This window comes from Lygodium microphyllum, chromosome 29 (assembly GCF_053477565.2).
Source record: "Lygodium microphyllum isolate KBCC chromosome 29, Lygodium_microphyllum_v1.1.10, whole genome shotgun sequence".
In the NCBI taxonomy this organism is placed as follows: Eukaryota; Viridiplantae; Streptophyta; class Polypodiopsida; order Schizaeales; family Lygodiaceae; genus Lygodium; species Lygodium microphyllum.
In genome coordinates, this window is record NC_141163.1 from 93,792,297 (window position 1) to 93,936,475 (window position 144,179).

Here is a 144,179-nt window from a genome sequence, read left to right on the forward strand (position 1 = left end):
ATATTTATCTTTGAAATACATAAAGTTCCAACCCGTAGGCTTATCCACAATCCGCCCGAAGGCTATCCAGCAATCCACAGGGATCACTAATCAAGATTCCGCACTTAGACTCGCATGTGGGCTTGGAGATCCCATCCCGAGTCACGTTGGCCTCTTGTGCAGGGACCAGACGGCGAGGGATTTACGGCCAGAGCCCCCCTTGGCATGCAAGCATCCTCCTACTCCAAGTAGCGCTCAACGGAGAGACCTCCCATGGCAGGTTCGGTCCACCTTCTCGGCGTGGTTAACAACCCCCTTGGTTAGGGTCAGGCAGGCAATCGGGGGTAATTGAAGCTGCCTCTCCCTTCACACCTTCAACTTGAAGCATTAGATATCCATTTATCCTTTAATTCTTTGAGCAAACAAAGTAAAACAATACTCTTAAATCTATAACAAGCACAATCATTTCCATTGGTTGTTATTGTTAGCCAACTTCTAAGGATGAATCCTTCTTTTTGAATGCATCCAGCACTCGATCTGGGATTAATTTTGACTTGGCAAGATGCCTATATCTTGGGTCAGGGCATACCCTATTAACCCGACTCAATCAATACCTTAAGTTCATATGTTATTCCAATTTATTGGTTGGTCTTTTGCTTCCAAGTCATTATCTTTACCCAAGAAAGATACTATATTAGGATGATTTTTCATCCTCTTGCAAGATAACTTGCATAAGAATCTGCCAACCTCATTCCGAGGAATTGGCCATTCCCTTGTGATCCAATCACAAGATCATGCGACTCTGCAACTTGTTGCACAAGTGTCACATCAACTATGGGACTATTATATCCATCAACGGTGTCTTCTAATCACGGTGTCATGATTAGATATAACAATTTGTTCCTGTTTGCATTAGGCCGACAGTGCCGGTCCTAGGGTTCTGTGTTTCATCTTTTTAGCGAGAGATTCCTAGAAAAAAAAAATCCTAGATCTTTTCTCGCAAGTATGTCCTGTTGTCCCTACATTCCGTGAATGTGGGCAAGTATTTAGGGTATAGGAGTTTCAGTTTTGGCAATATGTGCGACTAGGTAAATGTCTTCACCGTGCTAACCCTAGCTCTTTGCGATATGTTGTATTGAATTAACCCTTTCTAAACAAGTACTTCGTGGCTCTAGTTGTTTAGGTTTGTGCCAATTTAACGTGTCTATTCTTGAAGATAATTACGCTACATTTCCATAACCACATGACTCATTGTTTATGCGTAAGTTGATTTTCAAACCCTAACTTTTCGGTTTAAGATCAAGCATAGGTTAGGTTATAGCCTAATTCCAATTAATCATCCTATGACATGCGAACAAGATTCATGCTAAAACATGCACACTTTTACTACTTTCATTTCCGAATGAATTTTTCGTATATAGAACTTACACACCCTTCCGTTAAATTAAGTTTTTAGACCACTTGCCTAGTTAAATCTTCTTCATGTAGTCCTAGTAATTTTCCACAATTGCTAATAGCTTTCTTTAGGAATCATTTCAAAAAAAGATATTCAATAATGCAATATGTGGTTTATTCATTTTATGCTTAATCAGAGTGTACTTTCATAATTCCGTTTTGTAAATATGGACATTAATCTAATTTCAATTCACTGCAATGCACAAAAACTACTTCTTAGAAATGCATGTCAATCTTCTACTCACTTTATTTTATTCGTTTTATTGGAATTACTAATGGCGGAACTCTTCCGTCGTGAGCTAATTCTTTCAAAATTAACCAAAGTATTTAAGACAAAAAATGCATCCTTATCTCCAAAAATCATCCAAGCACGATTGAATTATAACAACGTAAAATAACAATTAGGAAGAAAAACCTAGACTTGTGGTGAGATGTCCACGTGGATGTTAGGAGACATTCTTCCTGCGGCTGCGTCTTGTGCTTTCTTAGGAGCCATTACGAATTCAGTTTTTTTGCCTTGGATATAGAGTTATGATCTTGTCCGTCTCCTTCGTACGCAAACTCCCTTTGTGAGTTGGCTTTAAAAGATCTTAAAACTGGCTAGGGGAGGAAAAATCCACAAGAAGGCTTTGAGGACTTGTGGGAAACCTTACAGGAAGGGAATTAGGTGGAATTCGCACGGAAATGGGCAGAAAAATCTTGGAGGCCAGGGAGTATAAGAACGATGATAGGGGCTTTTGGGGAAGGGCCACAAGAAAGGATTAAGGGTCTTTGGATTGCGGGGGTGGGGAAAACCCACGAGAAGGGTTTTAAAACCCAGGGAGGGGGATTTATCAAACCACTTTTGAAGGTCTTTTGAAGACCCACAGAAAAGGGGGGGGGAAAGGTTGTAGAAGACCCTTTAGGATATAGGGAATCCTTTTGTGGGGGGGGGGGGGGGGAGAGGTGCTTAAAGAGCCCTTAGGAGGGAATTTTGAGAGGGTGGGAGGAAAGGGTATGAAAGGGGCTTAGGAAGGAATTTTTGTATGGGGGGGAAATAGGGGCTTTAAGGATTCCATATGAGGGGGGGCTTCTTAGGAGATTTTAGAAGCTGCTAAGCTTCTGAATTAAGGTGGAAGCCCCACGTGGCAACCTGTGGTAGATGGCGAACTGACAGACGACTTCAAGACTCTTCTTCTTCTCCATGGCAGCATAGTGGTTGGCAATGTCCACAACCTCACGGCCCTCCTCTTCCTAATCTCCTCGGCGGCGACCAGCAGAGACTCCACAAATTCTCTCTCCTTCACGACAGCGATAGCGTCTCCGCTCGTCCTCTCCCTCTCATGGTAGCAGCAGCGTCTCAACCCTCCTCTCCACTCAGGGCGGAGTCGACAGTGTCTTCCTCTTGTTCTACGGTAGCCTCCACCCTTCCATTTACCACCTTAGCCTCTCTCCCCTCTGTAGCTCTGTCACACAGATTAAATAGGTGAGGGGAGGGAATCCTCCCTCCCCCATGCGTCATTTCGCATGGGATCTTCCCCCTTGCAAGCTCCATCAAGGAGCTTGATCATACCTGCTATTCCCCTCCCCTCCAGCACGATAGTTCACTAGGGGGATAAGGGGAATATTAAAAAATTTTGCTATTATCCTAACCTTTTTGGCCTCCAAGAGGAGATTCATATGAACAATGCGTGTTTTAGATTTGGAAATGTTACACAAGATTTCAAGGTGGTGGCATAGGGTATAAAAGCAGACAAGGAAGGTGAAGAGAGGGGGGGGCAAAGAAGAAGCTTCAATCGATGACGAAGTGGCAGACGATGAGAGAGACGAAGAGAAACTGATAGGAGGAAGTCAACGGTTGGCATGCAGCCCATGGGAATATTCTTCTATACTATCACATGTGTCACCCTCACCTTAACAATTGCTTTAGCCTAAGAAGCACTTCCACGAGGTGCTCATCCTCAAGCTCCGCAGCAGCCATACGAAAGCTAGCCAGTTCGTTCAAGTCAAGGTCTGTGGCAGCAAGTCTACATTCCTCGCCATTGCCTTGCCTCCCAAGACCACTGCAACAGGATCTCTCAAGTTCTTGTTAAAGTATGTCGAGGGGGCCACGACAGGGTTGCTATGTAGTCTCAGTAATGGCGACAAGGTTGAGCTGGCCGAGCTTGTCCGTAAGGACGATCATTCAACTCATACTCACCGTAAATGAGCATCTTCCAAGGGGTAGCATCGGGTAACAATGATGGAAATATAGGAGTCCAAGAATTCTTTGAGAACGAGGTGGACTCATCCTTTTATGGTGACATGTCTATCAACCTTCCAGTTTATGCCGAGTTGTGTCAGGAGATTGACATGGGACCATAGGATACTTCATACTTGGAGCATCCACTTACTCAATTCGTTGACTAATCGCTTATAAGGATACATAAGATATGCATTTTAAGTAAGATCATTTTTAAAAAATTTATATTATCGTTCTTTGTATGCTTTAAATTGATTATGCTAACATCATTTTTTGTCTATGTAGGTAACCTTTGTGGATACTTAGATCATCAGGATGAGTCGAGGGATGAAGGGTGAGGAGTTGCAGGATATCTTCATGCGCATGTCTCGAGATCAGATGGTGAGATTTAGAGACATGGCGGACCAGGAGGTGTCTTGAACATCGTCAGGCCGCTTTATTAGATCTACTTCGGTGCGATCAGATGCTTCAGCTTCGAGCAGATGAGGTCAACGCTCCAGACTTGGGCCAGAGGGAGGGAGTGCTTCAAGGTTAGGGGGATGCTACAGAGATACAGAGGTAGTGAGTCCACAGTCGGCTTGAGATACAGGTACTACTCCTCGCTCTCGTGGCAATTCCAGAGAGTGTGGCTCAAGTGGTCGTTGTGGACGCACGGACGCGATATCTCTATCTCATCATTTTGCTGGAGTTGCGTCACCTCTAGGATTTGCCACACTTGTGGGGCTGTCTACTCCAGTTACTTTGGATTTTACTTAGTCGTCCACAGTATTTGGCACCCTTATGGATGCTACACTGATATATACTACCCCAGTCGGAATACCATATGTATAGGGGTCTCTTAGATATGCCCAGGAGCATGGTCGCAGGTGGAAGAGGACCCATCTTAGGCATACCCTAGAGGGGTATGCCTATCTTATAAATGATACGTCAGGAGCCATCATCATGAATGATGAGGGGAGGAGGGTGATGGCTCACATGAGAGAGTTGTGCCAACAAGTTTTTCGGCACAACGTCTTGGATCATTGGAAAAACATACTGGAGGGGAGAAAGGACTACATAGTAGCATCCTTTCATGAGGAGTTTCCGGTTCCAACCACAGTAGATAGGTTTTCTACAAGCTGGATAATGGAGTGCATGCATGTATATATGTCACACAGACGATCGAATGCACACAAGGCACTTAAGAGTGGGGTTGCAAAGCCCGAGTGGATAGACGCCGATGACTAGCGTTGACTGAGGGAGGAGGCTACAGATTCTCCAGGGACATTGGAGTGAGCAGCGCGAGGCAGTGAGGGCACCACTAGAGACCGGAGTGGTCCATCATCTTGTGGCGACCACATGACATATCTGGAGAACTTTGTAAGTTTTTATTTTGTTTTGCTTGCTTATTTTTTTAAAATATCATTTGTACTGACAATCATATTTCTAACTGTTAGTATTTTGTTTCCTTTCCAGCACTCCATTACAAATTGCCATCCGACCGGCCTTAAGACTCGATATGTAGAGAGGCACGGTCTCACTGCATTGATCGACCAATTCTATAGACGCGGTGGCCCTGTAAATCATCTTTATTATCTATATAGTTGCCATGTATTATTAGAATGCATTATTGTATGGTGGACTGATGTGTAGTTGTTTATTTTTTTGTAGAGTCCATTCGATACTCCTTTGCGGCATGATGAGCTTTCGGATGGCGAGGATGGATAGCTCGCTCTTGGATCCCTAGAGCTCACATACCCTTTTTTTTGTTACCTGATCTATGTAGGCATTTTCTATGTAGTAGTGATATCTTGCCATGATTGTACTAATCGCTTTTATTATGTGATCATGTATTTATTTCATGTATCAGTATTATGATTTAAGTACACTTTGTCTTTATTTATACGAGTATGGTACACAGTGCAGAAACTATTTTGTATGGCCCAAATAAAGCACATAGTGCTACATGTGGCAGGGCAGCTTTCTACCCTACCACAAATTCTTTTTCTCTTGTTATCGTCGCTATTAGCGTCACAAATTTACATGCATGTGTCTTTATTGGTGTCGTTATTAGCATCGCAAAGCGTCATTATATCAGCATCGTTATTTGTGTCGGTATCAGCGACGCTGATACCGATGCAAAGAGCGATGCTGATAACGACACTAATACGGACTGTTCTATGGCCTTGCCAATAACGACGCTTTTTGTGATGACGGGGGCAAATTTCTTACTTTACATTTTTGTCGCTTTTAATGTTGGTATAAGTCCTATATCTTGTAGTGATATTTTTGAAGCATCAGCATTGTGTCATTGTATTCTTTGATGACACATTGGTTTTCAGTAAAAATGAGAAGGAACATTGTCAACATTTATCCTTGGTTTTTAAATTATTGAAAGAGAATCAATTCTATGCTAACCCTGAAAAGAGTGAATTTTTCCAAATCCACATTGACTACTTAGGACATATTGTTTCATTTGAAGGTATTAAAGTTGATCCTAAAAAGATAGAAGCAATTTTGAATTGGCCGATACCTAAAATTGTGCATGAATTACTTTCTTTCTTAGGTCTTGCTAGCTTTTACAAAAAAATTGTGGGAATTTTTTCGTTTTTTGCATTACATTGGAAAAATTTATTAAAGAAATGTATTGTGTATCATTGGTTTGAAAATCAGCAAAAGTCTTTTGATTTACTGAAACATGCCTTAACACATGCTCCTGTATTGCAACTCCTTGACTTTAACAGACCATTCTTCCTAGTAGTCACTTACACTAGTGGATCTGGAATAGGAGTTGTCCTTATATTCACATCCCATAGCCTACTCTAGCTGCAAACTTAAACCCTCTAAACTTAAGTATCCTACCTACGATATGGAATTGCTAGCAATAGTACAAGATTTACAACAATAGAAACACTATTTAATGGGATCTGAATTCATGATTAAAACTGACCAACAAAGTATCAAACATCTCTTTAGTCAGCCACAAATTTCTAACCGTCATATTAAATGGGCTTCTTTTATTCAAAATTTTCATCCACTTATCAAATACAACCCGGTAAAGAAAATGTTATTGCTGATGCCTTGAGTAGAATACCAATTTTTCATAATATCTCTATGATATCTTTTGATTCCCTTATTTCTATGAAAGATACCTATGATTAAGACCCTAGTTTTCAAGCTGATTGGAATAACTTAATTGTAAATAATTGGATTCCAGTTGATTCATTGTCTTATGTGCTGATGGATTTATGTTTTATGAGAAAATGTTATGTGTAAGTGTTCCATCTAGATCATTTGTATTACATGAAATTCATTATCCCTCATATCAAGGACATAGAGGTATTATTTCTACTTTACGTACATTGGTTGAAGATGTTTACTGGCCACAGATAGAATCTTATATTTCTAACTTTGTATCTGAATGTTTAATTTGTCAAAGAGTTAAGCGACACCATGGTAAGCAATATGGTTTGTTGATGCCTTTACCAATTCTAGAACGACCATGGAAATATATTTCAATGGATTTTATTATCGGTTTTCCTATCACCCAAGCCTATCACTATATGATTTGGACTATTGTAGATTGGTTTAACAAACAAGTATATTTCATTCCATACAAGAAAACATTAACTGCATCTCAAGCTACTCAAAATTTTTTAAAAACTGTTTTCACTAACCATGGTTTGCCAAAATTTATTATTTTTTATCATGATTTTAGATTCTGTAATAATTTTTGGACTATTTTGTTTGCTAATTTAGGAAAAAAGATTGATTTTTCATTTGTATTTCATCCTGAAATAAATGGATAAACAGAAGCTACAAATAGTACAATCTTGGATCTTTTACGTGCATACACAATTTCAAAACCACAAACATGGGATACACACTTGCATTTACTTTGGTTTCCATACAATAATACCCCACATACAGCTACATAGAAAGCACCTTTTGAAATCATTTATGGATATAGATTGCCTACACCTATTACTTCATTGTCAAATAAAGTTAGAGCTGCTGATGATATTGCCAATATGCATGCTACTATTTTTGTTGAAGTCAAAGACATGATTGAGAAAGCCTAGCAATCATATACAAAACAAGCTAATAAGAAAAGAAAAGCTATGAATTTCACAATTGATGATTATGTTTGGTTACACATTGAAAAGAGAAGATTACAAAGTGTAGAGAAACACCCTATTGTAAAGTTAGCTCCTAGATTTTATGGACCTTTCAAAATCATTTACAAAATCAATGACAATGTCTTTAAATTAGAACTATCCCAATACTAGCAAATCCACAATACTTTTCATATTAGTTTGTTACGACCTTTCAAAGGCCAATTACCTGTCCATCCTGTATATGAAAGTCCTCCTTTGTTAGAAGAAGAAACTGAAATCCTTGAACCCGAAACCATTTTAGACATTGATTATATGACCACTAGAACTAGCCATAGATATTCAAGATATTTGGTAAAGTTTAAAAATCATCCTGTTGAAGAGGCCCAATGGATGCACGCTCATAACCTAAGTACTTACCCCTCACTCCTCACTCCACATTGAGCTAATAGCAATTGAGGACAATTTCTATCCCACCCCGGGGGTCTGATGCCATGAGGCATATTCCACGGTAGATTCCGTGAGACCACACTTGATTCCGTGAGGTTTTGCAGTGGATTCGATAAAATTATATTTATTTTCTAGGGCTCGTACACAAGGTGGGTTCCTTGTGCGAAAAGTTGACACGGATGCCTATCCTTTTCGAGTGTCACCTTAATTTAATGTGCAAGTGGGTGATTCCATAGCGGATGATTCCGCAAAATACATATTTAAATTAATGGACGCTTAGGAATTTTGAGTGTGCACTCGTATTAAATTAAGGTTAGGATGATAGAGTTTCAACCTATTTATTTATTTTTTGGTTGAAGACTGTTAGGTATTCACTTTTGTCAGTTTAATTTTATTATTTTCTAACAATTGTGAATGCTTTAGTTGATGTGTAGAGCAGGCAGCGGTGGCATTGGGAAGCACTGGGCGATAGCATGTATTCAAATTATTTAGAAGAAATTATCATTTTTTATGGACGCGTGTCTTAGGCGTGGCACTAATATTTATTTTGGCGTGCTTATTTATTGAAGCACTTGACATATAATTATTATTTTGTATGTGCATGGATGCATGATTTAAATATTCATTATTGGAGATTGTATTTGGGCACTGCTCGACTCTTGGGTCACCCCACCGCTTTATTCTTTATTTGGACAAAAGTAAACACAAAAGCTAAAGCATGCTAATTGTAAAATTGGGCTATTTTTGAGCTTGGAGATGAATAAATTATTAAATACATGCTTTGTGGAGCACTCACACAAGGCAGGGGGAGATTGTACCAAATTGATCTTTTTGCCTCATGTCGTGCAAGTCTATTCTCTTGAATTTTGAGCTTAAAGTAGAGTTATTTGTTCTTGGAGATCTTTTGGTACTCGCTACATACACATACAACATCTGATTTGTGCATTAGTGTAGGATACATGTCATCCATGTGTTGGATACATGTTAGACGTAGGCCATCTTCCTGGCGTGTGTCGAATCCATATCATCCATGTATCGGATACATGTTAGACATAGGACAAGCCATCTTCTTGCCATGTGTGCTAGCCCATGTACTATGCATCCACCATGTGTTTGCCACATGTACGCCATGCATGTGTCATATATCTACCTTCACCCGCTCCATGTCGAGTTAGCTAGGTCATGTATAAAAAGGCATGGGAGACTCTATCATACAGTTTTTTTCCAAGTTTGCATCTTGTTTATCCTTCTTGGGTCTCACTCTTTGGCTTTTCTTTCCTACTTTCACCCTTTTGTGGTGCAATAATGCCTCTACCTAGATCTTCATTTCACGGCTATTCTCATGCCATATCATCTTATCACCCTTTCTCTTACTCTCAAGATACGAAGAAAGGGACAACTTCTTGCTTGCTAGTGTGGATTTTTCTATTCATGTCGTATCTTCACTTTGACTCAATGAATCATATTCCAAAAGATTTTAGGATTCCCTAAATTTGCAAACACAAAAGAGGAAAAGAAGAAGTTTGTCTACAAGGTCAAGGGTTCAGTTAGTGCTCCAACATCTTTGGCTCATGAAATTCCTTTTGCTTCTTCTCCATACTCAGTAGCAAGTATGGGAATGCTTAATAAAGCTCTAGGCAAAGGTAAGGGACCTTTGAGGGTTCCTAGTATCTCTCTCAAATCATAGAGGTTACTCCCTCAAAAAGAGTCTTGGAATTTCTTTATTCAAAATGACATGGAGTTGTCTCATATGCAATTATAAATGATATTTTCAACCCTAGTTGGGATCTTGATCATGTGTTGAAGTTTTGGAAAAGCTTTTATGTGGAGGCTGAGTTTCAATGTCTAGCATTGCCTATGGTTGAAAAGGATACAAAGGAATATGTTTATATACCTATTGGAACCTCAGCTATAAAGAAGTCCCCATTCACAAGGAAATGTGGAACTCATTCTCTTGATGGGATTTATGCAACCTATGTGTTTTTTTCTACTCATTCTAGGAAATGCAAGTTGATGTCAAATTCTATTGCATTTATTGTGTAGACTTTTGTTAAATATCCTATAAAGAATAATGAATAACAATTGGAGGTAGCAAAGTCCTCTACCTTTTTCCCGTTGGATGAGCTAGCGAATGAGAAGAATATAGAGGAACATATGGACCCTTAGCACAAAGCATCTATTTCTAACGATCCACATGTTTATCAATTCAAAGCTAAGACCATTATTGAAGAAAGACATACAAATGTAGAAAGTGTCTAACTCCCCTTCTTGCTATATTATTCCTTCTCTACCAACTTTTTCCATCAAGGAAAACCAATACATACTATTGTCAAACATCTAAAGGCTCTTTAATCTCAGAGAGAATTATTATTTAGCAGTCATTGGAGAGGCTTTCAATGCTATAAATGGCATAGTTGATATCAAGAATGAATCCAATGAAGAGTTACTTAAACTAGATACATAAATTGCATTTGACAAGTTTATTGATGCAAGGAATGTCCTTTCTCTTTATTTCAACAAAGCAAGAGATGCTGAGAAAGAGTTGGGGATTACTAATGAGGAATTTGATCTTCTTCACAATCGACTTGGAATTTCCAATTTTGGAAGAGAAAAATTGAAGTATATCAAGGAGTTGAAAGACACCAATGAGACATCATCGTCAATTAATCGATGGAATTCAACTTATAAACTTGAGCATGATGAAAACCAAGTGATAGTATTATCTCTAGTTTTGTAAAATACATTGATAAGTTTGAGTTTGACTTTCATTTGGTATTTGTCTTTTTTGCAATTGGAGATTATAGATTCTGATAACTTTTTGGGACATGGTAGAGGCTTGAGAGTTGGTGGTAGCTCATTGAAAGACGTTGCACTTGGGCATTACTTAGCTATGATTGATCCTCATGTTTTCTTAGTATTCCATAGCACTTTCTTAGAGGAAGCAACATGGACTATATTTTTTATAAAGGCTTTTACAATTCTACTTGGTTTCTTTGGGTTACAGTATAATGCCCATAAGGTGATGTTTTTAGAGAAGACAATGGCAATTAGGATCTTTGGTTATAGTCCTAGCTACGCTTCTAGAGTAGGATACTTCTTCGTGCTCTTATCTTATGGTTTGGCAACAAATCAAATAGATATAAATTCCATTGCTAGCTACAAGAGAAGAAAATTCATGTGTTATAGAGGAAAGGTCCCTAAGAAGGAAAAGGATGTGAAAGCTCTTGAAAGCTATCTTTGTACTTTTCTATCTTATAAAATAATATTAATTCTCAAGTTTCATCGTCATCTTTTGTGTTCATTCTTTGAAGTTGTCATCTAAAAAACCAATTGAATAGCTCCTTAAGAGCATTTCTTTTTGTAATTCCTCCTCCGTGACTTGTGCTCCAAAAAAGACATGTATATGCTTGATCATGAGATTTCTTTATGCCTTGGCCACTATAAGTTTCTAGGAGGCCATGATCCTCCACAAAGGAATGTCCACTAATATGAAGGATGTGCTACAATACAAGAGAATAACAATCATTTTACACCATTGAAAAATCTACCAAAGAAAACTCACATTAAATATTCTCAAATCTATCAAATAAGACATCATATCCTTGCCTCCCATGCCTCCTTTATTGCTTGAATAAGATTTGTAATTGAACTTTTGAACTCTTGTGGATATGTGTACGTTGTCTTTTATTGCCTAAGGAGTTTTACAAATATATCAAGGTGTCTCCAAATCTCCATTCCTATAAGTGCAAGTTGTGGTGTGCTTGCAACATTTTTTGTGATCCCACACAACTCTCTCCAACACTCGCGAGTCATGTTCACCTATTTTCTTGTATGGTTTTCCAGAAATCATATGGCTTTTGAGCCTCCCATAGATCCATCAACCAAGACATCTCCTCTTTACCCCCATGAATACATATATGAGTGAACAACCATTTCAATGTTTAATAATATTTAGAATACATATATGAGTGAACAACCATTTCAATGTTTAATGATTCTCAATTGGTACCTAAGCCACACCAATCTACCAAATCTCCATCTCGGATTTGAACTTAGACACTAGTGCTTGACCCTTGCTACAGTCCAATATGTTGTTCATGATGCAGATGCTAATTCTATTCATCTTTTGTCATTTTTTAATCTATTATTTATCCAATTTCAAGACAAACTTTAAAACATGGTGGCATTCTTCTATGATGAGTTTGTATAAGTGGACCATTGGAATCTACACTCTTCTCATATCAACCCATATATTGTTAAATGCATTGTTACATTCAAAAATCAATTTTCTTTTTTTCTTTTCATAGAGCATAGACCCTTTGATATGAATGTACTCTCCAAAAACATGTGGAATCTTTTAGAGGCGTTAGTGCATATCTCACAATGGCTACCAACGGTGGAACCAGACAATGAAATGCTATGGATGCTGAAGGACGATGACAGGCTGACTGGAGATGTGGTGGTTGGAAATGGGGTAGAAAAAAGAATGGATGCCTCAATGGAAGAGAAGGTGAATCGCTTTTGTATGTTGCACCATGCCTCCATGGAGAGGTGGCTCGCCAAGTGCCAGATTGCAAGGCAAGATCAAGAGGAAGCGCGAGCTGAATTCCGACGCAGTACGCGTCACCGACCGATTCGATATCTCGAAGGCATGGAGGAGATGCCGTGGTTTATGTCAACACGATGGTTGCATGGAGCCTCGACCGCAGCATCCAGCGAAGGGACAGAGGTCTCTATGGAGGAGTGGGAGTTCTCGAGGGGATGTAGTCCAAAGGTAATGAGGGGTTTAGAATGTGTCGTATCTAAATTTACTTGCTACATCTAATTTGAGTGTTTCAATGTGTAGTACAAAATATATAGTGCAGCGTGGTCGCGCGGACGGCATTTTCGGGTGGAGCGTATTGACAAAATGCGCTCCACAATGGACTGTGGTGTCATGGCAAGGTTTGAGCAAGAGAGCCGGCGATGAGCAACGGATCCGAACAGGGTTGTGGATGAGATGGAGTATTTTGGAAATTTGCAAAGTATTATTACGGTGGATTACCGTAGCTTCTCTATGATAATATTCAACGTGTAGTGGTTCAAAGTGGTACTTGGAGGAGCTGGCGCAACAGTTCGACAAGGTCCATCTGGATTTCTCGAAATAGATTCCGAAAAAAATGGATGGATTTGCGCGACACCTTTGTGTTGCCGGCCCATTCTGAACAGGTGCAACTAGGCATTTGCTTGCTAATTGTAATATGACATGGTTTATGTCACAATGGTTTGAAGACGGTTTGTAAGTGTTTGTGAACAGGTAATCTTCTATCCAAATCCCCGACAACCTCGATGGTGGTATGTTATACCTTCAACTCCTCGAGGTGCGAGAGTATACGATCAAAGCGATGTTCCAGGCATAGATGAAGAAAATATGCAAATAGAGGGATCGAAATTACAAGGGGTGGAGGCCACCGCAAGCTTGGAGCCCGCATCGGCTAACAATGATGGAAATACAGAAGTCGTAGAATTTTTTGAGAACGAGACAGACTCGTTATTTTGTGGTGACATGTCTATCGACCTTCCAGTGTATGCAGAGTTGTGTCAGGAGATTAACATGGGACCATAGAATACTTCATTCTTGGAGAATTGTATTACTCAATTCATTGTTTAGATCTTCCATAAAGGTAGATAAGATATGCATTTTAAGAGGGATTTTTCAAAAATGATTTTATTAATGTGCTTTGTATAGTTTAAATTGATTATTCTAACATTATTTTTTATCTGTGCAGGTATCAACATTTTCAGGATGAGTCGAGGGATGAGCGATGCGGAGTTTCAGGAGATGATGGCACGTATGTCTCCAGATCAGCTCGCGAGATTCAGAGAGATAGCAGATCAGGAGCTGTCTCGTTCTTCGTCAGGGCGCTTTGCTAGATCAGCATCGGCGCGATCAGATGCTTCAGCTTCGAGCAGACGAATCTCGACGCTCGCGACTTGGGCCAGAGGGAGGGACTGCAACTGCAGGAGGATCAGGGGGGTGCTACTGTGGAGACACGGACGCGGTGTCTCCGTCTCGTCGTTCAGCTGGAGCTCGGTCACCTCCAGGATTTGTCACACTTGTGGGGACATCCACTCCAGTTACTTCGGCTTTTGCGCAGCCGTCGGCAGATGTCACGCCTTTTGGTGGCACCCCCTCTGGTGGCACTCCTTTTGGTGGCACACCCTCTGGTGGCACCCCTTTGTGTGGCACTCCGGGAGAGGGTACCCCCGTCAGTACACCGGATGTTCAGGGGTCTCCTGGATATGCCCAGGAGCATGGACGGAGATGGGAGAGGGCCCATACAAGGCACACTCCTAGGGATTATGGATACCTAGTGGATGGCAGGTCAGGAGCCATCATCATGAATGATGAGGGGAGGAGGGTGATGGCTCGCATGAGGGAGTTGTGCCAACAAGTTTTTCGGCACAACGTCCTGGATCATTGGAGGAACATACCGGAGGGGAGCAAGGAGTACATAGTAGCATCCTTGCACGAGGAGTTCCCGATGCGAGCCGCAATGGATAGATTCTCTACGGGCTGGATGATGGATTGCATGCGTGCATACATGTCACATAGACGATCCGATGCACGCAAGGCAATCAAGAGTGGGGCTCCAAAGCCCGAGTGGTTAGATGCAGACGACTGGCACCGACTGAGGGAGGAGGCTACAAATTCGCCAGGACGTTGGAGTCAACAGCGGGAGGCGGCAAGGGCACGAATCGAGGCCGGATCGGTACATCATCTTGGGAGTGGCGGCCATAGGAAATATTTGGAGGACTTTGTAAGATTCTCTTTTGTTTTGCTTATTTGTTTTTTTGAGATATTCTTTGTACTGACAATCATGTTTCTAACAGTTAGCATTTTGTTTTCTTTGCAGCACTCCATTACAAATCGCGATCCGCAAGGCCTTGAGACTCGATATGCAGAGAGGCACGGTCTTAGATCATTGATCGACCGATTGTATAGACGCGGCGGCCCAGTAAGTCACTCATCTTTCTTGTCCGTAGTTACCATGAGATATTTGAATGCATTATTGTATGGTGGATTGATATGTTGTTTCTTTTTCTGCAGAATCCGTTTGATGCTCCTTTACAGCGGGAAGAGCTTTCGGGGGACGACGATTTGTAGCTCGCCCTTGGATCCTTAGAGCTCACATACCTTTAGTTTTTAGTCGCCCGATCTATGTAGACATTTTCTATGTATTAGTGATATTGTTTTATGATTGTACCAATCGCATTTTATGCGATATCATGTATTTATTTCATCCATCAGTTTTATAATTTCAGTATACATTCTTTTTGTTTGCAAACGCTTTGTATGAAGCAGTGCAGTAACTATTTTGTATGGCTCTCATACAGCACACAGTGCTATATGTGGCAGGGCAGCAAGCTTTCTTGTCGTATATAGCACTGTGTGCTGCCACATATAGCACTGTGTGCTGTATGAGAGCCATACAAAATAGTTACTGTGTGCTGATAGCGACGACAATAGCGACGCTGACTCAAGGTAATCTTTCTTGTGGATGGATTCTTCAATCCATGTTGTATCTTTGATAGGTTAAGTGAAGTTATCTTCTAATTGAACATTGAGCTTAATACTCATGGTAAAATACAAATAATCCGACCAAGAAACCATATCCATTGCATATATTGATATAATATTCATGGCACAAAGAAAACATTGCTTATATTAAAGCAAATACTAGACAAATCTAATGGCTCTTCATGAGGCCATACTCATGCACGAGAACTCACCATCATTGTAGATGGACATGAAAGACCACCCTCATACTAGGTGGGAGGTCCAAGTTAGATCCTTAAAGTATGAGAGTACAATTATATGCTAAAGCTCCAAAGATGTTCCATAATGCTAACTATCCACATTTTATACTAAACCCTAATACTCTAGGTTTAGTATAACTAGCATGCCTAGAATTTGCTACATTACAAGCCATCCTAGACCAATAAAGTTTTGTCCTCAAAACTCAAAATAAAGTACAAAGTACAACAATAGCTCATGCTAGAAAGAAGCTCATTTCATGTAGGTGTTTTGATTGCTAATACTCTCTAAAATAATGAAAAGAAAGCCGCCAATGAAAGTAGGCTTAAGCAAAGACCCAAAACTATAAGTGAAGTCCAAGAACATAGCTATCTTGGAAGAATGCACATAAATTTTGATAAAGAACTCTTTTTGATATAAATGAGGCAAACATATGAAGAAGATATCATAAGTCACCCATCCATGATATAAAGTCCCATTTTTTATAAAGTTAAGGTAATTTGTTATAAAATTTTAATACAACAAGTTGTCTTGTTCAAAGAATACATATAACCACATTGTTAAGAAAGCATCATGTCTTCATGAAAATGGCTAAGTGCACTTCAATACAACCATATGGATTTTCAAATGCAAACATACCAATATTCATATTGTAATGTTCCCATTACTTAATTCACCTAAATAAACATTGTGTGTGCATATTCTATTAAAATAAAGCAATGTGCACAGATATCCACTTCAAAAACAAGTTATGTTATGTTGAAAATTTTATTATGAAGAGTTTTCACATTCACATGCCTCCACATCATTAAACACATGTGTTCTTAGAAAAATTAAATCATAATGTTCAAATACGATAAAGGCCACACATTTTAAACTAGTACTCACTATGTTTCAATAGTGAGGATAATTGTTATTATTAATAAGGTGTTATATACCAATTCATACATGGAAATACTTGATAAAACCTCCCAAGTCAAGCTTATTAAAGCTATGTTTGTAGCTTTAAAAAACAATGAGAACTAGCCTCGTAGATAGTCACTTGGTAGTCAAGTGCACTTGAGTGACAACAATGTCGAGATGGGTGACCCCTTAGGAAGTTTTTCCTACGAGTGGTTCCTTCTTGTGCATAGCAAGAGGCACCAATGAGGCCTTCATAGCTTGTTGCCAATTATGTGAATGCCAAAGTGCCAAGGTCTATACATCGGTCATCACTACAACTCTTGTAGACACTCCTCCCCCTCTACTAAGTGTGATGAAGTTGCTCTCTTCCTCTCTCCCTTCTACAATCACATAGAAGCCTTGTCCAAATCCTCCCAGCTTTTCCCTCGCTTTTCCACAAAGTGCTATCAGATTTTGATGTCTCTATTATTCCGCGGATCCCAAGAGATATAAAGATGTTGCGCAAACTCCCATGCATGATAAAGTGTTTGGTGGTGTTGAAGCTCAAGTTGAAGCTAAAGCACACCTTGAACTTGTCTCCAAACCCATCCAACCCATACAACCAGTCATCCCACAACAACACGAAGTTGTAGTCATACCCCGTAACAACGATAGTTGGCCCATAAAGGATAATCAAGTTTTTTGAATGAAAAAATAAGTTATTTCTAAATCTTTAAATTTTAACTCTAATAATTCTATGAATTATTTCATTAGCTAATATAGTTACGTATATGCATTTCATTGGAATTAAAGAAAGAAGCTCAAGACATTAAAAAAGCATGTAGGATGACTCACGAATCTTTTGCTTCATAAATTGTGTATGGTTAGAATTACTTAAATTTACCATTAGAAAATACAAAAACATACTAGCATCATGATTTTATTTTAAGAAAATAAATATGATAAATGAAGGGATAGGCTCTATGCATCCCATATTAAGAAGTGTATTATAAACAATGTTTCTGTGGTTATATCTAATTTTGGATTTTAGAATGATGAGATACATATCTTATGGTTTTGTACTTGTAATAGCCAGACATGTTAAGAAATATGGTGGTTCACAACATTCGAATCCCAAGTCCAATTCTCCTTAACAGTTTGCGGATTGTGAAAAAACTCATATGTAGCAAAGTGTTGGTCCTATGCTCTTGAGAGAGATAAGTGTATTTTTTTTGTTAATCACACAAGAACCTAAGAGATCAAAGGGCTAAGTGATAAGTATCATTATTATGTAAGATGGCTCTTCAAGATCAAGGAAGCTTGGAGGGGCTCTAAGCCAATAAATTCCATGTTGACCACAAATGGAGTATAATCAAATGTAGCCCAATTCTATGGAATTAGAAGGTCCTATTGGATGGTATCTTTCTTCGAAAAGATGGCTTTGTATCACTCTATCGAGTAAAGATTTTGATTTTGATTATTATTATTATTATGAAATAAAGCATTTTATTTTTGAATGGTTTATTATCTACTACAGATTGAGTTTATTTAACATAATAATAAAAGGAGACTGCTTTTATGTGTCCAAAAAGCATTGTAGTGTGCTCTACTAATTATAAAAATAAAGGAAACCAATAAAGGAAAGTAGGGGGATTCAATCCTGACAATCAAATGTCTATGGCTAGGTGGATATTATAAGTCGAGTAACCATCCAGCATTAGTTAGAGCTAATTAAATCATGACCCCTCAAATGTCAGTAGGACTAGTTCTAGGTCTCTCACAATTTTAGAGGGACAAAGTTGAGATTTTATCTTATGGGTAAGGTGATCAAGTTACACTCTCCCTCGTCTCTGATCACTTTCTTTGAGCCAACTGTAGTGTTAACCCTAGTCTCACCTCTAATTGATCACAAAGTGATCTTTCTTAGGTGGGTGCTAGATTGATAAGGGTAACATGTTCACACTTCCCCTGTAACATAATATTAGAGAATTTAGGAATCTTCCAAGTTTCACTCTCAAATTAGAAATAAATATTTGACCATGTGGCTAAATTTTAATCCCTTTTTTGAAGATGGAACTTGGTACTATCATCTATATAGTATCTAGAAAAAGTTTCACCTTCAAGAAAGCAGGTAACAATTTGATCATGTGACTAAATATTGACCATTCTATAAATTCCCAAAGTATATAAAATTTCCCAAACTCCCCAATATAGTGTTATATGTAGTAAAATTGGGATTTCTATGTTCAACTAAGTTCTATATTTCCTACAAGGAGATTCGGTTACGTTGTGCAAGGACACAAATTTTGGTCAATTACTAGAGCACTCCTCCAAACACCTAATTGAGGAGGTACCTCACACATGTGGTGAGTGTTGTTGTAGTGAAATTCAACCACCATCCAAATCAAATGGGAATCTGTCAATTAGGTCATAGTATGCATTAAGAATCCCCTCATCGGCACACTTCCAATCATTTGGGTCAACTGGAAGTAAATCCATAGCACCTAATGGAGGAGGTACCTCACACATGTGGTGAGTGTTGTTGTAGTGAAATTCAACCACCACCCAAATCAAATGGGAATCCATCAATTAGGTCATAGTATGCATTAAGGATCCCCTCATCGGTACACTTCCAATCATTTAGGTCAAATGGAAATAAATCCATAGCACCATAATGCTTCTCATAATATCCTTCCATAGGCTAGTATATGTATTCATTAGCTAGACTTGTAACATCTTGATGTAGATTCCCTAATCCATTGGTTCACTAGCTAAACCTCTTACATCTTGACATAGATTCCTTGATGCATTGGTTTTCTTATTCAACTTGTCCAGTGGTGCTCTTTTCTTTGCACTTATCTTTATGGTGTGATATCCACTTTTCATTGCATTTCTAATATAGATCTTTGGAATGTGTGTCCCATAGCTTGTCACTAGTATTTGCTTTGAGTAGTACAAGGTGAAACTCTTTCCATGTCATTACCCATGTCATCAACTCATCTACAATCACTCTTTATTTTAGCATTGGAACTTGAATTGGTGCCTTGTTTTAATTCATAGATGGTAGTATAAGTAGTTTTTTTGTTAAGTGAAGAAGTAGGCCTTCTATCATGCATATATCCATGCTCGCTAAAGTAATTTTCTATTTCAATGAACTAGTATTCTTAAATAACACGCCTTGTTTCGGGCTGTGAATTTGCCATTTCTCTCTTATACTTTTGGTTGCACCTCTCAACCAACTAGATGGCCTCATGAATGATGGTGGGCTACATGGCTTATGCCCTTTATAAGAGCACCAAATCAGTAGAAAAAATACATTTGTTCAATTTGGCTAAGTCAAAGATCCCTCAATATACATAGATGATTTCGAAAGAGATTGAAGCAGTCTCTAGCTCACTATAAGAGAAAGGCCCTATAGATGTGCACTGTACACACAAAATAGTGGGCATGTTTATCAGCGCGTTTATCAACGCGTCTATTGGCGCTAGTATATAGAAGTGAATAACGCGTTTATATACCCACGTTTTTAAACGCGCTTATAGATGTGAAAATAAATGCACATATTTTTCATTTCTCATAAAGTTCATAAATATGACCAAACATCTTAAGAGCTGGTATTTTTTAGAATACATTACCAACTTTACTTATTTCTGAGTATTACAAATATACATCCAATCATTCAAAGCTAATTATATGCTACAATGAATGATCAATCTCATCTTCAATGAGATCAGCCCTTGCTAGACTATCTACCTCTAGGTCAATGTTACCAATAGGCAATGAAATAAATAAGTCTATCCCACTGTTAGATGTATTGCTATGCTCAATTTCTTTATCATCATGTGCAACCATATTGTTATCCTCTTCTGCGCTTCCTTGAACATCCTCGCGGGGATCATCTTGCACTGCATCATGTATATCATTGATCATGGCATCATCATGTGCATCATCATTGATTCTTAGATTGTCATCAACTATCTCTATGTTGGTAACATTGCCATATATTGGTTTTGAACGATTAGATATGGGGATGCCGTGTCACCATCAGTTATTGTTTACCATTGGGTGATACACAACCTACATTTATTTTTTAAAAAGTAAGCAACTTAGATATTTATTGTATTTTGAGAATGTATCAAGAAGTAATATATATGAAAATAAATAGCTTCTAATATACCTACTCACATTGTTGAGGTAGTATGAATGTGTCATTCTTACCTTGGTGAAATTTTGTAGAGTCAATCACTACAAAACCACTTGGATGATGTCTAATTGTGCAATGCTCACCCGTTGTTACTACTTCTTTAAACCACTTCACATCTAGTACATATATTAAAAATTGTCTAAAGTCAAGCTTCAAAATATCTTGGATCAAGCCACAATAACTTTCCATGGTGCCATTGGTATCCTGGAAGTTTGCAAGGATACCACAATCCTGGGTATTCCTCTTATCATCTATACATTGAGTTCGAAAATGTTTGCCTTTACACCAAATAGCATTAAACAATGTGCACTAGTAGTATATTGTTGAGATTATATTAATGAATTAGTTAAAGATGAAACATGTGAAATTATTATATCATATATAACTAAATATAATTTAATTATAAGTATGTCTCACCTTTGATAAGAAACCTCGTGCGTATTCCCACTCCTCTTGCGATATATCCATCGCCTCCTCTTTTTCCATCTTCTCCATTTCTTCATGTAGCCAATCTATATCAATATGAATTGGAAGCACACTTAAATGTTCTGGATATGGGACATTACGTCCATGTCTAGCATGAAATGCTTGCCTTTTGCTTACTCTTCTTGCCCTTGCTTCTTTATATAGTGTCACCCATTTGCTCATTACTTCGTTGTTAAGCACACAAAATACATTTAACTTACAAAGTTCCTCTTTCATCAGCACTTTGCTCCTTCCTTTTCCTTGAGATATTATAGAGGTCATCCTCAAATCTTCATCATCTTTCCATAGTCATGGTAAAGAGGGGTCCACTTTAGTAAGATATTCAGAGATTTGTACAAGGGATGATTTCACTAACCAACCCTCAGCCATGCTTCCCTCGGGCCGTGCATTTTGCCTTACAAAATCTTTTAGGGTTTTCATAAAGTGCTCTAGAAAAAACATCCACCTTGCATGAACTAACCCACAAATTGCAATCTCATCAATCGGATGTACGAGTAAGTGTACTTGAGTAGTCAAAATGGAGCGAGCATAAGTTTCCTCCACCAAACAAACCACCTCAATGGACAATACTTGAGCCTCTTGCAATATATTTGGATCAATTTCCTTCAAACTCACAAATCTACCAACATGAAATTGAGAATGATGATTACTTTTGTCCATAAATTCAAGCGGGTTTACTACGTGATGTACGTAATATGTAAACTAAAAAATAAGTATAATGTATACATACCTCGCAAGCTCACCCATCTTGTAAATGATATCATGCACATATTTCGAAACACAATGGGATATGCTAGTAGGAAGGATGAACTGTATGTAAATATTTATACATTGTTAATTAGTCTACACAGTTACTCCACTAATTAATATATTTATGGCTATGAAAATCCTTACCTGAATCATTTTGTGCCAATCGTGAGACTTCAAACCGAATAGTTGCTCCACACCTCTTTTCTTTTTCTTTATGAAGGCTCCCTTGAGGCATCTCATATATCCTGTGGGAGTTCGAAAGCTACATATATGTTGCTTCACCATCTTTTCTTCGGTCTTCGATAACATCTAAGGTGCACGCGGTAACTCGATCTTTCCTTTGAGCCCGATGCGTGGCCAAGCTCATCTCATACGTCCAATGCTACGTAAATACTCCCTTACATTGATAGAATCACGAGCCCCGATTAAGTGATCCCATAATGTAGAGGCAATATTCTTGAATATATGTATGGGGTTGATCTTGAGTTTAGTCCAATATGGGAGACAAAAAAATATAGAGAATCTAAGGCACAAACAATATATTATTTCTCATTCTCATAATGGAGTGTACTTTAAAGATAAACAAAAGAAGTAAACTAGTTACCGACTAATGCCGAGTGGAGGATGATCATTGACATGTGTCCAAGTGTCCTTCCAATCTTGAATGGTTAGAGATTGTGGAGTTCTTCCATTAGTGGGGGGTGCATATTTGGGGTGGTCAATAGGAAGAAAACGATGATGATTGTCATAGATAACCTTCTTCAAGTGTGTCGGTTTAGAAGAAACTTGAGAGGGACCGCAAATTGGACATGCATGATATCTTGATGTAGTTAAACTTGTAAAAAAAAGTGGGTTAATGATGACATATATTTGATTAAGGGTAAGAATGAATAAAATAGAGTACGCAACTACCTGAACACTCTCCATAGCCTGAAAAGTCATGCATGGTCCACAACAATGTGCCCTTTAAAGTGAAATCTCTAGAGGACAATGATGCACTCACATCTTGTACCTCAATATATCTCCATAGCATTTCTAGCTCCTTGATCAAAGGCTCTAAGTAAACGTCCATGTTTTTAACTTTGTGTTTTCTAAGAATCAAAAGGGACAACATTACATGTCCTTTTTTTATTGCCATGGACGGAAGGATATTATAGTTCACCAATACCACTAACCATACACTATATGAGGTGCTTTTGATATCAAATGGATTTATTCCATCTAATCCTAGACCAAATCTCAAATTTCTGGGCTCTTCTTTGAAAGTAGGCTACAAATTGTCTACGTGTTACCAAGCTAGTGTGTCTAAAGAAAATTTTCACTTTCCATCACTTGAATGGTGACTAACATGCCATGACATGAGTCTTGCAATAGATTCATACTTAAACATAATTTGAATACATGGAATAATAGGAAAATATCGCAAAACCTTACGAGGCACATCCATTGATTTTATCTCCTCGTTGTATCACTACAAGATATAGACCTTATACCGACGTTTAAAGCGATGAAAATACAAAAAATAAAATTTGCCCCCGTCGTCGCAAAAAGCATTGTTATTGACGATGCCATAGAAACGTCGCTATTGGCATCGCTATTAGCGTCGCCAATGCGACACAAATAGCGACGCCATTTGCGACGCACATAGCGACGCATATAGTGATGCCAATAGCGATGCAACCAGTAAATTTGCGACATGCATAGCAACGGCAATAGCGACGCGAGCAGTAAATTTGTGACGCCAATAGTGACGATAATAGAGATATATTTTTTTTGTGGCCTGCACTTCTGTATACAAAGCACTTGCAAACAAAAAGAATGTATACTGAAATCATAAAACTGATACATGAAATAAATACATGATAGAATAAAAAGCGATTGGTACAATCATGAGAGGATATCACTAATACATAGAAAATGTCTATATAGATTAGGCGACTAAAAAATAAAGGTGTGTGAGCTCCAAGGATCCAAGGGCGAGGATTTGCCAGTACAAAGAATATTTCAAAAAAACGAACAAGCAAAACAAAAGAGAAACTTACAAAGTCCTCCAAATATGTCCTGTGGCCGCCACTCCCAAGATGATGGACCACTTCGACCTCAAGTCGTACCCTCGCCGCCTCGCGCTGTTGACTCCAACGTCCTGGAGAATCTGTAGCCTCCTCCCTCAGTCGGCGCTAGTCGTCTACATCTAACCACTCGGGCTTTGCAGCCCCACTCTTGATTGCCTTGTGTGCGTTGGATCGTCTATGTGACATGTATGCACGCATGCAATCCATCATCCATCCTGTAGAGAATCTATCTACTACGGCTGGCACCGGAAACTCCTCGTGCAAGGATGCTACTATGCAGTCCTTGTTCCCCTCTGGTATGTTCTTCCAATGATCCAGGACGTTGTGCTGAAAAACTTGTTGGCACAACTCTCTCATGCGAGCCATCACCCTCCTCCCCGCATCATTCATGATGATGGCTCCTGACCTACTATCGACCAGATATCCATAACCCCTAGGAGTCTGCCTAAGATGGGTCCTCTCCCATCTCTGTCCATGCTCCTGGGCATATCCTAGAGACCCCTCTACATCCGGTGTACCCACGGGGGTAACCTCTCTCGGAGTGGCACCCAAAGGGGTGGCACCAAAAGGGATGCCACCTGCTGATGGCTGTGCAAAAGCCGGAGTAACTGGAGTAGACGTCCCCACACGTGTTACAAATCCTGGAGGTGATGCAACTCCAGCTGAACGACGAGACGGAGACACCACATCCGTGTCTCCACTGCACCATCCCCCTGATCCTGATGCAGTCCCTCCCTCTGGCCCAAGTCGTGAGCGTCGAGATTGTCTGCTCGAAGCTGAAGCATTCGATCGTGCTGAAGCAAATCTAGCAGAGCGCCTTGACGAAGAATGAGATAGCTCCTGGTCTTCCATCTCTCTGAATCTCGCGAGCTAGTCTAGAGACATGCATGCGAAGATGTCCTGCAACTCCTCATCAATCATCCCTCGACTCATCCTGAAAATGTCACCTGCACAGATAAAAAATTGTGTTAGAATAATCAATTTAAATTATACAAAGCACAGTTATATAAATCATTTTTAAAAAATCCCTCTTAAAATGCATATCTTATGTACCTTTATAAGAGATCTAAACAACGAATTGAGTAAGTGGATGCTCCAAGAATGAAGTATCCTATGGTCCCATGTTAATCTCCTGACACAACTCCGCATACACTAGAAGGTCAATAGACATGTCACCATAAAAGAATGAGTCCGCCTCGTTCTCAAAAAATTCTTGGACTCCTGTATTTCCATCATTGTTAGCCAATGTAGGCTCCAAGCTTTCGACGGCCTCCACCCCTTGTAATATCAACCCCTCTATTTGCATATTATCTTCATCTATGCTCGGAACATCGCTTTGATCATATACTCTCGCACTTCAGGGAGTTGAAGGTATAACATACCACCATCGAGGTTGTCGGGGGTTTGGATAGAAGATTCCCTATTCACAAACACGTACAAAGCGAGTTCAAACCATTGTGACATAAACCATGTCGTATTACAATTAGCAAGCAAATGAATCCATGCACTTGTTCACAATGGGCCAGCAACACAAAGGTGTCGCGTAAATCCGTCCATTCTTTTTCGAAATCTATTTCGAGAAATCCCGATGGACCTCGTCAAACTGTTGCTCCAACTCCTCCAAGTACCACTTTGAATCACTGCACATCGAATAGTATCATGGAGAAGCTACAGTAATCCACCGTAATAATACTTTGCATTTTGTCAATACGCTCCATGCGAAAATGCCGTCCGCGCGACCACACTGCATTATATATTTTGTACTATACGTTGAAACACTCAAATTAGATGTCGCATGTAAAATTTAGATATGACGGATTCTAAACCCCTCATCACCTTTGGACTACATCCCCTCAAGAATTCCCACTCCTCCATTGAGACCTCTGTCCCTTCGCTGGATGCTGCGGTCAAGGCTCCATGCAACCATCTTGTTGACATAAACCGTGGCATCTCCTCCATGCCTTCGGGATATCGAATCGGTGGATGATGCGTACTACATCGGAATTCAGCTCGCGCTTCCTCTCGATCTTGCCTTGCAATCTGGTACTTCGCGAGCCACGTCTCCATGGAGGCATGATGCGACATACAAAAGCGATTCACCTTCTCTTCCATTGAGGCATCCATTATTTTTTCTACCCCATTTCCAACCACCACATCTCCAGTCAGTCTATCATCGTCCTTCAGCGTCCATAGCATTTCATTGTCTGGTTCCACCGTTGGTAGCCATTGTGAGATATGCACTAACGCCTGTGACACCAACCAACCTTCGGCCATGCTACCTTCTGGCCAATCTTGTTGTCGCACAAAGCCTTTCAGGGTTTTCATGAAGCACTCCAGGAAGAACATCCATCGCGTATGGACAGGTGCAACAATCTCCACTTCATCCACAAGATGCACAAGAAGGTGGACTTGTATCGTAAGCATGCTAGTGGGCAGGTATTTCTTAAAGAGATAGACCATCTCCACTACTCCGCACCTCGTGGATTCAATAGAGGACTTCTTAATCTCTTTCTATGAGATCTATTGGACCAAAGTCGACAACTTGTAAATGGCCCCGTGAGTTTCTGGAGTAAGGCATCCTGCAATCGCGATCGGTATGACAAACTGCCACAAATGAGAAAGCATTATGAATAATGGCCACTTTTCAAATTGCAAAACGCCCACGCTAATTACAATCCATTTGTAGCACAAACCTGACATATCTTATGCCAATCATGGGAATTTAGCCCCGACAATTGGTCATCTTTAGAAAATGCGAACCTCAGAGAACGCATCATATCCGTTGGAGTGCGGATAGACTTGATTACTTGCTTCACAATGCGTTATTCTTTAGTGGACAAAACCCAAGGAGCGCGAGGAAGTTGCACGTGACCATCAGCACTCGACTGCGGCCAAAGCGCCTCCATCTTACCTACCTCCTTCAAATCCATTCGTGCCCCTATAGTGTCTCTCTTTCCTGTGATGTGGTCCATAGCAAGCTGCCTACATTCTTGAAAATATGCATGGGATTCAACAAGTGGTTGACCTGTAAGTGGGTCCAATATGGCAACTCATAGAAAACTGAGAACCATCGCATTCCATTTGGATGTGATTTCGGGTTTACCATTTTCAGCTCGTACCAGCTTGCGGCGTTCATACGTGTTGGAGGTCATCCAAGGAAACCTTCCCTGAGTTCATGATCCTCCAGCAAGAAAGTGGTGTGTCCTCAATATACCATCTTCTTCATGGTTCATGACCTTCGGGAGTCTAACTGTGGCCCACACAATGGACATGCATGATAACCTAAGGTAACCAAGACTTGTAAGGCGAGCCACGACCTAGTGAATACAATTGAATGAGATAAAATATAGATATTACTAGCGAGAACAGAGGTCTGCTCACCTGAGCACTCTTCCAATCCTGGAAAGTCATGCATCGTCCACATGAGAATGCATCGAATGTTGGATGACCGCCGACCATCGCGCTTGTTCATATCTTGCACAGTGACCCCCTCCTCCCACGAAATCTTAAGCTCATCGACTAATGGACGAAGATACACGTCGATATTTTTTACTTTGTAGCGGCCTGGGATGAGCAAGCTAAGGATGAGATGTCCTTTCTTCGTAGAAAGCCATGGAGGGATAGTATAGTTGACAAGCACTATAGGCCACACACTGTAAGAAGTTGAGTGAAGACCGAATGCATTCACACCATCCATTGCGAGACTGAGGTGAAGATTCCTTGGCTCTCGCACAGAGCCTGGGAAGGTAGAGTCAATGTGGCTCCATGCACGCGAATCCGCTGATATTCGTTGAACTCCATCCGTGGACCTATTCTGCACATGCCACGTTGTCAAGCTTGCCATGCTGGACGTATGAAACATGTGGTTTATGTGGGGGATGAGCGGAAAGTTTCTGAGAACTTTTTGAGGGATGGTTTGCCCTTGCAAGTCCTGTCGATACCTGTGAGCACCACACTTTGGACATGTCTCCATAGTCTCGTATTCATCTCGAAACAGTATGCAATCATTGATACATGCATGGATGTTATTGTAGTCCATGCCAAGCTTCCGTAAAACATGTCGTGCATCATCACGAGACTCAGGTATGGTATTTGCAGGTGGTAATATATGATATTTCAATAACCTGAAAAAAATCATAAAACACCTTGAAAAAGCACAAATGTTTGTAATAATAGTATCAAAAAATAATAATCAGTGAAGCCTATGTACAAGGTACCTAAATAACTCAGTCACACTCGTATCGCAATGTCTTAAGAGTGCAAGCAATGTCTTCAACCGAGATACTCGGCACCCATCATATAATGGTATGGATGCTTCCTCTCTAAGCGGATTAGATGTCTCAACATCCATGGGAATCAATGCATTGATCATTGCCTCCATCTCAGGCTCCAAGATTGTAGGTAGGTCTGGAAGGTTGTCTGTCTCCTCTGGCATTGACGGTATAGATTGGCCTTGCAAGTGGTGGATTGGCTCTTGCAATCCATCCATCGCACATCCATGAACTCTTCTAATTGGTCGCAAAGGGTGCACTCCCTCTTGGGACGAGACATCACCCCCCTGGATTGTGTATGGTTTTCAATTAGCTTGCGAGTATAATGCATGATTAATATTAACATCAAATTACCGTTTGCTGAAAATTCGTAATCGCCTGATCAATGATCTCACATTGAAACTCGCCAAATCGTCGTACGTGTTCTATAGACAATCAGTGTTTTTGTCTGATTTCCAACTTGCATTGAGAGCAAGGACATGGGACACGCTGATTAAGATACGCCTTGCGATCTTGAACAATAAGACCTTCTTCGTTTTCCATCTTATCTACATTACAGCAAATGAGGCTCAAATGGATAGCTTTATGGAGATGTATGTCAAGTTGCAAGTTGACCATATGCTCTTGCTTGAGAGGTTTTAGCCTCTGCAAGAGCTTGAGAAGCAAATTTTGTAAAACATTGAGGTTGATATTGATGCATCCATGGTGTTGAAATCTAAACTTCAAGATAGAAGAAATGCTTTACTGATTAATGTAAAGAATGCATTGTACATAGTAGTTGAGAGATTTATTGATGTTATATCTCGGTCATATACCATGCTCAAGGATTTGTTTGTCCCGGTAGATAATTATTCGTTATTGTAAAAAGAAAAAGCATTGGTTCATGAGTCGAAGACTAAATGTTTGGACTTGACTGAAAGATTGGATAATGGCTTAGATGCTAAAAGGAAAAGTGATGAATATGTTACTTCATCATTGCAACAAAAAGATTGGTGACAAGGATGCTATGATTAATGAAGTTCTTCACGAGGTGAATATAGAGTTGAAGGGGATGGAACACGATTCTTCTTTGGGATTTAATGGTGATAAGTCAATTATTGAGGTGTCTTCTTGTACAACCATTATACCTTATATACCTAGCTACGGTCTCTAGATTATGTACTTTGAGTATCTTAGAGGGGCTCTACTAGGATTACTTATACAACTGCACTAGAGGGCTTTGAGTATAAGTAATCCATTTATGAGCATCATTGAGGATCTATTAGTCTAATAATAAATCTGTCTCAACAAAAAGCATCTTAGAAATGTGGTTTTTTTGTCCTAGGATCGCGTATTAAAATTAATGCCATCTATGAAATTTATCAACTATAGTAATAAAATTTGTTTCAATCAATTCTACTCATAGTCATAACATTTGAAGAAAATATCCTATGCTCAATTTAAGGGATTCTTATTCTGTAACAATACTTTTGGGTTCATTTTGATGAAGTACCATAATGACCATTAGCTAGGGTATCATTTTCTTTTAGTCCTTCCGTTGACTATTGGCATGATTTCTAATTTGTTATGCCTATAAAGTTAATACAAAAACAATGAATTATGCATATCACAATTAGATCCCCTACTTGGACATTATGAAGGATATGACCAATTTTAAGCCATCTTAAAGAGTCACCAATGTACGTGGCCCATGCCAAAGCACATTGCATACCATTATCGATAAGTCTATTATCGTGCATCTTAAATCTCCTAATTAGACTTTATAAAGTGTATGACTAATTTTTAGCCCTCTTAAGGAGTCAATGTAATGGTACCCATAAAAAAAGCAAAGTGGATATCATTACCATAATCATGGATATGCTATCATTCCAATATATGTTATCTTTCTCTTTCTCTCCCTCTCTCTCCCTCTCCCTCTCTTTCTCTTATATTTCCTCTCCCTCTCATAATATATCTTAACACTCTCCAAAAGCAAAAGGGAGAGGGAGAGAGAGAATGCACTCTCCCTCCCTCTCCCTCTCCCTCTCCCTCTCTCATTTCCTCCCTCTCCCTCTCCCTCTCCCTCTCCCTCTTTCTCTCTTTCTCTCTCTCTCCCTCTCTTTCTCTCTTTCTCTCTCATTTCCTCTCCTAAACAAGCAAAAAAGAAAGTGATTTAAACCTTTAATAAGCAAAAGGGAGAGGGAGAGAGAGAATGTACTCTCCCTCCCTCTCCCTCTCCCTCTCCCTCTCTTTCTCTTTCTCTCCCTCTCTCATTTCCTCCCCCTCCCTCTCCCTCTCCCTCTCCCTCTCTTTCTCTTTCTCTCCCTCTCTCTCCCTCTCCCTCTCTTTCTCTCTTTCTCTCTCATTTCCTCTCCTAAACAAGCAAAAAAGAAAGTGATTTAAACATTAAACAAGCAAAAGGGAGAGGGAGAGAGAGAATGCACTCTCCCTCCCTCTCTTTCTCTTTCTCTCCCTCTCTCATTTCCTCCCCCTCCCTCTCCCTCTCCCTCTCCCTCTCTCTCTCTTTCTCTTTCTCTTTATCTCCCTCTCCCTCTCTATCTATCTTTCTCTCTCATTTCCTCTTCTAAACAAGAAAAAAAGAAAGTGATTTAAACCTTAAACAAGCAAAAGTGAGAGGGAGAGAGAGAATGCACTCTCCCTCCCTCTCCCTCTCCCTCTACCTATCTTTCTCTTTCTCTTTCTCTCCCTCTCTCTCCCTCTCGCTCTCTTTCTCTCTCATTTCCTCTCCTAAACAAGCAAAAGAGAAAGTGATTTAAACCTTAAACAAGTAAAATAAAGAGAGAGGGAGACTCACCGATGAGATATGGTGAGTGTGGGGCGGCTCCTCTTTGCGATGAAGGCTCCTCCTCTCCTTCATGAACAACGGCGGCGGCGGCGGCGACGGCGGTGGCGGCAAGTCTTCTTCCTCTCCTTCTCTCACGACGGTCACTGTCTCCCTCGCTCTCGCTCTCAAAACACAAAACATGCAAATGCAAAATAAAGCTGCGCTCGGTTTTGGCCCGCTTTTTTCCCTGTGAGCGTCGCTATTTGTGTTGCTTTTGCAAATAGCAACGCCAATAACAATGCAAATAGCGACGCCGCTACCCGTCGTCGCTAATTGCTGTCACTACCAGCTCAAATCCTTGTAGTGTATCTTGGTTCACCACAAATAGGACACTATCGTGTAGATGCATGATCCCCATGAAACAAGATGCAATAATTGACACATGCATGGATTTTAACGTAATTGAGACCTCCAAGAGATGTCAAGAAACGCCTTGCTTGCTCCCTTGTAGTTGGTAATTTATTTCCATTTAGAAGCATTTGTGACAATAACTTGCATATATTGTGCAAACAGAGTTAACAAACCGTGAATATTGTTTAGAAGTATTTATGAATTAATATCAAATGATACATACGTTAATAATGCATTCAAGCTAGCATTACTCCATCCATAAATGGTTTGTAAGTTCAATATTTCGAGAGATGTACGTAGAACGGATTATGTGCAACCTTCGTACAATGGAGTTTTCGACGCTATGTGTAGCCGGTCATCTATCTCTTTAGTGGCACCCTCCCCCCGAATCTCATGGGAAAATAAATCGTGTACCATGTTGTCCAAAATCTCTTCCTTCAAAACTTGATGGGGCATTTGAAGAGGGCTGCTATCATCGTCATCAGTCTCTACTCTTCTTGACAACTTTGCCTCCTCGCATCGATGCTTCGCAGCCTCTCGACGCCCTGGAGGGACCATTTGAGAATGTGGTGCCGCATCCTGCTCAATAAATTAAAGGAGGTTTTGTTTAATTGTGAAGATGCAACATAGACCAATAATATTTATGCAAATAAAGCAGTAAATATTACTGGGTCTTTTTCTTGGTCCCACTCTTCGTACATGCTGAGGTGTGACATTGTGATTCTACGTACTCGAAAAAAACATTATCGACAACGATCACACATACATTTGATTTTCGGTCGTAGCCAAGCGTCTCGATTGTGAAGACATTGCGTCTCATCCTCACTGGAGGATGTACTGTTTGTTGACTCAGCATGTCCCATACTAGTAGAAGATGACGACATAATTACACATGAATCATAAAAACATATATGATTTCATTTGGTATATATGTCATATTCCCTAAATATTTTGATACTTAAAACATGGAGACAAAAATTTTGATATTGAAAGACTAGGAAAGTCATGTTGATCCAAAAACAACTATAAGATAGCATTTAATTAGTTTAATTGTAATTGTGCGTCTATTAGCACGTGTAATATGTTTTATCTGCGCATATGGATGTGCAATTACATGCGCTTACAGACGCGCCATGTAAATATTTTTTTTAAAAAAATGTTGTGGCTTTCTTTTCAAACAAGTGCTTTACTGCGTTTTTTGCGTGTTTTCTATAGTTTGAGCTCGACATCACTAATCATGTCTATCTATCACTTTATGCAGACAATGAGAGAAGGAAATAAAAGTAAGAAGATGATAGGAGAAAGGAAGAGCCAAAGAGTAAAGAACAAGAGCCAAACAGCAAGGAAGAGAAGAAGAATCAAGCAACCTACCAATTAGGGAAGGGAGAAGGAGGACAAGGAGCTTGCAACCTAGCTGCCACCTGTCAGAACAAGCAAAGAATGTGAGTTCTTCTTCTCTCTCTCAATCTTGTTTACTTTCTCTTTTTCTGTTTCTCTCTCTCTCTCTCTTTACATGCTTTAAACTGTCATCTATGGAGGTTTTTTGCGCATTTTTTATAACAGTTTGCAAAATATGGTTCGACTTTGCCCATCTATCAGCGCGTCTAGATGACAATGTAAACGCATTTATAGACGTATTGACAGATGCAGGTATAGAGGCAGGTATAGATGTAACGTGTAATATGTTTTATTTGCATAGGGTAGTAATGGATTTTTGCTTGTGTAGATGTGGAATCCTGGATCTTCCAGCACTGATCCTGAGTTGGAACGCATGAACAACACCTTAGCGGAGTTTTCTAGAGGTATTAGTAGTTTTCTTTGGAGGTTTTCCAAACAAGGAGCAATTCATGGGGGAGATGGCCAGTTATCTTGGTCGCCCTCCCACTGCAGAGGAGATTTTTAGTGTCATGTTTGGGATACCTATCACATCTTTGCCTAGCACTGCCGCACAAACATCAAACCTTGGTACACCTCTACTAATAGGTACTCCACGTACTATGTATACACATAGATCAGCTGATGCATAGGATTAGTTGAAGTACATGGATCGGCCGAAGCACGTGTATCTGCAGAAGCACATGCATCGAGTGAGGTAGAGGATAGTGCCTGTTGAGGAAGGAGGGAGAGTCGTGCAGGAGGACGAGGAGGTCGAGGGCTTTGTGGGGGTTGCCTAGGAGGTGGCTCTTGATCACCCTCACCAGGAAATGAGAGAGGTGAGCCTCCACAAATGTACTACTCTGTCACAGATGTTGGTGGTATCTTGCATAACCCTAAGGGGAGGGAAGTCATAGCCTACTTGAGAAGTGTTGTGCATGCCACGTACAAAGATTGTATGATTCCCTTCAAGCACCAAAAAAATGATTTGTCGCAAGAGGTGTTGCGGGCAATACATAGAAGATACCCTAATCTCGAGAATTCATGATTCTCAGATGATTGGGGATGGTCAAAGGTGAGAGACGCGCGCCAAGGAGTCACTACGGAGACAAGAGTAGGGGCGCCCTGGATATGGCCAACCACCCAATTGCCACCGCAGGGAGTGGAAAGAGGCCAAGAAGAGAGCAGCAGAGAAAAGGACAAGTCGCCAGCATGCAGAGGCGCGACATATCGAGATGGCAACCATGGGATCGTCGTATTATGGATCGGATGGTAGGGAGTCATAGGAGGCTGAGTTTGTAAGTATTATTTGATTTTTTTTAAAATTTAAATTTTGTAATTTGTTTCAATTCATTATGTAGTGTGTTCTAATACCTTGTATGTTAAAATTGTTTTGTAGTATCATATTGTTGGTAGGATGCCTACTCCTATAGAGGTAGGCTACCATTGAGGTCATAACCGGGCGTCCACTTGGTAGCATTTCTATGAGGAGAGACTAATCACGGAGAAGCAATATAATCGTGCTATGAGGATTCCACAACCAAAAGATGTATGTTTTATTTTTTACATGAAAAGTATATGTAACTCTAATTTATTGTTTGTAATGGTATTTATATACCTTAATCCTTTGTGTAGGTGAACCCTAATGCAGTTGAGGATAGCGAAGGGGGAACTAGTAGTAGCGGTGGCGGCGCCGGCACCGACACCAGTAGCAGTGGTGGTAGCGATGATGCTGCCTCTTCTGAGGAGATGTAGAGGAGCCCCATGCATGCATACCTCCGCTTGGCTTGTAGTTTTAATTTTTAATATGTATTTCTTTCAGCTAGTGCTTGTCACCATGACCATGCTTGACGTCACAAGCACTAGAACTCGTCATGTAAAAATGTTTCATCTATATATATGAAATTTATTGTTCTACATACATTGTTTTGTTTTTAGTACAAAAATCTTTGAAATATGTACAAATGTTTCAACACAGTACGCTCATAATGTGTTATTATCAATATATGGACTTTGGCTCTCCACATTCTTTTGCTTTCAATATAATAATCTTTTTGTGTTTTCCCTAAGAATACAATTTGATGTTGATGGGGGAAAAAAACCAAAGAGCATGTGGCTTGCAAAGCCACATGCTCTCTGGTTTTTTTTTCACACCTCTATTTGCATATCTATCCACGCAACTAAATTCCAAGAAAAATGTGAGTCTATTATCATTAAAAAATTACAGAGTACACACCTTTTTAGACACGCAGTTACACGCTTGTATAGATGCAGAATATGAATATATCTATTTTTTTATAAATATGATTATATATTTATGGAGCACATTAATAGGCGCATTTATATGCACGTGTAGTTTTCACTATAAGCACACTTGTAGACGCGAAATTTTAGACGCGGTAATAAACGCGGCTGACATTTTTAAACACAGTTCAAATATTGCGTCTACAAGCGCGTCTATGGAGCCATTTTGTTGTCTTAAATGTATTCCAAGTTGGAAATCTATGATCACTTTTCGATATGCCTTCACCAAGTGTGTACATACTCTTCTAGGTATAGGACTGCAAAACAAATCTTGGCTTCGTTCATCCCTGGATAAAGGATATGTACATCTCCAAATTGCTAATCCACTCCTCCAAATCAATAGGTGAAGGATTATCTCCCTTGAGGTTAGTAATATTGGTCTTATTTTTATCCTCTTTGTCATAGTAAGGTTGATGTCAATATAATGAGGTTTTCCATATGATTTTTTTTGGCCCATGATAAGAGTGGTGTCCATTGGAATGCTACCCCAAAGAAAGCTACACATAAGAATGATAACCATGAAAAGTTCTATCTTCATGAACGATGGCCTAATTATGTGTTTCCATGCTATGGCGTACATTAGTGGACTAAGGGTAAAATGATTTATAAAATGGATCATACCAATCTACTTCTTCTTCTCTAGGGAGGGGATAAAGATCTCCATGATGATATTGGTTCTATGGAAAGAATTGCAATCTACCCTTCATACTAAACCTTGAATGTATGAGTATTTCCTAATTTGTATCTCTAAACCTTTGAAGGCCCTCCAATCTCAAATATAAAGAGCATAGGCTGATTTGACCATTTCATAGAAATAGGGCCATTGGTGGGCTAAGTATTTGTAATTTGTGACTTTTATTAATTGCTACTATCATTTGATCAAATTTTGACTCCTTGGTTTGATTAAGTTGAAGAATTCCCATATTCATATTCCTAACATAATATGAAAGCTACACATTATCATTAGACACTTGAGAAACATTTGTGTCAGTCATATGATCATGAACATTGGGTGCAATATAAGAACCACCTTCCCCATTTTATGTACTCTTATTTCCACCTTCTAGACCTTGATTCATGGCTTTGATAGAGAAAATAGGCTCTATATAACAAACTACAACTCCTCATTTATGTTGTCAACCCCTTGGTATTTCTTTTTGTTCCTATCCATTGAAGAATAGATACAATTGTATAGGCAATCGAGTAATAAAATACAATTTTCCTTGATTGATATCTAAGACTAAGAATACAAGAATGAATGAAATAGCATTTTCAAAGTTGAAAAGAAATTGAAATGAAGAGAATATGTATTTTCAAATGGGAAATATATAGGCAGGGGTTACGTCAATGTATTTCACTGAACTTATTGATCATGGTCATTCATGTATCCCCTCTTGATCAATTTGATCAATCAAAGAAGATGCTAAATGTTAAGAAGATATAGACATTTATAGATGTGAGCCATTAGATATGTATATTGCCACTTTGATATTATAGGTGCATGCAATTGTTTTTATAAATACTAAAAATCTGATCTATAATTATGCATGGTATCCATTTGGCCTTCTAGCATGTACCTACCTTTATGCTAGCTTAGCTAAAGATCAAGGCATGATCATTTTGTACTCGCTTAAGGACCATTCAGACTAGATAATGATTAATCTCTATAAGATAAAGAGAGAATACAAGCCATTCCAAACTCATGCTAATGCTAACTAAAGTATCTTTCCTTGATAAAAATATTATTGAATAATGTTGCCTCATAACAAATATTCTTACATAAACTTAGCCCCAACATGGCCCTTAAGCTTTCCTTGTCATTGTACAAGCATTAGGTTGGCCCTAGGGTGGTGGGCCCCTTTTCTAATTGTAAAGGAATTAACTTGCATATGGAAAAGGTCTGCCAACACTATTCGCTAGGCATGTACGGGCATAAATCATGCCGTGATATTTATATCGGCTTGGCCACATCACTACAAGAGAAAGGCCCTATAGACGCGCACTGTACACACGAAAAAGCGGGCGCGTTTATAAGCACGTGTATTAGGGCGTCTATTCACACTAGTATAAAAAACGCGTCTATATATCCGCACTGATAAACACGCTTATAGCTGCAAAAATACATGCACATATTTTTCATTTCTCATAAAGTCCCTGAATATGACCAAACCTCTTAACAGCTAGTATTTTTTTGAATAGGGTATGATTGGATGTATATACGACATAATTACACCTGGATCATATGCTAGGACATGATATACATGTGTAGGATCATACGAACATGATATACATGTATGTACGACATGATATACATGTATAGGGCATATACATGCATAGGACATGATATACATTACCAACTTTACTTCTTTCTAAGTATTACAAATATACATCCAATTATTCAAAGCTAATTACATATATGTGATTTCATGCCCTACATACATCCAATAATGCCCTATACAAATGTGATTGGATAGGGCATGATGATTGGATGTATATATAAATCAAAGGTTGACTTGTGCATTTGCAATATATATATATATATATATATATATATAGAGAGAGAGAGAGAGAACTGATCAATACACTCACATGTCTCATTTAACGTTGTGCACTTAACCTAGCCATGCATGCCAATTCATAGCATGAGTAGATTGATGTAAATCAGTTGGCTTGTGCATATGCAAGCTATTCCAATCATGTCAAGGTGCACTTATAGCTCACATATAATTTTAGATAAGGTGGACCGGACCACATGTAACCAATGTGCACATGTCCTCTTTTCATCATCTTTAGCTAGTGTGTCCACTTGTTGGTGACTATTACCAACAAGCCAACTACAAATCTCTTATCTATGAAATGTATAAGTAAATTAACTTGGTTAATTTGATGAGGCCAAGTTTTCCTTCCATGGACACTGTGGTTGGCTATATTCTACTTCAAGGTTATAGGAACTTGTAGAAGTCAATGGAGCATCCTAAAAATGACGATACTGTAATTACTATATCAAGTCACTTCATGTACATATCTTTGATTGATTGATGGATAATATGCCTTTGTCTATCTCTTTCGTGTACACCTTCATTGCATTATCTTTCTCTAGCTAAAAACCATTCGTGCTTTATCCACCTATTGATACTTGCATGCAATTGTTAGTGGGATGGTCTAGTAAGTCACTACATATGTGCCAATTGACTTGCCAATGTGTTATCTCTTATCCTCAAGCTTTGTTATATATATCACCACATAGGTCAATTGATTCCCTAAATGCATACATTGATTCCTTAAATTGTTCCTGCGCATCTGTAAGCGCGTGTAACAAGAATTATTTGCACATATACATGCGCTGACTGACGCGCCATGCAAGTATATAAAAAAATTTAAAAAAAGTTGTGGCTTTCTTTTCAAACCTGTGCTTTCCTGCGTTTTTTGCGCGTTTTCTACAGTTCGATCTCGACATCACTACTCATGTCTATCTATCACTTCATGAAGACAATGAGGCAAGGAAATAAGAGTAAAAAGAGGACAGGAGGAAAGAAGAGCCAAAGAGTAACAAACAAGAGCCAAACAGCAAGGAAGAGAACAAGATTGAAGCAACTTACCAAGGGAAGGGAGAAGGAGAACAAGGAGCTTGCAACCTAGCCGCCGCCACCCGTTGGAACAAGCAAAGAAGGTGAGTTCTTCTTCTCTCTCTCAATCTTGTTTGCTTTCTCCATTTGTTTGTCTCTCTCTTTACATACTGGATCTTGTCATCTACAGAGGTTTTTTAGCTTTGTTTTTTAAGCAAGTTTGAGAAGAAATGGTGCGACTGTGCACGTCTGTCAACGCGTCCAGATGACAGTGTAGACGCAGCTATAGACACGGAAATAGATGCACTGACAAACGCGCTGACAAACACTCATAGAGATGCAAGTGTAGACGTGCACAGAGATGCAGGTATAGACGCTGTATGTAATATGTTTTATCTGCACAGGGTAATATGATTTTTCTTGTGTAGATGTGGAATCCTGGATTCTCCAGCACCCCATTCAACAAGGAGCAATTCATGGGGGACATGACCAATTATCTTGGTCGCCCTCCCACTGCAGAGGAGGTTTTCAGTGTGGTGTCTGTGACACCTATTACATCTTTGCCTACACAGGGATCAACTGAGGTACATGGATCGGCCGAAGCATGTGCATCTGCAGAAGCATGTGTATTGAGTGAGGTAGAGGGTAGTGCACGTCAAGGGAGGAGGGAGAGTGGTGCGGGAGGACGAGGAGGTGGAGGGCTTTGTGGGGGTTACCTAGGTGGTGGCTCTCGATCACCCTCACCGGAAAATGAGAGAGGTGAGTCTCCACAAATGTACTACTCTACCACTGATGTTGGTGGTATCTTGCATGACTTTGAGGGGAGGGAAGTGATAGCCTACTTGAGGAGTGTCGTGCATGCCACATACAAAGATTGCATGATTCCCTTCAAGCACCAAAAAAATGGTTTGTGGCAAGAGGTGTTGCGGGCAATACATCAAAGGTACCCTAATCCCGAGAATTCACGATTCTCAGATGATTGGGGACGGTCAAAGGTGAGAGACGCGCTTCATAACAAGAGGTCTCACCTTATGATACGCGCCAAGGAGTCATTGCAGAGACAAGAGCAGGGGCGCCCTTGATATGGCCAACCACCCATTTGCCACCGCAAGGAGTGGAAAGAGGCCAAGAAGAGAGCAACGGAGAAAATGACAAGTCGCTAGCATGTAGAGGCGCGACGTATCCAGATGGCAACCATGGGACCGTCGCATTATGGATTGGGTGGCAGGGAGTCATGGGAGACTGAGTTTGTAAGTATTATTTGATTTCTTTTTTAAATTAAATTTTGTAATTTATTTCACTTCATTATGTAGTGTGTTCTAATACATTGTATGTTCAAATTGTTTTGCAGTATCATATCGTTGGTAGGATGCCTACTCCTAGAGAGGTAGGCTACCATCGAGGTCATAACTGGGCGTCCACTTGGTAGCATTTCTACGAGGAGGGACTCATCACGGAGGAGCAATATAATCGTGTCATGAGGATTCCACCACCAGAAGAGGTATGCTTTAATTTTTACATGAAAAGTATAGATAACTCTAATTTATTGTTTGTAATGGTATTTATATACCTTAATACTTTGTGTATGCGAACCCTGATGCAGTTGAGGATAGCGAAGGGGGGACTAGTAGTAGCGGTGGCGGCAACGGCAGCGGCACAGGCAGCGGTGGTGGTAGCGATGATGATGCCTCTTCTGAGGAGATATAGAGGAGCCCCATGCATGCATGCCTCCCCTTGGCTTGTAATTTTCATTTTTGATATGTATTACTTTCAGCTAGTGCTTGCGACCATGATGTCACAAGCACTAGAACTCATAATGTAAAAACGTTTCATCTATATATATGAAATTTTGTGTGCTACATACATTGTTTTGTTTTCAGTATCCAATCTTCGAAATAATCTTTCTCTGTTTTCCCTAAGCATACAATTTGATGTTGATGGGGGGAAAAAAACCAGAGAGCATGTGGCTTGCACATGCTCTCTGGTTTTTTTTAATACCTCTGTTTTGCGCATCTATCAGGGCCACTACAACAGAAACGAGGCATAGATGCGCACGTTAGACGTGCAAAGTCAGGCGCATCTATCGGAGCGTCTATAAATGCGTGTAAACCTGCGTGTAAATAAACACGAATTTTGCGTCTATATATCCGTGCAAATAGACACTAATATAGACGCGCTAGCAGATGCACAATTAGTTAACCACCTAAAATTAGCAATTCACATAATTGAAAAACCAAAGTTAATAATTATTTAACCACCTGAAATTGATTCTTGAGCATGCACATTTGCGCATGATAAAAACCATAGAATTAAGAATACACATTGAATCATTGAATTAAAAAAATAGAGTTAATAATTTCTTTTTCATTGCTCTCTAATGAATGGCAGTTACTCCAATTGACAAGCCTGATATAAGTAATTAGCGGCAAGCGACAGAAACCTTACAATTAGTAGCAAGCATTGCAATATGTATCTCGTAATTTCTCTATGTACTTGAAGATGATAAAAGATGCTTCCTTTTTATTATGGAAAATTCAATGCTTGCTTTAAAATTGACTATTGATTCTTGAGTATGCATGTGTGCGCATGATAAAAAGCATAGAATTAGGAATACACATATATTGAATCAATAAGCAAATTAAGTATGTTACAGTGAATGATCTATCTCATCTTCAATGAGATCAGCCCTTGCTAAACTATCTACTTCTAGGTCTATGTTACCAAGAGGTAACGAAACAAATAAGTCTATCCCACTATCAGATGTGTTGCTATATTGCTCAATAACTTCATCAATATCATCGACAATCACATTATTGTCTTCTTTTGCGTTTCCTTGAACATCATCACAAGGTTCATCTTGTACTATATCACGCATATCATCCATTATGGTGTCATCATGCACATCATCATTATTTGTTGGATTGTCATATGCTATCTCCATGTCGGTAATACTACCATATATTGGTTTTGAACGATTAGATATAGGGATGACATACCACCATCGATTATTGTTTACCACTGGATGATACACAATCTGAATTTGAAAAACAAAAGCAAAAAACTTAAGTACTTATTATATTGTCTATATGTATCACATGTATACATATAAAAAATTTAGCCTTTGCATATATACCTGCTCGCATTCTTGAGGTAGTACTAATGTGTCATTCTTGTTTTGGTGAAATTTTGTAGAGTCAATGATTACAAAACCACTTGGATGATGTCTGATTGTGCAATGCTCACCATTTGTTACCACTTCTTTAAACCACTTCACATCTAGTACATATATAAAGAATTGTGTGAAGTCAAGCTTCAGAATATCTTGGATCAAGCCATAATAACCTTCCATGGTACCATTGGCATCCTCAAGTGAGCAAGGACACCACAATCTCGGGTATTTCTCTTTTCATCTATACGTTGAGTTCGAATATGTTTACCCTCACACCAAAGTGCATTGAATAATGTGCACTAGTAGTAAAAGATAAAAGATCAAACATGTCAATTATTTATATAAAATAAAACTTATAGAAAAAAATTAATTGATAGTATATCTCACCTTTGATAAGCAACCTCGTGCATATTCCCACTCTTCTTGAGATATATTAATTTCCTCCTCTTTTTCCATTCTCTCCATTTCCTCGTGTAACCAATCTATGTCAATATGACGTGGGAGCACATTTAGATGATCTGAAAATGAGACATTACGTCTATATCTAGTGTGAAATTCTTGTCTTTCGCTTTTTCTTCATGCCCTTGCTTCATTATATAGTGTCACCCATTTGCTCATAACATCACTGTTGAGCACACAAAAACTATTTAACTTACGAAGTTCTTCTTTTGTTAGCACTTTTCTCATTCCTTTTCCTTGAGTTACTATAGAGGTCATCCTCAAGTCTTCATCATCTTTCCATAGTCATGGTTGAGAGGGATCCACTTCAGCAAGATATTCAGAGATATAAACAAGGGATGATTACACTAACCAACCCTCAGCCATGCTTCCCTCAGGCTATGCTTTTTGCCTCACAAAATCTTTCAAGGTTTTCATGAAGCACTCAAGAAAAAACATCCACCTTACATGAACTGCCCCACAAAGTGCGATCTCATCAATCAAATGTACGAGTAAATGTAATTGAGTAGTCAAAATGGATCGAGGAAAAATTTCCTCCACCAAACAAACCACCTCAATAGATAATACTCGAGCATCTTGCAATGTGTTTGGATCAATTTCCTTCGAGCTCACGTATCTGTCAAGATGTATTTGAGAATTGTTTATTTTTGTGTAGAAATTCAAAGATATATAATGAAAAAATACAATGTATACACACCTCACAAGCTCTCCCATCTTGTAAATGATATCACGTACATCTTTGGAGGCACAATGGGATATGCTAGTAGGAAGTATGAACTGAATGTAAACAATATTCATAGATGCAAATGATTAGTTGAGGAAAAAGTCATCATACCCCAAAGTTTACACATAGTTACGCCACTAATTACTATATTCATGGTTAGAGATACCCTTACTTGAATATTTTGTGCCAATCGTGGGACTTCAAATCAGATAGTTGCTCCACACCTCTTTTCTTTTTCTTTATGAAGGCTCCCTTGAGACATCTCATACATCTTGTGGGTGTTCTAAAGCTATATATTTGTTCCTTCACTATTTTTTCCTCGTTCTTTCACAATATTCAAGGTGCATGGGATAGCTCAATCTTTCCTCTGGGTCCAATTCGTGGCCAGGCTCGTCTCATGCAACAAATGTTACGTAAATCCTCACTTACATTAACTGAGTCGCAAGCCCCTATCAAGTGATCCCATAATGTAGATACAACATTTTTGAATATGTGCATGGGGTCCAACAGGTGATTGATCTTGAGTTGAGTCCAGTATAGAAGACGAAAGAATATAGAGAACCTAACAAACAAACAATATATTATGTAAACAATTCATCATGCTAAATACTTTAAAGTCAATCGAGAGAAATGCACTTCTTACCGACTCATGCCATATGGAGGGTGGCTGTCGGCATTAATCCATCTCTCCTTCCAATATCGAATGGTTAGAGATTGTGGAGTCATTCCATTAGTAGGGAGAACATATTTGGGATGGTCAATAGGAAGAAATCGATGATGATTGTCGTAGATAACCTTCTTTAAACGTGTCGGCCTAGAGGAAACTAGAGAGGGACCGCAAATAGGACATGCATGATATCCTAACGTGGTTAAACCTGAAAAAACAAGTGAATTAATAAAATGCAATTGATTCATATCTTGAATTTCAAATATAGAGTTATATATATGTACCTGAACACTCTCCGTATCCTGGAAAGTTGTGCATGGTCCACAACAACATGGCCTTTAACGTGAAATCACTAGAGGATGCAGATGCACTTGTATCTTGCACCTCAATACCTTTCCATAACATTTCTAACTCTTCAATCAAAGGCTCTAAGTAAATGTCCATGTTTTTTACCTTGTGCTTTCTAGGAATCAGAAGGAACAACATCACATGTCCCTTTTTAATTGCCATGGATGGAGGAATATTATAGTTCACCAATACCACTGGCCATATACTGTATGATGTGCTTTTGATGCCAAATGGATTGATTCCATCCATACCTAAATCAAATCTCAAATTTCTTGGCTCTTCTTTGAAAATGGGCCACAAATTATCTATATGTTGCCATGCGGGTGTGTCTGCAGGGATCCTCAATTTTCCATCACTTGAATAATGACTAGCATGCCATGACATGAGCTTTTCAATAGACTTACACTTGAACATAAGTTTTATACGTGGAACAATCGGAAAATGTCGCAAAACCTTATAAGGCATATCCATTGACTTCATCTCCACTTCGTATCTTGATTCACCACAAACAGGACACTCTCATGCGAACTCATGAATCCCACGAAATAAGACACAATCATTGACACATGCATGGATCTTGACATAATCAAGGCCTCCCAGAGATGTCAAGTAATGTCTTGCTTGCTCTCTCTTAGTTGGCAATTTGTTTCCCTTTGGAAGCATTTGTGATAATAACCTACATATATTTTAAAAGTGAATTAAAAAACCACCAATATATAACAATTAATATTATGATTCATATATAAGCCAAACTGAATTGATACCTACTTCAATAACGCATCTAAACTGACATTACTTCATCCATAAATTGTTTGCAAGTTAAGTATCTTGAGGGACGCACGAAGAACGGAGTACGTACAACCTTCATACAACGGAGTAGATGATGCTACATATAGTGGATCATCTAGCTTCGTAGAGTGACCTTCTCCCTGAACCGATTGTGAAAATAGATGGTGTACCATGTTGTCCAAAATCTCATCCTCTACGACTTGATGGGGCATTTCATGAGGGCTACTATCATGGTCGTCAGTTTCTACTCTTCTTGAAGACTCTACCTCCTCGCGTCGACGTTTTGCAGCCTCTCGACGCCCGGGAGGGAGCATCTGAGGATGTGGCACCGCATCCTGCTCAACCACAAAAGGAAGTTTCATGTACGTTGATATATAATTCCCGTAACATAGACTAGCAATCTTAGTGGTAAAAAAAAACAATGAATACCGGTGATTTTTCTTGGTCCCATTCTCCATACAAGCTGAGGTGTGATATTGCAATTCGACGTGCTCGAAAAATACACCCTCGACAACGATCACACATGCATTTAATTTTTCGTCGTAGCCATGCATCTTGATTATGAAGACGCAATTTTTCATCCTCACTTGAGGATGTGCTCATTGACTCACCAGCTTGCACCACACTAGGTGATGACGACGTCGACATGTTTAAACCTAATTCATGACAACATCAAAATATTTCTTGCATTCATATGTTTACATAAGATCTTAATTTTAAATACACAAAAATCATCATCTTAAAACTTATCTTAATTTATCTTAACTTATCAAAACTTAATAAGAATTCACTATCAAAATTTATCTTAAAAACAAAAAATTATGATAAATCCCAGATGCGCATCTATATTCGTGTTTAACTACGCGTCTATATTCGCATCTATACTCGCGTCTACCTGAACAATAGATGCACATATACACACGAAAATAAACACACACGTCAAAATTCAAACCATACTTAAATTATTTCTTTTCAAACTGTGCCTTCCCTTTCCTGCATTTTTTGCGGTTCTGAAGCTTGAGTTTAGCCGACGTGCAGTCTCTTCATGTCTCGCCTAGTCTCTTCATACCTCACCTCCTCATGACTCACCTCTTCTTTCATTTCAAACACACAAGAAGGGAAAAAGGAAAGCCAAGGAGAGGAAGAAAGAGAGAACAAGAAAGAGGAGAACAAGAAGAAGCAGCAAGCAAGCAAACAAGCGTCAAGGGAGGGTAACTTACCAAGGAGAGAAAGAAGGAGAAGGAGAAGTGCCACCACCTGCCACACCAAACACCCAAGGTGAGTCTCTCTCTCTCTCTCTCTCTCTCTCTCTCTCTCTCTCTCTCTCTCTCTATTTTTTTCTCTCTTCCTCTCTCTGCCCTGTCTTTGTATTTAGGATTTGTGATTCCATTATGTAAATCATCAATGGCTGTCGTCGGTCTAAAATCGGCCGACCAGGCGCGTCTGCTAGCGCATCTACCTCTCAGTGTAGACGCAGACATAGACGCACAAAAATGTCTCCTCTCAGAGCGTCTGAGAGCGCGTCTTGGAGCGCGTGTGCTGGCGCCTGTGCTCTGCAATATACACGCGATGATACACGCGCTGCACAGAAGGTTGACCTGCAGTCTACACGCGATTATAGATGTGCATTGACCTGGGATACGCGTCTGGCAACGCGTCTGTGCTGCATGTTAGATGCGCAAATAGACGCGCTAGACAGAAGATGAACTCTGGAGCGCGTCTAACCTACAATGTAGACGCAGGGATACACGCGCTAGGTCTCCCAGTTCTAATATTAAACAATATATTTTTGCAATGATGAATGTGACCAATCCCATGTTTGTGTTTATCAGTTTTCTTGTTTAAGAGAAGCATTAGCACTTAAGTGTTCTGCTCAATGTCTAAAGAAAGCTCTTTGAAAATGTAGGTGATATATGATTTTTTTGTATACAAATAAATTTGTCTTTTTCCTGTGTTTTTTTTGCAGATGTCGTATCCTGGTTCATCTAGCAATGACCCAGATGTGGATGGCATGAATGATACATTGGCCTCCTTTGGCAGGGGGATCAATGCATTTTTTGGAGGTTTTCCTAGTAGGGAAGACTTCATGGGAGAGATGACTAGACACCTTGGCCGCTCTCCCATAGCAGACGAGGTGTTCAGTGTCATGTCTGGGATGCCTCTGGCGTCTTTGCCTGGCACTACTTCCCAGACTCCACATGCAGGTACTCCACATACAGGTACTCCATATGCAGATAATCCATATGTAGGTACTCCACATGCTGCACGTGCATCGGTTGAAGCACAAGCATCTGCAGAAGCACGTGCATCTGCAGAAGCTCGTGTGTCCAGCGAGGCAGAGGGCAGTCAACAGAGAGGGAGGAGGGAGAGTCGAGGGGGAGGACGAGGGTTGTGTGGGGGTTTCCTAGGAGGTGGCGAGCAATCACCCTTACCAGTAGATCATGTAGAGAAGGTTGTACGCCATTACTATAGAGTTACAAATGCCGGTGGCATCTTTCCTGATGATGAGGGAAGGGATATAATGGCATACATAAGGAGCATCGTACATGCGACGTATAAAGATTGTTTCATTGCCTTCAAAAATCAGAAAAGCGGCTTGTGGCAGGAGGTGTTGAGGGCAATCCATAGGAGGTACCCAAATCCTGAGGATCAGCGATTCTCGGATGATTGGGGATGTACAAAAGTGAGGGATATGCTTTACAATAAAAGATCCCACCTCATGACACGGGCCAGGGACTCACTATGGAGGCTGGAGGAGAGGCGTGGAGCCTACAGCCAACCACCTATGTGCCACCGCATAGAGTGGAAGAAAGTCAAGAAGAAAGCAGCTGAGAAAGTGAAGAGTCACCAGCACGCAGAGGCGCGACGAATCCAAATGGAAACAATGGGATCGTCGCATTACGGATCGCGCGGCAGAGAGTCGTGGGTGGCAGAGTTTGTAAGTATATTTTGATTTCTAGTTTTTTTAAATTTATATTTCTTTAAATTCTTTATATATTTTAGTCTAATATATTGTGATGTCTAATTGTTTATATATCTCTAAATGTTTTGCAGACTACCATCGTTGGTAGGACACCTACCTCTAGAGAGGTAGGTTACCATCGAGGCCATAACCGCGCAACGAGATGGCTTCGCTTTTATGAGGAGGGTCTCATCATTAAGGACCAATACAACTGGGCCATGAGGATTCGACAGCCAGAGGAGGTATGTTTTTCTTACTTTCCTATTAAAAGTATAACTAATTATAACTTTTTCTCCATCTTGTCTATGTAAGCAAACTTGATCTTTTGTGTGTGTATGCGAACCCGGATGTGGAGCACAGCGAGGAGAGGGATAGCGACGCTAGTAGCCATGGTGGTACTAGAGAGGATGTTTCCTTTTCAGATTCGTAGAGGAGCATCATACCTTCTCATGAGGCCTTCTTTTCTTGTATATGCATGATATCTCTTTGAGCCTACTGCTTGCGACCACGCTTTAGGTCGCAAGCACTCAAAACTTCCCTTGTAAATGCTTTGATATATAATGAATACATGGACTTTTACTTTCAATTCTTGTGCCCATAAGATACATTGTCTTTTTCCCAAATACACAATTTGATGTATGGGAGGGGGAAAAAAAAAACCAGAGAGCACATACTCTTTGGTTTTTTTTTTCAGTTATATTTTGCGCGTCTATAAGCACGTCTAAATTGCAGGTAATTCGCGTTTATTCACGCGTCTATAATGTAGACTACACACGCTTATACACGCGCTGCATAATTCAAATTTAAAAAAAAATTAAATATCTTTTTTTTAAAATGACTTTTTTGTTTTCCGTTCGCGTCTATCAGCGCTTGTAAAAGCACATCTAGAGGCGTGTCTATATGCATGTGTATATGTGCGTCTATTGCGCGTCTATTTGTGCGTGTAAATTCATCGATACATGCAATTATAGATGCGCAAATAGACGCGCGGATAGACGCGCCCGTAAGTTTTTCTCTGTATTCAAAAATCACGTCTAAATGTGCGTGTATGAGGCCTTTTTGTTGTAGTGTGCGTCTAAATTGCAGGATAAATGTGCGTCTATTCTCGTAAAAAACTTTCAGAGTAAACGTGGTTTTAGATGCGTAGATACACGCCTGTATAGATGCACAATATGAGTATGTCCACTTTTTTATAAATATGATTACATATTTACGTAGCGCGTTTATACGCGTGTCTATAGGCACGTCTAAGTGTGCATATAACTCTGATCATAAGTGTGCTTTTAGACGCGATTTTGTAGACGTGTTAATAAATGTGTCGATATTTTTTTTCACAATTCAAATATTGTGTCTACAAGCGCATCTATGGAGCCTTTTTGTTGTAGTGCATGCCAAAAGCTCATTTCCCACCAAGTCCTTCACATGTTGATATGTATTAGAAGCCAAGCAGCTTAGCTAGTCATGTTTATTATGGTAGTCTATAGATTACATGTACAAGCTTGCATCACATTTTCCCTTTGGCCAAGCTCATTGCCTTAGAACACTTTGTAGTCATCTTGGAGGCATTTGCTAGAGTATAGGGCTAGCCTTACTAGTGAATAGTCTTGGTCAATTTCCTTTTGTCCATATGACAAACAAGGTATAGCCTTACTAGTAAATAGTCTTGGTCAATTTCCTTTTGTCCATATGACAAACAAGGTATAACATCTAAGTAGGTAGTTTATCTACCTACTTAAATGTTATATAAAAGGTGTTACAAATACATGAAAGAGCTTTACGGATTCTCAAGTTCAAGATTAACGTAGCTATTAAAAGAGTAAGTCAATGTTAATGAGATAAATCTTGTAAAAAGTTGAAGAAAGTAGGTAGATAAACTAATTCTCAACGCCAATCTAAACAATCATGAAAAATATCATACAATATATAGTCACTATATATGTGAAACTACAATGGTGGAAGATTTCACACATAAAGATTGTTTTTCTTGCTCTCTATAAGTATGTGAAATTGCAGCTAGTTGAGGATGATAGTTACCATGCCATCAACAAACAAAAGAGCATTTTTGAGATGTGTGGTTGCACGTGCCATGCTCGATTACGTACATGGTGGCCACCTTCTTATAACCATTGTTGCTCATTCGACTTCAGTAGATAGTATATCATGTGCTTCACTTGTGTTCACATGGTAGTCACCCTCTTCTTAGCTCTTAAGTAGTGGATTCGTAGGGCAGCTTGGCCAGTTCGCTGAATTTTACCAACGGATTACCTTGGATATTCTACTCACGAGGATCTCGGCTGGGTATGAGATGGTCGTCCTTGGGTATGTAAGGATAAACGAAGCTTTCCTCCCTATCGACACCATCATCATCGCGATCAGAGTAGGTGCTGTATTGGAGCTGCAGAATGCGGTCTTTGTCCTGTGTGTCTAGGCCGAGCTTGACGTTGTTAATCATACCGCCCCACAGTAAGGGCAGATAGAGTGTCCGGAACTTGGTGTTGGCCCGCCGGCCGTCTTTGTGGCAACAACACGCATTTATCTGTAGTGAGATAAGATGTCCGATTCCCAAAAGCGCATTTATATGTAGTGAGATAAGATGTCCGATTCCCAAAAGCGAAAAGGCAAAGCGTGGGCGAAAAGAGAAATGCTTTATTTTATTTTCTAATGCGAATCAAACGTTTTCTCCTTTTCCTTTCGCTCCGACCGCTTGAGCCACAACCGCATTGATTTAAACTCCGATGTTCAAACTCCCTTCGCCATGGCCGATCCACCTTCCTCCTCTCCTCTGGCCCGCTCCACAAAATTATGGCCATTGGTCCGTCCGTACCGCCCCGCCCCCCGCCCCCCACAAGAACAAAAGCGGTCACGGAGTCTCGCTTGCAAGACGTTCCAAGGTTTCTTCTTTAGGGTTGCTGATCCCCTTTAAAAGCATTTTGACCTTCAAGAGAAGGCAACTTTTTTAAAAGCCTTGTTATGAAAGGCCAATATAAAAAATTTGCCCACGATAGGCAAGTTTTTTCTGACCTTGCTTTAGAAGGGCATCTTTTTAACCTTGTTTTGGCCCGCCCAAAACCCAAGGCCAAATTTTGAAGGCTTGTGAGTCGCCACTCAAGGATTCAAATTGGAACCCCTGATTTTTAAACCTAAAGGCAGTACACTCAAGTGAGGAATACTCATTGCTCAAGAGTCATGAGTATAGTTTCAAGCTTCAGCAGCTCAACCTTTCAAGTTCCCACCCAGCTCGTGACAATCATGAGTTGCCACTGGCCAACAATCCCAATTCCCCATTGACACGTGCCTGCCGTCATCACCTATGCCTCCTATTGTCGATGGCCATCTATCGACTCTCGAGTCTTCAAAAGCCATTGCTAGGTATGGAGTAGCAATAACATATGTTTTTAATATAGACTCCACTCACTACTCAGCACTCTCCATAGAGGTACATTGAGGTCACAAAATGGATTATGGAGATTCACTCGCTCCACTATCCAGAGATATATTGAGGTCACAAACCAGATAGACTATAGTACTTACTAGAGTCTAGGTAACCTACAGGCACAGAATCATAAATAGAGGACCCGTCATGAGTCGACTCACAACTCACCATAGACTAGGCAATAGCTTAGCAACTTGCCTTTCAATCATCTTGACTGCCCCCCAGCCTTCAGTGGCCCTTCACGCTTCAATGACATAGCTACACCAATGCACATGCAGTTGGCTCTTGACTCCCTAGCCTATCGTAGCCTCTCCTAGGCCATTAATTCATGAGCAATCCTACCGACTTCCAAGGCTGCAACATTATTAGTTTTGCAAGCTACAAGACTCATGAGCAACACCATGAACAATCCTAGTCCTTGATTTCGATACTTTCTGCATTAAACCTTTGCAAGCAGGTCATAAGTCATGACTTATAAGCCAATCAACTTTAACTAATCACTTTGGGGAGACAGGACTCCGTTCTCCTACAAACTAGAATTGATTACCTCCTAACTGAAGGGGTTTATAAATGCACCTCATTTAAAATTTATATTAGGGGTCTTTTTATTCAAAAAATTTTAGAAGCACACTTCTTTAGGGAGCAAGGGGGGTATGGGGTGGGAAGGGGATGGGTGGGGGGAAGATGGGGTGAGGGGAATCAATACTTAAAGGCATATATGTTCTCATGAGAAAAATATTTACAACTAGCATGGGGGAGGGGGGGTGGATTCTATCCTAGCTATTCATCAATATGAATTTACCTTGTGTTCACATTAAAATCCAAACAACTTCCAAGTTTGAGAATTATATGCAACACACATGCATGTTTCCATGTAGACAATGCATGAATTTGTCACAAAAGTATGTAGCAATGGAAGCAAAGAGACACCAAGGTATTAGATTGCAAGAACACAAAAGATAGAAAGAACATTGCAAGAGCACAAGAATTCAAAGAGAATCATCTTAGGAAATGGAATCCATATAGCATGGCACAAGAATAATACAAAGGCTTGGGCATGACTCATTAGCAATGTGTATAGTTTTTCTCTCTCTACTTAGAAGTAGTGTGATGATTACATGTGTATCTAATTACAACTAATAGTGGGAGAGGGGAAGCCTATAAATAGGCTAAAATAATGCCTTAAAAATCACCAATTGGCCAGCTGAATATTTGCACCCAAAATACAAGTTGGCTAGCATAAAAGTACTTCGGTATAAAAGTAGAAATGCATTGTAATGCCCAAACTCTTGCACCCATGAGATATACTCTTCTAACACCCTATGTTAAATCATGGGTGATCAATAAAATAAAGTATATAATGATAATGACACATCATAGTACATACAAAAATGACCATTAGATAGGGCCATGGATACCCAAGTAGTGGGTGATCAAGCCACCACAAGCATGCCTAGACACTGATGTCAATGTTGAGTGTACCAATCCCTGATCACAAAAAGTAGGCATACTTGAATCCGAATGCTTGTCATGAACTAGCTCTATGGAAAGCACATCATTGGTAGACTTTGGCAAGCACATCATTGGTAAGTACACTAATCTATGGAAAGCTCTCAAGTTCCCTAAACCAGTCATTGACTTTCTTGATCATTTTAAGCTATTGCTTAAGATTAGTGTACTTGCCAACCTTGGCAGACTTTGCATTGGTTGGCCGTGATGTGGTTCTTGTGCTTTTTGCACTAGGTTTTTTGTACTTGAGCTTTGCTTGTGGTATCTCTATCACTTTTCAAGTTTATCAAAAGTACATTGAGCATGCTCTTGAAAGTTTGATCAAGTGTGTGGGTGTGGTAGGCATCACTCCTTAACCTTGAATTCTCTTACATGTTGCTAGATAATGAACTAGAATTCTCGACTAGTGACCTAGGTCTAATGTAAGGGTGGACTCAAAACTACAGAGACAATCATGGAACCATGGAAAAAGAAAATGGAATAGAGGTGTTTGATTGACTACAAGTGTATCCATCACATGATTTGAACAGTGACCTTGACATGACATACAAGAGATGGTAGCATCTTCAATTAGAATATCAACAAGGGGATTTGAACTCAACACAAACAATAGTAATTCTTGACTTTCCACATAATCAAAGTACTCGATAAGAAGTGGATGCAAGGAAGAGTTGTCCATCAAAGTATTCTTACCACTGTAGTTTAGATAAGCCATCCATCTAGCATGTGTGGACCAACCCTAAAATGAATAAACCCCACCATTTTCTTTAAAAAGTCATATTTTTTTACATAAAACAGAAAAAACTAGTCTTTACTCTCACCTTACTATGCCATGATTGGAATAATGTTTTCCCTTTAACTTTAAGAACAACCTCTCAATTAGGATTTGAGAAAGTCATTAAAGATTCAAATTTGTAAAGGCCTTTTTTTCCTTAGGATAGGTTTCTAAACCTAGCCTATTTCTTAAAGCTACTAATTTTTTATTGTTCTACACAATTGGTTTAGTCTCATTAATAGATTTAGATAATCATACTCCTCTTCATCACCCAACACTAGTCTTTACTCTCACCTTACTATGTCATGATTGTGCTTATCATGTTTTGACTCAAACTCAAGACATTCAAACTCACAATTGTGTTTATTTGCCTCAAACATACAAAAGAATTCCAACATCAAATGAAATGCTCTCTTCCTGAGAACCCCCAACAACAATTAGTTGAATAGGGTGCCATGCCAAGGACAATGGTAGGGAAGATAGTCATTTCACCAGAGGATGCCTTTGGGATTGCCAATGCAAGGATTGAGGTCAATGGAGCAGGACCTGGATGCCTTTGAGATTGCCAATGCAAGGATTGATGTCAATGGAGGAGGGCTTGAAGTCATCAATAGGCGGGGGGAGCCCAGGGCTAGACATGGCCGAGAGGGTGCTATTCTAGGACAATTTGATGTCACAACACGCCTTGGACATGTTGCAAGCAGTGTGCTTGTAAGTTGTGTGCCCCAAAGAATCCCCGCTTGGTCTTGCAAAGGCTACATTGTAGCATGCCATTCACATTGTCCAACCTCTTGGCCAGGTGGATGGCCGACCCAACCCACCCTAATTGCGACTGCCTACTTGTTGCTACATCTGGCTGTCATCCCCATGCTCTCGTCTACCTCCACCACTGTGAGGATATTGCACGACATCTCAGCAAAGTCCTTGGTGCACCAATTGCTGCACTCTGTTGGAGGGGATCAATCATTAGAAACATATCTATGTAGCGATTAGCACCATATGGTCTTATCTTTTGGTCTCACAACCTGGATGTATGTTGACGAAATATGCAAACTATGAGGAAATTCAAGAATACATTGATAGTCATCCTCAGGGGAGTTGCATTGAGGCAATTGTGACTAATAGAGTTAAATATTACCAAATAGGTAAGTATTCTATGAATACCACTAAAAATATGCAATTCTAACTCAAAGAGGGGCTACACGCATACTTGGGAGTTGCCGACACATTGAAAAAGTTATAGGAAAGAGGTGTGAGAACCTTGATAGGCATATCTACTCGGGTAAGTTACTCATGAATATATGTGTGCATCACGTGGGTTCAAAAAAAGGCATTTTTAAAATACCATTTTTTACATTTTTTACATACAAAAGGGTGTAATATAAAGGGGTTATGTTATTTACATATTGAATATAAAAGGATTATATTTTATTCAGGAAACATTCACAAATAAGGATATTTATAAATAGGCCTTGAATGCACGTGATGTAGAGGATATACATATAGTAACTTCCCCAAGTATATCTATCAAAAAATGGGGTGTGGTTGTTGCAACAAGAGGCTTGTGTGCCACAATCAAAGATGCACACCTACTATAGGAGGAACAACTACCATAATTTAGAAGAAGAGGACTGAAATCTACTCTCTATAGATGCCACTGCTACATGTGCTATAGAGACATAATCATGGCCACAACAAGGGTTGTATGCTAAAAACTACAGGTTGTGGGCTAGATTGTGGTGATGTTTGGATGTGGAAAGGCAAGAGTGTGATATCTTGGACGATCTCGTCATGTGGGAATAATAGAGCTACCACTTCCAGGGTGCATCTGCTCATATATATGCATATTTAAAAAATTTGGACAATCTCAAGTAGATCCCTTAGTTAAAGGATGATCATTAAATAATGTTACAGGAGGACCATTAGATAATTCACTTGTTTGCAGTATGAAGGATGGCTTTCTAAACTAACCTTCAAGGTTTTTAGATGAACCTTGTTGCCATATATTGTTGGATCTAAGTGCAGATCCCTCTTTGTGTGAAACGTGTGGTAAATAAAGTACAAAATGCCGGTCTCAAGATGCAAATGGTCAGTTAGAGATTATCATTCCATGAGGGAGCAATGAGTTTTCTAAAGTTAGAATTCTAAACTCATTGACAACAAAAACGATCATGTTCATTGAAGCAGAAATCTCTAAGTAATTGGTGCACAAATCAAATACTGTATGCATATGTAGTGAGCACTGAAAGGTCCCCAAGAACAAAGAACTCTACTTTTTGCTCAAAAACCAAGAGAGAAAATTTGCACGACATGAAGCAAGAAGACTAATTGGGTACAATCTCCCCCCATGCCTTGTGTGAGTGCTCCACAAAGCATGAATTTAATATATTATTCATCTCCAAGCTCAAAAATAGCCCAAATTTACAATTAGCACGCTTTAGCTTTTGTGTTTGCTTTTGTCCAAATAAAGAATAAAGTGGTTGGGTGCCCAAAGAGTCATGTTGTACCCAAATACAATGTCCAATAACGAATATTTAAATCGTGCGTCCATGTGCATACAAAATAATAAATATATATCAAGTGCTTTAAGAAATAAGTGTATCAAAATAAATATTCATGCCACGCCTAAGATGTGCGCCCACCAAAAATGATAAATTTCTTCTAAATAACTTGAATACACGATATCACTCAGTGCCTCCCAGTGCCACCGCCACCTGCTCTACACATCAACTGAAGCATTTACAATTGTTAGAAAATAATAAAAATAAACCGACAAAAGTGAATACCTAGCAGTCTTCAGCCACAAAATAAATAAATAGGTTGGAACTCAGTCCTAACCTTAATTTAATATGAGTGTGCACTCTAAACTCGAAAACGTTCATTAATTTGAATATGTATTTTGCTGAATCGCCCACTTGCACATTAAATTAACGAAATGCCCGAAAAGGGCAAGCGTCCCCATCGACTTTTCGCACAAGGAATCCACCTTGTATACGAGCCCTGGTAATTAATATAATTTTACGGAATCCACCACAAAACCTCACCGAATCCACTGTGGAATATGCCTCCTGGCATCAAATGCCCATCCAATGAGAGAAAGAAGAACAATCTGCTGATGGTCATGGTGCACTTGATTCTGGAGATCACTACCCTTTGATGCTCACCTTAGCCTCGGTGGAAGCCAACCTAGTGCTAGTCAATTATGATGTTGACATATCCAAAACCACAGATGATCCAAAAGATACCATTGCAGCCTTCCTTGGTGCCCTAAAGCCTACTACCTTTCGTGCAAAATCCATATCCTAGGAGAACCTTTGTCCCATGCCCACCATGGCTATATTGGATGTTCACCTTGCTCTAATGATCAAAGATCATGAACAGAAATCTGACCACCTCCTTTGATTTGTGCCTGGCCAATCTCTTTGCCCCATCAAAGGGAGCCAACAAGGAAACAGATATCTTCAGATTGCGGTCCATCTTGATCGACAGTAGATCGTTGCAGACTGGCCATTGATTGAACTTGCAAAGTTTGATATGCTCTTCATTCCTCTTGAAGTTGCATCATAATTAGATCCAATTTTTGCTCCATCGTTGGTTCCAATAAATCGCCTTTGGCCATAAAATCTTCCATATTTTGATCGGTCATCTTGCAAACTTTCAAACAACCTCACACACTCGAAATCCTCTTAATGGATTAGCGTAGCTCAAATTCGAGATTATAAGGCTTGTTTTTTTTTTAAATGGCTTTTGGTGATCTATCTTCTTCATAGCTATGGAAATTGATGTCAACCTTCTTCCAAAAGGATAATTTCTCCATGTAGACTGCGTATAGCAATCTGTGTGCTGGAACTTAACTCTGTCAAACCGCATGTGCGAATGGGGTCTTACAAGGAGATCGAAAACTGGTTTAGAAGTTGATGTGTATGACCTCCCACTGTGGGAGAGATTTTAAACCTTGGGAATTCAGTATTTGTAGCTTAGTAAGATTTAAGCTTTAGTAAGCTTAGTAAAGCTTAGTCTTCGATAGAAAAGAAAAAACGTGATCTCCTTGAATTAATCATGACAGGACAGCGACAACATTTTGACGAGAACGGCGACCTTCAGTACATACTATCGCTGCCGATAATCAAATTTTATAGAGCTTAAGCTTATCTTAAGCTTTGTTAAGCTTCATAAACTCTAGCTTGATTAAAATTCTTGCATGTTCTTTCTGAGAAGAAGAAGACTTAGCAAAGAAATTTCCCGAGTGGTCCTTTGCCTATAGAGGCTGGTCCTTCGCGATCTAAATGCGTAGCAGGGGGTTTTTCACTGCGAGGAACATGCTCGTATTGATAGATTGTCATGAGACTGACTGTAGAGCTCGATTGTTCCAAGAGCTTCGCCTTCGCGTGAGATGGTAAGCGATTGGAAGCCCTCGATCTCACCTTCGCTCTAATACCACTGCTGCACAAATTTGATACTGTATGCGTACGTAGTGAGCGCCGAAAGATCCCCAAGAACAAAGAACTCTACTTTTTGCTCAAAAACCAAGAGAGAAAATTTGCACGACATGAAGCAAGAACACTAATTGGGTACAATCTCCCCCCATGCCTTGTGTGAGCACTCCACAAAGCATGTGTTTAATATATTATTCATCACCAAGCTAAAAAATAGCCCAAATTTACAATTAGCACGCTTTGGCTTTTGTGTTTTCTTTTGTCCAAATAAAGAATAAAGCGGTTGGGTGCCCAAAGAGTTGGGTTGTGCCCAAATACAATGTCCAATAATCAATATTTAAATAGTGCGCCCATACGCATACAAAATAATAAATATATGTCAAGAACTTTAATAAATAAGTTCATCAAAATAAATATTGGCAACACGCCTAAGATGCGATGTCGAAGGGTTTCGAAAGCAAAGTCCCGACCACAGAGGACTTTGACTAATTTCAGGATAGAAAATCAATGAGGTGAATAAGTATAATGAGAAAATGATGCCAATACTCTATTTTATTTCTGCCAATAACAAAAACAAGGTTCAAGAAGAAGAAATCCGAATAGCCTCTGGGCATAGATCACCAACATGGCAGCTGACATAAAGTCAAGTAGAAAGTATGTCAATTGTACTATCCATACAGTACAGCAGAGTCTAAAGCAGAGTTGTTAGAGCTGCTATGTATTGACTTGCATGGACCATTCTAAAACCCAGAAAATATTTGCATTTCTTCTTGATTGTAACCTTCAGATCTGTCTTTCTCATCTCTCATACATGTAACCTTTGTCCTTGTATCGACCAGCAGATGGTATGTATTCACTTGACATTATATAAATATTAACCCTTTCTAGCAGCAGTAAGCATCCATAGAAATATCTCTCTAATGCATGTATCTGTCAACATATCTTTCCCATGATCATACAATCACTTGCAACCAGCTGGAGACAGATAGATTTTGAAGGAAGGGGCAAAGAGCTGAGTTATAAGTTACTGAAGGGTTCAGTTTTGCAAGTAAAAAACCGAGCCTGAGACCCATATTGATCACAAACCACAAGTCTGGGAACTGGAAAACGCTCTATAATGATTGCTTGAGCATCATCCAAGGGTGCTTGGAGAAGTTCTGCAAGAGCCTCGTACTCAGGCTGTTTATGATAGCCTGCATTGCGCCACTGTGCTATCGGTGTTCCATGGAAGACCACTACACTGAAATACACATCCAATAGAAGTATCCTGTCTGCTGCTATTGCTGCAACATCAAGGAGGGCTGGCTCTGGTGGAACATTGAGGGCATAAGTAATCAATGATGGCTGAATTATCACTACAAAATTTGTTACACTCTCTCTATTCAGAAGCATCCGGAAGTAAGCTGTCTCATCAGGGTTATTGTTGAATACCAAATCTAGAAGAGATCCAAATAAGTGAACGATCTAACCATCGAGTTGCATCAAATTCTTCCTCTATCTCCATTTTGCGTGATGCTAAACGAGCCAAAACTACAGCAGCTGTCTCCTGATCAAAGCCCATTATCAAGTCCTCTGTAAAACTACTGAACCATCCACCCAACACCTTGTAAGAGTTGTCACACGTACGCGCATCTAATGTCGAAGGGTTTCGAAAGCAAAGTCGCGACCACAGAGGACCTTGACTAATTTCAGGATAGAAAATCAATCAGGTGAATAAGCAAGATGAGAAAATGATGCCAAGACTCTGTTTTATTTCTACCAATAACAAAAACAAGGTTCAAGAAGAAGAAATCCGAATAGCCTCTAGGCATAGATCACCAACATGGCAGCTGACATAAAGTCAAGTAGAAAGTATGTCAATTGTACTATCCATACAGTACAGCAGAGTCTGAAGCAGAGTTGTTAGAGCTGCTATGTATTGACTTGCATGGACCATTCTAAAACCTAGAAAATCTTTGCGTTTCTTCTTGATTGTAACCTTCAGATCTGTCTTTTTCATCTCTGATACATGTAACCTTTGTCCTTGTATCGACCAGCAGATGGTATGTATTCACTTGACATTATATAAATATTAACCCTTTCTAGTAGCAGTAAGCATCCATAGAAACATCTCTCTAATGCATGTATCTTTCAACATATCTTTCCCATGATCATACAATCGCTTGCAGCCAGCTGGAGACATAGATTTTGAAGGGAGGGCCAAAGAGCTGAGTTATAAGTTACTGAAGGGTTAAGTTTTGCAAGTAAAGAACTAAGCCTGAGACCCATATTGATCACAAACCACAAGTCTAGGAACTCGAAAACGCTCTGTAATGATTGCTTGAGCATCATCCAAGGGTTCTTGGAGAAGTTCTGCAAGAGCCTCGTACTCAGGCTGTTTATGATAGCCTGCATTGCGCCACTGTGCTATTGTTGTTCCATGGAAGACCACTACACTGAAATACACATCCAATAGAAGTATCCTGTCTGTTGCTATTACTGCAACATCAAGGAGGACTGGCTCTGGTGGAGCATTGAGGGCATAAGTAATTAATGATGGCTCAATTATCACTACAGAATTTGTTACACACTCTGTTCAGAAGCATCCGCAAGTAAGCTGTCTCATCAGGGATATTGTTGAATACTAAATCTAGAAGAGATCCAAATAAGTAAACGATCTAACCATTGATTTGCATCAAAATTCTTCCTTTGTTTCCATTTTGTGTGATGCTAAACGAGCCAAAACTACAGCAGTTGTCTCCTGATCAAAGCCCATTATCAAGTCCTATGTAAACTGCTAAACCATCCACCCAACACCTGTAAGAGTTGTCGCACGTACGCGCATCTGATGTTGAAGGGTTTCGAAAGCAAAGTTGCAACCACAGAGGACCTTGACTAATTTCAGGATAGAAAATCAATCATGTGAATAAGCAAGATGAGAAAATGATGCCAAGACTCTATTTTATTTCTGCCAATAACAAAAACAAGGTTCAAGAAGAAGAAATCTGAATAGCCTCTGGGCATAGATCACCAACATGGCAGCTGACATAAAGTCAAGTAGAAAGTATGTCAATTGTACTATCCATACAGTACAGCAGAGTCTGAAGCAGAGTTGTTAGAGCTGCTATGTATTGACTTGCATGGACCATTCTAAAACCCAGAAAATCTTTGCGTTTCTTCTTGATTGTAACCTTCAGATCTGTCTTTTTCATCTCTCATACATGTAACCTTTGTCCTTATATCGACCAGCAAATGGTATGTATTCACTTGACATTGTATAAATATTAACCCTTTCTAGCAGCAGTAAGCATCCATAGAAACATCTCTCTAATGCATGTATCTGTCAACATATCTTTCCCATGATCATATAATCACTTGCAACCAGCTGGAGACAGATAGATTTTGAAGGGAGGGGCAAAGAGCTGAGTTATAAGTTACTGAAGGGTTCAGTTTTGCAAGTAAAAAACCGAGCCTGAGACCCATATTGATCACAATTCACAAGTCTGGGAAATGGAAAATGCTCTGTAATGATTGCTTGAGCATCATCCAAGGGTGCTTGGAGAAGTTCTGCAAGAGCCTCGTACTCAGGCTATTTATGATAGCCTGCATTGTGCCACTGTGCTATCGTTGTTCCATGGAAGACCACTACACTGAAATACACATCCAATAGAAGTATCCTCTTTGTTGCTATTGCTGCAACATCAAGGAGGGCTGGCTCTGGTGGAGCATTGAGGGCATAAGTAATCAATGATGGCTGAATTATCACTACAGAATTTGTTACACTCTCTCTGTTCAGAAGCATCCGGAAGTAAGCTGTCTCATTAGGGCTATTGTTGAATACCAAATCTCGAAGAGATCCGAATAAGTGAACGATCTAACCATCGAGTTGCATCAAATTCTTCCTCTATCTCCATTTTGTGTGATGCTAAAGAAGCCAAAACTACAGCAACTGTCTCCTGATCAAAGCCCATTATCAAGTCCTCTGTAACTGCTGAACCATCCACCCAACACCTTGTAAGAGTTGTCACATGTATGCGCATCTTGCCATCAGGATGTTGATAATGTGTGAGGAACTACAGAAAAAACTACCGCCCTTTCGAACCAGAAATGCGGCTTCCTTTCTGCCCAAAAAAGCGGCCCCTTTTTTGACCAGAAAAATGCTTTTCCCATGCTAATATTGCAGTATTATTTCTTGATACATATTCACGAGCTGTACCCAATGACATCAACTTTTGCTGCACTGTAGTTTGTTGACCAGTCTGTTAACTGTTACTCTGATTGTATACTTTATTATTTCTCTCAGTGACTGGATTTTTGTCCAAATGGCTTCCTAATGGTGCAGAAGATACGGTTGTATGAACTGCATCAGAACAAATAAATGAATGGCTTATTGATTAAATCCATGTTCAATATATTCTGCAATTAGAGCCGTCCACGAAATTACATTATGGATTGAGAGCTTGTCAAAAATGTCTTAGGCATCCAAAAGTAAGCCACATTGTACATATAGTCCAACAAGTGTATTAGCAATAGGAAGATCTTGTTCAAATCTTTTTAAACCAATCCCCATGTGAATGACTTGGCCCTTACTCAAATCTTTCATGCACATAGAAGCTTTCAAGGCACAAGCAATAGTGACAACATCTAGACAGACACCCTCTAATTACATGTGATGATAAGAAGAAAGTGCCTTGACAAATGGTCCATGTTCAGCATAGCGTGCAATCAGTGTCATCCAGGATACGACATCTTGATCTGACATATTATCAAATACTTCTTGGGCTTTTCCAAGCATACCAGATTTTGCATACATGTCAACCAGAGCATTATTGATAAATTCCTCTTGCTCCAAATCCTCTTCACTATACTGCCTATGCAGAACAAAAGTAGAATCACAACAACTAAATATGTACAAAGTATCAAATCCCACACACAACTTTTGGGTGGATTTCACACCTCGGATGCACAGCAATATGATATCCACCCCCTCTAATCCTACGCATCCTCCGGATGGGCCAACTACCCATGATCATTATCATCAAGATCCACGAATAGATCAATCTCTTCATTGTGTATTTCCGGTATATCAACAAGATTATCTGTCATCTCATCTGTCTCTTCCATTGGAGTTTCTTCTCATTGCTCTTCTCTTGCAAATTCTTCCAATGCATAATCCTCATCATCTCTTTTCTTGAAAATCTTGATTAGGCACTCTAAGCATTGTCCCATCCAATTCTGTTAGCTCATATGTTGCATTATCAAAGACATGTCTGACTATGTACGGCCCACACCATCTTTTCACCATCTTCCGAAGTGTAGTATGCTGATTTTCAAGGCTGCTATCAAAGACTAATACCCAATCTCCCTCTTCTATTGCTCTAGGCCGCAAGCGATGCCTGCTGTCAAACCTGTCCTTATTTCTTAGTCTAGCAACCTTCAACCTGTCAATAGCTAGCTGAATATCCTCTGGTCTTCTCTCCAACTGTCGAATCCAAAGAGCTAAGAGCTCCTCTCTCATCAAATCCTCCTGCCAAGGTAAAACTAACCAAGTCAAAGCACAAGTCTTAGTCAGCATAACCGGTTCCTGACCATACATGAACTCTGCAAGCATATATCCAGTGGTAACACTGTGAGTTGTACAATCAGCCCACAAAGCAAATGGTAGAAGTCTCGGCCATTCTCCAATCCGTCCTCTGCATGCTTTGGCTAATGCTTTCACTATCGGCGGGTGCCCTCTTTCACTCTTCCCATTTCCCTCTGGATTGTATGCTGTGTTAGAGCCAACTTGATTCCTAGATGAGAGAAAAACTCCCTAGCTTCATCTGCATCCAATTCACCGCGATCCGCAGCAATCTTACCCACACAGCCATACATGCAGAAAATTTCTTCCAATAAGAACTTACACACTGCACTAGTGGTCTTCGTTCTCAAAGATTTGTCCTCAACATGATTGGTAAGATCCTCTCTAGCCAAAACAATATACCTCATCTGCCATAGACCCATAGGCATAGTAACCAAGTCAACTACCCACTTATAATGAATGCATAGCGGATAGGTCGGATGAAGCTCATCTTGATGACGCACTACCGAATACATCTGGCAGTCCCTGCAAGTCTCAACAAAGTGAGAAACATCTCTATACATGCCTTTCCACCAATATTTCTCCTTGATTTTCTCATAAGTAGCCCACACTCCTCTATGACCAGCCCAAGGACTCTCATTAAACTCCCTCATCACCTATAAACTGTGTCTCTCTATTGTAGACGACCCGCAAAGGTAATCCGCCTCTTTTCTTCGGATGCTTCCAAAGAAATCCATCCTTGAGAAAATAACCATAGGCTTTCCTTCTGATCTTTTTGAACTCTTCATTTGTCCATTCATCTCTTTTGCTTATAGTGTCAAGTTCACTTCTTCTAACTTGACCAAAATCTTCTCACAAGCTGAAATATGATCAACCACAAAGTATCTGCATCCCTGCTCATTTAGACTCTCATTCTTCTCTTCTTCTGCACACCCCTTAATGGGCACATCATCCAAGAAAGGCATGGTAAGCTGAGGTATGTAATCACGAAGGACCTTATGCATGGCATTCATCATATGCGCAATAGAATTAGTGGCACCTTGAGGCAAGGTACACATTCTAGCAAGCCCAATAGGAGTTCTCATGGTGGTTATGTCCCTGCTTTCCAAAGCCAACTGAAACTGATCATATCCCGAATATAAATCACCTAAAGAATAGATGGCACGTCCAACAAATGCTTTTGCAAACTCATCCACAACTAGACCTATACCAACATTCCTGATAGTAACTCTATTTACTGGCTGCTCGAGATTGGATATTGAGGCCCGCATACTAGTCTACGGGCTGAAACTTGAATTAGTAATCCCTGAGGATTGCTGGATTTCCTTCAGGCAGATTATGGATTGCCTTTGGGTGGATTATGGATTAGCCTTCGGGATGGATTATGGATTAGCCTTTAGGCTAGATTATGGATTAGCCTTCGAGTTGGATTATTATGATGTATTCCAAAGATAAATAAATAAGATCAATTTTCGAAAATGATCTCGTTTGACATTGTTTCTCTATGTCAGTGCTAAGATTACGTGAAGGAACCGGTGAATAATTGAAGTAAGGAAGCTATTTTTGCGTGTCAAAATAAATGTGATAGGTAATTACATAACTAAATCAACCCTGAGAAAAGTGCGGTGGGGGATGTGGCCATGGGTCCGTCCTACGGATGGGTGGTCCCAGTTGGCCGAGAACTTTTCTCGAAGGAAATTGACAGCAAGGAATGATGACCTAGAATCTAGGATACTAGAGTGCCGATATGTTGTTTTAGGGCAAAGAAGTTGAGCTTCGCTGACAGCAGAGTTTTGAGCCGGGAAGGTGCCTAAAATTTGCCAAAAAATCCAGAATTTAGGGAAAAAATATTCAACATCAAAGGCGGCGGCCCTAGCTAGGACGATTTTAAGCACCAAGTAAAGGACGGCTTTTAAAAGGCGCCTGAGCGACACTTGTGGATTTTTGATAATTATTCAGACTGTCGTGCAGGTTCTCAGGAGTTGCAAGTCAAGCCAGACGCCCAGGATTTTTGAGAGCTCGATTTGGATGCCGGACGAGGAAAAGGCCAAGAAACGGTCAAGATATGAAGAGGTGGACTTGTTTTTCACCAAATTGGGTAGTGACCTTTGGGATTTGGGACCCCCCCAAACATTTTATGCAACATGAAATCGTAGAGAGAGAAGAAAGGAAAAAAATGTGGAGAAGGCGCCATCAAAATGCGCCCGAAATTTGTGCTTCCTCTCATGATGGGGATGATGGCAGGTTACAAACACCCTATGCAACCGACCATGGTCCCGGATCATGGCCCCGATCTTCTCCCTCTCTGCTAGTCTTATTGCCTATCTTTGCTTGTGAAATGGCTGTGGAAATGAGAAGAACCAGATCTAGTCTTTCTCTCTCCTCCCTCTCTCTCCCCTAAGGGGTTGTTCTTATGTGCAAGAGGAAAATGAAGAATGGTGAAGGAAAGCTTGTCCGGTTGGAACCGCATTGCTTTCGGATTGATGTAGACATGAATATTGATGATTGTGAAGATGGTAGACATTGAATGTGGGCTGACCCACAGTCCCGTAGCAAAACTGAGATCCCGAAACACGAAACCTAAGCGACAATTCAATTTTTATGAAGAAAAAATGAGTTTTTATGCTATTTGATTGATGAAACATTGTTCCCATGGGCTAATTATGTATTATGATGTTGTTTTCTATGATTTTCAACAGTTTATAATCTGAAAATCAGAAAATCATAAATGATATGGCTGAAATCAATGTTATAAAACCCAAAAAACACGCGTTTAAGGGGTAAAAATGGGTTTTTGCAAGATAAATGGGAAATATGAGACATAATGCCTACAAAACCTGAAATTTTGCTATCAAGGATTTTAGGGGCCACAGCCCACAATCAATCATAATTTTTAATCATTTTTTATTGAAGAAAATAGAGAAAATTTACCAAAAAATGGTGAAAATGGGTTTTAAATGGGAGAAAATTAGGAAACGGTAAAAGGAAAATTCTAGAAAATTACATGTGTACTTGTGCAGCATATAATGAATGTAAAGCACGAGGCTGGCCTCAGTTTACCCTCGTTTCTATGTTTTCATTCATGTTTATTGCTTTCTTTGTAAGGAAACACATATAAAATGACTCTTTCACCTATCAACGAATGCAAAACATTAAACGGTAGAGTGAGAGGGGAGGTTGAGCGTCAAAATACAAACTAAAATCTAGTTTATGTGTTGCATCATGCCTATAGGACATTGTTTTAAAATAAAGGGAAAGGCAGCATGAGCGTAAGGCTCGGTGTCTTTTCTCTTTGCAATACATAAACGCTAGCATGGAAATCATGAAAAGATTGGTTTCGCATGATGCACAATGTTGATTTCCTTTTTTTTGTGCATTAAACGGTTCACATTATGCACTATGCATAGTTTATGGTATCAACGGAAAAGCTCGTGGACTGCATAGCACTTGTCTTCTTAGGAATTTGACCCACGATTGAGAGTGTAAGGTTATCCCTTGCCGTAGGATAGAGGATCGGTTTCCTAAGGGGCTGTTTAGTAAGGACACATGGTATATCTCCTGGATTCGAAACGAAGAGTGGAGGTTGTTTGAATATTTTATATGTTGAGCAGCGCATCAAGGGGCTAATCCCTACGATGTGTAGGAGAGCTACAGTGGGCTGCGGTGTTTCTACCGAGAGGTTTCCTCCATGTATGTAATCATTGCCAATGTGTATGGGTTCTCCCTCTGAGGAGTTTATAGAAAGGGAAACATTGGACTACAAAACGATAAAAACTATAAATGCAATGATTAGGCTTTAGGGCAGTTTTTCCTTTAGCAGTAGATTGATGCTCTTGGTCCATGAGGCCGTGAGGGTGCGTTTGTCTGTCATGAGCATGAGGTCCGGCTAGTGCTATAGCCAGTGCTGGCCCATTTAAGGTCCCAGCAATGGTGCGTCTGTCGTTGGGAGCTGCCAACAAGTGGTGGTTCTCAAATCTAGGGTTTCTAGGGACCAAAATGTTGGTTTATGTCCTCTAACAAGGACCGTCAAGCTGAAATACAAAAAGCAGAACGTGCTAAGAGGGCGAGACGATGGTTGGAGATTGTAAGTCAGTATTCTCCTCAAAGAAGTAGCCCGATATGCATAAGAGGCAGTGGTCTTAGTAACCCAAGTGCTGCACATAGTCCTTTAGGTGCAGGAGGAAGTGCAAGTTCTTCCTTTTATCCACCAAGTCAACCCACTTCAAGTGAGGGTGTGACTCGATCAGTTCAAGCTCCTATTGTCAATCCAATCGTCGTCATGGCACAACCCATTGCAATTCCTGCAGGGACACCGAATCTACCAGCTTTAGGGGTTCCTTTGCTAAATTTTAATGGGTTAGCTGAAGAAGATGCAAAGTTTCACATTTGTGAATTTCAAAGATTAATGTTTAATTATCGTATCCAAGATGAGGGACATCTTATGATGTTCTTTAACATGACATTAAAAGGAAGGGCTGTGGTATGGTATCATAGCATAGAGAATGGAACCATAACCACAATTGATCAATTTTATGCAGCTTTCCGAGGAGAATATGCCCCTGAAAGAGGCGGCCAATATTGGTTGCATGTTTTGAATGTAACACGCCAAGACCCCCATGAGAATGTGAAAGCTTATGCTAAGAAGCTTAAGGAAGTGTTTCCTAAGTTACAAACTTACATTTCCATTCCACCGGCTGTCCAATTGCAATACTTCTTGCATGGATTGGATTTCAATATTTAGGTATAATTGAGCAGTGTGGCCTTGGCTGACATAGACATCACCATTGCACGGGTAGAAGGAGTAGAGACACGATTACAAATGGCCTACTCCTCTCGAATAAATCTTAATGTGGGTTTAGTACCTGGAGGCAATTTACCATTGACAAATGGAAGTCAAGGGATGCCTATGAACAACCTTAATAGGAGAGGAAGCATGGTTCAAAATGTACCTTTGCTGCTAGCTCCTCCCAGTGTGACTATGCCTATGGCAAGTAAGTTTGGCTCCACCAAATGTTGGAGGCCAAGTTTCAAACCCTAATGTTGTTCGTGTGAGTCAACAACCAATGCCCAATCAAATTGTTAGGCCAATGGAACGGCGAATAGACGATCAAGGCTATGAGTCGAGTGCCTCTAATGTCCTTGGCGAAGTTAAGGATATGATGAAGTATTACACTGATATGATTTCTGAATAATATCGGCAAATAGCTATTGACGTCAATTTCTTGAAGAAGCAATAGAATCTGATAGGGAGTCGATGCCCTGAAGAGGGTGGCCCATCAAGATTCAGTTGTAAGTTTTGTGGTGGACAACATTTCCCTAGAAACTGTCCAAATGTTAAATGTGATATTTGTGGGAAGTCAGGCCATTTAGCTGCTACCTGTTGGAGTAAGATTAGTTCCCTCCAACAAGGGAGCAAACAGCCAGGTCCAGTTAATCATAGAGCGCAAGGTAATAACCCTTGCAGCAAAATGATGGACCAAGACAAATACTACAAAGGGGAAAGACCACTATAGAAGAGTTGCCACAAGGCAATGGAGTCAGCCTTATCGAGGCTGTACGCATCAATGACGCTGAAACCTCTAACCTACAAGATGTGACAAGAGGCCAAAAGACTAAAAAGATTGACAAAGATAAGGCAAAACCGGTTGAGGGAAACCCTAAGCAAGGGGATAAGGGGACGCAAGTCCTGAATCTTGGCGTGGAAGGTGGATCTCTAAGGCCTGTTGACAAAAAAGTTGATCCTAAGAAGGATGAGGAAGTGCCAAGAAAGAAGGCAAGAGCTAAAAAAGAAGTACCAAAGCCAGTCCTAAGACAAAAAAAAAGGATGGTGTGGCGAGAGAAGAGAGCTTTGGCTACCTATCATGATTTTGATTTAGCAAGTTCTCTTTGCGAAGTCAAAGCAGATGTAAAGCTCTTACAATTGATCAAATTATCTCCAGGAGTACGCAAGGAATTCAAGAAGATCCTGCGTATTGGGTATATTGTAGAACCTTTGGGCATAGCACGAGTAGGGGAAGATTGGTTTGATCATGCTGAAAAGAATTGCCCTAGGGTTTCAGCATACGTGGATGGAATATTAGTAGAGCATGCTATCATAGACACTGGGTCCTCCATCAATATCATGAGTTCAGAGTTGATGGGAGAGGTTGGGTCTAGGCATCCAAAAAAATAGCTCCACCCTTCTTAGAATGGCTGATGATAGTCTAAGACAACTAGAAGGTTGCGTTACTAAATTTCATGTTATAGTTGCAAGTGTAGAATGATTCTTGGAGTTTAGGGTGATAAGATTTTCAGGACGTCCTAGCTATCGAGTTTTGCTAGGCAGGCCTTGGATTTTACGAACAGACTGTCAAGTCGATATACCCGCCAGTTGAGTGGTTCTAGGTATAGGGGCTAATCGAGTAATAGTTGATGCTTACCCTAAGTCCCCTCAAAGTGAGAGAGCTTCTTTATCCTCTACTGAATTAGAAACAGGAGATGATCCAACTGGTAGTGAGACATCATCCAGTGATGAATCTAGAGAGGGGTCCACTATAGAGGATATTTATCAGATAACTCTAAATGAGCCGATAGAGCAGCAAGATAGGATAAGAGACGCGGATGTGATTGAGTTGGACCTTGGCACGCCGAATGATTCGCGGCCAATTAAACTAGGTTCCATGCTCAGTTCAATAGAGAAAGGGAGGACTATGTGTCCTTGATTCAATAATTCCGTGATATCTTTGCTTGGAGTTATGACGAACTGAGAGGCATTCCTCCCAGCCTGGTTGTTCATACTATTCCTATAAAAGAAGGTAGTCGTCCTGTGCATCAGAAGGTAAGGCATATGCCTTTCGAATTGAGGGATGGGTTGTTTGAGGAATTACAGAAGTTACGAAAAGATGGTTTAATCTTCCCTGTACAACACATAGAATGGTGTTCACCAGTTGTCGTCAGGAAGAAGAAAAACAACCAGATCCGACTATGTGTAGATTTTAGAGAGCTGAATAAGCAGATGGTTAAGGATTACTACCCGTTGCCATTTATTGACCAAATTTTGGATCAATTAACAGTAGGAAAATATATTTGTTTATGGATTTCTTTGTGGGTTATAACCAGATGGCAATTGCAAAAGAGGATAAGTTGAAAACAACTTTCATTACTGTCTTTGGTACTTTTGCGTACCATGTGATGGCCTTTGGATTGTGCAATGCACCTAGATCATGGCAATGAATAGCAGAAGAATTTTGGTTACATTTCCCCCGATGAGTTGAAAGTATTTATTGATGACCTGGGGGCAGCCACTATAAGGGAAAGGATGTTGATTATTTTAACAAAGTGCTTTGAGCGTTGCAGACAATTTTGTATCACTCTTAATCCACGGAAGTGTGTCTTTGGAGTGCCTTATGGGCTATTGTTAGGCCATGTGGTCAGTTCAGTAGGGATCGCAACTGACCCTGAAAAGATCAAGGTCATAATTGCTATGAGTCCACCACACACTCCGAAAGAGGTGCATAGCTTTCTTTCATCGATAGGGTACTATCGGAGGTTTATAAATGCCTTCGCAGAAAGGGCGTTGCCATTAACAAACTTATTATCCTTTAGATGTCTATTTGTATGGAGCGACCCTTGTAAGGTAGCTTTCGAGGATGTGAAACAAGATCTAGTAAAAGCACCAGTTTTAAAAGCACCTAAAGGAGATGAGGTATTTTATATATTTTCAGCAACCACCATTGCTGTTTAGCCCAAATTTGGGAGGAAAAGTGGTATCATCCGATAGCTTTTGCTAGTCGAAAATTGGGCATATCAGAAATTAACTACACCTACATGGAGAAGTTGTGCCTTGCGATGATCTTTGCGACTAAAAAATTCAGGCACTATATCCTCTATGAGAAGGTAGTTTTCTATATGAAGGTGGAAGGGCTTAGATTGCTTATGAACAAGCTACAACCGCCTGATCGTCTAGCAAAGTGGTTAATCACTTTGCAGGAGTTCGATTATGAGATTAAGAGTAAGCCACCGAGGTTGCAGGGTATTGTGGAATGCCTTGTGGATTTCGGGGAGCCAAAAGAGACTTTGGCTGAAAGAAGTGATATTGAAGAAATGTTTAAAATTGATACAGCTTCTATCCCATCTTGGTATGCTAATATTATGCATTATCTATCAACAGGAGATACTAGAGATGGTTTATCAAAATTAGAAAAGAGGAAAATCAAACAACAGGCTTTGACGTATTCCTTGATCACAGGAACACTATATCGGCAAGGTGTTGATGATATCTACCGCCGATGTGTGATGCCTGATGAGGTTCCTTTCATCTTGGAGGAGTGCCATGGCTCTGCATGTGGAGGGCACTTCGCTGGACGGTTGACCGCACAGAAAGCTTTAAGAGCTAGATATTGGTGGCCATCCATCTTCGAAGATTCCTTTGAGTATGTTAAGAGATGTGATACCTATCCAAGACATGACAGTAGAGAGAATAGAAAACGTCCACTTACGCCTATCACGGCTATTCTTCCATTTGAGAAGTGGGGCATTGACTTTGTGGGTCCTATTACCCCGTCGTCTACTACTCAGAAGAGGTACATTATAGTAGCAACTGATTATTTTACAAAATGGTCAGAAGCACGGGTGACGAGGCAGGACAATAGAGATTGCAAGTTTCCTTTTAGAGCAGATTATCTGCCGTTTCGGTCCACCGAAGAAACTAGTGTCGGACCGTGGAACCCAATTTTTGAATAAAGTGATCAAAAGCTTGACTGAAGCTTAGCCAATCAAGCACAATAAAAAGACCCCATATAATCTGCAAGCAAACAGAGAAGTTGAAAGTACTAATAAGCAACTTGTGGGTATCTTGTCTAAAATAGTGTCAGAGAAGAAACGAGACTGGGACAAGAAGTTGTATGTGGCAGTATGGGCGTACAATACAACGTTTAAGCGAGCTACGGGCCATACTCCATTTAAATTAGTTTATGGGGAAGAGTGTGTGTTACCCCTCGAAATCGAGTTGCCAACCATACAGTTTGCAATTAATCACTCTTTAAGAGATGAGGATTCACTCTTTGAGCGGTTTACGACCATAGCCCACTTGGATGAGTTGAAATTGCAGAGTTTATTACACCAAGACGTAGCCAAATGTCGGATGAAGCAGTTGCATGACCTTAAAGCAAAGAAGTATACCTTTAAAAAAGGGCAATTAGTTCTGTACTACGATGCGCATAGGGAGCTGTTTCCAGGGAAGCTGGAACCTAGATGGGATGGCCCCTACAAGATTGTCAAGATAGGGAAAAATAGGTCTACAGCTCTACTAGCTGATTTGCAGGGAGTAGAATTTAAAAATAAGGTTAATCTTAATAATATTAAACCTTATTATTTTTTATTATGCTAACATGCAGAAAATGCATTGCAGGTCCATGTTAGGGCTGATTTGAGACCTGTAAAAGAGCTTAAAGTTGGTTGATGGGGTAGTTAATTCCTTATTTGGAGCACCCATATCTAGAACAGAGATACCATTAGGGGAAACTTATTTGGTGGAGAAAATGATATAAAGTGATTGAACAAGAAGACAGAACCTTTGTGTGGGAGATCAAAGTCTTCTGCCATCATTGCTTACGAATGTTGACAAGTATCCCTATTGAGTTTAATGAAGAAGATGGGATGGAGCCATCAGTTCATCCTCTCAACATGTTAAATTTCGACTATCATAATTACGAATAGAGGAGTTTGTGATGGCACTGTTTACACATTATATTTTTATGGAGCGTCCAGGGGCCCTAATAAAAAAGGGAGTGTTGGAGTAGTAATCTGAGATCCCCGACGTAGAGTTACGATGAAGTTAGCGGGGTAGGATTCACTAACAATACGGCAGAGTATAAAGCCTTGATTATGGGATTGCATATTGCCAAACAAGGTGGTATTCGGTGGTTGTTAGTAAAAGGGGATTCCTAGTTGATTTTGAATCAACTAGATGGGACATACACAGTGCGGAATCCCATCCTTTATATGTATCATTGAACTGCGATGACCCTACTTGAGGAGTTTGAGAGAGTGTTTCTTCAACAAATTCCACGTTACTGGAATCAGTTTGCGGATTCACTGGCAAATATTGTTTATGAAGAAGACCTTTTCTTCAACTATGGTCCTAGTTTGGATATTGTTATCAATAATGAGACAGGACCCGGTCGCTTGTGGGGAATGTTATCAGAGCATGCAATATATGGCAGGCGATGGTTGATATGGGTGATGCAAAGAATAGCTGAGACCGATCTATCGTTACTATCCAGGACCCATAGGTTGATTAGACAACATGTTATGCATACGCCTCTTGCTATATATGTAGGAGGGATGGGTCATAACGTTATGCATTTAGTGTAGGGCTATGAGCCCTATTTTTCCTCCTTGGCAATGAGCATATTATTGTATATCTGTACTATTTTAGGGAGGGATGTGCAAGTGCTATTCTATTTGATTTCGTTCAGCCAAGAGGGCCAGTTTTGCAAGGTTTTAGTGCTTTATTTCATTAGGCCAAGAGGGCCGATCAGTTTTTGTAGTGAAGTGTTTTATTTTGTTAGGCCAAGAGGGCCAGTTGTCTATTTAGTACAGGTGTGGTTAATGGTTTCTTGTTTTAGTTATGTGCTAGACAGGTTCAAAGAAGAGCTTGGAAGGAACCTTTGCTACATGGAAGCTTCTCGTGGCCCTATCCAGGTGATATCTCTCCTTTATGAGTACCATGTTCTTATGCTATATGTGTTTGTGTACTTGTAGGGGATTTCCTTTTCTTATTGGGGACCGGTGACCAAGGCATGAAGTCCCAAGTTTAGGTTAGGTATGTGTGAGGGAGGTATGAGTAGTTGTTGCCTCCTATAAAGCCATTGCTAGACATTGAAAGACGTGTTTTAGAAGGCAGTTCTTGCGACCCTGTTTTGCTAGCCTGCTAGGCATCGGTTCTAGGAGTTCTTGTTAGTTGTGAGGCAGTTAGAGAGGCATGCCGGAAGGAAATGATGATGGTAAAAACCTTGAATATCTGAAAGACAATAAATATATACAAAGGTGTGTAAAAAGGGGTGCTAACCCCTCTAAAAGTAGAAATGAAAAGAAAGGAAACTTTATAAGCAGTTGATCACCGCTTTGCGGAGACGTGGTAGGTTCCTGGGGACGAGTTAGACCCGAGGCCGATGCCTTGTCTTCCTAGGGGTGACATCTTGCTGGAAAAGAAGAAAGTAAGGAAGGTTGGAGTGAAAATAAAAGTGAGCGTCAGAAAATGATTAAGTGTCGCCTTGCGAGGGCTTGGTAGGTTCTTGGGTACCGAGACAAGACCTGAGGTCAATGCTCTATTCTCTTTGGGGGGTCACTACGCTCAGCTCCCTCCTTTTTACATGCCCGAGTATGGATGAATAAGCATGTAAAAGAAGAAATGTACTAAAAGAAAATATTTCTTGAACGGGCTATAGGAGTCCTCGCCTAGTAAGAGCTCTTGGTTGTGTTGTCCTTAGTTAGGTAGACAGTTCAGACCACCACTTAGGGCAACCTCTTTGAAAGTTCTTTTTAGTTTGGCCATGTTGGATCAATTGGTTAGTGGCTAGCTTCGGACCTTCTATCAGATTGTGCTAGGCCTACTCCTTGTGGATGCTATGTCTTGGTTTTGTCAGGGGGTAGGGCAAGGACGAGTTTGTGGAGTCAAGAGTCTACGTCATCGATGGCCCCCAAACAAAAGACGTAAGGTGCTCACGCAGGAGCCTCCAACCCAAGTTTACACATGGACATCACTGCGAGTCCTCATGCCTAGGTACTTACAAGTTTAATTCCGCATAAAAGAAATGCATTAGGAACGTTTAAATTTCATGAGGAAGTTATGAATGCAATGATTCAGTCATCTTACAAGATTTAGTTGCATGTTGCACTCTACTTGCATTTCCAAAGCTGCAATCCTAAATGCATATTGCATAGATTAAAAAGATGAAATTGTTTAAATGCATCATTGTCTTCCTCGCAAGAAAGAACAAGCACTTAATGCATTTAGGCAATGATTCCCTAAATGTGATTCGTAGGAAATAATCATCGACGTCCATAAAAATGTTGTCCAAGTAAGTACATTACATGGAAGAGATTTATGTACCATGCATATTGCATGAGATGTTAATGGCATCCTAGGTTCGTTAAGTGTCGAAGGACAAATTAAAATCATTAATGGTCTCATGACATTCATGAACTTTTTTATCGATATTGTTTTAGAAAAAGATGCATTTCAAATTAAATCATGAATTCAATGCATCGGACAAAGGGTTTATAGGTATAGTTCTTGATGCAATTTAACGTAGGCTTTTATATGAGTTAGCCATGAATTGTCAATCATTATAGATTAGGCAAGGAAAAGAGAGGGTCATTTTACGTTGTATAGTTGCATAGAAGGAGAAAGTCAATGAATTGCATATTTACACGTAATGTGATGTCTTGCAACTATTTATACCTTTTAGGACAAATATTAGTGTCTCTAAGAAAATATCGTTTCTTGTCCCGCAAGACAAGTAGACCAATTTAGCTAAATCACTTGTAATGGCATAACCCACATGGGATTCTTAAAAGCATAAACAGTTAGTACAACAAATACCTCAAAGTGCTAACTAGGGTTTAGTCACGTTAAAAATTCTACCTAGTATCTCACTTGGGATGCCAAGTCAAGACTTTCGATCCCAAAGGTCCTACCCACATTCATAGAACATTAGGGTTAGCTAAATGCCCATGCCACAACGATCTAGGATTTTACCCTAAGGATTGAATGACCTAATACTAGACTTCCGATTGAGTTTTAAAACCCTAAGGTCAAACGTTGTCAGCCTAGTAAGGTTAGGATTGGGTTGGGTCAAGGGGTTGGGTTGGCCTAGTAAGGTTAGGGTTGGGTTGGGTCAAGAGGACTCCCAAACCCTACATCTTGATGAAGTGTATTTCTTGACCAAGAAACGTCCTTTGATGGGAGAAATGATCCCACAAGTTAGATGCGACACTTGTGCAACAAGTTGCAACGTTGCATGGCTTTGTGTTTAAATCACAAGATAGATTTTCCACTCCTTGGAACAAGGTTGGTAGGTTCCAAGTACAAGCTTAATTTGCAAGAGGATGAGTAGTCATCGTGATACTGAGTTGCCAAGTTAGGGTAACGAGCAATTGACCAATCAAGTTAGGGCAACAAGGTTGCCCAGGATTTACTATCTAATTTGAGGAACCTAAGGTGTTGGTTAATTTGGGTAAATAGGGTATAAAACCTAACCCAAGGATAAAAGGGTAAACAAACAAACCCTTGGGGATCTTACTAAGTCGCAATTGATCCCAGATCGAATGTTGGATACATTCGGAGAGGAGGATTCACACCTTAGCAGTTGGCCAAACAAACGACCACTAGATTGATTGTGTTTGTATAGTTAGGAGCACTGCTTGTATTGCTTTGCTCAAGGAACTAAAGATGGAAAAATATTTAATGCTTCAGGTTGAAGGCCTAGAGGGAGAGGTAGCATCAGTTACCCTTGACTATCTACGTGACCCTAACTAGGGGGGTTGTTAGCCGCACCGGATACGTGGACCGAAGCCGCCGCGAGAGATCTCTCCGAGGGTGCTACTTGGAGCAGGAGGACACTTGGGTGCCAGGGGGGGCTCTGGCCGTAAATCCCTTGCCTCTAGGTCCTGCACAAGAGGCCAACATGACTCGAGATTGGATATTGAGGCCCGCATACTAGTCTACGGTCAGAAACTTGGATTAGTAATCCTCGAGGATTGCTGGATTGCCTTCAGACAGATTATGGATTGCCTTCGGGCGGATTATGGATTAGCCTTCGTGCTAGATTATGGATTAGCCTTCAGGCTAGATTATGGATTAGCCTTCGGGCTAGATTATTATGATGTATTCCAAAGATAGATAAATAAGATCAATTTTTGAAAAGGCGCTCATTTGACATTGTTTTTCTATGTGAGTGCTAAGATTATGTGAAGGAACCGGTGAATAATTGGCTAATTAAGGAAGCTATTTTTGCGTGTCAAAATAAATGTGATAGGTAATTAGATAACTAAATCAACCCTGAGGAAAGTGCGGTGGATGTGGCCATGGGTCCATCCTACGAATGGGTGGTCCCGGTTGGCCGAGAAATTTTCTCGAAGGAAATTGACTGCAAGAAACGATGACCTAGAATCTAGGATACTAGAGTCCCGATATGTTGTTTTAGAGGAACGGAAAGGGACTATGCCTTACGGGCAGAGAGGTTGAGCTTCGTTGAGAGTAGAGTTTGGAGCCCGAGAAGTGCCTAAAATTTGCCAAAAAATCTAGAATTTAGGGGAAAAATATTCGACATCAAAGGCGGCGGCCCCAGCTAGAACAATTTTAAGCACCGAGTGAAAGACGGCTTTTAAAAGGCACCTGAGCGACACTTGTGGATTTTTTATAATTATTCAGACTGCCTGTGGGTTCTCAGGAGTTGCAGGATGTCAAGCCGGACGCCCAAGATTTTTCGGAGCTCGATTTGGATGCCAGACGAGGAAAAAGACAAGAAACAGTCAAGATATGAAGAGGTGAACTAGTTTTTGGCCAAATTGGGTAGTGACCTTTGGGAGTTGGGACCCCCCCCAAACATTTTATGCAACATGAAATCGTGGAGAGAAAAGAAATGAAAAAAACATGGAGAAGGCGCCATCAGAATGCACCCAAAATTTGCGCCTCCTCTCATGATGGGGATGATGTGGCAGGTTACAAACACCCTATGCAACCGATCATGGCCTCGATCTTCTCCCTCTCTGCTCGTCTTATCGCCTGTCTTCACTCATGAAATGGCTGTGGGAATGAGAAGAACCAGATCTAGTCTTTCTCTCTCCTCCCTTTCTCTCCCCTAAGGGGATGTTCTTGTGTGCAAGAGGAAAATGAAGAATGGTGAAGGGAAGCTTGTCCGGTTGGAACTGGATTGCTTCCGGATCGATGTAGACATGAAGATTGATGATTGTGAAGATGCTGGACATTGAATGTGGGCTGACCCGTAGTCCCATAGCAAAACCGAGATCTCGAAACACGAAACCTAAGGGGTAATTCAAATTTTATGAAGAAAAAATGAGTTTTTATGCTATTTGATTCATGAAACATTGTTCCCATAGGCTGATTATGCATTATGATGTTGTTTTCTATGAGTTTCAACAGTTTATAATCTGAAAATCAGAAAATCATAAGTGATACGGCTGAAATTAATGTAATAAAACCCGAAAAACACGCGTTTAAGGGGTAAAATGAGATTTTTGCAAGATAAATGGGAAATCTGAGACATAATACCTAGAAAACTCGAAATTTTGCTATCAAGGAACTTACGGGCCACAGCCCACAATCAATCTTAATTTTTAGTCATTTTTTATTGAAGAAAATACAAGAAAAATACGAGAAAATGGTAAAAAATGGATTTTAAATGGGAGAAAATTAGAAAACGGTAAAATGAAAATTCCAAAAAATTACATGTGTGTTTGTGCAGCGTATAATGAAGTTAAAGCACGAGGTTGCCCTCGATTTACCCTCGTTTCTATATTTTCGTTCATGTTTATTGCTTTCTTTGTAAGGAAACAGATATAAAATGACTCTTTCACCTATCAACGAATGCAAAACATTAAATGGTAGGGTGAGAGGGGAGGTTGAGCATCAAAATACAAACTAAAATCTACTTTATGTGTTGCATCATGCCTATAGGAAGTTGTTTTAGAATAAAGGGAAAGGCAGCATGAGCGCAGGGCTCGGTGTCTTTTCTCTTTGCAGTACATAAACGCTAGCATGGAAATCATGAGAAGATTGGTTTTGCATGATGCACAATGCTGATTTCCTTTTGTTTGTGCATTAAACGGTTCACATTATGCACTATGCATACTTTATGGTATCAAGGGAAAAGCTCTTGGACTGCATAGCACTTGTCTTCTTAGGAATTTGACCCACGATTGAGAGTGTAAGGTTATCCCTTGTCGTAGGATAGAGGGTCGGTTTCCTAAGGGATTGTTTAGTACGGACACATGGTATATCTCCTGGATTCGAAATGAAGAGTGGAGGTTGTTGGAATGTTTTATATGTTGAGAAGCACATCAGGGGACTAATCCCTACGATGTAGGAGAGTTACAGTGGGCCGGGGTGTTTCTATCGAGAGGTTGCCTCCATGTATGTAATCATGGCATTGCCAATGTGTATGGGATTATATTTTGATAGGCACCACGCCTATATTTTGTCATGCCTATTTATTGAGGCATCGATTATTTATTATTATTTTGTATGCGCATGGACGCATGGTTATGTTATTTCTATTTGGACATTGTATTGGGCGTGCCAGACTCTTTGGGCACTGTCCATTAGCTTTATTCTTATTTTTTGTAAAAGCAAACTCAAAAGCTAAAAGCTTGTTATATTTTTGTAAATTGGGCTATTATTGAGCATGAAGAAGAAATATACATAAAATACATGCTTTGTGAAGCGCTCACACAAGGCATGGGGAGAGATTGCACCCAATTGGTCTCTTGCTCTTGTCATTCATGCTTTTTACCTTGTAACTTGTGCAAAAAGTAGAGTTCATTGTTCTTGGGGACCTTCCAGCATTCACTACGCGAGCATACATCGTCCGATCTGCGCACCATTGAACCAAGTGCAACATAAATCCGCTTCGACCCTAACGTTTCTATGTAAAGTAGTTCACTTGGGGTTCGACGCTAGCTACTGTTCTAGGAACTTGACCACTAGGGAAACCGTGATTTAGGTCAGTCCTAAGTGGGAACAGCCGGAATGCTTCAACTTCGTGGCAGACTCGGGAGGACCTAGATCGCAAACCCCGTGACATTTCGTGGAAGTGCCGGGCGGCGCTTTCTAGACTCTCTTCCCGATTTGCTGCTAAGACTTGTCCTACAAGTGAACAGGTGAACACATTACATATGCTTTACAAACCATTAATCACCCCGACAGGGATTATCATCATTCTATCTAGCAACATAAGATCTACATCCTCTAAGGCCTTTGTGGCTACATTATAATTCATATTCTATTCTAATGGGAGACATTATTCCTCTACACTCTCAAAATCTTTCTCTTCACTTCCATCATCTTCCTCTTCAAACTCTGTTTTGGCTTCTTGGAGAGCTCTCTAGTAAGAGAAAAATGGGCTCTCTACTTCAAGGTCTCCTTTGTTTGTCGCTCCATAGCAGCCATGCAAAAGGGAGAATAATAGATCCATCCTTCTATTTCAATGTCAAAAAAAATTTCATAAGGTACTGCATGCTCAAGCAAGTGGTATTCACCTATTAATAGCGACTTTATATTCTTAGGGAATTGGCTTATAATTCCCATTATTAGAGACCTCCATCTTCGGAAATATTTCTTTAATAGCTTCCTTGTCAACCAACGTTCCTTCCATAGATTCCTTGGAAAAGTAAAATGAGACCTCCATGGACATAGTGCCATTCCTTTTTTGCAAATCATATAGCTTCAACACCACTTTATTTAGTTTCATGCCTAAGGTTAAGGTTCCCTTGAACTAGTCCATACTTCAAACATCCATGGTCTTTCCAAGAGGAGGTGATAGAGTTTCCATAAGAATTTGGCTTCACCATTAGATAAGTCAACCAATAATCTTTTCCAACTAAAGTATTCTTGACATAGGGGAAAATGCCTAGAGCCATGATTCTATTTTGATTTACTAGCTTGATGAGCCACTAAGTCATTATATTCACTAAGGAACCTCCATCTATCAATGTATTTGCAATAAAGAAACCTTCTATCCATGTGCCAATCCTTGGGATATGAAGGATCCAAGAAGGCATTGGCCACGTCCACTTTCTTTACAAGATTTGAAGCTTTATTTGATTTGACGTAGATGTGATAATCCTCAATCCATATCTTTGTATCAAAATGCTTTTGAATATTTTGTGAAAAGTGGGAGGTAGCATCAACAATTGTCAAAATGTTAGATTTGGATGAAATGCATCCAGATCCTTGACCAAATCATACTCTTTTATGGGGTCGTTGGTTTCTCCAACTGACTAGGAAATGGGGCAACACCCACTTAATATTTCCTCTTTCTTCAAGAAGTAGAAACTACATTCCTACTTCCTCCACCACTAGAGATATATCCATCTCTGCTATCTCTTGGACCTATGGTTTTGCTTCTTTGATTGTCTATGTATCCTTCTATGATGCTAGGGTGTTCTATATTATACTATATTATAATATACTACTCTCTGGATTTATTGGAAGCTTAAATTTCATAGTTCTAGAAGGGGGATTATTTTGTTTTAGAACTGAGGGTTCTCTTCTCTAGGCATGTGTGATTCTAGCAATGTACAATTCCACTAAGTTAGATGTAGGCTCTTGATCCTTCAATTAAATCTCTGATGCCTTCCGTTATCATCTTGGATTTTAATAGATTGAATCTTTCTTCATCATGTTTCTTCCTTCTTTTATGCATCTTCTTCAAAGAGCAATGCCCTTTGTTAATGCTTGCAACTAAATTGGACATGTAGTCCTTCAAAATTTCTCCTCCACAAACATTTGCAGTGGGATTTTGAGGTGTCTTTGTGATCACAACATATATTGGCCAAGTTGATGTAGAAGTGACTTTGTTCTTAAATTCATTTAGAGCTCCTATTTGGATTGTTTGGACTATCATAAGAGGTATAGTCTGTGGCCACTATGGAATTGATACACTATACAAAGGTACTACAAGCATATGTGTATAGGGGTGAGGGAAAGTTACTAGGACTACATGATATAGATACGTTATTCTTGGCATTAAGGGAGATAGGACTCCTCTTCTTAGGTTCATGGATAATCTAGCTTTCACCTCATCATACAATCTAGCACCTTCTGTTGTAGCTTGAAAATTAGCTAGTCTTCTCAGTTTCACAAACTTGCAAAATTCTAGCTACAATCCTGTGAGAAAGACTCCCTTCTAAATTCCTTCATCTAGATTATGATCGGTCCATCTTTGAATATGGATTCCATTCTAAAGACATATGCTTCAACTTGTTTTCTAGGGGGCTGACTTAGATTCATGAATATATTTCTCTCACATTTGCTCTTTAAAGCCTTCACATTCGAATTTGATGAGGAAAGCCAACTTCATCCCATGTACCAAAAGTTCCTAATGCTTACCTCTCATACCATTGAAGTGTCGCACCCTTGAAAGTGGCATGAACATCACTAGTTGGGGTCCTGGGATTGTTGTCTACACATGCTACCATAAACTCTACTACATGAAGATTGGGATCTTTATTATATTCTTCTTTAAATATGGATAGCAGCAGGACTACATTCTCCAATCTATCTCATCAATATTTATAGAACATATTTGACTATGAAGGGGACCTTGATTTGATTGTGCAATTGAGACTTCTATAAAGAGGCCACAAGAGCATCAAAAGATCTTTCTACTGCTTTTTCATTCTTTGCTCTAGCCTTTGTGTTCTACTTTCTCATGGACCTATGGAGATACTCAAATGCTTGTCTCTTTATTGACTCATTTATTAGAGAGTTGGATCCACCTAGTTTTCAATGCTCCAATGAAGGAAAAAAAGGTTATTTGCTTACTTTAGTCTCTAGAAGACTCTCTTGCTAGTATTTCTTCTTCTTTCTCACAATCTCTAAAGTCAACCTTCATGCCATTGCAGATAGGAAGGAATTCGATTTTGAAGGTCTCAAAGTTCATCTATCTAAGGACAACCATGGCACCATCATTCTGATAATATTTTTTTTAAGGATTTGAATAGTGTATGTGGTGAAAGAGACATATTAATATACCAACTCTCAATGGGTTGCTATAATTGAACATATAGAAGATCATTAGTACACCAAGCATCCCACATATCCCCTTGTTGTGTGTCTATGAATAGATTCCAACTTTTCTCCCTCTTGTTATGGCCTACTTCCATTGGCCAAGACTTGTGAAGCTTCTTCACTATTTTCCACTTGATATTGTTATGAAACTCCTAGAAAAAAGCTAAATCTTCTATCTTTCTCTATGCTTCCAATTTTTCAAATTTCTCCCAAACAATTTGACATCAAGGTGCAAGTCTATGTTTCTTGTGTAGTTAGAGGGAACATTTTGTCACATAAGGCCTACATCAAAATAGCATTGTGCTTTTGTCATTGGGGAATGAGTCTTCTTAAGAAGTTGGCTTTGGCTATGAATTCTTTAAATTCCTTTGAAGTTATTGGAATTTTACAATCTTCCATTGCTAATCTTTCTCTTCCATAGTGTCATTCCTTCCATCTTCACCCTCTTTTGGGTGCTTGTTGATGGTAGTTTTTCCTAGCTATGCATCAAAATATGGAGCTCTCTAGGGAACACCAAGAACGTGGGAAAAGAACTACAAGAAATATATCTTGTATAATTTTGTAAAGCTGTCACCCATCTCCTCTACTTAGGAGTCAGTAGATTGACTCAAGAAGTACTGGGGGACACATATCATCATAGACATAATCTCCCATGGATTTATCTTTGATATAACTTAACATAGTCCTCATACCAACAAATAAAAGAGAAAAAGAACTTATATATCCCATCGTATGAATGTAGTTAATCATATAAACTTCTTATTATCTCTTTCACAAATGAATCCATATCTTCTAGTCTCATAATCTCTCTCATACACAATATTTCAACCTTTGAAATCATTATCTCTCTCTCTATACTCGCCATCACTCACACATGAGAATAAAATACATTGAATGTCCAAAACCCTATCTTGGTCATGGAGACACCCTCCAAAAGGTATGGTTGATCCAAAGAGTCACTAAAGCCACTACAGTGTCTTTTCACAGCTCATCACTAACATTCATTAGGACTAAAAATGCTTCAAAAATACACTTTTGTTCATCCCAATACTAAGAAAAGAAGCAAAGAGAGTTTTCCATGTGTGCAAGAATGTGATATTCGTGTCTTCTCTTTTTTGGTGGGCAAAGTCCATTTCATGATTCTCTCCTCCTTTTTAGCCCAAATCTCTAATCTAATATGTTTCGGTGGTCCCAAATTCCTTATTTACTTACAAAATCTAGCAAAAGACATGAGAAAGATGGGATGGATGGCATGAAGTTAATAATTACTTTTTTGAAAGTTGAGATATATTTCGATATTCTTTTTGGCACAAAATATATTTTCATTTGTCTTCTTGATGTTCCTTTTTAGTTTATTCACCTTTCTCTTTGATCTTATTTCTATGCACATTCATTATTTTCATGGCATCCACAAGGCACCCTTCTTGTTTACTAAAATCTTGCACCGGGCTTCCTCCTAAGTTTCTATTTACTTCTTTGTTTCTCTTCTCTTTGGCACTTTCTCATTTTTTAGCACTATAGCTTCTTCATCACTTCCTCATAGACCTTTAGTCTTCTTACAGGACTTTTTTCTTTGCCTACTTGAAGATTTTGACTTTACATGTACTATCTTCTCTTCAGGCTTAAGAGGAAATGGATCAAACTTCATAGGAGAAAGTGTTGGTATTCCTTTCTTTTGTAGTTTATATTAGTGGTCTTTGTGGTTGACTTGCCCTTGCCCTTGTCATTTCCCTAGCCTTTGAAGGTTTTTGTGGAAGAGAGGAGTCAAAATCCACTGGTGTGATTTCCCTATCCAAAATCAACTCAATGCACCACTCCCTTATCCACCACATATATGAATCAGGGTAATCCTTGCACTACATTAAAAAATGTAATAAGCCTATGGATTGATATGAATCCCTCCAAAAGCAAAAAATATTAAGGAGACTTACATTCACTCCATCTATCTTCTCTCCATCTACAATTATGTCCATCACTTTGCAATGGTATTTCTTGTATGAGAAACTTGTAAGGTTTTCAAGGATCAACAATATCCTCATATGTGGTGTCCAAGAAGATAGTCATAAGCTTGCCATCAGTGCAAATGGATACTTGTAACTAAAAAAGACAAACAACTAAAATAAACCATTAATAGGAAGCAAGCATCCTTCCATTCAACGTAAATTTTATCTTGGCCATCAATACCACTAAGAGAGTTCATGAAGATGATTTCTCTAGCAAGTCCATCGATATATATTAGACTTCAATGCCCTCTGTAAAAAAAATAGTAGTGAGCAATAAACATGAGAATAAATTAGTATCAGTTAACCCTTTACGAAAATTACATACCTTTCAACATAAGGAAAAAGAGATATGGTAGTTTATGATGCATTCAAAAAACTTAAAAAACATAGCTATATTTGAACTAGATCTCAAAAATAATTCCATTGATAGTACTAGATTAACAACAAATATACTTTTAGAGATCTCTTGGCTAAGAGAAGCCACAAACGCCCTATAGTCAATAGCAAAAACACAGGAAACTTGTTTGAAATCAATAGCACAATCATTACAAATTCACTATTTAAAAATTTCTAAGAGTCAAAATTCCTTGCCTTATGCAACAATAAACTACAAAGTTAGACAATTGAATATCTTTTTTCTTGAACATGGACTTTACCTTAGGATATATGCTAAGGTAGTCCTCTTTTTCACTAGAGCAAGAAACATTAACAACCATTTGGCCATACACTTTACCCATCCTCTCATAACTTATGGGGCCAATTGAATTGATTTTTCTCTTGAAAATCATGTCCTTGGTTTCTACCACCTTTTATCTTTTTTCTTCTTGGATAAAGTCTTACTAAGCTACAATGATTGTTGAATATAGGTGAGTCACATACTCAACCTTTGGCTCTTTGACTTTCCTAGACAATTTTGGGAAAATGTTAAGGAACTCATAGGATTTTTTTATTAGTAGAGGATAAGGGCATCAATGACTTATTGAAACCTCTACCTAATTTCATTGACCATGTTGAAATTCTTATTCATCAAGGTGATCCTATGAGCATAAGTAGTGGTCTTATGAGCATCATTCATAAAGTCAATGATAAAATATTTAGTTGCCTCTTGTAGACAAAGAATCGTTGCAAACTACCATTTCTTATAAAGACCAAATTCAATGGACACTCTTTACAATTTTTCAAAAATATTATTGGTAACTCTGATGAAAGCAATCAGGCGCCCTAGGAGAGGTTGGAACCTAGGCACTTGGGGGAGAGGACTATCCATCAAGCTCAAACAATTTATCATCAATCAAAAGAGGTGTTGTGACCTTACCTTGAGCAGCAGGAGAAGATATATCCTCTACATTGGATTACTTTGATTTCATAGCTAGAGACTGAAAAAACCAAGTGTAAGAGGGATCTCAAATGCAATAACCTTTGGAACCTCAGATGGCCCAACTCCTCAAACCTCTCCACCAATGCTCTTCCTATCTATATAAACTTTCCTTAATGTTTTCTTTGTCCTTTCCATTGGCCTAAAAAAAAATGATAGGATAAAAAGTAACATGATGATGTTCTAGCATCATACCATAGGCAAGAAAGATAAAGCTGGGAGGAGACACTCACACCATATCCTAGGTGAGAAAGATACTATGTGATGGTGTTGAAACTAGCTTTGTGAAACCTCCTTATCACATCATATTGTGGAACAATGTGAGGAAGAAGGTATAGCACAAATAGTGGGCTGCAAGGTATGCAAATTGGAGAATGTGCACTGTATTGTGGAAGCAAAAATTCACAAGAAAAGACGAGACAAGATACAATGCGACCTCAACAAGGGAGTGGGGATTCGAGAGTATCATTATCATTGTTGCTTAGGAGCAAAAGTGGTCCATATAAGTTGGGCCACATCTTACATACATGGGGTCTTCCTTGACACATGGCATGGTCTGATTGGCTAGGGTTTCTAATGGTCAACTTCTAGTACACATTATCAGAGCATGTAAGGTTGAAGGTGTAGCACAGGGGTAAGAGGCAGAAGGGTGTAGGGTGATTCAAAGATGGAACAAGAAGAAAGAGAAAGATTTTAGAATATGAGTAGAATCAAATAAGAGAAAGAGAGATGAATCTGAGTGATTTCATTTCATAAGCTCATCGGAATAATTATCCTTTAATACATCTCATAAAAATACCAAGACAAAGGTAGAAACATACACTTGGGACAATAGCCCAACACAACTGAGGCTATGCCTTAGAACACACAGCTAAGGCTATGGCTTAAGCCATGTAATTACAATTTTACTATAGCAGTAAAACATGGTACACAAGTTGCCCCAAATCCAAGAAAAATCCAAGCTATATTGTCTTAACTATGTGTCTCACTCATACAGAGTATAATTCAATCAATAGACCACCAATGAGACCCTATTAAAGCATCAAAATACCATTTATAGCATGCTACCATGTTCTTGACTGATGTTCACAGTCGAAAATAGTCCACACGAAGTGCTCAAACCATAAAAAACAATCCTTTGATTAACAATGAAGGTTCCTCCAATGATATAGACTAAAAATCAATTAGTAGACCAAGAGAAAAGCTCAATAGAAGTTGATGTTGAGCAAGGACAGCTTGTTGCCCTCTTTTCCACTGTCCTTTCCTATTTCAAATAGTCACCATACCCTCCTCTCTCCTCCCACAACACATGAGCAATAGACATCATACCTACCTTGGATACTCCTCCCACCTTTCCCTTGTTGTTTTCTTTAATTATCATGCCATATCTCTCCTCTTTCTTGCCATGTTGAGCAACATCCTACCAATCAGTCTTATTGGTGACCCCAAATCTATGCTAATCTCCTCTTCATGATCTCACACTTCTTTTATTTCCCATAGGCTTCCCAAAGAGTCCCATAAGTGACTATTAAGTCAATATACATAGCCACAATATGGAAACTAACTCCCATAGTTTCACTTTGACTAACTTGAGTCAAAATGATAATGAGCAATGTTAATACATGACTTGACAAAGAACCCTACCATTTACGAGTTTGCAATCAAAGCCTAAACTACTCCACATGAAAATCCATTTCTTTCTTTCAGACTCTAGGCCAAACATCCCATGATATGTCATTTGTCCTACTTCTATGACATGTATCTGACACATGGATGACATGGATGGCTTGCACCTAACATGTATCCAACACATGAATGACATGTGTTGGATACATGTCATCCATGTATCGAATACATGTTAGATGTAGGACAATCTATCTTCCTGCCATGTGTAGGATACATGTCATCCATGTGTCATATACATGTTAGACGTAGGACAAGCCATCTTCCTGCCATGTGTCGGATCCATGTCATCCATGTGTTGGATACATGTCAAACGTAGGACAAGCCATCTTTGTGCCATGTGTGCTAGCCCACGTACTATGCCTCCACCATGTGTTTGCCACATGTACACCATGTGTGTGCCACATATCTACCTCCACCTACTCCATGTGGAGTTAGCTAGGTCATGTATAAAAAGGCATGGGAGACTCTATCATACAATTTTTTTCCAAGTTTGCATCTTTTTTATCCTTCTTGGGTCTCACTCTTTGGCTCTTCTTTCCTACTTTCACCGTTTTGTATTCCCTGTCAACTTATGGTGCAATAATGCCTCTACGTAGATCTTCATTTTAGGGCTATTCTCATGCCATATCTTCTTATCACCCTTTCTCTTACTCTCAAGATATGAAGCAAGGGGCAACTTCTTTCTTACTAGTGTGGATTTTTCTATTTGTATCGTAACTTTACTTTGATTCAACAAATCATATTCCAAAAGATTTTAGGATTCCCTAAATCGGTAAACATAGAAGAGGAAAAGAAGAAGTTTGTCTACAAGGTCAAGGGTTCAATTAGTGCTCCAACATCTTTGGCTCTTGAAATTCATTCTGCTTCTTCTCCATAGTCAGAAGCAAGTATGGGAATGCTTAATAAATCTTTAAGAAAGCCCTGAAAGAAAAGTATTTCCTTGAGGACTTTGGGATGGCTACACGGCGGTCATTCCGAGAGTGGGTCTACATGCCAAAAAAAGGTCTAGCTGCTTCAGAGTTGATTCGAGAATTTGAAGAGAGGTATAGTCAGCTTGATGCCATTGAACAAAGAGCATTGGATGTTGAAAAAGTTGAGCTTTTCTTGCAAGCTGCAAATCCTACTCTTCAGGAAGAATTAGGAGAACTTCTTGAAGATCGCACGAAGCCTATGGGTCTGAAAATGGATTGGCAAGATGCCCAAGATGCAGTCTCGACTTTGACAAAGAGGAGAATATGGAAGACCCGCCTACAGAATGGTTCTATGATGCCGATACCGTCTTCTACTCCTATGCCTACTTCTATCCCTGTTATTTCTTCTCCTCCTCAGCCAGTTTCTTAGCCTATGCCAATGCCTACTGTTTCCACTCCTCTTATTCCTCCTGTTCCACGACCGATGCCAGCACCTTCTGCTCCAAAACCATCCACTCAGTCGGTGCCTACCTCTCTTAATGATATAATCAAGGGCATAACGGATTTGACACTAGAGTCAGTTAAAGCAGAATTGGTGGGAAATTTGAAAGAGCAGTTTGCTTCGACTACGCCTACTATTTCTTCTAGTGCTCCTACTGCACCTAGGAGTGCTCCTAATGCACCTAGGAGAGATCGAAGATGTATTTGGTGTGATAGTACAGATCATCAGCATTGTAGGGATTGTGAATCTTTTCAGGATGCAAGGAGGAAGAATTTGGTATTTTGGGGACAAGATGGTAAGATTTGGTTGACTGAAACAAGAGCTCCACTTGCTACCAACTTTGGGAAAGGCGGAATGAAGAAGTTAGTGGATGACATGGCTGCGCGTACTTCTTATGTGATAGCTAGAGGAGATGCTTTTGCATATGGAGTCCAGATTGAGAAGGGATCAGAGAATCAGTCAGCATTATGGACTTATGCTATGGAGACGCCAAACAAGGGGAAAATTCAGCAAACTGTTTTGACTAGTGGAGGCTCTAGCATCAGATTTGAGATAGGTTGGGATTCGCATGTTGACAGGTCCCGTGCGATACCTAGTGAACCCAACGTGCAAGCATCGCTTCTGATTACCGAGATGGGAGATTCTTCAAATACCCCACCCACTTCATCATCGAGTGCTTCTTTCTTTTCAAAGATGAAATGAAGAATATATTGCAAACACTATCTTGGGCTATTATGATGAAAATTCAGCAGATGCAGAGCATACACATGGAGCAACCAAAGTAGTCGAGGGCGTGGTAAGTAAACATAAATTATTTGATGGCTAGAATGTCTCAGCTTATCTTAAAATTTTTGAAAGCTAGATACACTTTTTTGGAATTCATACCAACTGGAGCTATTTTTTCTTACAGCCTGTCACGCCTACTTTGTGGGTAAGAGTGACTTATTTATTTATGCAAGATCCAAGTTGGAATGTCTTCAAGAAGGCACTCAAAGATGAATATTTCCTGGAGGATTATGGTATTACTACTTGGAAGGCGTTCAGAGTGGGTCTATCAGCCCAACAAAGGACTTGTTGCTTCCGAGTTATTCCGTGAGTTTGAAGAATGCTACAATCAGTTGGATACACTTGAACAAAGAGCCCTAAACTTGGAGAAAGTGGAGTTATTTTTGTAGGAGACTGATCCTACACTTCAAGGCGAGTTGGGAGAGCTTCTTGAAGACCGAACATAGCCTATGGGATTGAAGACGGATTGACAAGATGCTATTGATGCTATTTCCACATTGACAAAGAGGCGGAGATAGAAGGCTCGCTTACAAAATGGTATGCAAACACCTCTAACAATGTCTTCTCCTACCTCTACTTCTCCCACTTCTCTTGTTACTTCTTCCACTTCTTCGACCTCCCATCCCATGTCTATGCCTATTCCTATGGCAGTTGTCAAGCCATGTGCCAAACCAATTGTCGAAGACATGGTGGAAGAAATTTCAAAGAACCTGAAGGATGTACAGATAAAGATGGCGAGAAGAGATCAACATCCACTTAACCTAGCTCCAATTTCTATTCCCACTTCTTCTACTCCTATGAACTCTTCCAGAAATGATCATGTTTGCCAATGCATATGGTGCGATAGTCCAGACCACGAGTGCAAGGACTGTCAAGACTTCGAAGAGGCAAAAAAATTGAAGTTGTTGGTGTGGAAGGATAGGGTGATATGTTTCAAAGACTCAGAGCAACCACTCAAAATGAATTTTGGAAAAGGAGGTATGAAGAAATTATTGGAAGAAACTCTTTTATATTCCTCTTATGTAAAGCAAGAGGTGGCAAGAGAAGCTACCACCTATGGTCTTCAATTTGAGCAGTTACCAAAAGATAAGTTTCCTTTATGGTCCTATGCACTGCATGCCAAAAAGAAAGGTAAAGCTTCTTCATTTGAACTTTCATTCATAGGAGATGCAATCAGAAAAGGAATCGGATGGAATGATCACGTAGATGTCTTCTCTATCTATGCTTATATTGCAAAATCTCAAGGATTTGAAGCACTTGTTGAAGAAAGACGCAAAAGAGATAATGATCAACTTAAAGGATCAAAGAAAGCAACTAGGAGGAATGAGCTAGTTCTTCAGCCTTCTTCTTCAGGATCGGAGCTAAGCATGGTTGATATGCAAAAGCCAAAGATGCAAGAAGACAAAAAGGCCCCAAACTTAATGGATTCGAAGTCGAAGAAGCCACCTGGATTCAAGCTACTATCTGACATCGAGTCTTCCACAAATTTGAAAAAGGTACTTGAAGATCGAATTGTTAATTGCAAGATTGAATTTACACTTGGAGAAGTTTTGGGGATTTACAAGAGAGAGTTCCATGATGTTATTATTGACATCATTAAAAGAAAGCACCAAATTATTGAAGAACCATCGCAAGATATGATCCATTGAGAGGTTTTAGCTATTGCAAAGGCTATTCTCTATGGATTATAGACTGAGGAGGTTGATTTTGAAGAAGAGGTAAAAAAGAAATCTACAGAAGGATCTCTATGTATACATTCCAAGAAGTCTCTTCATCCTTTACTTCAGCCCGTGCAGTAGGATGAGAGTAAAGATGCACCTAGATTGGTGCCTCGTAGCCATTTTTCTCGAAGTCACTGGGCTCGTGTAACTACAGAAATTGTTGTCAAGCTTGGTGAGACTAAAACTCCTTGCATTGCACTTCTAGATCATGGTTCCTAGATTAATGTAATTGTGTGAGGTTTATATGATACTAGTAGATGGCCAGTTTATGTTGATCATGGTTGGCACATGCGTGCAGCCAACAACACTACTACAGGGGATTTATATGCTGCTTGTCCAAATCTGAAGATTTCCATTGGAGATGTGGGTGAGTCCTATCATTTCTTTGTACAAAACTCTTGTTATTATTCTATTATTTTTGGGCAGTCGTTTTTTGTTGAGTCTCGGATGGAGACTAAGGTTCTAGATGATGGATCTGCCTAGACACGGATCCAAAGTAAGGATGGGAAGAGAACTATTGAGTTCATGACTATTTGTATTAATCATTAGCAGAATAAAGATTCCTTGAGGGAATCCCCTCTTCTAGTAGGAGAGCCAGATTTTTGCTAGATACCACTGTCTTATGAGATGATGGTGGTACAAGTCAAGTGAAGCTCTCGCCTCCTGGCAGTGGCAGTTTTTCCTCATGTGTTTATGGTGTATCCACTATAAGTACTTTGTGTTTTCAGCATATTTCTGACATGCCTAGAGCTGCCACGTAGTATGTTAAAAGAAAAGGAAAAGAATTAATGATTGCACGTGTTTTACAAGAAGAAGACCGAATAGATGGTCTCTATGATGGCCTTTCATGCTCAGATACCATGGAAGAACTTTTGAATTTGCTAAATGCTAATAATCAAGAGATATCATGTCTTACAGGTTCATTCTTTGGCAATGTATTGTGAGATTGTTGATTTCATGTCTCAAAAGAATTTGGGTGCTGAGGATTCTCAGCAAAAAGTATTCCTTGCTTACATATTTCAGCAAAAAGATTTGGCTGTTGCTACTTGTACACATCAAAATTTGTGCTTTCCAGGGTTTTCTCATCATGAGGTGAAATCTGCAGGTTATAGCAATGAAGCTAGAATTTAGAAAAAATATAAAATAGTTGACACGAAGGTTCAACCAATTATAGGATTGCTACCTTTGGACAGTGATGAGATGATTAGAAGAGCTGCTAAGCAACCTCCTTTGTGAGATCCTACAAGTATTAGACATAAGTTTTCAGCTGAGACATTGAAAGAGATAAAGATTGGGACCGAAGATTTCCTACTTCTTGAAGAGGTAAGATGTTTTGAAGAGATGCTATGCAGACATGAAAAAGCTTTTGCTTTCTTTCCACATGAGATTGGATGTGTTGATCCTAGGGTTGTGACGCCTATGGTTATTTTTACCATTCTGCATGTCCCTTGGAATCTACGACCTATTCCTGTGCCAAGGGCTCACTTGCCCAAAATGGTAGAGCTCTTGGATGAGCTGATCAGGATGGGAATTCTAGAGCCATCTTCAGCTCCATATTCCAACAGGTGGTTCACAGTTCCTAAAAAGAATGGGACACTCAGATTCATTCACGACCTACAGCCAATAAAAAAGGTTACTATTCGAAATGTTGGTACTAGCCTATTATGGATGAGTTTTTCGAGGCTTTTGTTGGACATGCTATCTATTCTCTTGGTGATATTTATTTGGGATATGCGCAGTTCTAGCTTGCCCTTGAAAGCAGAGATTTGACTACGATGAAGACACCTCTAGGCCTTGTCCAAATGTGTATGCTTCCATAAGGAGCTACTAATTTGGTTGCTCATATGATGAATGGGATGAACAAGGTTCTATGAGATTTTATCCCTGAGCTTACTATGCCTTTCATTGATGACTTACCTATCAAGGGTTGTTCGGAAGAAGGTAAAGATGATTCTTTAGATGATCATGGATGCAGATTCTTTGTGACTTCACATATTAGAGATGTTAAGAAGATTCTTTGTAGAGTGGAAGAAGTGAATTTGACCTTGTGAGGGTTGAAGTCTATTTTTGGTGCCAGAGAAGTTTTGATTGTTGGTCATATGTCTGTATATTATGGTAGGAAGCCGTCTCTTGCAAAGGTTGATGCCATAGAAAAGATAGTGGAAACTTCTTCCTCTACCTCAGAGGTTCGCAGGTTTCTTGGAGCTTGTGTGTTTTATCTTGCTTGGATTCCTCACTTTGCTCATATTGCACATAATCTTTATCAGCTCTTGAGAAAACGGAAACATTTTTCTTGGGATATGAAACATACTAAAGCCATGCTGAAATTGAAGAAATTATTGAGAGCTGCTCCGACTCTTCGAAAGGCAGCTTATGAGTGTGGAAGACCAATTGTGCTTACTGTTGATACTAGTCCTATTGGCATTGGATGGGCTGTTGGCCAAGATGATGCAAATGGAAATAGGTATGCTATTAGGTTTGGGGCAAAAGTCCTAAATGAGCAACAACAAAGGTATCCACAAATTAAGAAGGAGCTCTTAGGAGTTGTCACGGCTCTCAAGAATGACAGAGAGTATTTCATTGGAGTTGTTGTGGTGGTTGAGACTAATCGTTTGCCTCTTATAGGTATGATAATGAGTTGTTCTAAAACACATATTGCCATGCTTAGGTAGATTGGGTACATAAAATCCATGAATCCTAAGTTCAGGCACATCGCAGGTAAAGACAACCGAGTAGTTGATATGCTTTTATGAGCGAGGTATGAAGATATGGATTTTTCTTGCATTGATGATGGGGCTAATCTTTCAGCCATACATGCTGATCATATTTGTCATGTGTCTGCTTTGGAAAGCTTTAATGAGTCTTTGTATACAGGAGAGTATTTGCAGATTGGTCGTTATTTGAGCACAATGTCTAAATAGGATGGATGGACTAATGCGGATTTCAAGAAAATTCAAAGAAAAGCTTATGGTTTCTTCTTGCAAAGTGGGCTACTTTGGAAGCATCCACGATAGCGAGGAGGAAAACCATTGAGAGTTGTTTGTGATAGAGCTTCACAGGTGCATATCATGAAAGAATTCCATGAAAGTCTTTGGGTTGGGCGTTTGGATGACCTGTGAGAAGATCAAAGAGTGTTATTGGTGGAAAGGAATGTATAAAGATATCTCACAGTTTGTTGAGACATGCCCTGATTGTCAAATGTTCTCTTCAGTCAGACATAGAGATGAGCTTCATCCTACCTACCCGTTATGTATTCATTACAAGTGGGTTCTTGATTTGATTACTATGCATGTTGGTTTATGGCAGATGCACTATATCGTTTTGGCACGAGAAGATCTCGCAAATCAAGTGGAAAGAAGAGCCTTACGAACAAAGTCTACTTTAGTGGTTTGTAAGTTCCTATTGGAGGATGTTTTTTGCAGGCATGGATGTATTGGAAAAGTTATTGTAGATAGAGGTGAGTTGGATGCTAATGAGGCTAAAGAGTTTTTCTCCTGCCTTGGCATTAAACTTGCTTTGACTTCGGCATATAATCCAAAAGGCAATGGGAAGAGCGAAAGAGTCCATCCGCCAATTGTAAAAGCCTTGGCCAAAGCATGTGGTGGACAAGTTCGAGAGTGGCCTAGGTTGTTTCCTTATGCTTTATGGGCCGATCATACTACTCACAATGTGACTAGAGGTTATATGCCAGCTGGGTTAGTGTATGGACAGAAGCCAGTGATGCCCACAGAAACTTGCACACTTACTTGGAGTGCTTTACCGTGGCAACAAGAAGAGATAACTAGGGAAGATCCTTTGGCTCTTTGTATTCATCAGTTGGAAAGAAGACGTGAAGATATTGAGAAAGCAATTCAAAAGCTCAAAGAGGCCAAAACTTGCAGCAAAGACCACTTTGATAGTAGACATAGATTGAGGCCTAAAGAGATAAAAGAGGGAGATTAGGTGTTGGTCTATGACAACAGTCTAGAAAACCAATATAGTGCTATCCACAAGGTTTCCAGACGATGGTTTGGGCCCTACTTAGTGTAGCATGTCCATGACAATGCTACATATTCCTTAGCAGAGCTTGATGGTATGGCCTTCCGGATTCCAATTGCATGGAAGAGAATCAAACTATTTAAGAGAAGAGATGATGCAACCTATGCATTTGAGGAGTTGGATGATGCGATTTATGATAGACTTGAGCCAAGAGATGATGAAGATGAAAATGTAGACATTGAAAATGCTTTTGTATAAGATGGTAAGATTACATTGACAGTCGATCTTGGCAATGATGAGGATGGGTAGTTGTGGCCCATCCAGAGGATGTGCAGGTTTGGAGGGGGTGGATGTCGTAATGCTGTGTGTCTACCACTACAAACTTGACAGCGGAAATTTTTGCTGAGATTTTGGACTCTTAATTCAATATCATTAGGGATTTATTTTCCATTGCGTGTATTTCTTTTTTGTGTTTGCATCTGCATTATACACGAGCACATGTAGTTAGGCTAGGCACAAATTCTTCAATGCATTCATTTTGTGGAGCATGCTCGGGGGGGTCACTATGTGTAAAAATGTGTGTCATGTGAGTTCAAAAAAAGGGAATATTAAAAAACATAATCTTAGATACTTACATTCACAAAAGGGAATATTTTAAAATGTATAAATTTATTAAGCACATAAGGGGTATTCATATTTCATATATAGATTTCTTACAAAATGGTGTCATTAATTCCTAAAATTGACCTAAATTTTATATAAAAGGATATAATGAATCTCAATGACTAAGTGTATTACCCTTGTTTTTGCAGGTGTTATGCCAACTTTTCCAAGTTGCAATCTTATGGAGCCTAAGTAAACACACTTAGTTCAACTTGACAGTGTCAATATATACACAGTGATTGACTTGCATGTAAACATACATAGAGAGAGTAGCCAAGTGAGTCGGCTTGCTTCTTGTTTCTCTTTGAAGAGGCACTACATTTTTGTTATAGATGTGGAGGGAAAGAAACTAGGCATCACTAAGACAGAGAGGGGACTTACCTCGACCAAAAAATCCAAACTAGAGTTTTCTTGGACACATGCATTGTTCGAGAGCTAGTGGCAAGGACCATAGTCCCTTTACACATTGGCAAGCATTACATTCTCAAGCCAAGAGGAAGGGTGTTCTCTCACACATGTTTGTTGGAAGTGCCCCTATAAGAAAGCATGGACTTAGTATGGAAGTTGAAAAGTTGTTGAGTTAGTTGCCTAATCACAATGTTATTACATCTAGTGCAATGATTTTGGCTTATATTTAGTAGGAAAAACTAGAAAATAGTCTAAAATTTTACTTCAAGCATGAGGAAGGCTACAATCAAATCAACAAACATTTATTGAGCTCATTAATTCTTCTCTTCCATTACTTGCATTTTCTTGAGAACACAATCATTAGAATGGCATATAAAGACCTAGAGTTTGTATGAAAAAAACATTTGAGATATCCATTGCAATTGTGGGCCAATTGGACCAACAGGAAGGTAAGCATGACGTGTTATAAATTTTCTCAAATTTATTTATTAAAGGTAAGCACTTTCAAACATTGGATCACAATTCACAATGGTAAACTTATGGAATCACATAAGTGCAAGGGCAGATAATTTGTTCAAGGACATGAATGTATACCCCTATTAATTTCCATGTAAGCTTAACAATCCAAGAGGGGATGTTGTACTAGCTTTTTGGGGTTTGGGGCACGGGCGTCGGGGGCAAGGCCATTTGAATTTTGGGGTATAAGGTTTTGACTAAATCATCTTGAGATTGTCAATGTCAAAGTAAAATTGCACACACACACACATGAGAGAGAGAGAGAGAGAGAGAGAGAGAGAGAGAGACAGAGAGAGAGAGACAGAGAGAGAGAGAGAGAGGATGTGAGTATTTTAGCAGTGCATTTGTCCAAGAGAGCCAATGTAAGAGTCACAAAGAGTTTTCACAAGCAGGAATCATGGTGTAGCATCTCACCTACCATCGGTACCACAACTATGCCATCAAGTCAATCAAATGAGCATTGTAAAAATTTCAAGAAGGAGGCATGCTCTTCAATATGCCAAGAAGTGTGCCTTTGGTCCCAAGTGTGCTATAACTGGCAAGTGCATACATCGAGTTCCACATTTGTGTCTTGTTGTATAGAGGCTCTCATCTTAGTAAACACAAGAAGACAGTTAATAGAGCTTATGGCGGTACACTTTCTGTAGAGGCAGTTTAGGAGAGAATTATTCGTGCCTTTCTTATGGAGGAGCAAAATATTGAGAAGAAGATTTTGAAGACACAAAGTCAAATAAGAAGTAGGCCTTCAAAGGCTCAATTGCACATGTGATGGTAGATTGACTCAGTTTTTGTAGTTGAATCAAACTTCCAAGCATCAACATGTATAGGTGTAGCACAAGTTCCTACTTTGATCGGGTCTCAATTGTGCATCATCAATCAAATGTAAGTTTTAATCTAAGAGCTCTCTTTTGTCTTCAAGTTCTGAAAAAATGTGTTTGATGGTTCTGAGAGGTTCACCGTGGTGGATAAATTATGGAATCATGTAAGTGAAAGGAAAGAGAGTATTTTTGAAGATTTCATAAGTGTATATAGTAGGGATAGGCCCCCATTAATATTTTTTCAAACCGTAGAAATAAGGGAGGAGGTGGGTATAAGCTTGGGAGGGGGGATATAGGCTATGATGATGGGGGCTATGGGGGCATCATTGCATTAAATCCCCACTCTCTCTCTCTCTCTCTCTCTCTCTTAACTCCCCAGGCAAGGGTTCCTCACCTCTTGATGCCAGACTCGCATCCCTCTCCCTCAATGGATTTAACAGTAATGGAAAAACGCCCTCCCCTTCCATGTACCCAGCCTCGCACAGCTCAAGCTCTATCGCCACATCGGTGGGCACATCTCGAAAGGCGCAGTGGGTTGTCGCAATGCATAGTCACATGGCAATTCGTGTGAGATGGTGATGGGTCTAACGATGATGGCAGTGGAAATGATGACTGGAAACCTAATGCCGGCGTGGGTTTTAGAAGCCAGATCTTGATGATCAAAGGCCATTTGTGTGCCAGGGTCGATGATGATAAACTATAGATGATGTACTTTTATGACCAATTGCGCATTGATTTTGTGTCTCACGGAGTGTGGGCACTCAAATTTCCAATGCTAAGGGCTACCATTTCATGGCTAAGGTTCAAAACTGTAGCTTTGAGAACACATACATGATGGAAGCTACTGAAGAGAAAAATAATAAGGTCTTTGGCAAATATTTTATGGGATGGGTGAAGCCTTACAATGTTTGGGACCACACATAGTTGCCAATATGGCCTAATTCTATGGCCAGCATGATGTTGGAGGTCATGGCTTCTACCTCTCTACGTATTGCTTGTTTGGCAAAGGAGAGCTTTATTTATGTCCTTGGAATTGCTTCTCTCAGATGGCTCTCCATTTGTCCAAAAAACTCTTATGGTTGGGTAATGTGTATTCTTACATAGAAACATGATAGCAGGTACTTCATGTGTGTAGCTCATGGAAATCAATGAGGATTCTTTGCAGCCAACTCTCAACGACTCGGTACACATCTTGGTCATTGATATCCCTTCACTTATTCATTTACATGAAAGGTATCTTCTTTCTTTTATTATTCATTTGCATGACATTTTGTTCATCTAATGACCTAGCCACTTAGTCGTCAATATCATCACAATCACAACCTCCAAATGATGTACCACTTGTTGAGTATTGATATCTGTCACCACTTTTTTTCTGTCATCACCATTGTTAAATTTAACATATATCCTCTATTAATGGTCATCAATTATCTATGGATTGTGGTATTTGCAATAGATTATGTAGGATGAATTATTATTCTCACGTTGCCTAGGATGTTGAGGTCTGATGCGAGGCCTCGAGGCTTGATGTGCAATTACTAACTCAACAAAGAGGGAGTCTATAAAGTGGACAATAAGATTGATGTAGCAACAATTGATCTAATCAACTAGTCTAATTAGGAGGGCGGGAGCTCATATGAGCTTTACAACAAGGTGGCTAGCCATTAGATAGAAGGTGGATCTTGGGATTGCCATATTGTCAAGAGGAAGGGACAGAGGTAGGCTGCATCAGAAAAATACAAAAAGAAAAAAGAGGACATGATTGGGGAATCGCGCCTTAATCACTAGTTCATGGCCTAGTCAATATTGCATGGAGTAATGAAGACAAACATGCATTCAGTTCATAGTGTGATGAGTGAGAAGTAAATCAAGGCACATCATGACTACTTTGAGTATCTACACTTATGTGGGTAGCCTTGACTTGTTGACCGGCCTACTACGGAGATAGTTGGCATGTGACAAAAAAACACAGAGGTGTTGCATGCAACCAAACATCATCAAGAAGAAGAGCACAATGCTTGGAAGCTTTAGCTCATGGTTAAAAAGGTATAGTCAATAGTACTGGGGGGGGGGGGGGGGGGGGGGAGACAGGGGTTCTATTGGAAGGATTGAAGAGAGAAACTTATGGCTACATGGAGGCCTTTTGTGTGGTGCTTAAAAGTGGATGCTTATCAAGACATCCATTATGCATAGATTGAAGAATCCCATAGTTTGTAGGATTTGTCTTCCATGTTGAGGTATGAAGTAATGTAGGAAAACTACAAATGAAAAACTCGGATATATTCTTGGAATATGGAATCCAAGATAGTCATATACACAACAATAAGTCATTGGCTATATGGGCATTGACATCGGACCAATAGGACTTTCTTTGGAAGATTGCAAGTGAATGAGTGATTGAGGAGGGGGCCCAAGAATAAATAGGCAAAAAAATGCTTAAAATTGGATCAAGTTCACCAGCCTCAAAATAGCCAAAAATAATAGTTGGCAAGCTAGATAATGCGAGGCGGCCGAAATCAAAGGCAAATAGGTTGGCACCCACTGACCAACACACAAAAAAAAATGCGCAGCTCACAAATATACATTCAGACTCACTCGTGAGCTAACTAATCTAGTAATATTCTCTCTTAGATCATGGGTAATCTGGTACTATACATTATACAATGATCACGACTCATCATAGTACATACAACAAGGAGGATCAAAGTTGGACTATGTATATCCATGTAGTGCGTGGCTAGCCCACCACCAAGATGCCTTGAAAAGAACGTGATATTGATGCTAACCATTACAGAAAACATAACAGCTTGAATAGGCGATATGAGCAATCACAATCTTTTCAAGGAAGAAAAGCACCGTGCTTTTGTACTCTAAATTAGGATGTCGAAGTGCAGCAAATAGATGTCAATAATGACGATGCTTTTTTGAAGCTTTTTTATAGAGTGGCGTCATTTATAAACAGGGACGTAGCTGGTACAATGAAGGGGGGAAGATGAAGACGAAGACGAAGATCAAGACAGACAAAGTGCAAGAATTAAAGCAGCAGGAGACAAAGCGACGACGATGTCAAGTGCTCCAGTGGAGTCGACTATCATCACAATATTGGAAGATAATAGAATGGACAGTCCTGATGAAGGCGAAGTAGCTTCAGCGGCAGCTACAACGCCACTTTGGATGCCTTGCCAACCTACTCAACATACAGTACTTTAGTTGGAGGAGAGGACAATGAAAAAGAAGAAGCTGAAGCCTTATCAGATCGCGGACAAAGGAGACGATGAGGCTGCAGAAGTACCGGCGAGCTTGAAGAAGACAACCCTGCTTCTGTTGGCAAGCTCAAAGAAGTCAACTTTGATGTAGCTTCTGAGGGCATGGACTCAGAAGACTCTGTGCTCGCTTCAGGAATACACGGTATTGATACTGTGTAAGGAGGGCAAAGGCAGCGATGACAAGAAGACAACGAAGATCTGGGAAGAAGCTCGGAAAGTGTGGCTGTGGTGAAGCTGAAGATAAGAACGTGACCACGATGGTAAGCTATACTGAAGGATGCATGGTGTCGACATGGAACAAAGAATGCAGACGCCGTTGTGACGTTATCTCCAAATTCCGCACGTAGTACGATGCAGAGTGATGACAGGAGAATCGAAGGAGGATGAAAAGCTTGTAGAAGGTGATCTATAGACCCGACGTAGAAGAAGAAGAAGAAGCTGGTGGGTTTGCACGAAGGTGATGCGACGAAGCTGCTGAGGGTGATGAAGACAAAGAGGAAGAAGAACGAAGCTGTAGATGATGAAACTGAACTCAAAAGGCGACGGCGGAAGCAACAACAGCCAAGAGCTTCTTTTGTATTGCAAACGAGAGAGAGAGAGAGAGAGTTATATATGGGTAAAGAGAGAATTATTCATTGGAACACATCACAATCCAATAATGTAATACAAGTTCTATCGATTTGGACTGCTTGCACAAATATTTCTATACTGCAAATATGAGAGAGAGAGAGAGAGAACTATTTGTTGAAACACATTTCATAATATAATATAATAAAAATTCTATCAAACGATAGTACTAGCAACAACAGCCAAGTTGCTGGGAACGTTCAAGCGTTGCATGGGGATTGAATTGGTTTGCTTTCCATCACGTCATCTTCTGCAGCCTCTACTCCTCATAAAAACAAAGCCGACTCCGTCATAGCTAGGTTCTCCACCCTATCCACCGTAACTATCGTCAACTTCCATTTAAAGCGGTCATGGACATCTCATCTTCAAGCTAGGAGGAATCTACAAGTGTGTGATCAAGAAGATGCTGAGATGAACAAGAGGGTCCCTCTAATATCAAATGCGGCATACGACAGAATCTTTGATTTGCCTTCCACAGGTGTTGAGTCTTTGAAGATATAAAAAGGAGAGAAATTTGAAGAACAGTTCCATCTATACAATTGTAGTCTACCGAATGAAATTATTGAGATGCTTGCATGCTATGTGTTACATTTCTATGTACGAAAATTATTGAGATAAACAATATATTCATTCATATTGTTAGATCGAATGAGAAACCTGTTCATTATTTTACTCCATGTATTCATCTTGACTTGATGACTTAAAATTATCTTTTGCTCCCATCTCGTCCAAGCGTTCCTACAATGAGCGACTTCACGAACCCTCACACGAGTCCCATGCGATAGTGTCTCCGTCAGCATCTCGCATAAGGATAACCTTGTGTATGAGCCCCGAAAAATAAATATAGTTTTACGGAATTCACTATAAAACCTCATGGAATCCACTGTGGAATAAAAACCTCACGGAATCCACCGTGGTCTCAGGAAATCCACCATAGAATATGCCTCTTGGCATTAGAGGTGACCATCAAGGAGGTGAGGAGGGACAATGGTAAGTCGGTTGCTAGGTGCTTGTCAGTAAAAGGGAGGGCCAAATGGGCTAAGTCAGCACCTCTACAGGGCCACTTGTAATTGTTGTGTGACAAGGCACTAGCCAGGGCGATAGGAGGTGTAGATAGAATTGATGTTGATGGTCATCATGCCAAGGGGGTTGTAAGAGTGGATGATAGGTGGGGTGATGCCTACGAGGAGGAAGAGTCCCATGCAATTGGCATGTGCCGATTGGGGCCTTTTGTGGGGTCCTGAGTGGGGCTAGGAGAAGAGAAAGGAGGGAGAAAGAAAAAGAAGAAGAGGAAGAAAAAGGAGATTCAAAAACATGGTAAAAATTTAATAACAAAAAATCTATCTATTATTGGAACAAAAAGCACCAAGAAGGAAAAATATACGATTGGATGAGCTGCACATTGAGAGCAAGATAGAACATGGTTTGCTGAGAAGCCGGGGTATTCACATGGAAAAATTGTACAAATGACAAAGAAAAAGACATACAAAAATGAATAAAAGCCAATTTGTGCATCAAAATGATAGGTTGTGAAAAGAAAAAATATTTGAGAAAAGAGAGAAATCAAGAGTATAGAATGAAACTATAGTTTTAGAGGAAAAACAATACATTCACGTAGAAACATGTCTGATGCACGTAAAATCCTTCAAAAATTAATAATGTATGAACCATTGCTCTCGAAACTCCGATGCACGTAAAATCCTTCAGAAATTAATCATGTGTGAACCATTGCTAGAAACAAAGGGTAGTAAAATGGAAAAGTGTCCAATTTAAAGGGATGAATAGGGATGGAAGATCAGGTTTCACTTCAGAGATGATAGGGGACATATTCAGAGGGGTTTTAGTTAAAAGATTGTATCCACTGGGGATCAAAGATAGAAGGAAGTAGAGAATAAGAGATGAAAGAGAAGAAAAAGAATAGACAAGAGGTACATAAGATAAACACGAAGCACAATGAATCAAAACACTATGTATTAATAGAACTTGAAATTCCTTATCTAGCACTACTTAGAAGCAATCTCCAAGCATTAGATCTCCTGGAGCTTCTTTGTAGACCAAAAACATACATCAAATAGCAACTCCTTTGTGCTACTCAAATCGCAAATCTGATGGTTTCCTTGGCTCCAAAAGGGAGGTAAAACTATATTAGGACACTTGATCTCATATCAATCCTTCCTCTCCCAGTTCTCGGAGTGTTGTTTGCTGCCTATTAACTGCAATCATGACATGTACGATTTTTCCAATCTTTCCTTTTTCATACAATCTCCAAAACTGGCTGAAAAAGCAGCTCCCTTTTTGCATGCCACACTATTCTAGAAGTTCTATATCTTTTTAGGATATTTACAATAAATAATATCCAAAATATAAAAAATAGACTAAACTTATTCAAAAATCTAGTATTTTTGAGCCAACCATACTATGGACACTAGCACTAATGACTATGATGACATTGACTCTCTAGATCAATAAGAAAGTCAGATGATGATGAACTCTATAGTTTTTCACACTGTGTCCCCGTAATGCCACAATATCCACCCCCTCTGAATCTGCACAACCTTTGGTATGTGCCAAAATCCTAGTTGTCACCAGATTCTAAGTCCTTCTCATCCTCTACAACCATATCCTTTGCTTCTTTATCTTTTGTATCATGGCCACTATTTTCTTCCAATTCTGATAACTCATAGGTAGAAGTTTCCTGCCTCTTGAATGATTTGATTCTTTTCCCTACTACTACCAAAAGTTTTATAGTTGTCCCATCCAGATCATTTAATGCATAAGTAGCCCTTAACTTTGCAACTACTGCCTCTATGTCTTCTGACTTTCTTTCCAACTGTATAATAGGTAAGGCCAACCAATCCTCTCGATTCAACTCCTCTTCCCAAGGTAGCACACTCCATGTGACTATCATCTCTTCTATTGACATGATAGGTTTTTGACCATACATCAATTCATTAGGTATATATCTTGTAACACCATTATGAGTTGTTCTGTCATCCCCCACAAAGCATAAGGGAGCAACCATGGCTACTCTTTTACCTTCTCTCCACATGCTTTTACCAATGTCTTCACAATAGGTGGATGACCTCTTTCACTTTTTCCATTTCCTTTAGGGTTATAAGCTAAAGTTAAAGCAAGATTTATCCCCAACCGTGCAAAGAAATCATGAGCTTCATCTGCATCTAGCTCACCCCTATATACTATAATTTTTCCCACACAATTATAGCAACAAAAGATCTCTTATAAGAGAAAAGTACATACTACACTTGTTGTCTTAGTATGTAGAGCTCTCCCTTCCACTTGATTAGTCAAGCCTTCATGGGCAAGTACAAGATATCTCATTTGCCAAAGACCTATAAGCATCGCGACTAAATCCACCACCCACTTAAGATGAAGAGAAAATGGATATGTGGGCTGTAATCCATCCCGATGTCTCACATATGAATACATTTGACATGTCATGCATGTTTCCACAAAATGGGCAACATTCTTATATATATCCTGCCACCAATATCTTTCTTTGAACTTTGCAAAAGTACCCCAAACACCTCTATTGCCAGTCCATAAGCTTTCTTGAAATTCTTGCATAACATTTACGTGTGAAGCTATGTCACCCAAAACTCGCAATGGCACACTATGTTTCTTTTTAGAATGTTTCTATAAGTATCTATATTTTAAGAAAAATCCATAGGCTTTCCTCTTGATATTTTTAAACTCCTCATCTGACCATTCATTTCTCTTTGTTAATGTATAGAGGTTTTCACCAATTCTCAACCACTCTCCTACATATTTGTTTTTCGAAAACACTTCTACACTAGAGACAAAACATCTAAAGTGTTTTCTCTTTGATGTCCAAGCTTCTGTTATAGTGCTATAGCAACTCCTTGCATTGCTAAATTCACTCTTACAATATCACTTTCAGCTACTACAAGAAAGTAATCTTCTTCCTCCTCATCCATCATCCCATCTTCATTCTCATAGTATGCCCGAGATAACATGTCTTCCCCACTAGGTTATCTCTTCCTGCAATATGCTGAAATTCAGGGTTCAAAGATTTAATGTATGCAATCCATTGAAGCATAGCAATGTCTGTCGTAGCACAACTAGTAATCATACCCAATACTAGCAAACAATTAGTCTCAATGACTACACGAGCATCCATAAAATACTCCTTATCACATTTAAGGGCTATCACAACTTCCCATAATTCTCTTTTTACCTATAGATACATTCTCTATCGTTCAGTCAATACTTTAGCCCAGTTGCCCATCCAATCCCGATTGGGCTCGAATCAATAGTAATAATGATGGGCTTTCCATGTGAATAATCATCTTTTCTCAATGCAGAAGAAAATTTCAAGAGTCGCTTCAATTTCTTCATTGCTTTCTGATGTTTCCTTTCCCAATGAAATCTCTGACCTTTCCTAGCTTATATAGAGCACCAGCTACATGTTCAAAGTGAGGAATCCATATCAAATAGAATACACATGAAGCAAGAACACTAATTGGGTACAATCTCCCCCCATGCCTTGTGTGAGCGCTCCACAAAGCATGTTTTTAATATATTATTCATCTCCAAGCTAAAAAATAGCCCAAATTTACAATTAGCATGCTTTGTCTTTTGTGTTTTCTTTTGTCCAAATAAAGAATAAAGAGATTGGGTGCCCAAAGAGTCGGGTTGTGCCCAAATACAATGTCCAATAACGAATATTTAAATCGTGCGTCCATGCGCATACAAAATAATAAATATATGTCAAGTGCTTTAATAAATAAGTGCATCAAAATAAATATTGGCACCACGCCTAAGATGCACGCCCATCAAAAATGATAATTTCTTCTAAATAACTTAAATACACGTTATTGTTAGAAAATAATAAAATTAAACTAATAAAAGTGAATACGTAGCAGTCTTCATCTAAAAAATAAATAAATAGGTTGGAACCCAGTCCTATCCTTAATTTATTACGAGTGCACACTCTAAACTCATAAACGTCCATTAATTTGAATATGTAATTTGCAGAATCACCTGCTATGGAATCACCCACTTGCACATTAAATTAATGAAACACCTAAAAAGGACAGGCGTCCCCATGGACTTTTTGCACAAGGAATCCACCTTGTGTACGAGCCCTTGCACAATAAATATAATTTTACAGAATCCACTGCAAAACCTCATGGAATCCACTGTGGAATATACCTCCTGGCATCAACATTAGGCCCTAGGCCATTACCAAGCAACTAATACCATGTAGAAGGCCATGGCCACAGGAGGCCTCCCACTGCGAGAGTGAAGCAGAGAAAGCATAATAGAGAGTAGATTCAGAGTTAAAAATAGAGAATATAATGAAGAAGGGATATGTATTGAAGTAGTCATTACATTTGCTATAGAGGGGTTATGTGCATGATCCGAAGGGGTACATGTGTCGTTTATATTCTTGAGGTATTTATGGATTCATACCAATGCCACAAAATAGTCAAAAGGAGCATACTGAGATAGAGAAAGTGATGAAGCTGAAAGCTTCAACACAATTGACTAATATCTTAAGGGGAAGTCAGCTATTAATGTCATAGAGGCAGGATTGTGTTGCAAAGGAAGAGCAGTTGCTCTTAGATATATCTTGGTCCTTTATTAGTGTCTTTCAAGTCAACCACCTTGAGTGCCCTTGAATCTTGTCAGTTTAACAAGGTTTGTGCTTTACCATTCTATGATTTGCTTTTGATGCTTTTTGTAGCATTCTTGAAAGACATGCTTTATCTATCAATATATAATTTCATATTATTTTCTTGCTTAGGTGAAACCAATAAGAGACAATGTGCATGATGCAACACAACTATGGAAAAACCTTTTAGGGGCAGATTGTGAATCTCCTTTATCATTAAAGAAAGTTGGTATTCTATTTTGAAATATATCCAATTGTCTAGTTGTGCAGCCTAGTTGGAGGAGGTTGGGATTGCAATAAAAAGGCATACTCTTACCTTCTATAAGAGATAGTGATTCACCTGCAAAGAGTGCCGAGGTACACATGAAAAAGGGGGTAGGGCATGCATGTGACAAGAAGAAGCAAGGGCTGTAATTTGCATTAGGCTATCGTAGGTCTTGTTTATTTTCTTAAATGCACTAGGGAATCTCAGGCAGTGACATAATATTTCCCCCAGGTATTTTGAGTGACAGTGCATTATAGGCTAAGTTGACACACATATCAGCCTTTACATAAGACATGGTCCATCAGAGGCTGCAAATTTTCTTGAATACAAGAAAATACACATCATAGCTATTTGTTAGCTCAGACAAATCAAAAGTAGAAGATAGCGATAGTGAAGCTTACATGAGGAGGCAGTCATCCATTAAACAATAGGTGCAATCTATCATCATTTTTTATATCTTCATGTAGAGAAGGTGAAGGTAGTGACTATGGCATGGTCAAAATGTGGGTAGACAGTACACCTAAAAGTCTATTACAGAATACACTAAGGGGATTAGCTATGAAATAAAAAATGACGAGTAGTCTTTAGCTTTCTGAGTCAAGATGAAAGAACGAGATTAGGAGCAACTCCTCCTATTCGAATAATAGACAATGTCACTATTGTCATTGCTTCCTCTTACCCAATATCTTGATGCTCTTTTTTGGAAAATTTTGAAGGGATGTTGAGAAAGAGGAGGAGCTGAGAAGGCAAGAGGAGGAAGACATGACCAAAGTCACATGTCTGTCTATAGAGCAACAAAGCAGGACAAATGACCTAGGAGCTTTGACCCTGCCCAGGGAGGAGGGGCCAAGCTCAAGCTCTTAGGTGCTGAATATCATACCGCGAGCCGTCACTGAAGGCAAGGGTAAAGCCCCCATCCATCCTATCCCGATCCTCGCGGTGCCTACCACTGAAGTAGCCACCCTCACCCCAAGCATCCCCACTAGTGCTGACATCTCAAACTTTGTGGCCTGGATGCAATATTTCATCAATAAAGAATTAGCCCAATGGAAGAGAATGGAAACCACGGCCACGAGGCAGAAGAGGATGGCCACAGACACAGAATCTAGACAAGATCCAAAATGCCAAAAAGTGGAGGCCTCAACCACTCTGATCCACATGACAATGATGCCACCAGCTAACTATGATGAATACGTTACTGAATTGCTCTCTCAACTAGAGAAAGCTAAAGAGGAGAGGAAGATAGTTGTGGGCGAGTTAGCTGCGAAAAAAGAGTCGGTAGCTACTTTTCAGCTTGAAAAGATTCGACAAATAGCTATGCAAGAAAATGAAATATTTGATCTCAAACAGGAGCTGAAGGCTAAGGATGATAGGGAGGAAAGCTAGAGGTAGCGACTGGAAGATGAGAATCAGGAGTTGATAAAAATGCAGAGGGAGTATAAACTCTTGATAATGCAACACGAAGAGCTTACCGCAAAGACTGGTCAGATCGAACAAGGCATGGAGGAGTTTGCCACCAAAGAAGAGGAAAGGAAGCAAGAGGAAGAACAACATCACAAGGAGATGGAGACCATGACTAAGAAGCTGAACTTAGAAAGAAAAGAGCAGGAGAGAAAAGGAAGGATGCCTAAAGGCTTGATTTTGCTCCAATCAACCAGTTTGATGAGTCACTAAGTAGGTTGTATTCCTTGCAGGCCTAGATCTTTCATTGTTACATTAGCTAAGATATTCACTGAAGAAGCTCCATCTATCAATGCACTTATAATGAAGTGACCTTCTATCTAGATGCTAGTCCCTCGAGTGTCAGGATTCAGGAAGGCCTTGGCCATGTCTACTTATTTCATAGGATCTGGGGCCTTACTAGTTTTTTATGTAGATGCCTGATTGGCAAGCCTCAAGCCTTGTCTTCGTATAACTAGGAGACAGAATCAACGGTTTTGTAAAAAAAAATCATCATTATTATGATCAAGCAGAGGATGTAATTGGTGACTTTGACTTAGTCATTATATCTCTAGGTAGTAGGGTGTAGATTTTGCAATGCATAATCTTGTCATTCTTTATCATCTCTTTCATGATCTTATTTAAAAAGTGATTGCATTGATCACTTACCAGCTTCAAGAGACTACGAAAGTGAGTGATAATATTCTCATATAGAAATAGGGCCACATCGTTTCCATCATCTTGCTTGAGGGCTTTGGTTCTACACCACTTTATCATATAGTCAATACATACTAGTATATAGTGGTTCTGCTTCCTTCTAGTGGGAGAGTCAATAGGTCTAGCAAAGTCAATGCCCCATTTCTCCAAAGGCTTGAGTGGAAGGATAGATTGCAATGGCATGGCACTAGTTTTACTAGGCTTTTTCATTCATTGACAAGCATCATAGCACTTACAATAGTTGTAGGTATCCTTATGTAAGGTCATCCATCAATATTTGCTTCCTACTTATTGCTTCTCCTGCAAAGTATCCACCATATGGTTCATCATGGTAATCTTTTAGGAAAATCCTAATATTTTCTCATGCAACACATCTTTTTAGTTTTTCATCCTTTCCTTTCCTAGATAATGTGCCACTTAGTAGGGTATAGGGGGACTAATTCCAATAGGAGCTTCTTCCTGTCAGATATACTCAATGCCCCACCCTCAGAAGGTGCCACCAATGATCTATGGTGCTCTAAGTTGTAATATCCCCTTTATAAGGAGAAGCCATGTATGAGCACAACACACATTGGTTGGGTCTTGACTTGCATGTTTGATGACTCAGTCTAAGTGATCACATGGTAAAAAGGTAACCTTTGTGGATCTAGTCTTTGGCTTAAATAGAGTAGTTATGCTGATAGTAATTCAAGTATGCAGAATATTCCTTAGAATATCCCCTCACCAACTAGAAAAGATTCATAATATGGTCAAACAAGTTGACTAGACTACCTTCCAAGGCTATAAAAGAAAGACCTCTTCAAAGCCATCGTCCTTCACCCAGTCAAAATTATTTCAACTATTCTTATGCTCTTCACCTATCATTTGTCTAGATTTTCATCTAAGCTTCACAATGGAAGCACACAAGTGGATAGAGCTATCTTTGTATCAGTTCATTTGAAATTAAAGTAGTTTCCATTCTTCTCATATTTTCCATGTGTTCTCTACTACTCAAATTTTGTTTATTGTGACGTCTAATTTATACATGGTACTAGAGCCTCTGAGGAGTGAAGAGTATGTAAGAGGGAAATGCTTCAACTACAAAGAGGAGAAATGTCATCTACTGCAATTAAGTAGTGGTTCTAGTGTATTAGGTGGTGGTAATGTTGTACCAACAATTTAAACATTGTGGATTTTTCCACCAACCTTCAATGAATACAAAGTATATGGTACAAATTACACTTTATGGAAGTTCAAAACCACAATTATCCTTGATTCTTATGAGCTTCTAGAGACGATGTTAAGGATTGATCAAAAACCACAACCCACCCCCGATCAATCAAATTCAAGTGTTATGATTCCTACAAATGCAAATCGTCTGTAAGCCTGGAAACAAAGGAACACATATGCATTGTATGCCTTAGTTACAACCTGTTCTAACACTGTTCTGACCTTGATTCAATATACAACCAAGGCATGAGAGGCTTGGAATATACTAAACATGAAATAAAATAAGGATTCAAAACTTGGAAAATCAACTAGTAATAGAGAAGTTTGTTGAAGAAGGAGAGACAAGTGAAGCATTCATCACTCAAATCAAGAATGTAGGGGACTAGATGGTTGGCGATGGCATACAAATGACTAGTGAGGAACTAGCATTGAGGTGTCTTTGGATTTATCCATGTAACGTGTCCACTAGAATCCTCTAGGACACGTCTTGGCAGTCCATCGGAAGGCTGCCTAGAGAACTCCGCCCGGCACTCCCATGGAATGTTACGGGTTTTGTAATCTAGGTCCTTCCGCGTCTGCCACGTAGCGGAAGTGTCCTGGCCGTTTCCCACTTAGGATCGACCGGAATTAAGGTTTTCTAGTTTGTTCATTAGCTAGCAGCAACTAGCGTCAGACCCGAGCGAACTACTTTACGCAGAAACGCCAGGTCCGAAGCGGATTCACGCTGCACTTGGTTCAAGGAGAATGGGAAACGAAAGGGATGCAATGCTCAACCTCTCTGCCCTAAGGCATAGTCCCATTCCGTTCCCCTAAAACAGCGTGAATCGGGTAACAGGTAAATCTAAGTCATCCTTCTAGTTATTTGCTCGGCGATGAGGATCATCCCTCTGTTCGTTGAAGATTTTTAAGAAAAGTTCCCGGCTGACCGGGACCACCCATCCATAGGACGGACCCATGGTCCATCCTCCGCACTTTCCTCGGTTTGTTTTAGTTATGTAATTACCTACCACATTAATTTGACATATAACAAACAGCTTCCTTGATTAACCCTGTTAAGCACTGGTTCCTTCACGTAATCTTATCACAGGACATAAAGAAAACAATGTCAAACAACTTCTTTATTATCATTTTATCCTTTTATCTTTGAAATACAAGGAGTTCCGCCCGTAGGCTTGTTCATAATCCGCCCGAAGGCTATCCAGTAATCCACCAGGGATCACTAATCCAAGCTTCTGCCCGTAGACTAGTATGCGGGCCTCGAGATCCAATCCCGAGTCACGTTAGCCTCTTGTGCAGGGCCCGGAAGGCGAGGGATTTATGGCCAGAGCCCCCTCTGGCACCCAAGCGTCCTCCTGCTCCAAGTAGAACTCAACGGAGAGACCTCTCATGGCGGGTTTGGTCCACGTCCCCGGCGCGGTTAACAACCCCCTTGGTTAGGGTCAGGCAGGCAGTCGGGGGTAACTGAAGCTTCCTTTCCCTTCAGGCCTTCAACCTGAAGTATTTAGATATCATTTCATCCTTTAGTTCATTGAGTAAACAATGCAAACAGTGCTTTCTAAACTGTTACAAGCACAATCAATTCCAGTGGTCGTTTTAGCTGGCAAACTGTTAAGGAGTGACTCCTTTTCTCCGAATGCAACCCGCATTCGATCCGGAATCAATTGCAACTTGGCAAGATTCCTATCGTCCTTGGGCTAGGGTCATACCCTGTCAATACTTTAGGTTTGGTTTATGGTAAATTCCGGCGACCATGTCGCTTTAGTTTATTGATTAATCATTTTCGTCCAAGCAAATGCCTAGCTTCCCTTAACTTGACAAAGTTTCCCTAATTAGGATAGAGTAAAAGGACGACTACCCTTTTCCCCTTGCGAGTTTAAACTGGCGCAAGAACCTGCCAACCTTAATCCACGGAATGGCAAAACTTCTCACGATCGAACCGCAAAGCTATGTGACGTTGCAATTTATTGCACAAGTGTCGCCTCCATTCTAAGAGATCATTTCCCTTAATGAATGGCGTATTCAGGTCACGGAATTAACTTCAGTCGAGAAGGAGGGTTTAGGGTGTCTTTTACCCACCCATCCTTAATTTCACTAAATCGACAGCGTTTAGTCCAACTCAAATCGAGTTTCATCATCTTGAACGCTTGGTCCTTAAGGTAGGAATCCTAGATTATTGTTTACATGAGCATCCAATTAGCTCAACATTTTGGGAATGTGGTTAGGACTATTGGCTTGAAGGTTTCGACTTAGCGACATTTGGAAAACTTGGCCGAATCCTTAACCTAGTTAGTGTTCGGGGTGTCTATCGTACCATATGATTCCTTTGTGGCTAGGTGATTTGGATAATTCATTATGCTTGTCTCGCGACAAGGATGAATCCTTCCTAGAGACAATAAACTAGATCTAAAAGAGGAAAAATAGTTGCAACTAACATATTACATGTAAACATGTGCTTCATTGCTCCCACGCATCACATGGTTCACAATAACTCTATCTTTCCTTGGTATAGTAAAAATGCATGATAATCTAGATACTAACCTTCCTAGGACATACTAGGACTTACATCAAATAATCATGCTTACAACCTTGTTGTCTACACTTTAGAATCTCATGCTTTGATAACCCATGCGACCTTTTCTAGATACGGCTCCTAATGAATGGAATTTCTGCATGATGACTATGCAACACGCAACTTTCCCCTAGCTACAATGTAGTTAATGAAGTTCATACCAACTAAAACTAGTGTTAACTTATTCCATGTTACATGCTACTTGCAAGTTCATAAGATCATTTTCGTACTCTTCTATTTCTTTCCGGATAATATCTTATGGGTGTTACCTTTTCCCCACAAATCATTACAAGGAAGATGTTACCCAAAATGCGGCACACGCTTATTCCTACCATGTCTAGTAACCAAATGCACTTATCAATTTCATTTCTTTGTCCTATATGTTTAGACTCATTACTTTGATAATGTTCCAAAATAGCAACATGCAGCTAGTCCTTTAAGGCGGACAACTCCGGAAATGCAACCGTTTCAATTCCATGACATGCACCAACCTTATCTAATGTTTAAAGAGATAATTTATCAAATGTATTTTTAACACTGCCACATGCATTAAAAATAAGCGTAAAATGCATTCTCCCTTATGGAATTAAGCGTGCCTAAACATTTCTTTATGCGAGAATAAACTCGAAAAAACCTGGACTTGTGGGCTCGGGGAGATATCCACTTGTATGCTCGGAGATGAACCTCCCACGGTTGCGCCTTGCAACTTCTTGGGAGCCATTGTAGTCATGGTTACGGACTCCTTTACTCTCGCTTTTCGAGACGGCTAGAGGATCGCTATCTTCTCCTTGCGTGGGAATAGGTATTTCCCTAACCGGATTCAAAATCGCGAAGTCGCGTAGGATCAAGGCCTATGGCCTTAATCCTTAGAAGCTTCTTAAGAAGCTTCTAAGAAGCTTCTTAAGAAGCTTCTAAGAAGCTTCTTAAGAAGCTTCTAAGAAGCTTCTGTCCTGTAGCAACGTCGAGGGGGGGGGGTTCGTCGTGAAGAGGGCGGGGATGGCGGCGGACTGAGGTGGCCTGGCGGCTTCCTGCACGGCGGCGGGCTGTGGCGGTCTGGCGGAATGTGGTGGTGGCCTAAGGTGGCTGGCGACTTCCTACACGGCGGCCTCCTCCCACCCTTTCCCTCCCCCCTGACTCCCTGGGGGGGGGTTTTTATAGGCCTTGGGGTGGGGAAAGAGGGCCTCCACACACGTGGAGGACTCCTCCTCATGCAATCCGACTCACTCCTCCTTGGCCATTCCTCCCCACACTCCCTCTCCTCCAGCCATGCATCGGCTGGGGGGAAGGGATAATAATTAAAAAAATTTGCCTAAAAATCTCCAAATTGCCCCTTCAAAAAGGGTGTTCCCTCGCGGCTTTTACGGTCTTCAACCTCAGCCTCTTATTTACAATGCGGAGGCCTCATTTTTTGAGCGTGCATGGTATGGATTAAGCTACCAATAATACGATGTAGGGGATAACCTTGCACAGGATTTACACGACGTGCGGGAAGTCAATATTTACGGTACGCAGTGTGCGGAAATATTACATTCTCTCCCCCTTGGAAGAATCGAGATGTCCTCATCTCGAGATAAACTGGGGATATTGAAGATTGAGAGAGCTTTCATCCATCCAGGTAGCATCCTCTTTAGGATAATCTTTCCACTGGACGAGGCATTCTTTCAAGATTCTAGATCTTAACTGTCTCTCTCTGACATCTAAAATCTTTTCCGGTCTTAGTTCAAGAACTCCTTGACTAGGCATTACAATTTGTTGGTCATCAAGTACATGATTTGGGTTGGGTACATATTTTTTTAAGAGACTAATATGGAACACATTGTGAACCTTTAGGTTATCAGGAAGTTGCAATTTATAAGCATTGGGTCCCAGGCATTTGAGGATTTTATACGGTCCACAATACCTTGGACTTAGCTTCTTGCATTCACCTAGAGATAAAGAACTCTTTTTCGGCCGTACACGAATGAAGACCATGTCTCCTTCTCCGAAGACCCTCTCTTGGCGTTTCAAATCCGCATATGCCTTTTGTCTATCTTTGGCTGCTTGTATATCTTGTCTTATTGACCTTATTTGGTCATCCATGTCCTCCAACATTTGTCTTGAAGCTTCCACCCTTAGGGTAGGATCATAAAAATTTAGGGGACTTCGACAATCATGACCATACAATGCCTGAAAAGGCGTCATTTGAATGCTCTGCTGGTAAGAAGCATTGTAAGCAAATTCTACTAACGGCAAGTATTGAATCCACCTCTTCGGCTCTCGACAGCAGTAAGCCCTAAGCATATCCTCAATGATTTGATTTACTCGTTCTGTTTGTCCATCCGTTTGGGGATGGTAGGTAGTGCTAAAACAGAGCTGAGTTCCAATAGCTTCAAAGATAGCTCTCCAGAAGTGTGAAGTGAAGAGAGAGTCTCGATCGCTAACGATCCTTCTAGGTAGCCCATGTAGCTTGAATATCTCTTTGATAAACACCCTTGCAATGTCGGAGGCTTTATAGTTTGTCTTTACTGGAATCAGGTGTGCAACCTTCAAAATCATATTCCTCCAATACTTCAATCCACGGACGTTGCCTCATGTTGAGCTCGTTCTGGGTAAAAATCCATTTGAGACTCTTATGATCGGTTACTAAAGTAAACTTGTTACCCAATAGGTAGTGTCTCCAAAGCTTTAGAGCATGGATGATAGCTAGTAATTCCAGATCATGCGTGGCATAATTCTTTTCATGACTCTTCAATTTCCTTGAAGAGTATGCTATTGGATGACCTTCCTGCATAAGTACACATCCCAAGGCAAGAATGCTAGCATCAGTTACTACCTCGAACTCCTTATTGAGGTCAGGAAGTTTTAGAATAGGTGCTGATACCAAACTTTGCTTTAGTTTGTCGAAGCTATTTTGTTCGGAAGTTGAGCATGTAATGGAAGTCTGCTTCTTTAGTAGATCTGTAAGGGGTGCTGCAATCAACGCATAGTTTTTGATAAAGACCCTATACCATCCTGTCAATCCAAGAAAGCTACATATTTCTTTGATGGATACTGGTATTGGCCATTCAAGCACATCTCTGACTTTGGCTGGGTCTACTGATATTCCCTCTGATGATACTATGAATCCCAAATATTCAATCTGACGCTTGAAGAATGCACACTTCTTCATTTTCGCATACAGCTTATGAGACCTCATTGTCTCAAGGACAATCCGAAGTTGAGGTTCATGATCTTCTTCCTATTTAGAATAGTCTAAGGTGTCATCGAAGAAGACAAGCACGAAATCATCAAGATATGGTCTAAAAATATCCTGCATTAATCTATTGAAGGTGGCAGGTGCATTTGTAAGCCCAAATGACATAACCAAGAACTCAAAGTGCCCATATCTTGTATTGAAGGCCGTTTTTGGAATATCTTCTTCCTTGATCCTTATCTGATAGTAACCTGGCCTGAGATCAATCTTGGAGAAGATCTTTGCACCTTGAAGACCATCAAGGAGCTCATCTATTCTAGGAATAGGATACTTGTTCTTAACTGTTGATTGATTCAACCCTCGGTAATCAATACATAGTCGAAGTGTCCCATCTTTCTTTTTCTGGAATAGTATTGGAGCTCCCCATGGTGAGTTGCTCGGCTGGATGTAACCCTGATCTAACAGTTGCTTGAGTTGTTCCTTCAACTCAATTGCTTCCGGTATGGTCATTCTATAAGGTCTTTTTGCAATTGGTGCAGCTCCAGGCACTAGCCTAATCTCATGATCTACTTCTCTTTGAGGTGGAAGTTCAATCAATTCCTTAGGGAATACGTCAGCGAATTCCTTTAGCCAAGAAGGTCCTTCATGAGACTCTTGCTTTTGATCTAACTTGTTGAGTTTGATAAGGTAAACGGGTAATCCTTTTCTGACACCTTTTATGATCCGAGATACTTTGGCTAATTGGATTTTTGGCACTCCTGCCTCACTTTGAGTTGTGAAAAATTCCCTTTCAGAGTTTCAAAAGGAAACTTGACCCTTTCCATAGTGGATGTGGGCATCATTAGGCTTAAGCCAATCCATCCCGAGTAGACACTCATGGATACCTAAATTCATGACTCTGAATTTGACTGAGGTTTTCTTTCCTCCCAGAAAGAATTCCACCTTAGCAGTTTGCCTGGTACAAGTTACCTGAGAGCGGAATTTAGGTGACGGGAAGTGCTTAAAAATAGCTAAAAATCATGAATATCAAGGGAAAAATATTCAATGCCAAAGGCAGCGGCTCGATCTAGGACGATTTTAAGCATAAGCAGTCGACGGGCGCCCAAGTGACACCTCCGGATTTTTAGTAATTTTTTTGTCAGTCAGGATAGGATGTGGGAGCTGCAAACCTATCCGGGATGCTGAGACGGACGCCCAGAAATTTACAGCACGTCAATCGGAGCTCGTATGCGGAAGTTGGCCCGAAACCGACCGGGGTGCCCAAGAAGGGACTCAAATTTGAAATTCCAAAAGGTGTAAGAGAGGGGGGTGACCTTTGGCAGCCCCCCCCTTTTCAAAAAACGTGATGTAGGGGGGAGGGGGGGGGGGGGGGTGGCGGCTGTTTTCAGCCGCCGAAAAAAACGCGCCCCCCCCCCCCCCCCCCCCCAATCGTGATGCTGCTTGACAAGCAAGCTATGGAGTGCATTATGCCAGGCTTCTACACTTATCATATGCTCCATGTCGCTTCAATCCGCGTAGGGAATGGTGGCCTGTAGAGGGAGAGAGAAAATCAGTCTTTCTCTCTCCTCCCTCTCTCTCTTCTAAAGGCAAGTTCATGTGGGAAGAAGAAGGAAGAAGAAAAAATGATGGAGGCTTGTCCGGCATGGATCGGATTGCTCCACGGGCTGGAAATGGTGATTGGTGATTGTGCTGGACATGAAGTGCTACTGATTTCCAAATTTACAGCCATGGACATGAAACCCGAAACACGCAAATAAGCGGTAATTTGAAATTTTCAAAGGAAATTTGAGATTCTATAGCTTTTAATTGATGAAATGTTGTTCATGTGGGATAAAAATTATTCATGTTGCTATTTTCTATGAGCTCTTGCTGGTCATAATCAGAAAATAAGAGAATTACGCATTTTGTGGTTCAAAATAATATGCTAAAACACGTAAAATATGAAAAAACAAGGGAAAATGAGGGTTTTTGGCATAAAAATGGGGAAGTGAATAGGAACATCAACTAAACTTTCATTTTCTTGCAAGAAGGAACTAAGGGCCATAGCCCATAACCTGTTCTTGATTTTTAGTAATTAAATAATGCAGGAAAATAAGGGAAAATACAAGAAAATTGTGAAAAACCCTAAAAAATAGGGGAAAAATACATTTTGGGTTTCGAAAAATAAGGATAAATAAGAACAATGGTTGTGAATGTCTGTGGGGATTGAAGCATGAGGATTTGCCTCAGTTCAACCCCACTTTCTTGTTCTAGTGTGGTTTTTCCCGTTTTTTATACAAAAAATGATGTCAAAATACCCTATAAATCTATCCAACGATGCAATATTTAAACGGGGAAGGGTAGAGAAGTTGAAATATGTCTAAATGCCGTGTGAGATGATGGGAAAGTTGCTGATTTTTATGCATAGCATTTAGGACGGATGATAATTAAAATTAAGAGCTTAGTAGCACAAGGATCACCTCGGTGCTAGGCCCATGCAACGAAGCACGAACGGTAGTTGGAAACCATTAAAAGAATGTTTTTGCACTTATGCACAATATTTTTTTGTTAAATGTTTGAGCACTAGGCATCCATCAAATGCATAGAGCCTGAAAAGAATTTAAAAGTATCAGTGATCAGCTCCTAGACATGCATTGCAATTGGTTTATGAGGACATGACCTACGTTGAGAGGCAGTGAGGTACCCATGCTGTAGATAGACGCGGGTCCCAAAGGGGAAAGAGAAGTAAGGACAATGGTACATTCCCGGGCACACTTATTTGGTACCTTGAGTGACGTTTGTGCGAAATGTCTAAATGTTGAGCGATGCATCGAGGGGCCAATCCCCAAGGTGTAGGAGAGTCGCAGAGGGTTGACGGCATTCAGCCGTAGGAGGAACCCCATGTGTATGTGATTCGAGCCTTTTGGCTATGTGAAAGCGACTCCCTCTGAGGAGTAATATTGGGTTAGGATCAGTTGGACTACCACGTATTACAAATGCAATGTTTAGGAAGGTAGAGATTTTGATAGACGCTCCTGGCCGTGAGGCCGAGGGGTTGTCTTGTGCGTAGTGACGAGGTCCGGCTAGTGCATGAGCCAGTGCCGGCCCGTTTTTAGGTCCATCATTACCTCACAACCATTTGCAAATTCCACAAGCAAGGTAGGTGCTTCTACTGTGGCTATTCCTAATCTTTTTGCACATGCTGGTGAGATAAAGGAATGTGTACTACCACAATCAATCAAGGTTTTGAAACCTTTACCTTGATAGTCTGACGGTGTCTGAATCACCAAGAACTGGCGATTGGGCCCTTTCTTGTGTAAAGCGGCATGGACGGTTGCTCTTTCGAATTCTGCTTCCATAGTTGGATCTTCCTCATCTTCTTCTTCGCATCTTTGCCTATTGGCAATGCAGGCAGTTCTTCCTCTTCCAAGGGGTGGTGGCTTCTTGACCGTGGCCTGCACCTTGGAAAGGCGTTTGACGATGTCCCCGCTGAGCTTGGGACATTGCCTCTTGAAGTGACGATGTTCGTTGCAGTGGAAACATCGGAGGTTTCGGCCATTACTTTGAGTAGGAACAAAGTTGTTGACGTTATTTCTCCTTGCTTTCTTCCTTTGTCCCTGATTGTGACCTTGAACTCTCTTCACTTGAGATCTGAATGCTCCTCTGTTCGGGTCACTATAGGACCAAGTTTTATTACCCCTTGGTCTAGCTTACACCTCCTGAATTATAGGTGCCGCTCGAATGAGTGCATCCTGAAGATCTGATGGACGCATAGATTCAAGACGGGTATTTACGGGTGGATTTAAGCCCGCGCAAAATTTGGACACCTGCTGCATCATGTCCATCTGTGGCGCATACTTTAAAAGTGAGACGAATTTAGAGTAGTATGTGTCCAGAGTGAGTCCTAGCTGTTTTAGCTAGTAGAACTCATTCATTTTCTGCGTATGATATGCAGGTGGCAAATATCTCCCCTACATGGCTTTCTTTAACTTCTCCCAGGTAACGAACCCCTCTGAAGTCCCTTGATCCCTGCACCATTGTTTCCACCAAAGTCTAGCTTCGCCGGTGAGTTTTAACTTGGCGAGCATGGCCTGATTGGTAGGTGTAGTACCAGCTGCTTCAAAGTAATCCTCCATAGATTCAATCCAAATTTCAGCATCAGACTAGACGAATCTGCCTCTCCCATCAAACTCGAGTGGCTTTATCTGCTTGAGGAGGAACTTCTTCTCCTGGGTCACAACAGTACTTGATGTAGGGGGCGAATTTGAAACCTGTACCTGGGGTTGTGCCTAGATAAAAGTTTTCTTAACGTTATTATATGATAATTGACGTTAGCTTATCTTTAGTTTAGCTATCTCGTAAATCATGAAGCTACTTAACTTTTTAACAACTCTGATGGATAGCAAGATATTGATAAAAGAAGTATTTATTTATATTTACATGGGCGTAGCCTTATACAACGTCTCGTGTGATGATAATCCAATCATTACATTCAGTTTGGGGAGAACAACGTTGTATTGCATTTGTCTACAGGAAATGTGTAATAGTAGGGTTTTGGGTCATGGATCTTTAGGAATCGATAATTCATTGGAAGTTCAGGATACCCTTTTCGTTGGAATCCATACTTCTCATGGCGGCCCAACACTTTAATCCTGTCGGCTGGGATTACACGGGTTACTTCCTCATATACATATGAGTTCATTTCAACCCTCTGACCTTGAATATGTAAAGTCGAATTTACGTGAGCTTCCACAAAAATGAACAGCTTCACGACTTTCAAGTCTTCCAACCACTTGATCCTCTTTAGGTTGGTCTGTAGATAAGCAAACCGGTGGGCGGCTATGTAGTAGATTCCTGAAGACCATGTCCATCTTCGTTCTATGTATAAAGGTGATGGATTATAAATCTGCTCCAGGATGTTCATCATCCCAATTCTTTGTCTATAAAGCGGAGAATGCATTGTAGTCATAAACATGACCCGAAACACCAAAAACTTGTTCCACGCTCCATAGTTCTGCAAGATAGCATTGAAGATGAGGAAATGTTTGGACAGCAACAATTTCTTTATTTCATTTTATTGAGATCTCATAAAAACAATTCCGTTGTTGGTTGGCTCTGATACCAACTGTAACGTGTCCCCTAGTATCATCCAAGACACGTCTTAGCAGTCCATCGGAAAGGATGTCTAGAAAACTCCGCCCAGCACTCCCATGGAATGTTACGGGTTTTGCGATCTAGTTCTTCCCGCGTCTGCCACTTAGCGGAAGTATCCTGGCCGTTCCCACTTAGGATCGACCGGAATTAGGATTTTCCTAATGGGTCATTAGCTAAGAGCAACTAGCGTTAGACCTGAGCGAACTACTTTACGCAGAAACGCCTGGTCCGAAGCGGATTCACATTGCACTTGGTTCAAGGAGAATGGGAAACGAGAGGGATACAAAGCTCAACCTCTCTGCCATAAGGCATAGTCCCATTCCATTCCCCTAAAACAGCGTAAATCGGGTAAGACGTAACTCTAGGTCATCGTTCTCGTTATTCTTTTTGATGATGATGATCATTCCGCTATTCTTCGAGATTTTTGAGAAAAGTTCCCGGCTAACCGGGACCACCCAACCGTAGGACAGACCCATGGCCCATCCTCCGCACTTTCCTCGGTTTGTTTTAGTTATGTAATTATCTAACACATTAATTTGACATATAACAATTAGCTTCTTTAATTAACCTTGTTAAGCACTAGTTCCTTCACGTAATCTTATCACGTGACATAGAAAAACAACATCAAGCAAGTTATTTTAACATTTCATCATTTTATCTTTGAAATACAAGGAGTTCCGCTCGTAGGCTTGTCCATAATCTGTCCGAAGGCTAACCAGTAATCTCCAGGGATCACTATTCCAAGTCAACTAGTATGCGGGCCTCGAGATCCAATCCCGAGTCACGTTAGCCTCTTGTGCAGGACCCGAAAGGCGAGGAATTTATGGCCAGAGCCCCCCCTGGCACGCAAGCGTCCTCGTGCTCCAAGTAGAACTCAACGGAGAGACCTCTCGCGGCGGATTCGGTCCACATTCCTAGCGCGGTCAACAACCCCATTGGTTAGGGTCAGGCAAGCAGTCGGGGGTAACTGACGTTGCCTCTCCCTTCAGGCCTTTAACCTGAAGTATAGGTGCTTATTTAATTTGTAATTCATAATTCAAACAGAGCCCTAAAGTCTCTAGCAAGCACAAACATTTCCATTAATCAACCCAGTTGTATGGCAAACTGCTAAGGAAGTGTTCTTTCCGTTTTTAGTGTATCAGCACTCGTTCCCAAGGTGTCTTGTAACTTGGCAAGATCTCTTACATTCCGGTGTATGGCATACCCAACTTGGTTAACCCTAAGGTACCTTAGATACGCTAGTTTCTAGTTTACAACTTTCCTTATTTAGAAGGATATCCAAAAATACTTCTTTTTGCAAGATAACTTGCGTAAGGATCTGTCGTCCTTGATGAGGGTTTTTCCCTTTTCTCCTTGTGAATCAATCACAAGACTAAATGATTTCATACATGTTGCGCAAGTCCTGCGATGGAATAATCTGTTTAGATTCTTTAAGCTAACGTATGTCAGGCCTAGGGTTTCTTCTTTTAAGAACCTTAGGGACAAACCCTAGTTTCTTATCTTTATGAATTTATTGTCCCTACGGTTAGCAAAGTAGTCAAGTGTTTAGGGTATGAATGTTTCTATGTTTAGATTGGTTCAATTATCTTTTGGAAGGTAATATTAATCGTCTTGTCACGGTTTTACTATCCTTGTGACAATTTACTCTCCCAACCAATATAGTTTAATTTGGCATATAGCCTAATGCCAAGGTGATACAAAGAGCGACAATACTCCTTGGGACAAAAAGGCCTAGCTATGAAATTGGTGTATACACACTTTATTAGTTCCCAAGTCCTCAAATAGCAAGGGAAAAGTGTTAATAGAGTGTCATCCAGCAATCCCCTATTACATTTTCTTTCCAAATGAGTTGGTATATCTAATTTTTATACTTGTTAATTCCTAACATTTAACTTCCGTTTTCTTTAAAGATGAACTCATGCCAAATAACAACAATTTCCTTGCTAAGATGTGCAAGTAGCAAAGATAAATCCCTAGTAATTTGAGCATCGAAAGAAACCTTCCTTGAATTTAGCCATTTACCATGAATCGTTGTGAAAGAAATAAGACTAATGGTGCAAGATATAATTCCTACCCCTTAGGAATATATTACTATAGTAAATGGTTAATCTTGCTCGTAATTTTATAATGCTTGATGCAATTTGAAGAAAGCTAAGTTGTATACTTTGTCATTCATAAGCTAACTCCTTCGTTAAAAGTAACTCGAACAAATATATCCTATTCTTAACAATTTTTCTTTGCATGATCGACTTAAAACCGAATTAACACCAAGAAGAAAAAACCTGGCTTTGAGGTGAGATATCCACATGGATACCGGGGGATGACCCTCCCGTAGCTACACCTTGGACTTTCTTCGGCGGCATCGTAGATCGAATGTGAGATAGCCTTTTCCTCTTTCTTTTGGAATTCCTCCGTCTTCTCCTTCTTTCCCTTTCTTTTGTCTTTTTTTTTTCCACTCTTCCTCCTTTACTCCTTCTTTTCACTCCCTTCTCTTTCCCTCCCTATCTTTTATCTCACTGCTATTTTTCCCTTACGGGGTACCATCCGAGGCCATGATGATAGTTAGGTCGGGGGGGGGAAATAATAATGGGGATACGGGCGATTAGGAAGAAAGCTTAGGGAGTTGTGGGAAAATGAGAGTTATGAGGGGGTTGAAGAAGGGTTAAAAAGGGTTATGAGGGAGTGAAAAAAGGGTTTAGGGGAATAAAACACGGGGGTTAGATTCCCAAAGCCAAGGGAGGGGCTTAAGGGAAAAAGGGACAAAAAAACCTAGGGGGTGTGTGGTTCCAACCCATGGGGAGGGCTAAGGGAATTTTTGAAACCCGGGGGGGGAAAAGCAAGGGCCTTATGGGGATTAGAAAGGCTTATAGATCTCTTAAGGTCTTCTAAGGATAATTTGGGGGGGGACAAGGGCTTAGGGGGGATTTAAAACCCAGAGGGGGGGGGGGAAACAAGGGCTTAGGGGGGGATTATGCCCGGGAGGAGGGGGGACAAAGGGGGGTTTTAAAAAAAACATAAGGGGGGGGGGGGGGGGGGAAGGGGCTTAGAGAGATTAAAACCCGGGGGGGAAGGGAAATTTTAAAACACGGGGAAGGGGTTTCAAGAGCCACAGAAAGGGGGGCCTATTAAGGGCTTTAGAAGCTTCCCCAAGAAGCTTCTAAAGCTTTTGGGGCCACATGGGAGTAAGGAAAAATCGAATCAACGGCGGCGTGCTAAACGGACCAGGGCGGACTGCCACAGTCGATGGCGATGTGGTGGAGGGCAGATGTCGGCGTGATGATTGGCAGTGGCAACTTTCCTCCTCCCTCACAACCACACAGCGGCAACATCTCCACTCTTTCCCTCTCGATAGCAGAGTTTCCTCTCAGCCTGCACCCTCTGTAGCTCCCATCTCACACAGCTCAGCCCTCCTTTAAATAGTGGAGGGGAGGGGGATCTTTCCTCTCGGCGTGTCATCATGCATGGTCCCCCTCCCTCCATAAGGCTCCACCAAGCAGCTTATAGCTCCTTCTATTCCCCTCCCCCTCCAGCTCGTCAGTCAGCTGGAGGGATAAGGGGGGAATAAAAAAAATTTCCATTAACCAATTCATTTTTATTAACGCAGAATATTACAAAGATTGAAGCTCAAGAGCTTCTATGGAGCAGAAATTTGGGGAAAACGGGTTTAATGCTTCAATTTCAAGCATTTGAAGCTTTGAGATTGTTCCTAAGTACTGAATACACAAGCCTTGGGGATTATTTTACCAACATTGAACAACCAGAGGCTCTATCAAACATATGAAGATTGATTAAGTCATCATTAACCATGTCAAAGGTACTCTTCTTCAATTCTTAATCTCTCATTAATCCAACTGCTGAGCTTAATCCATTTGTTTGAGAGATTAAAGAATTGAATAATATCCATCAAATTTTGAGTCAATCTTTGCTTGAATCAATCCATTCATGAATGCAATGCTTGCTTTATGCATACTAGTTCCAATCAGTGAATTAGAGGCTTCAATTTGAAATTTCAGCATAACAATTGAATCCCATTGATTGAATCTATTGATTGATGAACTTGTTTACTTTAATCCAATTGATTGGCTGAATTTCTTTTACCCAAGCTAAAATATTGTAAAAGGATAAGTACTAGCAATCAGCGAGTCACTGAATTGCATTGGTAAGACCCTTTTATCCAAACTTTCAAAATTTCATTCAATTGCATCTCATGAAAGGCTGAATGAATATTTCAGAAATGCATCTCATGTTGATTGATTAGAATACTAGCCTCTGCCATGTTGATATACCCACCGAGGAAAAAGGTGGATGCCGGGGGAGATAGTGGGACAAAAGAGAGGTGACCCTCCCTCACTATCAAAGATCTCGAAGGGGTGCAACCAACCAACCCGAGGGGAACTTTTTCCACCTCCCAGTGATTCGGAGCCCTTGTAAAGAGCCTATCATGCTGTTTTATCCCTCACACAGGTACAGCGAGTGGAGAATTGAAGATTGAAGACTTTCCAAAGGCTCAAGTACCTACATCTCCAAAATAGGGTAAAACAGGGAATTTACAAGGCACTTACAAGGTACTTGTAGGTGGTTACAGGTACACCCTTCATTATTGTACAGGGTACCCACATGTCCTATACACCCTTTTACAAGGTTTGGTAACCATTTGGGGTTAGTATCTTGTACTACAGGGTCAAAACAAGGCACTTACAGGTCTAGACAGGGTGTAGGACTGGACAGTTCAGACTCAGAAATCTAGCTACAGAATTTTTCGTTCTAAACCTATTATAGCATGCCATAGCTCATCTCGAAGAGGGCATTCTTAGCTTCAATTTGGACTAAAAATTTCTGAAATCAGAGTTTCTTAGCAAAAGCTATCTGTTTTTCTGACAGGGGGTACTGCAAAATTACACTATTATGGCAGGACATAAAGGTAAAAATAAGGTCCAAGAAGATTATGCTCAGAAAATCATGGATTCCATGCTGGATAATACACTTCAAGAGAGCCCTGAAGAGCTTTAACAACAAGCAGAAGTCAGTATACTCAATAATACTTTGTGTGCCCATGAACAAAGACATAGGGAATGACATGAGGCCATTTTGTCAAGAATGGAGCAGATGGTTTTATCTACTGATCAAACAAAGTCTTCCATTGATAAGTTGGTAGATTCAACTACTCAAACCAAGGCTTGTATTGATAATTTGGTGGAATATAATGAACAAATTATGGCACAATTTTCTCAACTGATGCAATTGCAAATGGGATCAAGAGAAGCTAATGAGAAGGCTTGTTCAAACAATGGCCCTTCAGTCCCACTTCTGCCATCTAACCAAAATGGTCATGGATATGGGATTATTGGAAGAAGAGGCATTCCAAATAGTTAGTACGAAGTAGGAGAGGCTTCGCAGAGGTATGATGACTATTTGGGCAGTTTGAATGGTGCCAATCCTCAAGCTTTTGGACTAAATACTCAAAATTCTAGGGGTGCTCTACCAACAGGAAGATTGCATAGTAATTCTCAGCCACCTGTTGGAAGATTTTCGTCTCAATTTGGAGGTTCCATACATGGTAATCATGATCAACCAATTTTGGGACAACAACCCTTTCATGAAAGAGAGCTTAAGGACAAATTTGTTCTAGCCAAATTTAATGGTCAGTCATCTTCACCATCTGATTTAGAGGAGTGGACCTCTAAGATGGAGTCCTACTTTGACATATTCCCTAAAACTGATGACATGAAGATTCACTTTGCTTCCTTGGATTTGGAGGGATTTGACCATACTTGGTGGCGGTATATTGAAAAAGAAAACATAATTGTATAGAATTGGGAAGCTTTCAAGGCACTTATGGTGGCTGAAGTATTTGTTTCTCCTCTTAAGAAAGAGAAATTAGCAGGGAGATGGTATGGTTTGGAACAAAGGGGCCTAAGTGTAAGAGAGTACACTAACCAATTCCTCAACTTGACCATGTATGTGGAAAGCATCACTGATGAGGCTAAGCTTCAGAAGTTTATGTATGGTTTGGAGCCATCTTTATCAGCTGATGTTATGGCACAAAATCCTACTTCACTCTTTAAGGCTATTGAGCTTGCGGAGGGCTATGAAAGAAAGTATAGAAAAGAATCTTCATTTCAGCATGGTTTTGGATAGCCAGGGACTGTTTTAAAGTAGGGGCAAGTTGGTAACACTTATGGCAGTAATCATGTGTCAAATGGGAGCTTACGAGTACCAACTTATCCTCCATTCAATGCTTCTAGGCCTCAAAGTAATTTCAAGACAGTAAACAGTCCAAGAGTTGATTTCAAACAAGGGGACAGTAAGCCTAAGTCCATCTCAGCTAATACAGATCCTAAATTTATTCCTATGGCTCTTTACAAAGAAAGGAAGAACAAAGGCTTATGTTTCAAGTGTGGGAAAAGTATACACCTGATCATGCCTCAAAGTGTGTATGCAAAAATGTCAAACCCAAGCTTCAGAGTATGTTGGTTTTTGAGGATTTTGAAGATGACATAGATGAAGCTAATGCAATGGCACTTAATGCTGAAAATGAAGATCTTGAGGAGGAAGTTGGGCAGGAGTATTTTTATGATCCAGTCGACTCTTTTCCTTTTGATCCAGGTGGAAGTGTTCTGTTTGACCCAGGTGGAGCTTGTGATGAGTCGCTTGCTGCCACTAATTGTTCTATCTCTATGGATGCTTGGACAGGATCTAAGAGCCCTAATACACTCCGTATGAAGGGAAGCATATGTGGAAAGCTAGTGTTCATCATGATAGATAGTGGTAGTACTCATAGTTTTGTGAATAAGTCCATCATGGACAAGCTAAATTGTGTTCCCACCATAGATTTACAGTAGCCCATTAGAGTTCAAGTGGCTAATGGTGAAGAGTAAACTTGATCACTCTGGAAATGGGGCCTATAGATATTGTACTCAATTGTGATTGTTTGATGACACTAGACAGGATCACTATGGATTTCTCACGGTTGTATATGGAGTTTATCTCCAATGGACAGCCTATCCATTTACAGGGAATTCCTAGTAGATCAGATTTTCAGCTTATCACCATTCAACAACTCAAAAGAGAGTAGAAGAAGTTCTCACAAATATTTGTTTTGCATTTGAATAAAGAAACACAGGATCATCCCAATAATTCAGCAAACCATCCAGTCTTGATAGCTCTTCTTGAGGAGTATAGAGATCTGTTTGAAGTACCTACTTCATTGCCTCCTAAGAGAGCAGTGGATCACCCCATTGATTTGGAGCCCAACTCAAAGACAATCAATAATCCACCTTACATATTATCAAAGTGTGAACAAGAGGAAGTAACCAAGAAAATCAAGGAACTTCTTGAAATGGGATTCATTGAGCCAAGTTCTTCACCTTATGCATCACTAGTCCTGTTAGTCAAAAGGATGGATCTTTCAGAATGTGCATTGACTACAAGGATTTCAATAAGATCACAGTGAAGAACAGATATCCTATACCCAAGATTGATGATTTGCTTGATGAGCTTAAGGGGGTTCGAATTTTTACGAAGATTGATTTGAGGTCAGGATGTCGTCAGATTCGCATGCGAGAGGGTGATGAAGTCGATACTACTTTCAGGACTGATCGTGGGCTCTATCATTTCTTAGTGATGCCATTTGGGCTTACAAATGCTTCAGCTACCTTCCAAAGCCTGATGAATAAGATTTTACAACCTTTCCTCTTTCAGTTTGTCTTGGTGTTCTTTGACGACATCTTGATCTATAGCAAGACTTTACAGCATCACTTGGCACATATGAGGAGGGTTTTTTATGTATTGAGACATCATAGGCTTTTTTCTAAGGAGAATAAGTGTTCTTTCATGTGGACTGAAGTGGAATACTTGGGACATATTGTCAGTGAAAAAGGAATACATGCTGATCCCAAGAAGGTGCAATGCATAAGAGATTGGCCAACGCCTACTACTACTACCTCTCTTAGAGGATTCCTTGGTTTATCTTCATTATATCGCTGATTTATTAAGCATTATACGGCAATTGCAGCACTGATAGGTTGAAGAAGGAGGCCTTCTTTTGGGATGCTCTTGCAGATAGCAGCTTCAACCAGTTAAAGGAACTCCTTACCTCTTCTCCTATTTTAGTATGCCCGGACTTTTCCAAAGAATTTGCTATACAGTGTGATGCTAGTGGCCGTGGCATTGGGGCTGTTTTTCTTCAGGAGCATGGAGTAATTGCATTTGAGAGCAATAAGCTTACAGATAAAGAAATGGCCATGGATGTTTATGACCAGGAGATGTTGGCTATCTTGGATGCAATCAAGAAGTGGCAGCATTACTTATATGGCATCCGATTCAGAGTATATAGTGATCACAGGATACTTAAGTATTTTCTTACTCAGTCGAATCTTACTCCAAAGTAACGTTGTTGGGTAGCTACATTACAGAATTATGATTTTGACATCACTCATACAAGGGGGAAAGATAACACAGTGGCTGATTCTCTTTCTCATATGTGGGCCTGCAAAGTTTCAGCTATGACAGAATTACATAATGATTAGATTGAAGAATTATAGGAGGCCTACCTTCTAGATGAGGAATTCAGCCAAATCTTTCAGAAATTACAGCAAGGTATTATGTAAGAAAACTCGCATTACCAGCTTAAAAATGGTCTTATTTGGTTGAAAGGCAAGATTATTATTCCCTCTACTTCTTCTTTTAAGCGGAAAATTATGGAGGAGTTACATTCTTCGCCTTTAGCTAGACATTTAGGAGTTTTTAGGACCTATGACAGGATGAGTAAAAGCTTTTATTGGAAAGAATTGTGGAAAGATGTCAAGGACTTTAATATGAAGTCGATGCCTTGTCAACAAAATAAGGATAGCACCCATAAGCCAGGAGGCTTGTTACAGCCATTGCCTATTCCTACGGGTAAATGAACTCATATTACTATGGATTTTATTACTGGCTTACCTACTACCAAGAAGGGATGGAATAGTATTTATGTGGTGGTAGACAGACTCACCAAGGCAGCCCATTTTATTCCAACCAAGATTCAATTTGCTGCTTCTCAAGTGGCCAGCCAGTTTATGGAGCAGATTTTTAGACTACATGGATTACTGCAGGTGATTGTCCACGATAGAGACTCAAAGTTTATGTAACTTTTGGCAAGCGATATTTACATCTATGGACACTAAATTGGCTCCATCTATGGCTTATCATCCTCAAACTAATGGACAGATGGAGAGAGCTAATAAATGGTTGGAGACTTATCTTCGCCATTTTTGCTATGATGTCCAAACCTCATGGGATTCTTGGTTACACTTGGCTAAGTTTGCTTATAACAATTATACTCATGCGAGCATAGGATTTTCACCCTTTGAGCCTTTGTATGGTTACAAGGTTCCCTTACCCGCAGTCATCTTTAATAAAAATATCAATCCTCATGGGAAGGAAGAGTTGGAAAGAATGCAGACCCTTCTTCAACAATGTAAGGTGAATTTAAGGAAGGCTCAAGATCAAATGAAGATGTATGTTGATGAGAATAGGAGGCCCTTAGAGTTCCAAGAAGGAGAGTTGGTTTTGTTGAAGGTGCCCAAATTCAAGTACTCTACGTTAAAAGATGGATCTAGTAATAAGCTTGCCCACAGGTTTTATGGTCCTTACCGGATCCTTAAGCGAATTGGAGATTTGGCATACAGACTAGAGCTTCCCTCTTCTACAAAGATTCATAATGTCTTCCATGTTAGTCATCTCAAGCCTTATTATGGTGGTCCAGTGGATGTAGTTGATAAGATTCCACCTATTGATGAAGACGGTCTTATTCAGTACATCCCAGAGGCTGTTATAGGTCAGCGTGAAAAGAAGCTTCAATCACATTCTATTGTGGAATATTTGATCAAATGGATAGGTTTACCACCTGAAGAAGCTTCTTGGAGACCTGATTCTATATTGGATGAGTATCCTTACTTGAGAGATACATTGGTGGTTGAAGCCTATTGCTTATGGAGCTAGTAATGATGCAGACTAGTTCAAGACAGCACGTTGTTTTAGAACAGTTTTTATCGTGCCTAATCTTTAGAGTTAAGCTATCTACATGGGCTTAAAGTACTCTTCAAGAGCTTCGTTTTGATATATGGTACGTCCCATTTGGACACTTCTATTAGAAGTTATGGCATATTTGGTCCAGCAAGGTCTGTTTAATCAGCAAACTTTCTACTTTGTTTCGAGATTATTTGTTGAAGACTTTATGGCTCCATATGCTTCTGAAGTATTCAAAATCATGTATATAGCTGGGGCTTACTCCCGTTCTTCAATTTCAGCTCATGTAGTTAGTCATACTTCATTCATTTTTCATTTGTAAAGCTGTAAAAATAGAGTAGTACTCTCTTCTATCTATCTTTTTCTAGTTGTTTCTGGGTTTGTTTTTTAGGACAAAAACTTTTGGGAAGGGATAGATTGTATGAAGCTGGGAATAACAAATAAGTGTAAATAACATTGATATTATGCCATGTCACACTAACATTGGTATAAAAGGAGTGGAGATATAATTTTTCACATCTGTTTGACACATTAATACAATTACAGTCTTTCTCTCCCATCTTGCTCACAGCTTCTATGCCTTCCCCTTTTTTCCAGTCTTTCTCTCTCTAAAACTAGTCTTTCTCTCTGCTTGTCACTCTTCTTCTCTCTCTTCCTGCAGTCTTTCTCTCTCTTCTGCAATCTTCTCTCTTCTCTTTCTCTCTCCCTAGTTCTCTCTCTGATATTCTTCTTCTCCCAATTCGAAGTGTTGTTTACTACTTAATCGCGATCGTGATGAGTGTGATCTTGCCAATCTTTCCTTTTTCATGAAATCTCCAAAACTAATTGAAAAAGTAACTTGTTTTTTACATGCCACCCTATTCTAGAATTTTCTATATCTTTTTCGAATATTTACAAGAAATAATCTCCAAAATATAAAAAATAAACTAAACTTGTCCAAAAGTCTAGTATTTTTGAATCATCCATACTATGGACACTAGCACTAGTGACTACGATGACATTTTCTCTCTAGATCAATAAGAAAGTCGAATGACAATGAAATCTAGAGTTTTTAACATTGTCTCCACATAATGGCACGACAACATGCCCATGGAAATACAGTTGAAGAGTGTATAAGTGGTAAAAAATGAATAATAGATGAATTGTAAGTCAAAACAAGCGATATCCACTTTGAAGGGACAAATAGGATTATGATATTAAAGTGTAGTTCAAGGATGAATTATAAGACAAAACAAGCGATATCCACTTCGAAGGGACAAATAGGATTATGATATTAAAGTATAGTTCAAGGATGCGTTCACATGGAAATACATTTTTTTTAAAAATGGCCAAGTGAGAAAGGAAAGACTCCACATATATATAGGATAGAACAAGATTGGTGGGTAGGAAAGAAACCCCAACTAGGCATAGAAAATACATTGTATCATTTAAAGATAGTGTTTCACAACTGTATGTAGAATCAATGCATAGGGACGCGTCCCCATACTTAAAATCTTAACAAACCAATTTTGTTGACCTAGGACATGATAACCAATGGAACCCTCACACCCCCACACTTAAGATAGGACATATACATATAAGTGCAAGAGGTAGGGTTAGAGACACTTAGCCTGTGTTAAGCATATGGTTGATGTCGACAGTCATTGATGTGCTAGGTGTCAAAGTTGACTATAGAAGATACTAGAACTCACCACATCACAGTTGAATCATAGTAGGAACCATAGAGTAGTACCCATGGAGGTAGTATCATTAACAAAGACCCGTTAAATTATTGATGATGAAGAATATAGCACTCAACTCGATAGCCACTCATGCTAGAATGATAAATCACTCTCACATCCCATCGCTTACATCACACAAAGAGGAATGAAGGGAACCCATCTCTTACACATAGTTTAGAAATTAAAAAAAGGGATGGCTCAAAGGGAGTATGCCAGTGTACACAATTGATGGTGCATCAGTGTGTCCCAACCCATCTCACAAAGGTGCAAGAAGGAAAGCTAGGGAGTCTTATAGTGTAGTGTATAAAACATAGTGACGTGTCTCGATGAGGTGACAAAAGGCCCACCTTCCCATGTTTGTATAGAAAAACGTGAACGTACCTAATTTCCAGTGTCGAAATGTTTCTCAATCCTCACTTGTCAATTGATTGAAGGAAAGGTTACTCACATATACCCCCCCTCTGTCTCATGCTTTATTGATAGATATAGGAGGGCAACCTAGTTCCTCACATCCATTAATGTAATTCTCACTACCACTTGTGTAAAGGTTTGTATATCTTGTATGCAATTTATGGTGCAACCATACATCCCACCCTATGCAAGCATACAGTTTGAGAAGGAAGGCCAAGGAACCTTATAGTATCATGCACAGGAACATATCATGCTTTATGCATTGAAACGATCAACATTTCTTGCAATGCTCCATTCACACATCTCACCCATCATTTGGATTTGAAGAGCAAGGATTGATCACTCACCCCACCTCTCACGCTCTGTTGATAGATATAGAGGGTAGTCTAGACTCACATCCCCATCCTGTTAGGATAAAAGATCAAATCACACTGAATGATTGTCAATGAAGATCGATTTTGGCTGGTGGATGATGATGACAATGTTTCTGGTGATGAAGAGGGGGATCCAGGGAGGTAGCCGATATATCAAAACTTGGTTTGGGTGTAGGAGCTTTCATCTACTGGACAAGTTAGATGTTTTGTAGAGTGATAAGACACAGTGCACCAAAAGGGAAGTGAATTGATGAGTCAGCTAATTTGAATAATGGGATGTTACCACCTTTTCCATAGCCAGCTTCTTGCTCAAAGGTGTTACTACCTTTTCTTGGAGCAAGGCTTGTTATGATAGGGAATTTCTCCCTTTTCTTCCATAACAATTTATTTGTTTTTTGTTCTTTCTACTTTTGAGGATGTTTCTAACTTTTCTCAAAGAGTAGGTCAACTTGGCAAGGACCCAAGCCCTTTTCTCCCATAACCTATAGCTTTTTTTTGTTCTTTTTTTTTCATTTTAAATTGGTTTTTTTTCTTTTTTAATAATAAGAGTACCGATGTTCAAAACTAACCCTGCCACATCTGTTAGATTGGAAGGAGAAGAAATAGAATAGGGATAGGAGTTGGCATAGAGGTTATAGTAGAAATTATTTGCTTCATCTCAATAAAATCCAAATGATGATGGCTATCAAAAGAAGTAGCATGAGAGGAATTGAGGAGAGATGCCAAAGGAGAATAAAAGTTGTCAACAATTGTGATTATCGAGATCCCCATAGAGGGAAATATTTCTTCAAGTGAAAGCCATTGATCATAAAGGAATCATCAAAGGTGTATATGGTTTGTATCTACTCAAAGCCAAGGTTGATTGTAAGTACCTTGTAAGGGCCCATCCAATGTTGTTGAAGCTTTCTAGGAGACTTGCCAAAGCACGAATCATATGCTAGTACAAGGTCACCTTCCTTGAATTCTTTTTGTTTTGATGAAGCTCTCATGGAAAATTTTGTGAGCCTATGTGGATTCCATGTACTATAAGGCCATCCTTTGAGTCTCGTCCATGCATGCCGAGTGCAAGAGATGGTGCTACAAGGACTTGACATCTCCTAAGCATTGTGTGATAGCCACTCTCAAAGAAGGAAATTCTATCTCAAGAGGAAATATAGATTTTGTACCATAGACCAATTGGAAATGTGTATGTCATGTTGTGGCCTTATGGGAGGTTTTAAACGCCCAAAGGGCTTGTAAGTCAATCATTCCAATCACACTTATGTGAAACAATTGTCCCTATTTGGATTGAATAAAGGATGCAATTATCAACTTCGAATTGTCCATTGGCTTTGGGAGAGTAGGTTGTGGACTTGCAATTGTAGGTCTTATAGATCTCTATTAGCTTTTCCATGATCTTATTCAAAAAGTGAGTGCCATGATCACTTATCAAATCTAAGGGAATACCAAAGAAAATGATAACGTTCTCATGCAAGAACAAAGACACATTATTTTCATCATCTCACTTGAGAGATTTGGCTTCACACCACTTCATCATGTAATCAATACAGACCAATATGTATTTATTCTACTTCCTTTGGGTTAGAGGGTCGATTGGGCACATGAATTCAATGCCCCATTTCGCAAATGACGTTAATGAAAGCATTGGTTGTAGTGACGTTGCATTATTCTTTGTAGGTTTTTCCATTCATTGACAAGCATCACAGTGCTTATAGCTATCATAGGCATCTTTATGGAGAATTTACCACCACCAGTATCCTGTGAGTAGAGCTTTCCTAGTTGTTGCTTCTCCCACAAAATGTCTACTACATGGCTCATCATGCCATGTCTTCAGAATGATTCCAATCTCATCTCTTGCTATGCATCTTCATAATACTTTATCTTTTCCTTTCTTATACAAAGCACTGCCTAGCAAGGTGTAGGGGTCTAATTCCAATAGAAGCTTCTTCTTCTCTCTACTAAAGATACTAGGGGGGTATTGTTGTGTGGCCACAGGAGGTTGGCAATGTTTGCATACCATGGGGTCACAATCTTGACTTGAAATGGAGCTACATCAGGAAGCTCTAGATCATCTTGCTTCCCTTTGTCACCCTGAGAGATCCACGATAGATGATGAGCTCTAGGAGATGGGAATGACCAGGTTTAGTGACCACTTCAAAATCAAAGTTCTAGAATAGAAGGAGCCATCTCATCATTATGCCTTTGATATTTACCTTATTTATCAAGAAGTATACAACCTCATGATCCACATAAAACTTAAAATATCTTGCCTTTAACATTTGTCTTATTTCTCAAGAAGAGTAGAGCCTCATAATCTACAAAAAACTTAAAATATGTTGACAAAAGATAATGTTGAGACTTCTCCAAAGTGAACACCATTGCCAAGTACTCAAGTTGCCACTATATAGTTCTACTCTCTATTAGTGACTTTTTAGCTTGCATAATAAATTTATTAGTCGAGTTTTGAGGAGCCTTTTTGACAGAGAACTTCATCTAGCCCTTTGACTAATGCATCAGTGTGTACATGAGATTCCTTTGTCCAATCAGGATGTTGCAAGATAAATTATCTGATTAGACACTACTTTAAGGTATTAAGGACTTCTTTATAGTCATCTATACAAATAAACTTTGCATCTTTCCTTAGGATCTTGTGTAGGGAGACTGCCTTAATTGCAAAGTATGCAATGAATCTCCTATCATAGCCCATATGGCCAAGTAAACATGTCCACTATTTTAGATTAGTTGGTATGATTAAGGCTTCTATCTTTTCAATCTCAGTACAATCTATTGTTATACCTTGTGTAGAGACAATGTGGCCCAATAGAATTTTTAAAGAGACTCGAAAGATGTATTTGTCATGGTCTTGGGAGATCCCATACTCCTAACATCGATCAAAGCACTACACTAGGTGTCCCAATGCTTCTTGAGTAGACTTAAGACACAAAAATCATCTAAATATACCTCAATGAAATCATGCAAGTGATTTTGGAATGCAATCATCACGACTCGCTGAAAGATAGAAGGGGTGTTATAGAGCCCAAACAACATCACCTTGTAAGCATATGTCTCTCATTTTTTTGTGAAGCTCATCTTGGATTAGTCTTCTTGTACAATCTACACTTGATTATACCCACTAAAAATATCTAGTAAAGAATAGACTTGATGACCTACCACTGTGTCTAACAGTTGGTCAATAAAGGGGATAGGAAAATTATATTTCTTTCTTTTGGGATTCAACTTTCAATAATCCACAGAAATTTAGAACTTTCCATTCTTCTTGGGTACAACCACAATGGGAAAAACCCATTCATTGTTGGCCCCACTGGGTAGATAAATTTAGCTTCTAAGAGCTTCATCAAGGCTATCTTGACTAAGGTAGAATAATCCAAAATCATGTGTCTCTAACGTTGTCATACCGTCTTAGCATCAGGCTCCAAATTGATGTAATGTTGATATATAATGGGATCAATCCCCTTTAATACCAAGTAAAAACATTCAAATTATTCTTCAATACATTATGAAGGATCAACAACTCATGTTCCCAAACATTGTTGCCCACTTTGAGATGTCTTTTTGTGCTACTTTTCACCTTCTATCTTTCTAATGAGGGTTCTACAAATTGCTTCTAGATACAAGTCAAATTCCTTCAAGGGAGTAGCTTCTTCCTCCAATGCTCCACTAGATTCATCTTTATCTACTTTGAGCTGCAACTCTGTACATCCTTCTAGATGCTAGAATGATATGAGGGTTCTCTCTCATGGGAGTTGTGAGATGCTTACTTCTTGACTTGAGGATTCATCTTCTAAGGATGCATCTAAGAATGTAATGTGACAAGGACGATCTAAGGTTCTATGATGCTATGGGGTTGATGTTGTTTTTTCCACTTTTTGTATACATCCTCAACATGCATTGTAGACTATAAATGAGCCCCAAAGGGACCATATTCATTCCATCCAAGAGTAAGGGCTCTTCATCCTCTGAATTATTTGTTAACCTCAATTCAAGATGGCAGAAAAATGAAGGAAAAAGCAAACAAAGGATGGAAAAAAAACAAAGACGTAGAGGCGGCCCCTAAAGCTAAGTTGAGGCAAAAAGTGTAATTTAAAATGAAAAATGTCTTTAAAAACTCTAAACACTCTTCTAAAAGAGCGCCAGGCTCCCTCCTATGCCATTTGTAAAAGAATAGATGGGTATAAGCTTAGGGCATGAAGCAAGAAGACAGAATTAGAAAAAGGGACCTTGCAACAATGGTCGGTCATGTAAAAAGGGATGGGTGTCCATGGGATTTTAGGGTTTTTATATAAAGTTCAAAAAGTAAATGGAAGCTTATTCTTTGGTGTGCGGCTAACAAAAATCCTCTCTTCTTCTCTTCTTCTCTTCACCTTTCTTTTGTGTGTGCTCTTGAGAGAGGGAGTGTGAGAGTGTGAGGGAGTGAGTGAGTGTGTGGGAGTGAGGGATCAAGAGGGTGAAGCTCTTCACCATCTCCTCTTCTCTCTTCTCTTTTCTCATAGGGGCGGCTATGGTAGATGGAGCTTGGAGATGGAGGAGGCTTGAGGACTCTTGAGCTAGCATCTAGGATCGTGGAGCTACCGGCATGTGCGAGAGAGGAGGCAACTCATTTCGACATCAAGGTAAGCTCACTACACCTCCAGAGGATTGACGGTGCATCAGCTAGGTGAGAGATAGTTGTGAGAACTCACTTGAAAAAATAAGCAATCCATGGGTCTTGCCGGTTGAGCATAAGCTCCCACTACATTTTCGTTTCATTGCCAACACCAACGGATTCAAGCTTGAGCACTTGCATGCCTCATATTGAGCATTGAAGTAAGGAATTCTTTCCCGAAAAGGACATTACAAGGATATCAAGCCATAGCAACGCCAATTAGCAAAGACAAATAGCGGCGTAGCGACGCAAATAGTGATGGTACCTAGAGCAAAAAAATGCAGGTCAAAACCCGAGCGCATTACATTTCGCGCATTCACGAAAGAGAGTGAGAGGGAGAGTGACCATCTTGTTGAGAGGGATAGAAAGAGAGAAAGAAGGCTTCTCACTGCCACCGCCACCACTGTTCTCAAAGAAGAGGAGGAGGTGTACAGAGGGCGAAGAGGAGCCGCCGTTGAGAAGAGGAGCCGCCAAACCCTTCTTCGAGTCTTTACGGTGAGTGCATTCTCTCTCTCTCTCTCTTTTACTTGTTTTTTGTATAATTTGTGTATATTGAGAGAGGGAGAGGAAATGAGAGAGAAAGAAAGGGAGAGGGAGAGGGAGAGGGAGAGGGAGAGGGAGAGGGAGGAAATGGGAGAGGGAGGGGGAGGAAATGAGAGAGGGAGGGGGAGGGAGAGAGAGAGAGAGAGGGAGAGGGAGAGGGAGGGAGAGGAAATGAGAGAGGGAAAGGGAGACATTAAACATAATAGGGAAATGAGAGAGGGAGAGGGAGAGGGAGAGGGAGAGGGACATTAAACATAATAGAAAAATGAGAGAGAGGGAGAGGGAGAGGGAGGAAATGAGAGATGGAGAGGGAGAGAGAGAGAGAAAGTGAGGGAGAGGGAGAGGGGGAGGAAATGGGAAAGGAAAAGGGAGGGAGAGGGAGAGGGAGAGGGAGAGAAAATGAGAGAGGGAGACGGAGGGAGACATTAAACATAATAGGAAAATGAGAGAGGGAGAGGGAGAGGGAGAGGGAGGGAGACATTAAACATAATAGAAAAATGAGAGAGGGAGAGGGAGAGGGAGAGGGAGGGAGAAGAAATGAGAGAGGGAGAGGAAGAGAGCAAAAGGAAATGAGAGAGGAAGAGGAGAGAGAAAAAAATGAGAGAATGAGAGGAGAGAGAAAAATAGAGAAAAGATGTTAAACATAATAGGGAAAGAGAGAAAGAGAGGGTGAGGGTGAGGGTGAGGGTGAGGGAGGGAGAGGAAATGAGAGAGGAAGAGGATGAGAGAAAAGGAAATGAGAGAGGGAGAGGAGAGAGAAAAAGAAATGAGAGAGAGAGAAGAGAGAAAAATCATTAAACCTAATAGGGAAAGAGAGAAAGAGAGGGTGAGGGTGAGGGAGGGAGAGAAAATGAGAGAGGGAGAGAAAGAGAGAAAATGAAATGAGAGAGGGAGAGGAGAGAGAAAAAAATGAGAGAGGGAGAGGAGAGAGAAAAAGAGAGAAAAATCATTAAACCTAATAGGGAAAGAGAAAAAGAGAGTGTGAGGTTGAGGGAGGGAGAGAAAGAGAGAAAAGGAAATAAGACCTTACAATAAGCTCATCCTAGGCTCATAGGGGTTAGGCCGATCCTCAACAAACCTAAGGGATATATGGCTAGAGAACCCTAGCATACTTGCGCCTCCTAGCATAATGTTCTTCCTACAAAGAGACCTCTCATACATGGGGCTTGTCCTAGCCTCCACCATGCCAGTATACAATGAAGGCAATCAGCCTATCAGTTAAAAAAACATTCATTTTTCATAACGTAAATCCAAATATAACTTTGGATATTCCATAAAGATCAATCTCTTCTTAAAAAGACAAATACAAAAAACTAAAACAGCATCATTCATCTGCTTCGCAAAACTAAAACAACATCACCATAAGATCTCTTAGGAAACTCATCTTCAACTATCAATTTTAATTAAAAAATATAATATAAAATTACTTGCAAGAAAGGACACTTTTTTATCATTAACCCTCTTTCTTCCTTAGAATAGTCTTAGGAACAAATTTCTGCTCTAACAAGCATATATTTGAGCATAATAACTATTTTAAGGCTTGTTCCATGAGTAGTAGTGGTATGTATGCAACCATCAAGCTAGAGATCATGCTTTGGTATCTATGGATATCCCAATCTCATGCCCTCATAGAGATTGTAGTGTGCAATAGTGTGGAGAGAAGGTGGGTGAGTTGTAAATGGTAAAGGAGAATTCTATTGATGATGGAGAGAAGATGAGGTGAATCGCCAGTTCTATTCTTAGTGAGTGCAACCTACCCATAGTATGGAACCCATGACCAATTGAAATCAGTAAGACTTTGAAATCCTATCTCGAGTATTATAACTATTGTTTTGTGGTGAATTTTCTTGCTATAATTCAATGTTAATTTGTGCTTTTGTTTTCCATGGTGTGTTGACTATGGGTGTCAAATGCTCTGTCGGATCTCTCTCTCTTTCTCCTCTCTCTTCTCTCAACCCTTCTCTCTCTCTCAATCTTCCCTCTTTCTCTCTTCCTATACTCTCCCTAAATCCTTCTATCTCCCCCTATCTCTTTTCTCTCTCTATCTCTCTTTCTATTTCTACCTCTCTCCTCTTCTTCTCTAACTTTACTCTCTCCCTAACTCTTTTCTCTCTCTTCATCTCTATAAAAGTAGTGTCAAGATTGTGGGAGAGAAGGAAGGAGTCTCACTTGTAGCTTTCTTGCTTGCACAATGGGGGAATACACACAAGGGTGGAGGCTGAAAACAGTTTTCCTCTTCTTAGTTGTGTAAGCCAAAAGAACTCACATACAAAGAAATAGAAGAACCCTATATATGGGTCTCAAACCAAACTCAAATAACTAAGGTGGCATACTAACTGAGCCACGAACTAGAGTAGATAAGAATAGCTGTCATCTAGCTATTATTCATGGACAGTGTACCAACCGCATCTACAACTGACAAGTTGGTGACATAAATGCACAACAGTCACCCTGGCATATCACAAGTGGAGCTCGATATCTCAACACGCCCCCTCAAGCTCAATCCCAATTCCTGCACACCAAGCAGGTCTCTGAACTTGCGCAGCTTCTCTGCGCCCAATGCCTTCATGAATATGTCAGCTACCTGATCCTCTGTGCTGACATAAACTAGATCAATAAGACCTAGTAAAACCCTCTCTCGCACATAGTGATAATGCACCTCAATGTGCTTTGTTCTAGCATGATAGATTGGGTTATTTGCCAAGTGTATACTACTCATGTTGTCACAATAAATGACAACTAGCCCATCTGTATGCTGATGCATATCATAAAGTAGATTATGCAACCAAGCTACCTCACATGCAGCCATTGTTGCGCCCCTGTACTCAGCCTTTGTGCTCGATAAGGCAACTGTAAGCTGTTTCTTGCTGCTCCAAGTGACTGCAGCACTCCCAAAAGAGAACACATATCCACTGGTAGATCATCTATCAGAAATACTACCAGCCCAATCAGCATCAGTGTATCCATGCAACTGTATCTGAACTCCAGTCTCATAAAATAGTCCATACTGCAATGTGGACTTCACATACCTGAGTATGCGTCTAGCCGCATCCAAATGTGGTTTCCTTGGAGCCTACATAAACTGACTTACCAATCCAACAGCATAGCTCAAATCTGGCCTGGTAATAGTCATATAAATCAAACTTCCTACTATGCGTGTGTACATAGTAGGGTCTTCTAGAAGCCCACCTGCATCTGTGCTCAGCTTCACATTCTACTCCAAAGGAACTGAAATAGGCTTACAGCCTGTCATCCCATATTTGGACAGCATATCCAATCCATACTGCCTCTGCAAGAGCTGTATCCCACTTGGTGATCTAATCACCTCAAT

The 144,179-nt window shown here is 40.0% G+C and overlaps 1 protein-coding gene across 1 annotated transcript; it reads right to left on the reverse strand.

Moving 5' to 3' along the window:
• Positions 1 to 59,369: 59,369 nt before the first annotated feature.
• On the reverse strand, positions 59,370 to 62,302 carry LOC148010920 (protein transport protein SEC23 E-like). The gene is made up of 4 exons (XM_087671597.1): positions 62,173 to 62,302; positions 60,634 to 60,923; positions 59,814 to 59,898; positions 59,370 to 59,707 (listed from the first exon to the last, which is right to left on the reverse strand). The coding sequence occupies exons 1-4, from the start codon at positions 62,300 to 62,302 to the stop codon at positions 59,370 to 59,372; spliced, it is 843 nt and encodes a 280-aa protein (XP_087527723.1).
• Positions 62,303 to 144,179: the final 81,877 nt, after the last annotated feature.

Bases quoted from the DNA above. Each gene is read 5' to 3' on its own strand.
- LOC148010920 (XM_087671597.1), bottom strand. From the start codon at position 62,302: ATGGGCTTTGATCAGGAGACAGTTGCTGTAGTTTTGGCTTCTTTAGCA. The intron at 59,899-60,633 runs GTTTGTGATCAA...GGCTTTGATCAG, and splicing joins TTCGAGTTCCTAGACTTGTG to GAGACAGCTGCTGTAGTTTT. The intron at 59,708-59,813 runs GTTCACTTATTT...CAAATTTTGTAG, and splicing joins TGCAACTCGATGGTTAGATC to TGATAATTCAGCCATCATTG.